The 125,583-nt window shown below is 42.5% G+C and overlaps 2 protein-coding genes across 5 annotated transcripts in view; both read right to left on the reverse strand.

Annotated features, from left to right (window-relative positions):
• Window positions 1-40,051, reverse strand: part of LOC111961593 (pappalysin-1) — a gene marked incomplete at its 3' end in the record, with an annotated part of 74,246 nt that extends 34,195 nt beyond the window's left edge. Inside the window, 8 exon segments of the mRNA XM_023983987.2 lie at window positions 6,551-7,052; window positions 12,751-12,872; window positions 13,111-13,303; window positions 14,101-14,394; window positions 14,649-14,794; window positions 27,729-28,830; window positions 38,686-39,553; window positions 39,653-40,051. Of these exon segments, the coding sequence (XP_023839755.1) occupies window positions 6,551-7,052; window positions 12,751-12,872; window positions 13,111-13,303; window positions 14,101-14,394; window positions 14,649-14,794; window positions 27,729-28,830; window positions 38,686-39,076 (2,750 nt within the window).
• Window positions 40,052-74,444: 34,393 nt separating this feature from the next.
• On the reverse strand, window positions 74,445-109,522 carry LOC111961594 (zinc finger protein 618). Of its 4 annotated transcripts, XM_023983988.2 has the most exons (15): window positions 109,178-109,522; window positions 105,036-105,126; window positions 98,841-99,118; window positions 98,100-98,177; window positions 97,182-97,226; window positions 91,176-91,265; window positions 89,077-89,160; window positions 83,027-83,116; window positions 82,752-82,847; window positions 81,417-81,494; window positions 80,951-80,995; window positions 80,405-80,488; window positions 80,125-80,202; window positions 79,309-79,479; window positions 74,445-79,116 (listed from the first exon to the last, which is right to left on the reverse strand). In XM_023983988.2, exons 3-15 carry the CDS (start codon window positions 99,085-99,087, stop codon window positions 77,486-77,488), a joined length of 2,817 nt encoding a protein of 938 aa, XP_023839756.1. In that variant the 5' UTR covers window positions 99,088-99,118; window positions 105,036-105,126; window positions 109,178-109,522; the 3' UTR covers window positions 74,445-77,485. The 4 variants fall into 4 exon arrangements, with proteins under 4 accessions (XP_023839756.1, XP_023839758.1, XP_023839757.1 ...); XM_023983990.2 differs by lacking the exon at window positions 91,176-91,265; XM_023983989.3 differs by lacking the exon at window positions 80,405-80,488.
• Between the last annotated feature and the right edge of the window lie 16,061 nt (window positions 109,523-125,583).

A 125,583-nucleotide genomic window follows, 5' to 3' on the forward strand; every position in this document is an offset into this window, starting at 1 on the left:
GATCACTTGTACAGGCCAAAAGATGCCAAGTTTCAGGAACAAATACAAGTCCAGACTAGACTAACACCTTTAAAATGCTGCCTTAGATACTGTTTGCATTGAAAGAATACAGCTCTGTGAAGATGAATCCTTACTGTGGTGATTTAAAAAAATGTGCACTTTAATGTTAGTCAGCAGCTTCAAAACAAAAGTTGTGTGATGGAATTCACTGTTCATACAACTCCATAAATGTTCAGTATGTATTGTATGTGTATGTATGTTTCATGTATGAAGTTTACAATTACAGACAGGCGAACACTTTCTTCATTACACATTTAAAATCACTCTCCTTAGTTGTAAGGTGTACGCAGGGATTACATTTAGATTTTATATGCGTATTTGTAAGTGGTTTAAAAATTCCTTTCTTTAAAAGTCTCATTAATCTTAAAGTGCATTACTATATTTTTCAGTACCAATAAGTTTGGCCTTTGTACAATCAGTGGGATCAGTTGCAATGCATATTTGTGAATGATAAAAGTAAATTGCACATTTGTCTAAGGAAATATGAGGTGTTTCATGAAATGTTTTGTAAAAGGATAGTTCATTAAATTTCAATATTTTCCTAATGTTCTTGTGCTTCTTTACACCAAAACAAAGGAAAGACATGATATTTTGGTTATTTATAGCAGAGTATGGTATAATTTTAATGGTCCGGCCCACTTGACATCTCCCTAGGCCGTATGTGGCCCACGATGCGAAATGAGTTTGACACCCCTGGTCTAGAGCCATGGCATCATAATGATGGTAATAAGAGGTCGATTAATTCGGGTGGGACTGTGTAGGACCTCACTGAAGGCCCAGGCCCCAGGCCCACGGCACGCCACTGAAGTAATGATAATAATAACAATGGAAACCATTGATGTCAAACAAAAAGTGCTAAGTCATTTTACCTTAAATCCGCTATAGATGTTCCTTAAAGTATTTGACATAGGGTATATATTTGACCCAAGTCTGAGGCTGCAGATACCTGTGGAGCTCCATTGTGGGAACCCTACAGGGAACCTCTTTATCATAACAACCATTAGAATCTAACCAGCATGGACCTTAAACTTCAATTTAGCACTTTACAGTAAAATGGGTTTCTCTGCTTCCCACAGAGAAACTTAACTCTTTCCTGAACATTCCACCTTAACTATCACTCCAAATCTACTTTTTGGACCTGGCCCAATTTTATCCTTGGGAAATCCGGTTGTAATTCTTTGAAAAATTGTTCTGGGGGGGGGGTGAGACGTCCAGACATCCCGGGACCCGCTGCTGCCTCCTCCACTTCCTCTGTCTGCCACTCACCATTATGGTTCATATTAGAGAGCTTATGCAAGGCTGAGTGCTAATGCTGCTCCTTATGGACAGAGAGCAGGCAGAGGATGGCGGAGGGAGCGCAGGGCACAGTGGGGCTTTGTGGGAGTGGAGGGGGCCATGGAGACAGAGAGAATGTGTTATGAGGAGAAGAGGAGGAAGAGAGGTGAAGAGGAGGGGGGATACCAAGTCAGTTGTACAACTGAATGCCTTCAACTGAAATCTGTCTTCCGCATTTAACCCAACCCCTCTGAATCAGAGCGGTGCGGGGGGCAGCCATAATCGACATCCACATCTTCGGCGCCCGGGGTACAGTGGGTTAACTGCCTTGCTCAGGGGCAGATCGACAGATTTTTTAATTTTTACCTTGTCAGCTCAGGGATTCGATCCAGCAACCTTTCGGTTACTGGCCCAATGCTCAACCACTAGGTGGAGGGGGAGGTGTGGTATGTTTTATTTTCAGTAGACAGAGTCTTTAAAACCATACCCAGTATTATACTCTTGACAAAATGGGGTTAGGCCATGGAGGAAAAAAAGTCTGAAATGTTTGCACGCATATGTGACAAACAAAACCAAAAACCTCCCCGAAAATAATCTGCACATGGAGGCGATCTAAAACAATTACCGTTGGAGCACACAGACATTTCTCACAAATACCTAGGAAGTGTATTCTACATCCCCAATCTGGTATTGCTGGCGAAAAGAAAACAGAAAACCTACAAGTCAAGCAGTCAGAGCTGAGAAAACAACAGAGTTCTCTGAGTAGAGGTGAAGAGGTTGTCTTCTCAGGGCTAGAGCAACAGTGGACTTGACAGGAGAGGAGCAGGGCCATGGGGCCACAGGGGTAGGAGCATAGGAGAACATAGGGGATAAAAGTGTGAAGGAGAAGGCCAGAACGGGTGGAAGGGGTCCCAGTGAAAAGGGTAGCGTAGGGGGCAGCTGCCCTCTCCCTCCCGGGCTGGGGGGTCCCGTCACGTCAGAGCTGAATAGGTTTTGAGACCCTGACAGGCCAGAGGACCCAGAGGACCCAGGTCAGGGAGAGGATTAGCCTATGTGCCAGGGGGTCTCAGAAGGCTAGGGTCCCCCCATCACCCCCACTAACCCTCCTCTCAGCCCACCCCTAACCATTCCATGGTTTACCCCCAACCAGTCCAACATTCCAGCTCTCTCCCTCTCATCTCCATCCCACCCCTTGCTCACCCCTTCATAACTCACCCCCACTAGCCTGACCTCCCACCCCTCACCCTCTCATACATCCAACCTTGAATAGGGAGCCAGGGAGGCCTCTACTCCCCCTTCCGTGCCCCATTTCAGGGGAAAGGCAGTGGGCTGAGTGTGGGAGGTCAGCCCTCTGTCTATGGAAACAGGCCTGGGGAGCCAGTGAACCATGACGATCCAGCAAACTAACCATGGGTCAATCAAAACACTCCAGCAGAAAAACCATGGGTCAACCACAACACTTCCGCCAACTTCAAAACATGTCAAAAGATCTGGGTGACCCCCAAACTGTTCTTCAACCACCCCTATCTAATCTGTGTGTGTGTGTGTGTGTGTGTGTGTGTGTGTGTGTGTGTGTGGTGTGTGGTGTGTGTGTGGTGTGTGCGTGCGTGCGTGCGTGCGTGCGTGCGTGCGTGCGTGCGTGCGTGCGTGCGCGCGTGCATGCATGTGTGTTAGATTGACTCCTATGATGAGGAATCCTTTGCTGTGGGTTGACCTGGACCTTTCTCTCTGGGTATGACGTCAAACTCCTCTACCACAACAAAAGAGTAAGCCAACACTGCCCATCACCATGAAGATCCACCCAAGGCCATTAAATCCACCAAAACCATTGAAATGCACCAAGACCATAGACCAAAATGCACCACCAATAGACACTCACTCCTGACATTCTACCAGCTTCAGAGCTCCAACAGCAATTGCTGTGGCCACAATACCACTAAGTACACCAGTGCATGCGGAGGAACATTCCAATAACATCTTGTCATGAAGCATTTATAATAGATTAGTAAATAGTTTATTCATAATGCAATAATCATTACTCCCTCATCTGTAACTGTTAATAAGCTAGTTATTCACACATTTATAACAACTTTAAAAGTATGTAATAATGATTCATGAGATCCATGATAAGATGTTTAATATAGGTCCTTATAAACCATTTACTAATAGTCATTAGTAAAGTATTTTTGTGGGGTCTAATCTAAAGCGAGGGCTATTTATACTTTATTTTGAATGGCCAGTGTTATTTCTCACAAAAATAATGGTACACATTCCAGCAGTACCTGACGGTCCTTAATCGATGTCCGCGTTAATCGATGTCCGAAATCGAATTAACATAATAAAATCTGTCTGTTTAAGTTAGAAATGTCTGTTTTTTGCATGGGCTGTGTCTCATACCACCGCATCTGCCAATGTTGGCCTTTTGCATCTGTGGTGGAAGGTGGTAGAGCTACAGCGCTGTTTGTCAGACCAGGAGAAAAATCTGTCTTTTTACGAAAACGTAGCGTCTGAATGGTTTGGGCTACAAACTAATATGACCACTCTATGGAAAGACGAGGGTTCTCTGTTTTGCTCTCCGTTTTGCTTTTCTTGACGTTTTGCTTTACGACCCCCACAAGTGTCACAGGACTCATCTGAAGGTAATCCGGTACCGGGATGAAAAATGAATGGAAGGGAATGGGGCATTTACACGTCAAAGGTATACGGATAATTCCACTGTATTTTTTCCCTGACCTTTCTTATATCTCTCAGGTAAAGGACAGACACTTCACAACAAACTCATTTTGATTTCTTGTTCCATGTATGATCTTTTGTTACATGTATGAATCTGTTATTCAATGTGTTTCTAGGGGCAAATAGCACTAAGGCCAAATTCATTTTTTCATCAAATAATTTAGTTAATATTTTTTTGATACCTACAGGGGTCCTAAAATTCAAAAATTAAATATCTAAAAAGTCCTTGGTATGACCATCTTAAAACAATTCCATATGTTAGCTTAGTAGAAAGCAATCCCGGACCCTTAGACCATAAGGGGATTTATTAAGGTTTCAAAATAGCCTGGAGCATATCAATGGTATAAGAATAAGCACACAGTACAGGATGTTTAAGGAAACATATTTTCACAAAAACTGTTGTAAAACAACTGTTGCAAGGACGTGAGGAAGAGTTGTAATGCCAATGTTTTGCCAATTTTGTCAACCTCGCGAACCAACGAATCATTAAACAGGGAGACGTAGCCTGCACCCAATAGCTGGCGGGACCAGACAGTTTTTCTCAAATGGATGTTTATCCCTTCATTACTACTGATATGTGATTGACATTTAGAGGTATTTGCAGATAGAAATATTATATGTATAAACTTTAAAAGCTTCCAGTGCTTCAGTATTTTAACCACATACACTTTTTTGGGGCTGCACTTTTACTGGTCTTTTAATGGTAGTAACTCTTTAAATGTAATTAGGATAGTTCAGCAAAATCAGGTATTCAGATATTTGTTTTCTTACTTCATAAGCAGTCTATGAACTGCTCGAAGGAGTGACTGCAATCCAGACTTTGGTTTTGGTAGAAAAGTTAAACAGTAATAAACAGTAATGTAAGCATTTTCGGAAGAAAAACATGACTTTACTCAGCATAGAGTGTGTATGAAGTTACCCATCACACTACTACAACAGTGTGACTGTTTTGGAATGAAATGTTTAATATATTTTCTCATACATCCTCTGTATTGTGTGCTTATTGTTTAACCATTGACATGTTCCAGGGGCCATTTGAGACCTTGGATAGAGCAGGACTTGATGATGGAGCATCAGATACTGCTGGAATGTCCACCAATGACATGTCCATCTTTTTCTGAGAAATGACACTGGGCATTCAAAACATTTATAAAGTATTTATAAAGTATAAATACCCCTCACTTTAGATACTGGAAAAATACTTTACTAATTTATTAGTAACGGGTTTATAAGGATCTATATTCAACATCTTATGAGCGATCTTATGAAACATTATGACATACTTGAAAATGTGTTTATGAGTGTGTGAATAACTAGCTTACTAATATTTACAAATGAGGGAGTAATGATTAATACATGAATAAACGATTTACTAATCCTTTATAAATGCTTTATTACAAGGTGTTATTATGGTGTGCTACACGAAGGCATACCCTCTCTATCTTGCATAACAGGCATACTCACCCTATCGTGTCTTATCATCCACTTTCCTTCTTATGTGAACCATGCTGACAGCATGATAGTGAAATTGCACAACACATGGCAACGCCACGGAGAGTGCTACCTTTATCTAGTCAGCACATTCCATGAAAGTAAAGCACAAAACTCTGCCACCGTGCACAGATAATGCCATCAACAAGACATCTGTTTTCCCCAGCAACTCCCCCCCAAAATGTGGCTAGCAATGAATGACCTTTGATTCGAGAAGTGGGTGTTGGGCAGTGGATTTGAAAGCATCAAACTGGTGGTGGCCCACCAACACGCCTGAGGGTGTTTGAAAAGAACACATTGAAACATCATGACATTTATCTTTATAGGAAACATTTTCACAGAGGTTTCTAATTTGAGATTTTAAAAGACATTTCTTCCGACCCCAAAATACATAAGATTTAACTGCGAAACATTTCTGAGATCGTCAAAATCGTCAAAAACACTTAATTCTACCGGTGCAAGTATCACTCCGCCCAGGACTGGACTGGCCAGAGAGCCAGAGAGGGGAGGTAGGCTGAGGCCCATCCCAGAGGGGAGATATAACGGAGCCCACAGCCCAGATCTCTGGTGCCTGGCTGGGGTAGACAGAGTATGGGCCAAGAAGACCACACCAGCTGCTCCTCTGGACACAGGCAGGAGGGCAGGCAGGCAGGGCCTAGGCTTAAATCAGCCTGCAGCTGCAGCGCTTGCCTCAGCATATTAACTTTGGCTCCGCTTCACCCCCTGACCAAGAACAACTTGGTGCAAAAATATGATTTTTTTCCCCCCGACCCAGGGTCAGTGAGGAGATTGGGCTCAAGATCAGATTAATTTGCAGTGTGAAGAGATAATGCTTACTCTGCAATTTCTCACCCATTAAGCAGAGAACGCAGCAATCCTGGTGTATCATTAACCTACGTTAGGCCAATACAGTACAACCCACACAGTCAAGACATTCAAAGCTGCGTGTAACTGACAGTAAACCACTAACCACCCCGGTCTGGTCCCTCACCTGTCAGTGTATCGCCTGGCAGGTTCGTTCAACACCACACCGTGGGGGGCATGGGAGAATGGTGGCTGGCGCAGCAGTCGGTGGCGGAGCGGCTTGCAGTGGCGGCACAGCAGGCAGTTGGGCTTAGACGCCAGCAGGGTAGCATCAATCTCCAGGTGCTGCTCCATGGTGAAGAACTGCACACCGTACACCTCCTCCTCCACGTCCAGCTTCAGCGTCAGTGGCGTATCACAGAACACGTTACTAGGGCCCAGCGAAAGGTTGTTTCCACTCACGGTCAGGAGCAGGATGTTGTGGATGGCGGGAAAGGCCGTCTCCTCGGGACTGAAGAAGGTGACCCACACAGTGAGGGAGTCGGGCACCAGTGGGTGGGGGAACTCTAGCTGGAGCATGCATCCCTGCAGTGGGCACTCGGACAGTCCCACGGCCCCCTGCTCGATGCCGGCGTTGGGGCTCCAGGTGCGCACGCTGGGCTCACACGCCTGCTCCACGTCTGGAGGTCCTGGGGGCCAAAAGGACAGAGGTACAGCAGATCAGACATAACATATAAACAACTATAAAGTAAATACACACTCAGACACAACCAACACAGAGAAAATGAAATACAATAGAAAACAAAGGTTAGGTAATTGCATTTGCAAACATGACCATGTGTGGTTGTTTGAATTTGTTTGTATGCAGGGAAGAGCTGCAGGTGCATGTCGAAAAAAAAATATATAATGTGTATATAGAACAGTGGTCTGACTGACTACAAATGGCTGTTGCAGGTGAAGTATCAGGGCTGAATGAGCTGTTGGCTTTTCTCAGCAATTGACTACATGCGACAGACACGGGACTGAGTTCATTGTCAGTAAAGCAGGGGAGGCAGCAGACAAGCTGCCTGTGTTCCTCTTGAGAGAGGCCCTGCACAGGGTTCTCACTTCAGTGGCAGTCATTACAACACCAAACAGCGCTCCTCCAGCCATATTTGGAGTCCACAGCTACCTCGTATTATCCAGAGTGACGTATACCAACATTCATCAAGCGCTTTGAAAAGCCAGCGTTATGGAAGACACTGTGTTCTCCCTGTTTTCCTTTTGTGCACTTCCAAACTGGCAACCGACAAACCCATTTGCTAACCTCAATTCTGGGCACCGCACAAAATTCCAGTGTTTAATCAAGTGAGCACTGAATTCGGTTTCCAGGCCACATTATCTCAACACATTTATTATTGTAAGTGTGTGTGTGGCCAGAGTAGAGGTAACTTTGAAAAAAAGGAGAGAAAAGAAACTGAGGAACCGAGATACTCAGAGTTTTGCACCCAGCCTCTCTCTCTCATAATGTGCCCCTCACATTCTGTGGTGAGTTTTTCATTGACTTTTTGAGGAAAGGAGTTTTAGCCACTGAAAATATTTTGTAATGTCAGCTGTTATGATGGGCTGTCCTCCTGCTCTAGAACTCCTACTGCGGATACCAGAGGTTCCAGATTTACCATGAGACAGGATGGGGATGTCATCCATCATAAGATCATCTATAGAGTAAGTAAAAAAAATGCATAAAGATTATATGCAACCTTGGCAAGACCCATGTCTGTTTTTCAACACTGTAGAATTACCAGTACAGTAATTTTGAGTATTACAGATTTTATCCTTAAAATACAACCAAGACAGCACCTTTTCATTAGGGTTAAATCTACTCTCTGTTATAAAACAGCTCTGAACAGCACACATCCACCACTCGTGTTTGACCTAGCCTTGCCTCCCAGGTTGCTGAAAGGCTCTCAAGGTGTTCAGACAATCCAAACCTGGCCTTTGAATAGGAGGCCTTGCTTTCTCACTTGATTTGCTAATCCCATGGGGGTATTAACCTGTCTAGGAGATTGCTTGTTCTAGGAAAGGAGGAAAGAGACATTTGGAGGAATTCCAGCTTAATTGCAATAGGGTTGAATGTGTAGTGTTTCGCCCTCCGGCATCATGTGGGAATCAGACGGTGTGGAATTGTGGAGCGCTGGAAACAGGGGACTGGAATGAACTGGGATACGGATAGATAAACATAGAGGGATATGTCCGGGCATGCACTCTGCTTTCTAAGAATGGGGCCTACCTCTCCATCATACGTCACACTCTCTATAACACACACAACAGACTGACTGACTTGCACTGAAGTAACCATTGTCCTCAGAGGAGGCTGGTGGGAGGAGCAATAGGAGGACAGGCTCATTGTAATGGCTTTAATGGAATTAATGGAACGGAGTGAAACACACAGCAGAATGACTGACTTGCACTTAAGTAACTCTCACTACTTGAATTCATGCCATGACCTCTAACTAGAGGGCATGAGAGGGACTACAATGGAAATATGTCTTGCTCACTTGTGTTTTGTCCCTTGAGAGTCTTACTGTGTCATCTGTGTGAACACATTCATAGATGTATGACAGCATATATTTTTCAATTGATACATTAAATCAATCAAGCGATTCCTCATAGTCTAAAAGGCCAATAAACGTCAGTCAGTCATTCATTCCATCTCTCTGCATATGATATCTGCAGTCTAAACAGTTGGCGTGGGTGACAGGGGTGAGGGATGGAGAACGTGGCGGGAAGAGTGAGTGATGGGGAAAGCAGAAGGCCTGAAGGAGGAGTGGTGACTCTGACAGTCCGGCTCCTCTCCTCTCCCTCGCCTGGGGAGTTTGCAGATATTTCCTTCAGCACACATCCACCACTCCTCTCCTTCTTTTCCAGATCAACCTCGCTGGCCTCCACTCAACATCCCAATGTTGAAAAAAAACACAACCTTGTCCTGGCGCGCGGATGCTTTTATATAGTGAAACTCTTTTATAGGATATCGGAGGGAATTCCTGTGACATTATACAATGAAATGAACCGGAACGCTGAATTGGAACGCTCTGGGTTCAAGGTTCCACTGTGATTCATTATTGCTAAGAGTTTTGCCAAGAAGCCAAACAAGAGAAACAAGCAATGTCATTAAGACATTCTGAAATAGTGAGTAGCTTTTGGAACATTTGGAGCATGGCAGCAGTAAAACCATTGTTGGATTTGAAAAGATACTACTGAGGGATTGGACAGTTTTGGAGATGGAACAGGTCATCCGTCAATGCAATCGGGCATGCGGCAGGGGAGTCTTTTCCAATATTTTGCGTCATACACAATGCAACAAGGTCCTGGCCAAGTTTCTGGCTGATCTGTCATTTGTATTGTATTTCCTTAAGGGAGCATCCCTTAAGCTGAGGTAGCGCACGTCAGGATTGATATTCTCCAGAATAAGTGTGTTTGTGAGTATGTGAGCGTACAGTACATGCATGACTGTGGATGTCTCTGTAAGTCTCTGTGTGCATCCATGTCTCTATCCAATCCCTCTCCATCACCAAATCATTATCTCATGACTATCATTGAAGTGCTAGTGGAGATAAAGCAGGGGAAGCTGTTCTTTTTCTTCAGGTACTTTGTGTCTGAACCCTGAGTCCCTGCAGTGCAGCCCTGACAGCAATGGAGTAGAGCCCAGTGAGTGTTGTTCTCCCAGACAGACAGAGAGAGCACACATACTCACCACACACACACACACACAGCATCACATAATGCAGTGAGGCTTGACACTGCCCCGCCTACAAAGGAGGCCGCTGTTAATGAAAGCATGGCCCGACATCTGGGCCAGTCAGACAGGAACACTTGGCGATGCGCGGCTTGGTGCAGCAAGCACATATACACATAAATATGCACACAGTAACATGCCATGTGTGCACACACACAGACAATTTACAAGGCCCTCATTGAATAAACTCGCTCCACACACACAAACACACACACAAACACACACAAACACACACACACACACACACACGCACACACACACACACACACACACGTGTGCACGCATGACTTTACATACACACATCTCAGATCCTTCACGTCCATCCACACACACTCCTGGTTCCAATCAGCTGCAGGATCCTCCTCGTGAATGTCACAAACCACATGCAATTCTCTTAACTATCTTGGGTGGTTTCCACATGGTTTCTTCCCTCTTTTTTCATCCTCTGGTTTCTCTTCCCCCAGCCATATTTCTCCTGGGTCTAGAGCAGTAAAGATTTACGAGGGGTGCTCCAGCTCTCTCTCTGACCACGCCAGGGTTTCCTGTGGTGTGAGGACACAAGCCACGGGACTGACAGGTGTCAGGCGTGTTACAGACACACACGCACAAACGCACACATATAAGCCTGTACACGCCTATTCACACACACAAACACATGCCTGGACATGCCCACTGTCCATTACACGCACGCACACCAACACACCACCACACACACACACCACACACCACACACACACACACACACACACACACACACACACACACACACACACACAACACACACACACACACACACACACACACACACACACACACACCCAACACACACACAACACACACGCACACACGCACACGCACACGCACACACGCACACGCACACACACACACAAATACATATTCATCCTCTCAGCCACCCATTCAACTACAAACTACACATATACACACTACGCTAACACATGCCCACATACACAGACTCATGGCATTGGCATTCTGCATGCTTGCATCGTCGGGATGTCTGTGGGTGGCGGTTACTTGACTGTCATAAGCTGCCATAGAGACAACACACACACACACACACACAAGAATGCAGCTGTTAGCAGCCTGTGATGGACTAGCATTGGTGTGTAAACAGGGGAGTGGGAATCTGCTGCTTGCTAACAGGGAGCACTTCCAAACAGTGAGGTTAACACACAGTGCCGCAGACAAGCCCAGACTTGCCTCTCACACACACACTGTAGCCTGTGTGGAGCAAGGACCATGCAAACAGACACACACACAGACATGTGCGCAAGCGTGCGCACGCACATACACACACACACATAGACACAGCACTAATGGCAGTCTGATCCCCAGCCCAATGAGTCACTGGGTTCATTATTAGCCATGTGCTGTCGGACAGCTGCCAAATTGATCAGATCTCACTGGATTCTACTGACCCTGAAAGACCTGGGAATAACAATGGAATAACTTTGAAGCTTGGGAAACTGTACCATCTTGGCATCTCTATCAACATACCAACACAGTAGGGATAATCTATTCCCTTTCAGTTTATTTCTTATCGGAAGACCTTGGACAGAGTTTTAATACCTCTGCATCTCCATATCTAGACTAGACTGAATAGACTGATGTACAGATATTATCAGCTGTGTATTTAGCCATCAAACTTCCTTTAGATGCAGAATGGCATAATAATGGCGGATATACTGACACACTGATACATACATTAAAACACACTCCAACACACTCCGAACAATGCTTAATACTGCAGATGCCAGAGCCAGCTAGCGGTCAGAGGTGCACAGCTGTGCAGACTATTTATAAAGACCAAATTCCACCTCCTTAATGCTGGTCCCTCTACAGTTGTTCTAAAATCCTCTGCAAGAGCTGAAGGAGAGAGGGGAAGAAAAACGCATCCTATTTCGGGAATTCTGTTGATTTAAGCTTTCACTGTCCTCACTTTCCCTGATAACAAATGGGAGAAATTATGTCACGGACATGATCCATGGAGAGCTCTTCCCAGTTCCCACCATGCCTGTCGCTGTGAGCCCACGTTTGGTATTTTTGGGATACGGAATCTCCATTCCATTGGGAACACTGGCTCAACTTTGACTCCCTCTGCGTCCCTCAACTCGTGTCAAGGGCCATGACTCAGATGAATCATTTGCATGCTTGGGGCTTGACTCAGCGACCAAATGATTTGCATGTTTGAGAGTTGACACAGAAGCCAAATTGAGCCTCATACTGGCCTAGTGAGAGTGAGAGTTCCTGATGTGGTGAAGATGCTATCAGTAAGAGAAAGAGGAGGGAAGAAGTTCAGGTGTGTTATTGACAGGGTGGGGATACAAGGCAGGGGGGGTGGTTTACAGTAGCTACTGTATGTACTGCATGTTCTGGGGTAGGGTGGTTAGAATCTAAGAGAGTAAAAGTAAATTAATGGGTAAAGTGAGTAGGAGAAGTGCACTGAGCTTTGAAGGTTACAGAGGTTTCCGTGGTGAGACAGAGTGGTGAGGAGTGCTTTCAGTCAGTTTGTCAGTTGGTCAGTCAGTCAGTCAGTCAGTCAGTCAGTCAGTCAGTCGTGTGGTAATAAATAAGCCAGGAGAGAACTGTCTTACCTTCGGCCTCGCGGGGGCTCCAGTGTCCAGAGGGGGCGCAGGGTCGGGGGGACGAGGAGTTAGATGCGTACTGCAGCAGGACCCGGCCCTCTGTGCATTTATCACACACTGATCCCACATCTCTAGGAAACCAACAGACAGGCACAGCAACCAACTTAGATACAGTTTATAAAACACACTTACTAAGACACAGTCTAATTGGACTGGTACTCATTTGAATACAGGCCAATAGACAGGTACTCATTTTGATGCAATCGAAACAGACAGTCAACCCAAAATATCTCCAGTACTCTGCAGAGTGGAAGTAAATACTAAAGACCCTGACTGTGCTGCTTGCCCCATTCGTCCAGCTCATTTCACCTGTCGTAGAAGTGGCCGGAGATAGGCGGGAACCACTCCAGGGTAATGGCGTCATGCTCCTGCCCCACCACTTGGGGCGCCATGGGCACAGGGGGTGGTTTGGATGTGGGCTGCCATGTCTGGTAGATCAGGTCCAGGTAGCAGTGCATCCGTGCCACTTGGTTGGGGGTGAAAGAGTCTGTACAGTCATCATCTATGTGGAAGAGATGATCAGAAACAGTTCAATATGATGTAGATTATGTATTCATGGGATTGAAGTAGGATATACAATTCATTATATTTTATAGCAGAATACAGGTTAATAGGTTGAATTAGCCAATAGAGGATGGTTAGGGAATGCCTGAGAAGTAATGTACATATACTGTATACGTACAGAAGGAAGAAAAACAGGGCCCGGGTCTACAGTCTGTAGCAATGTTATTAAGGGAAGCAATATTCATACAGTCTCCACAGGTCAGTAACCTGAATTTACCCAGGGGGTTTTTCCAATGCAATGTCTACATTCCACACCTGCTAAGGCACACACACAGATGTAGGATTTGAGGTTTAGAAAGGCATCTCAAGTTTGTAATTTCCACTTAGAAATTTCACACATGATTTTCCCTTATGAAAAATGCATCAACCACTTCAAAAATATCCATTCATTATTTTCTGTTGATGCAGGATTATTTTCCTGGTGTAGGAGACTGGCTCAAATTAAGATCCTACATCTTTATGTGACACTCGGGGTCAGCATACTGTATGGTAGGACATTCCTATGTTATGTGAGTTAATTTCTAAAGTGATGGGACTGCGGCGTGTGATGGATTATCGGACCATCGGCACATGTGTGTATGATGTATCTGAGTGTGTACGCATGTGTCTGTGCCTGTTTATGCGTGTCAGAAAGTATGCACGTGTTTGTATGTCGTTTTATGTTTTTTTATTTGTCTGTGCGTGCATGCGTGTGTGTATGCGCGCGTGTGTGTGTCTGTATGTTAGCAATCTCACCTGCATAGCTCATGTAGTTGTTGTACGGTGTGTGTGTGAAGTGGCGACGCTCGCAGGTGTCGTTGCCAGGCTCAGGGTCTCTGCAGTACTTGTACTTGGGTGTGGGATTAGTGTCTTCACACAGATCTCCTGTCTCCAACGAGGGCTCAGTCTCCAGACACGCATCGTTACACGACTCAATCTCAGAGATCCCCCGGAACACGTGGTACAGCCCGAGACTGTGGCCGATCTCATGGATCATGGTGTGGGTGTGACCAAATGTGCCGTAGAAGGAGGGGTTCAAAACAATACCACCTATGAATGGAGAGCAGACACAGACAAACACCTATTCACACTAGAAAGTACTGGAAGCTGGAGTAGGATTGAGATAATGCATTATTCATCGACCCACACAGCTTCATTATCACCTTCCTCCCTGTCAGAGCGGAGGTAGAGATGGCGAGAATGCTCGGGGCTCACACTGTAATTACTCCTAATCAACAACGGGGGCTGTTGAGAAGGAGGAGTGTGTGTGTGTGTCTGGAGTGTGTGTGTGTGTCTGTCTTTACCCAAATGTGTTAGGGCTTCTTTGTCCCACGGCCAAGTGGCGACACCGGCCAGATCTTCATCAGACGAGTTGGCAAAGAAGACGTTCAGGTGAGTGGAGCCATCCAGATTCAGGATCTCTTTCAGCTCCTTTACATCCAAATAGGCTCTGGAGACCAGAGAGAGAGGACAGCGGGAGAGGGGGGAGAGAGATTTAAACAAATGTAGGAACAAGAGCAGTTAATTTCACATCACAATAGTTAGTAGAGCAAAGATATTTCACCAAAAAGTTGATCATTTCAGACAAAGACCGTTAAGAAGAGAGGTAGCGAAATCATTTCAGAATAGAAAAGTCCTGGAGCTTAGACCGGCAGATTGAGACAGAATGTGGGCTGGGAGTCAAGAGACCAGTGGGGCAGGTCTGAATGAGATGTGTTTACTGTGCTTGGCTAATACTATGCTAGAAGTGGACAGGGAATAAATGAGAACACATAGTCCAACACCATGAAACTGTCAGTCCCCTTTTCCTGCCCATGTCAAAAGCCCTTATCCAATAGCCAAACTGGTGGTCTTGGCAAATCCTATTGACAAGATCAGTGAATTCTTGGATGAGAGACATATACAGTGGGGAGAACAAGTATTTGATACACTGCCGATTTTGCAGGTTTTCCTACTTACAAAGCATGTAGAGGTCTGTAATTTTTATCATAGGTACACTTCAACTATGAGAGACGGAATCTAAAACAAAAATCCAGAAAATCACATTGTATGATTTTTAAAGTAATTAATTTGCATTTTATTGCATGACATAAGTATTTGATACATCAGAAAAGCAGTACTTAATATTTGGTACAGAAAACATTTGTTTGCAATTACAGAGATCATACGTTTCCTGTAGTTCTTGACTAGGTTTGCACACACTGCAGCAGGGATTTTGGCCCACTCCTCCCTACAGATCTTCTCCAGATCCTTCAGGTTTCGGGGCTGTCGCTGGGCAATACGGACTTTCAGCTCCCTCCAAAGATTTTCTATTGGGTTCAGGTCTGGAGACTGGCTAGGCCACTCCAGGACCTTGAGATGCTTTCTTACGGAGCCACTCCTTAGTTGCCATGGCTGTGTGGCTTCGTGTCGTTGTCATGCTGGAAGACCCAGCCACGACCCATCTTCAATGCTCTTACTGAGGGAAGGAGGTTTTGTTGCCAAGATCTCGCGATACATGGCCCCATCCATCCTCCCCTCAATACGGTGCAGTCGTCCTGTCCCCTTTGCCAGAAAAGCATCCCCAAAGAATGATGTTTCCACCTCCATGCTTCACGGTTGGGATGGTTGTTCTTGGGTTGTACTCATACTTCTTCTTCCTCCAAACACGGCGAGTGGAGTTAGACCAAAAAGCTCTATTTTTGTCTCATCAGACCACATGACCTTCTCCCATTCCTCCTCTGGATCATCCAGATGGTCATTGGCAAACTTCAGACAGGCCTGGACATGCACTGGCTTAAGCAGGGGACCTTGCGTGCGCTGCAGGATTTTAATCCATGACGGCGTAGTGTGTTACTAATGTTTTTTTTTAGACTGTGGTACCAGCTCTCTTCAGGTCATTGACCAGGTCCTGCCGTGTAGTTCTGGGCTGATCCCTCACCTTCCTCATGATCATTGATGCCCACGAGGTGAAATCTTGCATGGAGCCCCAGACCGAGGGTGATTGACCGTCATCTTGAACTTCTTTCATTTTCTAATAATTGCGCCAACAGTTGTTTCCTTCTCACCAAGCTGCTTGCCTATTGTCCTGTAGCCTCCCAGCCTTGTGCAGGTCTACAATTTTATCCCTGATGTCCTTACACAGCTCTCTGGTCTTGGCCATTGTGGAGAGGTGGAATCTGTTTGATTGAGTGTGTGGACAGGTGTCTTTCATACTGGTAACGAGTTCAAACAGGTGCAGTTAATACAGGTAATGAGTGGAGAACAGGAGGGCTTCTTAAAGAAAAACTAACAGGTCTGTGAGAGCCGGAATTCTTACTGGTTGGTAGGTGATCAAATACTTATGTCATGCAATAAAATGCAAATTAATTACTTAAAAATCATACAATGTGATTTTCTGGATTTTTGTTTTAGATTCCGTCTCTCACAGTTGAAGTGTACCTATGATAAAAATGACAGACCTCTACATGCTTTGTAAGTAGGAAAACCTGCAAAATCGGCAGTGTATCAAATACTTGTTCTCCCCACTGTATGTTACAAATTTGAGTTTCTTTAGTTGATATTTGTCAGCGGTCTTGCGAAGAGAGACAGTTGTGTTATACACACAGGGCAACTGGAGGTGAACTTGAAAGGCCACCAGAAAACTGAAGGGGGAGACGACGGCGGAAAACTGACCTATTATATTTTATGTAATTACATCGATGATTAATTAAAGAGAGCCCTAGCTGCTTCAAATTACTAGTAAAGCAAAGCGAAGGAGAGATCTCAGACTCAGTTTGGGAGAGAATCCGTAAGTGGGGAAGGAGGACAACCGAGCACAAGGGTGAAGTGGGCAGCCATAAACATGCTGACAAATGAGGACATCGTAAAACGAAGAAGAAGAAATAAAAGTTGCCGTAAAAACCTCCTTAGTGGATAAAATATAGACTAACCTACCACCCTCTGCGCTGCGAAGTGGACGACAGTGGGGTGCCATGCAGCATAATTGGAGTGAATGGTCGTGGCAGGTAACATGTCAGGACATGGTTGGTTAAGCGTTGGGACAGAATAATGAAGAGGGTGAGCCAAGCCAAGTAGTGCAGACAAGGCACATGTCAGGACATGGTTGGTTAAGCGTTGGGACAGAATAATGAAGAGGGTGAGCCAAGCCAAGTAGTGCAGACAAGGGACATGTCAGGACATGGTTGGTTAAGTGTTGGGACAGAATAATGCAGAGGGTGAGCCAAGCNGTGAGCCAAGCCAAGTAGTGCAGACAAGGGACATGTCAGGACATGGTTGGTTAAGTGTTGGGACAGAATAATGCAGAGGGTGAGCCAAGCCAAGTGGTGCAGACAAGGGACATGTGAGGACATGGTTGGTTAAGTGTTGGGACAGAATAATGAAGAGGATGAGCCAAGTGGTGCAGACAGGGGACATGTCGTTATTGCTGTTAGTTGCTAGAGTTAAACCCCTGCTACTATTGATCTGGGTCTTCTAGATTGATTTCCCTCCGCTCCTTCAGAGAAATAAGTCCAGACCAGTAGGTGAGGAAGGATAAGGATGCTGTATAGGTTTAGTTCCTGGGACGGGGTCTGGGCCAGGTGTGTTTGGAATAAGAGACGGCATAGTGGAAAAGTCCTGCTCGGCCTGTGGGAAACCGGAGGCGCGCACAGGGACCAGGCCTACAGAGAGCACATGATATTAGGTCCTTCTTCCTAATAATTTCAGGAATTTCATTATTTCCTCTGAAAATATTTGTCCGGCTTTTTGGCCGTGCATGAGGGGAAAAAAGGGTCAGGGGGGTTTAATGGCGAGATGAGTAAATCAACAACAGATAAAAGCAGTACTATTGTAGGTCAGAACCCATCTAAACTGAGTTCAATTAAGTCTAATGTATTGGCTCTGTGACAACAACACAACACACATCAGATGTGGACTGGATGGACGGATGCAGGCGTTAGCATGACTGCATGAAAACAGGCCCGGCTGCAAATGTGTCTGTCAGGGTGCATGGGATTTGCACTCTTCTGTGTGTATACATGTGATCAGCTTTGTATGAAAGTAATTGACTGCTTGATGTTGTGGGAGGCTGTTGAAAAAGGGGGAGAGAGCAGTGCCTGTCTGACCAGTGGCCTGTATTCATGGATGCCAAGGGAAGCCAGGTTTCGTCAAATATTTGACCAATAAAGAAATATGAATTATAAAATATTTTATCTTTCGTCTCTCTGTGTTTTCATAATTTTATGTAAATACGCAAGTGGCTGAATCTTACCGGAGATATCATCAGAGCGAGGGAAACAGCGCCTCTTAGTATGTGTAGCCCATGTATCTGATACTGTGGAGCAAAAGAGTATGACGTTGTCGCCGTAGCATTTCATTGATTGATGCCAGCAAGAATTTGGACTCCATTGATGCATTCTTTAAATAAAAGATCTAGGCAATAAGCGTTGAGCTGAGCTCAACTTTGGGTTGTCCTGGTGCAGCAAAACGCCCCCCAAGGGAGGCCAGTTTGGATTTGGATTCACACAATCAAATCACATCCAAAGCAAAATGTCATTTTCAGAAAAACGTGTCTGTTTCTGATTTGCTTGTGTTGATGTCCTGCAGTAGCTAGCTTGCTAAATCGGTCCTTTTCTAAGCCATGGATGGAGATGTGGATTTGGACTTAATTCTCTCTACAGGCAATGATTATGTCAGCGATTCTGATTTAATCATAAATTAATATGGTGTGCCACTGGCCTGAGAGATTGAAGTTCAATATGTGGCCTAGATGTAGCCTAGTAGGCTCATGTTACTAGCTAGCTAACTTAGCTGGTTCATTGTTGCCCATGCGAGAAAGTTAGGCTAGCAAGCATTTTAGCTACAGTGGCTTGTGAAAGTTTTCACCCCCCTTGGCATTTTTCCTATTTTGTTGCTTTACAACCTGGAATTAAAATGTATTTTGGGGGGGTTTGTATCATTCGATTTACACAACATGCCTACCACTTTGAAGATGCAAAATATATTTTTGGGTGAAACAAACAAGAAATAAAATAAAAAACTGAAAACTTGAGCGTGCATAACTATTCAACCCCATAAAGTCAATACTTTGTAGAGACACCTTTTCCAGGAATTACATCTGCAAGTCTCTTGGGGTATGTCTCTATACGCTTTGGCACATCTAGCCACTGGGATTTTTGCCCATTCTTCAAGGCAAAACTGCTCCAGCTCCTTCAAGTTGGATGGGTTCCGCTGGTGTACAGCAATCTTTAAGTCATACTACAGATTCTCAATTGGATTGAGGTCTGGGCTTTGACTAGGCCATTCCAAGACATTTAAATGTTTCCCCTAAAACCACTCGAGTGTTGTTTTAGCAGTATGCTTAGGGTCATTGTCCTGCTGGAAGGTGAACCTCCATCCCAGTCTCAAATCTCTGGAAGACTGAAACAGCTTTCCTTCAAGTATTTCCCTGTATTTAGCGCCATCCATCATTCCTTCAATTCTGATCAGTTTCCCAGTCCCTGCCGATGAAAAATATCCCTACAGCATGATGCTGCCACCACCATGCTTCACTGTGAGGATGGTGTTCTCAGGGTGATGAGAGGTGTTGGATTTGTGCCAGACATAGCGTTTTCCTTGATGGCCAAAAAGCTCAATTTTAGGCTCATCTGACCGGAGTACATTCTTCCATATGTTTGGGGAGTCTCCCAAATACCTTTTGGTGAACAACAAACATGTTTGCTTATTTTTTTCTGGACACTCTTCTGTAAAGCTCAGCTCTGTGGAGTGTTCGGCTTAAAGTGGTCCTATGCACAGATACTCCAATTTCTGCTGTGGAGCTTTGCAGCTCCTTCAGGGTTATCTTTGGTCTCTTTGTTGCCTCTCTAATTAATGCCCTCTTTGCCTTGTCCGTGAGTTTTGGTGGGCGGCCCTCTCTTGGCAGGTTTGTTGTGGTGCCATATTCTTTCTATTTTTTAATAATGGATTTAATGGTGCTCCGTGAGATGTTCAAAATTTCAGATATTTTTTTATAACCCAACCCTGATCTGTACTTCTCCACAACTTTGTCCCTGACCTGTTTGGAGAGCTCCTTGGTATTCATGGTGCCGCTTGCCTGATGGTGCCGCTTGCTTGGTGGTTCCCCTTGCCAGTGTTCCAGACTCTGGGGCCTTTCAGAACATGTGTATATATACTGAGATCATGTGACACTTAGATTGCACACAAGTGGACTTTATTTAACTAATTATGTGACTTCTGAAGGTAATTGGTTGCAGCAGATCTTATTTAGGGGCTTCATAGACAAGAGGGTGAACACATATACACGCACCACTTTGCCATTTTTTTTGTATTTTTTGTTGAATTTTTTTAAACAAGTTATTTTTTTCATTTCGCTTCACCAATTTGGACTATTTTATGTCTGTTCATTATACGAAATCCAAATAAAAATCAATTTAAATTAGAGGTTGAAATGCAACAAAATAGGAAAAACGCCAAGGGGGGCGAATACTTCTGCAAGGCACTGTAGGTAGCCTGTGACAACAAATTCTAAAAGCATACTGTATGACAGAACCATAGACCGTTTTGCCAACATGAAAGATAGGAGGATGGCATTGGCGTTCAACTGGTCTACAAGTACAGTAAGGTGAGTCAAACATTTGTTTTGCTTGCGTGCACACACACAGAAATCAGTACCATGGACAGCCACATGATATTTAGCAACATTGGACTAAATTGTTTTTGGTATAATAAGTTCATTTTCAGTGTATTAAAGCATATATAGCCTTGTTGATTTGATGTTTAAATGTTTAAGTTGAAATGGTGCAGGAATAGCGGAGGCAGTGCTCCTGTTGTCTTTGTGCTGACTCTGTGGTAACTCTGTGGTAACTCTGTGGTAACTCTGTGGTAACTCTGTGGTAACTCTGTGGTAACTCTGTGGTAACTCTGTGGTTCTAAATCAGTAGATGTTTAGTAAACTGTCTAAAACATGAACTTGCTTGACCTTGGAGGTCGTAACTGTTTGCTACATGCAATATCTGCTTTGTAGACTTCAATGGTCAGATGTTGCTCTCCGGTTATGTGATGAAACAAACATATGTGTAGTTGAATGTATTCCGCCACTGTGACTGTTGTCTTTTTGTTGTCACGAGCCAGCCTAATTTTATATCACGATGGCGTATGAACGAATGCGTTATAGAGCAAACAAGGCAACATATGTTGTAATATTGCTTTTTTACTGGCTTGGCCTCCTCAGTGATTTTACTCACACACCGCTACTGTGTCTGACACTATTTTAGCCAGTGGGGCCTCTGGGAGTGAGTATTCCAGTCTTGGGCCTGTCCTGCAATCGACTTTGTCTCTCCTCCTTTCTAACACTTGCTCTCACTTTCCCTATCTCTCCCTCCTCTCTTTTGTGCTCTCCCCATCTCTAACGCCCTCCCTCCTTCCCACTCTCCCTTTCCTGGCTCCCAGTCTCTTCTCTAAGGATGTCTCTGGTTTAACCCAAATTAGGGCCTGATGGGTCAGTTTCACCCCCCTCAGTGCTCCTCTCCCCTCGTCTCTTACCCTTCATCCTCTATCCTTCGCCCTTTGCCCCATATTCCTCGTCCATTGCCCCTTATGAGCCACAGGGGAGAGACAATTTTCCATTCATTTGAAGACTCCACTTTTCATGCATGCCCTGGGAAGAACATCTACTGTAGATCACTTAGAAAGACAGAGAGAGAGAGAGAGAGAGAGAGAGAGAGAGAGAGAGAGAGAGAGAGAGAGAGAGAGAGAGAGAGAGAGAGAGAGACGTTTTCCGAAAAAGGCGAAAATTTAACTTCACTAAATTCAGATGTCAGCGGGCATCTGTTCTGGGGCAGTTCAGGGTGCAAAGAGAGCTCAAACTGCAGTGTTAATACTTTTATATCTGATACATATTAAATGAAAGATTATGACTTCATCCATTTACACCCATATATAATTCATATAAGCCCATAAATTTGCCTCGTATACATACGTCTGGGGCTGCTGAGTGTGAAACGCTGCGGTGAGTTGGCATGGTGATGGCGGCCTAACGGCCAAGAACACTTTTAAATCGGTGGGCCCCTCTGCTCTCCTGTCATCGGCTTGGTCAACACCGCAGACCCTAAAGGCCTCATTCAACCCTGCCGTTATTACCACACTGACACGCTCTTTTTCTCCATCCTTAATCTTTTGTGCTTTTTCCCGCTCTAAGGAGGACACAACCTACGTAAGACCAATTGTTGACACTAGGATTCAAAAGTTGGACACCCAAGCTAGACAACTGGGACTTCCAGAGTTAGAGTTAAAGTACAGTATATAGAATATGCGCCTAGAAACACATGATAAAGTTTCCAGTACTTGTAGTGTATCTGTTTATCTTAAGTGGAGACTCTTAATAGTGTTGGTGGTGTGTCCGTACCAACCAATCATGACCTTAAAGTGGGGTTTCAGAGGTGGTGGGACGGTCTTGAAAACGTGTTGGCATTCTCGGGTCAAATTCAACATGACAGTGTTGCATGTGAATGCCACTAGATGACATTTCTGTACTATCGCACCCATGTAAATTCCAAATCAACTCCTAAGTAAGGAAGCTTACTGTTGTTTCACCTCAGATTTTCACATACCGGTAAGCACAGTCAGGACCAGACATAAGTAAGAATGTCATCCCATGAAAAATCCCCTGACAATAACATAAAATATCAGCATAACCGTAAAACAGTATAACAACAAAGGCCTGTGAAAACAATGCAAAATATTTCCTTTTATGCGAGGGGATTGTTAGGTATTATCAGTGGTATTTCCAGAGGAGCCTCTGTCTGTGGACTGCAGAGAAGAGCAGCTAGCGATGCAGAGGTGCTGAGCCGAGCGGCCTACCACTGTCCCCTCATAGCCAGATTCCTAAACACACTAAGTGGTAACAGGCATGAGGGCTACAAAAATAAACGCAGTACCTCACAGCCATTGTTCCCTTGCGTATGTAGTGCATAGTTCGTCCAGAATTCCACAATTAGGGAGGAATGTCGAATAATGTTTGTAGTGCGGCCCTCCATGAGGTTCTCTAGACATACCATAATCAAACCAAAATAAAGAAGCACTCGGGGAGCTTCTCTTTTTTCAACTTCAGAATTCTCTCTCTTTCTTCATTTCTCTTTCAATCTCTCTTATCCCCCCTTTTAAGAGCCCATCTTTCATATGTCTGCAGGGAGATTTGAATGGAAGGGACTGTAAGTGTGTGCCAATAGCTGATTTCTATGAGACGCCGTCTTGGCTGACTGTTGATGAATGACTTTGTGATGATGACTGAAACGGAGGGGAGGAAAGAGATGGCAAACCCACCTGCTTCTTCTTTCTGATGTCGCCTCACACAGAGTTGTTTAGCAGCCATGTTAAATACAGAGAGTGCCAGCGAGACAGTGCTTCCAGGCCTTTGCAATGAGCATGATAGAAAACAGCCTAGTGCCTTGAATCTGGCTACATCAGAAAGACACAAATATTCCCCACAATAGCCCTATTTGGGGCTTTTTCCACCCCCCTCTCTTTAGCATGACGCTGTCCAAAAACATCTACTAGCATCTGACATTGGTAGATTTTTTTTCCAGTCACCGCTAGAAATTCAAGACCACAAGGACCCTCTACAACCGCTGCAAAATGTCTCTGTCCTCAGTGTTCGAGTTTCACGGCCGCCAAGAAAAACCTCTTTACTACTGGAGCCCCTCAAGGTCCATGACAAAAAGAAGTTCCAGAGAGAATCAGAAACCGTTTTTCTCACTGCTGCTCAATCATCCTCCATGGCACAGAGTAGGAATCCTGCACATACTGGCAGGTATTAGAGCAGTGGAGGCCTCAGCATCTCCTCGCAGTAACACTAACAAACTGGTGGAAAAAATATGTATTTTATTTCAATGTTTTTATGAATACCACTAGCAACAACAGAATAAACTAATTTTGAATTACATACCTACAGTAGAAAATAAGAGAATATCTTTTTTCTAATGATGTCAACTCTATTTCTCAACTAAAATTGAATACATTACTCTCACTGGAGTATCTAACATAGGCTTTGAAAAAGCACCCACGAATACACTACCAGTGTGGCAAGTGCCGCTGGCTGCTGGTAAGCTTTCTTGACTAGGACATTCATTTTTGCCAACACATGACTAACCTTTGTTCACCACATGCTCTTAAAGAACAAAATTGGAGTTACCTTTCCAGCTTATAGTCTTTGTAAGAGTTAACACTTCCTCTTCCAATTACAATGTGGGGAGAACAAAATCATTTAAAACTATGTACCTGATCTATTTATTGTAAAATGTTGATTACTTCTCCTTGCCATTATCATGCACCTAATGATAAGACAAGACGTGCAAAAAATACAGTACCAGTCAAAAGTTTGAACACACCTACTAATTCAAGAGGTTTTCTTTATTTTTACCATTTTCTATATTGTGGAATAATAGTGAAGACATCAAATCTATGAAATAATAACACATGTGGAATCATGTAGTAACCAAAAAAGTGTTAAACAAATCAATATATTTTATATTTGAGATTCTTCAAAGTACCCTTTGCCTTGATGACAGCTTTGCACATGCTTGGCATTCTCCCAACCAGCTTCATGAGGTAGTCACCTGGAATGCATTTCAATTAACAGGTGAGCCATGTTAAAAGTTAATTTGTGGAATTTCTTTCCTTCTTAATGAGTTTGAGCCAATCAGTTGTGTTGTGACAAGGTAGGAGTGGTAAACAGAAGATAACCCTATTTGTTAAAAGACCAAGTCCATATTATGGCAAGAACAGCTCAAATAAGCAAAGAGAAACAACAGTCCATCATTACTTTAAGACATGAAGGTCTGTCAATCCGGAAAATGTCAAGAACGTTTAACGTTTCTTCAAGTGCAGTCGCAAAAACTGGCTCTCATGAGGACCGCCACAGGAAAGGAAGACCCAGAGTTACCTCTGCTACAGAAAATACGTTCATTAGAGTTACCAGCCTCAGAAATTGCAGCCCAAATAAATGCTTCAAGTAACAGACACATATCAACGTCAACTGTTCAGAAGAGACGGCTTGAATCCGGCCTTCATGGTCGATCTGCTGCAAAGAAACCACTACTAAAGGACACCAATAATAAGAAGAGACTTGCTTGGGCCAAGAAACATGAACAATGGACATTAGACCGGTGGAAATCTGTCCTTTGGTCTGATGAGTCCAAATTTTAGATTTTTGGTTCCAACCGCCGTGTCTTTGTGAGACACAGAGTAGCTGAACGGAAGATCTCCGCATGTGTGGTTCCCACCGGGAAGCATGGAGAAGGAGGTGGGATGGTGCTTTGCTGGTGACACTGTCAGTGATTTATTTAGAATTCAAGGCATATTTAACCAGCATGGCTTCCACAGCATTCTGCAGCGATACACCATCCCATCTGGTTTTCAACAGGACAATGACCCAACAGACCTCCAGGCTGTGTAAGGTCTATTTGACCAAGAAGGAGAGTTATGGAGTGCTGCATCAGATGACCTGGCCTCCACAATCACCCGACTTCAACCCAATTGAGATGGTTTGGGATGAGTTGGACCACAGAGTGAAGGGAAAGTAGCCAAAAAGTGCTCAGCATATGTGGGAACTCCTTCAAGACTGTTGGAAAGGCATTCCAGGTGAAGCTGATTGAGAGAATGCCAAGAGTGTGCAAAGGCAAAGGGTGGCTCTTTGAAAAATCTCATGAAATAACACATATGGAATCATGTAGTAACCAAAAAAGTGTTAAACAAATTTTGATGATTCCATATGTGTTATTTCATAGTTTTGATGTCTTCACTATTATTCTACAATGTAGAAAATAGTCAAAATAAAGAATGAGTAGGTGTGTCCAAACTTTTGACTGGTACTGCATTTTTGCTAACGTGCAATATGATGGGGTTCCCTAGTTTTGCTGGTTTGCCAAGGAGGGGATCCCTGAGCAAGAAAAGGTTGAAGACCCCTGTCCTATAACATTCTTCCCGAGGTTTAAAGAGAAGAGCAATACCGGTGCAAAGGCGTATTGGGAGCACGTTTTCCCCTTGCCGAGGGAGATATACTTCCCCCACAAAAATGTCTCTCGAAGGTAGTGTTACACTGAAATGAGTCCCTACCGCCGCTAGCAGAGTGATGCTGGCCGCTCTCCTTGACCTCTAATTGCTCCTTCTGGTCTGTCTAGAGTGTCATTGTTTCCAATCTCACTAGCTCTCCAATCAATCTAGCTTAATTAGGGCTGTAGAGTATAGACAGAGAGCAAGGAAGAGAAAAGAGGTTGAAAAATGAAAAGAGAAAAGATCTGTCTGGGCTCTTCCCGTGTTTCGTTGGTTTGGCCCCCCCAAGTGTGGGACGCTGATTGAGCCTGTGTGAAAGCCAGATTGGACTAACAGTCCCAGAGAACACCCAGCTGGGCCAGACACACACACCGCCGGGGGTAGAGTTACACTCTGCTCAAACAGGGCCAGCCAGGAGACAGTAGGACAGACTGACTGTGTATCAAAACCTCACAATCATGGACAGTGGATCACAGCATTGAGTAAGAACATTGTTGAGGGTAGAATGCACAGAATGCCATGTCAGGAATATACACTGAGTGTTGAAAACATTAGGAAAACATCCCCTTTTGCCCTCAGAACAGCCTCAATTCATTGTGGGACTCTACAAGGTGTTGAAAGCGTTCCACAAGGATGCTGGCCCATGTTGACTCCAATGCTCTCCACAGTTGTGTCAAGTTGTCTGGATGTCCTTTTGGTGGTGGACCATTCTTGATACACATGGAAAACTGTTGAGCGTGAAAAACCCAGCAGCGTTGCTGTTTTTGACACACTTAAACCGGTGTGTATGGCACCTACTACCATACCCTGTTCAAAAGCATTTCAATCTTTTGTCTTTCCCATTCACCCTCTGAATGGCACACAAACACAATCCATGTCTCAAGTCTTAAAAATCCTCCCTTAACCTGTCTAATCCCCTTCATCTACACTGATTGAAGTGGATTTAACAAGTGACATCAAAAAGGAATCATAGCTTTCATCTGGATTCACCTGGTTAGTCTATGTCATGGAAAGAGCAGGTGTTTCTACTGTTTTGTGCACTCAGTGCATATAATACTTGATTGTACTTACAATTACTTTTTCTTGAAACATTTTCTGACACAAAACTGTTGACTAGACCCTGGCAAATGGGCAAATCCTAAATTGATGATGTGTATCAAATAGATATGAAAATCTCCCTTTGACATCAATGTGTCATTTGTGAGATTTTGGCTCTAATTTTGGCTCTAAGCTGTCTTGAACATCTATATTAAATGCCTATGCAAATCTCTCATTGACATCAATTCATGATCTGTGAGAAACTCTTAAAATGTAACACCAAGCTATATCTTTGTTTAGGACTCATGAAGCAGAGATAAAAACACAGACAGAGAGCTGACCTGTGTGGAGAGGAGCGGTTGAAGCAGGTCTTGGTCACATCTGTCACATTGGGGTTACAGCAGTCTCCGTTGTCGTAGAAGAAGTGGTCCCAGTTACACTCAGGGTCGCACACCCCGTTGCCCTGCTTGTACTCGGGGCATCGGCTGCGGTGCCTCTTACAGTCGCCTGCGTCGAAGCCCGTCAGTGTGTGGTTGCACTCTGGGTCACATGCCTCGTCGCCCACTTTGCTGATGTCACAGTTGGCCAGGACCAGACGGTGGCGCAGGGAGGAGTTGGTGACGTTGTGGACGCTCAACTCCCAGGTGATGTTGTAGACAGCGAAGGCCTTGTTGAGGTCCTGGTGTTGCAGTTGGATCTGATGAGGCGTGACAGTGGGCCTGCGCCCAGCATCGTCCCACACGTTGACCACACGGTATCGGATCGTCTTGGGTTTCCGGAAGGTCCAGGTGCGGTTGTAGTTGGTCACCACTTCCACGTTATCGCAGATAGTTTGACCACAGCTTGGAGGTTCCAGGGTGGTATCCAAGGACCCTCCACTTCCACTTCCTCCTACCCCTTCAGCTTGCCCCACCCTGCTGCTGCTACCCTCCTCTTGCTGGGGGAAGCTGCCATCCTTCACAGTCAGCCACTTTCTGGCCGGGTGCTCAAAGGTCTCCCGGATCACCAGCTGAGGCGCATCTTGAGGATCCTCGTGACCCTGCATATCCCTGATTATCTGCCTCTGTCCCCGGGCCTCCCTCCACAGATTGACCCTCTCCACAGCCCCACGGTAGTTATGGTTCAGAGCGTTCCCGCCCACCATCAGCACCTTGCACTTCTTGGTTAGATAGCTGAAGACGTTGCCCGACTGTTCCCGGCTAACACCCACCTGGGCGCCGTTGACGTAGAGTTTCATGTAGAGGCCGTCGTAGGTTACTGCCAGGTGGGCCCAGGTGTTGGGCAGGTATTGGCCATTGGAGTGGATGGAGGTAACTTTGTGGGCACGGTCCGTCTTTAAGGAGAAGAAGAAGCGTGGGTCGCAGTTGCCCTGCTCACTGATCGCCCGGATGCCCAGCAGCCAGCCCCGGTCACTGGAGGCATAGAAACACTTATCATACAGACCTGGGAGAAAGCAGAGAGCGAGAGAGACAGTTAACATGAGAAAGAGAGACATGGTAAGAAAGAAAGAGGGAGAGAGACAAAGAATAGAAGGATAGAAAGAGAGAAAAAAAGAGAGAATGAAGCTTTGACTTTCAGATGTTCTTTAGTAAGTTACCTAAGAGACACCTTCCATTAAGGTTGCACTATGCAGAAATCGCTCCATCATTTCCTGGTTGCTAAAACTCTAATAGTTCGCCAAATTTCAGTTATGTGACAAAATAAGCTTGTATAGTGTAGAGAATCTTTGTACCATCTAAACAGCTGTGAAATATATATTCCATAACCAAAAATATTGTTGTTTCAGCTGTTTGAAGCTGGTATACAAAACCGAAAGTAAAAGACGCAAAAACAAAAGAACGGGAAGCATAGAAATAGCACACATAGAACAGATCTACCACTTCTTAGACTTTCTTTCAAGTAGAATGATAGATCTATAAATCTCCTTTCTATGTGAATTTTGCCGGGTCGCCCAAAAGGTTACATAGTGCAACTTCAATTAAAAGAGAACAACACAATCCAGAGAGAGAGAGAGAGAGAGAGAGAGAGAGAGAGAGAGAGAGAGAGAGAGAGAGAGAGAGAGAGAGAGCGTTGGATAGTTCACTGATCACCTCTGGGACAGAGAGAAAGAGTAGATGTTAATCAACACTGAGCAGCACTGGGAGCCAGCATTTGTATTCTCAGTTAATAACAATTTTAAAGTTTAGTCTCAGGGGCTTCATGGCTTTGTCTCTTGAACATCATCAACCTAGGAGGTCTGCCTCGAGTCACCCTTATCCAATTTACTGTTCATTTGACATATTTTGAAATGAAACAGTAAAATTAACAGTGAAATGTAGACACTCTACTGTAAAATTTTACTTATAATTCATCCAACAAAATGTCAAATGCACCAGTGTGTTACGTAACAACATTCTCTCATTCATCAGATGTAGGCATTAACAATAAGGTACAGATTATGTCGTAGATGTACTAAAACGAAGATAGCATCAGAAAAATGTCCTGGAAATTGAGTTAAGGTGCATGCAGTATTTAGCTTGGGGAGACCCATAGACTCTTACAATGAATATTTCATGAATATGAGGCCATTTTAAAATTTTGGGGAACCAGAAGATGTAGTTTCATGCAAAACCCTTGTTATGCTAGAGGCACCAAAACACCTTTTTCCTGTTGCACTTGGAAAGCATACAGTATGTCAAGTTCAGTGTGGTGATGTGTTTTCACTTCCCAGGGGATCTCTGAATGTTTACGTTTAGCGTGTTTGTTGTGTGTGTGTCTGTCTGTCTGTCTGTCTGTCTGTCTGTCTCTGTCTGTCTGTCTGTCTGTCTGTCTGTCTGTCTGTCTGTCTGTCTGTCTGTCTGTCTGTCTGTCTGTCTGTCTGTCTGTCTGTGTGTTCGTTCGTGCGTGCGTGCGTGTGCGTGTGTGTGTTTGAGTGTGTGTTGTGGTCATGCGTGCGTGCGCGTGTGTGTGTTTGAGTGTGTGTTGTGGTCATGCGTGCATACATGTGTGAACAGTTCATGTGTATACGCCTTTGCACATACACCAGAGCACACTGACATGCCTAACACCTAGCAGAGCCCCTCAAGCATGAGGGATTCCATGTGCTCAAAAAATATTTGGGGGACCACCACTGCCAGGGGCATACATTACTCACATGTACAAACACGAGGGAAAGCAGCTCCTGAGTGGTGCAGCGGTCTAAGGCACTACATCCCAGTGTAAGAGGCATCACTACAGTCCCTGGTTCAAATCCAGGCTGTATCACATCCGGCTGTGATTGGGAGTCCCATAGGGCCGGGGTAGGCCGTCATTGTAAATAAGAATTTGTTCTTAACTGACTTGCCAAGTTAAATAAAGGTTACATCTCCATTCCTTCCCAGTCCACATAATGCAATAAAGAGACCCAAGCTGGTTTCAGGACTTCTTCATACAATGTGAACCAGGTAGGAGTATCCAATGCAATCCCCAACCCATCTTTGTTACTCCCTCTATATAGGACTTTTTTATTTAACTAGGCAAGTTAGTTAAGAACAAATTCTTATTTACAATGACAGCCCTTACCTGGACAACGCTGAGCCAATTGTGCGCCGCTGTCACGCCCTGGCCTTAGTATTATTTGTTTTATTTATTATTTTAGTTAGGTCAGGGTGTGACATGGGTTATGTGTGTATTTTGGGGTATTATATGGTAGAGCGGGGTGTTGGTTGTAGTGTATGGGTTTGTGTTGAGTGTATGTATCTAGCTGTGTCTATGGGTGTGTGTAGTTTTCTAGGAAAGTCTATGGTGGCCTGAATGGGTTCTCAATTAGAGACAGCTGGTTTCTGTTGTCTCTAATTGGGAACCATATTTAAGGCTGCCATAGGCTTTAGCTGTTGTGGGTCATTGTATATGTATATGTCGACGTAAGTAGTTTGTGTGTGCACTTGCGTTTTAGGTTTCACGATCGTTTGTTGTTTGGTTAGTGTGTTAAGTGTTACGTGTTCATCTTTGTCGTTATAATTAAAGAAGATGTATTCAAGTCATGTTGCGCCTTGGTCCTCTCTTTCACGTCAACACGATCGTGACAGCCGCCCTATGGGACTCCCAATCACAGCCGGTTGTGATACAACATGGAATCTAACCAGGGTCTGTAGTGACTCCTCGAGCACTGAGATGCAGTGCCTTAGACCGCTGCGCCACTCGGGAGCCCACAGTTCCTCAATGAATTAATATGATCATGCTGATTAAAATCCGATCAAAGTCTTCACTCCCTTTAACATGATGCACATTAAGTAGGAGGATGTCCTCATTGGCTGAAAGGGGGTAGTCTAATGGCCAAGCCATTCAAAGAGCTTAGTGGGGTTCAATGTCAAGGTCAGCCGTATTTAGTGTGACGTCCTCAGTGTTTCCACTACAGTGGAAGGAAAAACTCCTCCATCTGTCAGCTAGTGCACTCAAGGCTAAAAGGTATGTTAAAATGCGTGTTGTGCTTCTAGTGTAAACAGCTGTCATAATTCTGCCATGCTCAATTAATCTAACATAGTACACTTCTCCAGACCCAACCTGCTCTGTGTTTAGATGGGGCACACACATGCATGCATGCACGGACACACACATGCACACACACGCACAGGTATTTGCATACACACATTGAAGCTACGGCTAAAAGCCATTCATGTCAGTTTAGAAGGCGACCTTGCTTGCACTTGCCATTTGTCTTCCCCCAAGGAAAACACACTCAGGTACAAAAAAAAGAAAACAAACGTCAGAGAAATCTGATGAAAAGCAGGGAGAGAGGGAACAATGGAGGCTAGCCCATTGTGTGTGCTTTTGAACTGTTCTGGCTCTGAAAGTCAGGGAAAGGGACTTTGCATTCAGACAAAGTGAAGTTTTACCTTTATTTAACTAGGCAAGTCAGTTAAGAGCAAATTCTTATTTCCAATGATGGCCTAGGAACAGTGGGTTAACTGGCTTGTTCAGGGGCAGAACAACAGATTTTTACCTTGTCAGCTCAGGGAGTCAATCTTGCAACCTTTCGGTTACTAGTCCAACACTCTAACAACTAGGCTACCCTGCCACCCCAAGTGACCGTCACACCGTTTATTTGACATGTTGGAAATGTACATTGATCCTTAGACTCTAAACACAATTCCTAACAGCACCAGGCTCCAGTGGGGGTTTCAATTAAATATTCAAATGACAGTCAATTACAAGTCAATTTCATTTTGCTCTATAACTAACTGGAGACATTTTTCAACAATGTAATTAACTTGAAACCTTCTCATTACGTTTAATGATTCAAAAGAGAATTGTGTAATATGCAAATGATCTCGTGGCAAACCTATACAGTAACAGACATCTTGGGGGAAATAACATGTATAATTTTCCAGCCTTAGATTATTTCAACAGAAACACCAAAGCTCATCTACCTAATGTCTGAAATCAAGAGACTACATGTAGCCTTTTGCTGTATGCCCTGTGGCTTTCCTCAAATGTATTATAAAACTAGAAATCTGGGTATTCAAGTTCAATACCCAGCTATCTCAGTAGAAATACAGTATGTCAAAATGTTGACATTTAACCAAAGTAGTTATGTCATCTTAGATGTTATATGTATTCTTAGATGTTATATGTATTCTTAGATGTTATATGTCTTAGATGTTATATGTCATCTTAGATGTTATATGTCTTCTTATATGTTATATGTCTTCTTATATGTTATATGTCTTAGATGTTATATGTCTTAGATGTTATATGTCTTAGATGTTATATGTCTTAGATGTTATGTCTTCTTAGATGTTATATGTCTTAGATGTTATATTCTTCTTAGAGTTTATGTCTTAGATGTTATATGTCTTGGATGTTATTATGTCTTCTTAGTGTTATATGTCATCTTAGATGTTATGTCTTAGATGTTATATGTCTCTTATATGTATATATGTCCTTAGATGTTATATGTCTCTTAGATGTTATATGTATATGCTATGTTATATGTCTTAGATGTTATATGTCTTAGATGTTATATGTTTAGATGGTATATGTGATATGTCATCGTTAGATGTTATATGTCTTCTTAGATGTATAATTCTTATATGTTATATGTCATCTTAGATGTTATATGTCTTCTTAGATGTTATATGTATATGTCATCTTAGATGTTATATGTCTTCTTAGATGTTAATGATATGGCTTAGATGTTATATGTCCTAGATGTTATATGTCTTAGATTTATATTATTAGATTGGTATGTAATGTCATCTTAGATGTTATACATCTTCTTAGATGTTATATGTCTTCTTAGATGTTATATGTCTTAGATGTTATATGTCTTCTTAGATGTTATATGTCATTGGTTATTAGTTATATATCATCTCACAACTAAAACCTGCATAGCACTAGTGCATCACTGCTGATGCATTTGCCAACACAGGCATTTATTGTCTACAGCTGGTCATGGAAGAGAAACTCTGATCCACTGTCTTGCATTTTCCTTTCTCTGATGCGGGACAGGCATTCATGACCTGGTAAAAGGGCAAAAGGTCAGATGTAAAATTCATCTCACATTAGGACACGGAACATGTGTGACATGAACTGCCATGAGGATGTAAAGCACATGGCAGCATTCAGTCAAGTTAAATTACAGTTTGAGTGTCCCCTTCCTCTTTAAAGACCATCTTTATGTAGCTTTCAAAAGCGGGACACCAATTGTAACCGCATGTCAACATGTCACAATATGGAGAAGAGAAGTTACAGAGGCTCCTCAGATTTTTTTGACTGGAGGGTTAGCTCAAAGTGTCTACGCTAAAGCAAAAACCATCGTCCTTGATTCTAAAATGAAAGGCTGCTCAGTGACTGGTGTTGGTATAGGGTTTGCTCGTGTTTGAACGAGTGCGCAAATCAAATCAGCTAGCCAATGAAATCGCAACACTGAGCTATTCCATTACTGCTACCATGGAATCTACCCTGGCTTCCTTTTTTCCCTTATTTTTGGGTGGTCCTTTCTACTTTCTGTTTGCGCATGCTCATTTTGTCAGCGCTGTTCATGGTCCTGAATCTTGTTGTTCTGCTGGAATCATTTTCATACAGTTCCATTGGCCACATCTACATTACAAATGACAAAGTAAGTGTGTGTGTGTGTGTGTGTGTGTGTGTGTGTGTGTGTGTGTGGTGTGTGGTGTGTGGTGTGTGTGTGTGTGTGTGTGTCATACAGGTCAATTTAAAATCCCCAGCTGTTCTTACTGATTGATATCAGTAAGCAGACAGCGGGCACATCTCATGTCAATAGGCAGTGAGTTATCCTGGCAAGTGCCCATCATATGAATGCCTCTCTGTGTGTCTCAGAGCAAATGTTACATACTAGCTACCACAAACAAACAGGTATTACTAAGTACATTTCATACTGTGTGGTGTGTGGTGTGTGTGTGTGTGTGTCATACAGGTCAATTTAAAATCCCCAGCTGTTCTTACTGATTGATATCAGTAAGCAGACAGCGGGCACATCTCATGTCAATAGGCAGTGAGTTATCCTGGCAAGTGCCCATCATATGAATGCCTCTCTGTGTGTCTCAGAGCAAATGTTACATACTAGCTACCACAAACAAACAGGTATTACTAAGTACATTTCATACTGTACACATGTCAGCAATGCAACATACATACATCGTGGGCCCTACATATGTCAGCAATGCAACATATGTACATATATATGTTGGTTCCTGAGCCCTGGAACACCTGGCTGGCTGTGAAAGTGGTTTGGACTAGGACTTCATGAAGTATTCTACTAGCCCTTGTTTTGGGCTGTAGAGTCAATAAAGACCAGAAAGGAACCACAGACAGATTTTTACAGGAGTTATCTCTGGTCCTCCGCCAGTCACTTTGGTCACACTCAGAGGTCTCCCTGTGTGTGTTGTATGGTAAACACTAAGTATATAGCACACTACTGTACTTCTCGTCTCCCCTCACTTATCAAGCGGTGAGTTGACACACTCAATCAAAAAGCAGTGACAGTGATAAAAACCAGGGTAAAAAAACTAGGGTGTAACAGCTGTAGAAAACAAGCCTGGGTCAAAACAATAGGATGGGACTGCTTTAGGCCTGGGATTGTTGGGAGGTCTCAATTGGATTTAAAAGATTAGGCATTATTTGGTCTTTTTTTTGCCTTTACCTCCCTTATCTCACCTCATTTGCTCACATTGTATATAGACTTATTTTTCTACTGTATGTTTGTTTTACTCCATGTGTAACTCTGTGTTGTTGTATGTGTCGAACTGCTTTGCTTTATCTTGGCCAGGTCGCAATTGTAAATGAGAACTTGTTCTCAACTTGCCTACCTGGTTAAACAAAGGTAAAATAAAATAAATATAATAAAATAATAATATTTGTTGATTGGGAATTTATTTTGTATTTATTATTATAAGGGTCTTTTCCCAAACACACTAATCTTAATGTTATGAAAACAAACAATAAAATGACATGCATAGGATAGGCTAAGACAAGTATGAGGTTAATATGCATTGTTGGTAAAGGGCTCTTAAGTAAGCATTTCACAGTAAAGTCTACACCTGTTGTATTCGGCATATGACAAATAAAATGTGATTTGATTTGAATATAAGTGATATAACATTACTCGGTCGGGCTAAGACATTCATCTGAATCACAAAGCTCTCAACAGATTCCCCAAAGAGTTGAAATGCCTAGAGAGAATTTAATAAGGGTCTGGATTAGGCTGCCCCCAACCCCAGGCCAAACCTACACTCTGAGAAAACAAGGTGCTATCTAGAACCTAAAAGGGTTTTACGGCTGTCCCCATAGGAGAACCCTTTATAGTTCCACATAGAACCATTTTGATGCCAAGTAGAACCCTTTGAGATCCATGTAGTTTTACGTGGAACGCAAAAGAGTTCTACTTGGAGCCAAAAAGGGTTCTCCTGGGGGGATAGCCAAGAGTGTAGCTAAGAGTGTAGCTAATAGACCTGGACAATATGGGCAAAAATCTATATCCCGATAAATTGACTGAATTATCACTATAATGATAAATTGAACGCTAAGTTTATAACATATATATTTTTTTACATATTACCCTTAAAACTACTGCTACTATGACATGAAATATTGTAGCTATCAATTGTCCCATCAACAATCACCCATACTAGCTAACATTTAATTTCAAACTTTACATTTCTCCAGTAGGGCACTATAGGTTATTTATCGTAATGAACGATATCAGCAAAATGTTCACAATAAGTGGTCGGTGTTAATAATTTTTGGTTTATCGTCCCAGCTCTACTCCTACCCACTGGGCATAGCCTTCAATTCATCTTCTCTTCCACGTTGGTTCAATGTCATTTCATTGAAATGATGTGGAAACAACATTGACTCAACCAGTGTGTCCAGTGGCTAGACCAGTGTTTCCTAAACGTGGTCCTCTGGGAGGCAAGGGGTGCACGTTTTGGTTTACCCCAACACTACACAGCTGATTCAAATAACCAACTAGTCATCAAGCTTTGAATCAGCTGTGTAGTGTTGGGGCAAAAATCTAAATGTGCACCCCTTGTGGTCCCAAGGACCAAGTTTGGGAAAAGCTGGGGTAACCACACATCCACACACAAATACACAACACACATGCACACAGGTACACGAAAAAACAGGGATGGTACAGTAGACCAGAATATACAGTATGTGTGTCTCAATCCATGAGAGGCCTTCACTAAGTACAATAACAGGTCTATCATAATAAACATACTATGCTAAACAACACATTAATCAAGATTGCCTTAGCAGAAGTGTGTGTGCGTGAAACCCTCCCTTCTCAAGGGTAAGTGCCTCACAAGGGGTAGACTACAATAGTACGCATCTGCACACAAGCAATCAGTTGTTTGCTACGCTCCCTGTTGGCAGCCCATGGGATCGAATCTCATACCAATCTACATCAGAAGCAGTGGCACAGACACTGAAATATATAAACAGTACATAGACCTAAATTGGAAAGAAATACCGTCAAAGATTTGGCATTGTGGATTTCAGAATAACATGAAATAGTTTTGCCAGGTCGGTGTCTTCTCAATAATGTTCTGTGCTCGCTCACATAATAGTCTCTACAGACGGGTTCTTTCCGGCAATGTAGGCTACCGTGTGCCGTTGCCTAGTTTACGTTGCGCAAGGTCTCGGATATCCGAGACTACTCAAATAACATTCACAAGGTGCGTTGTGCGTGGATGAAGCAGGCTACGTTCTCCCTCCGATCACTTTACAACGCTTAAACCACATATTACAATATCTAGACTGTACTGCCAAGACCCCCCAATCTATTAGAGGGTTTTAATTGTGTCAAAGTTAGAGTCACCTAATGTTACGCGCATAGCCTATGTCTGCGGCTGGGTTTGAGGGATCTCGGACGCTCATAGCGCGCCACTCCGCCGCTCTATTCCGGTCTCGTAACCTCCACAGCCAATCCAGAAGTGTCGATTTGGGAAGCATGTTGGATTTGCGGCACGCACAGTGCTCTCTACTCACTTCAGAATAAAACATATTTCTCTCACTCTCCCCCTTTGCCTGCTGTGACGTGCCCACGAATTCAACGTTTCTAGCATTACATCATAGTTTAAAATAGCCAGACGCCTCATAAATAACACAATTTCTACGCACGATGACATCACCTGTCAATCAAGTGATGCAGTATAAATGCCAATATCGAACAACCTTAAAATAGGCTAGCTTATCTACAATTGTTATACCCAATATTTGAGTCATTTTACGCATGAAAGTTCATAGAAGGAAATTTTCAAAAATATACCACCTTATTCATACAGTATGTGTATAAAATCCATTCATTACAATGAGGAACTCTGTAGTAATATCACATGTGAACGAAAATCGTATCTGAATTATCATACCCAAGTATAGGCTTATGCATGCATATACTTGGGTATGATCACTCAGATACGATTTCCGTTCACAGGTGATATTACTACACATACTGTATGAATAACCTAGAATAAAATCTCTGATACTGCTATTTTCAAGGCATTACATCATTGGCGTGGATCAGTTCTGAAATGAACTCACTCTCAACTCACTTATGAGTGCATGTTGTTTTACTGTGACGACCATGCATGGTTTGATCTAAACAATTATATAATAATAGCCTACAAAGCTAAAGGTGAGTTATGACTTTCATTTGGTTTAATAACATAGCCTACTTTATTGCTTCAAGTGTGCGTTCTAATAAAATATACAGGTTTCACACTAAACTTTTAAATATGCTGTTGAGTTTCAGCTCGCATAAGACTAATAAAACCATTCCTTCATTAATTTGTGAACTGAGACAGTTGTGTAGGCTACCTGCAATCACCGTAGGAGATCGTTGACCTCCTTCTGGTTTGATCCACATCTCCAGCGTAAAATTTCCTCTCGGTATCTCCACGCCCGGCTTAAGCCGAAGTTGGTCACCCCTGCCGGTAAAATAAACAGCTTTCCCACGACCTGGAGAGTTCTCCTCCGCTTGGGAGGAGCGCCGGCGCTGGCGAGGTACACGTCGTTCCAAGCCGGGCAAGGAGCGTTTGCCCCGGGGCAGACGTGTGGCACAAGCCCCTGGAAAGGTGGCTCTCGCCTCCCTGATACGCACCAAGTCTCTTTTGGATCTCCCCTTTCTCCGGACAGTCCCGCACTCTGATCCAAAACATAAGATGAGAATCACCAGGCAAAGCAGCCAGGGAAAAGTCCAAAGTTTCATTTTCAGGAGAAGAGGTGGTACCACTTTTAAAAAGAGCAATGAATAGAAATAAATTTGATAAATATAGGCTAAAATTCGTAGGTCCACAATGCTCTTCCCGAGTTTCGCTTTGTTTAGTTTTTTTCTTTACAGCCGCTTGTCAAACCGTAGATTCAATCTAAATAAACCCATGAAGCATACTGTAATGTCCCCCTTTATAATGTTAAGCCACGACCCCCTTTCCTTGCCCATGTAAAAGTAAGACTCTTCTGGAGAGATTCAATGAACACAGGAATATTTGATTCATGCATTTGTTCCACGGTGTCTGTTCAATGGGTCTCATTAAACCAAAGGGATGACTAATAAGTTCTCATTCAGAGAGGGGGATGAGGTTGATGGTGCCCCCCATCACTCCTTGGATTGTATGAGTTACTCGCAGAAAGCCACAATTGTCCGCCAAAACGCTTGTCACACCGTTTTGTTGTTTCCTTATCCCACCTGCAAAACAGTATACAAAATGGCACATATTAAAATTCAAAATAAGTGAAAATAAACCGACCTGTCATTATTTTATTAAAGAAAAATTCCTTGACTTGCTTTTTGGTTTTCAAAAGTTGAAATGCACAACATCATCTTGTAAAGCGAGAGAGAGCTGCAGAAGTAATAAGCATTGCGATCCTCATTGATTTGCCTGAAACAGAGAGACACATGGAGAGAGAGAGCCAGCACTGGGCGTCTGCTTTAAGAGCAATTACTCTGGAAGTCTTTTTAAGAGCGAGCAACTGATGTTTCGAATGTTCCGGGCTGTGTTTTTTTTTTCAGCCGAAGTGGGGAGTCACAGGTACTCACTGCAATTCCATTTTTCCATGGCACACTGTGATGGGACGGTGATTACGGAGTTTGGAAAGCGTATGTGTATCCCTCTAGTGGCTACAATTCAAACAATCGAACACATTTTCTACACTTTCACTGATTCTGAGGCAAAACAGAGGACTTAGACTGGTAAGTGACAAGCCATCATCTCTATACGATTTCCTATTTAAAATATATGAAACCAATGTTGGATGTCATGTCTTAACTCTTAAATGTTCAGCAGTCATCAATGAAATTGTGTAACCAACCAGGATTGGAAAGTTCTCTTTCAAGAATAGGCCAAGGGGCTGAAGTCGGATTTGATATTTGCACAACAAAGCCATTCAAAAACCTTACATCCAGAATTCCAGTTTAATATCCCACTTGTACGGTATCCTTCCATGTCTGTAGTAAAATATTGTGCATTAGGTTAACTAAAACAACGCCGTAGAACTGACCATTTGATGTTCAGTACTTCCACCAGCAAAACGGCATTGTAATTGTAAACTAAGCACCAACCGATTGCCAACATCGTTAAGAAGTTTTTTGTTGTTGTCCAGACTGGCTGTCTTTTTTTGTCTTTGTCTTTTGTGCAATCTGGACTGGCCTTGATTTCAAAGTCCACAGAAGTAGATTTTTGGTCCTGACCGGACCAAATCTGAACCAATCATAGACATGTTTCTTTGGTGCAGTCTGGACCGGCTTTGATTTATCCCAAACATAGACATCTATGTTTCGCAAGTTTGGACAGCACAGTACAGTAGAACACAGCAGTGTACAATACATTCAAGTAAAGACAAGTATAGTACAGTAAAGTATAGTTCAATACAGTAAAGTACAGTATAGTTAAGTGATAATGCCCGAGAAGACTAAAACACCGGCAATGTCATGAATGCTTGAACCAGGTTATGAACACAAACAGTGCAATTAGTGCAACCAATGACAATAGTGAGGGGTGTGTCATAATTGCTAGGTTGATCAGGAATGAATTGAGTGAAACTGTTAAAAGCCCACAGCATATTGAATGTATTATGACATTGTTATCATTAGCATTAGCATCAACATACATTATTGTTTCATTAAATTTACCCTATATATTTAAATATTTCCAATTTCATTTAAAAAAAATTGTTACATGTAATCTTCTGGTTCAACCATAATGCATAATAAGCATCATCAACAGGGGACACATATTGGGTGTACTCTGATAAGCTGTAGAAAAAATACATTAATTTACAAGACCTCTTCACAGAAAGTATAATTGGTCATAAGAAGGGCCTGAGATCAAAGTCAATATTCAGACCACTAGGGGTCAATGTTTTTAAACAGGATATCCAGTAAGCCTCCCTTTGTAGTAGTAGTAGTAGGATCTCAATGTTACCTCCTCTCCTTGGTAGAGCAACATGCTCAATGCCTGTGTACTTGAGGGAGGAGATGGGATGGTTAGCTTCAACAAAGTGAGCTGCTACTGGATAGTCAATGTACTTACACCTGATTGAGCTGCGGTGTTCAGCTATGCGTTGTTTTAATTGTCTTTTCGTTTGTCCGACATAGGCTTTCTCACATAAACAGGTGATGAGATCGATTACGCCCTTTGTCTTGCATGATATGATACCCCTAACAGGGATTTTTCAACCTGTATGTGGGTGTCTGAATGATGTCTTGTAGTGCTATTGCACTGTGCGCATGATCGACATTTGTAGTTCCCATTTGTAATGGGTGTCAAGAGTGTCTGAGTGGGCTCAGGGGCAGGTCAGATCTCACCAAGATATCTCCTATAGTGTCTGAGTGGGCTCAGGGGCAGGTCAGATCTCACCAAAACTTCCTATAGTGTCTGAGTGGGCTCAGGGGCAGGTCAGATCTCACCAAGATATCTCCTATAGTGTCTGAGTGGGCTCAGGGCAGGTCAGATCTCACCAAGATATCTCCTATAGTGTCTGAGTGGGCTCAGGGGCAGGTCAGATCTCACCAAGATATCTCCTATAGTGTCTGAGTGGGCTCAGGGGCAGGTCAGATCTCACCAAGATATCTCCTATAGTGTCTGAGTGGGCTCAGGGGCAGGTCAGATCTCACCAAGATATCTCCTATAGTGTCTGAGTGGGCTCAGGGGCAGGTCAGATCTCACCAAGATATCTCCTATAGTGTCTGAGTGGGCTCAGGGCAGGTCAGATCTCACCAAGATATCTCCTATAGTCTGATGGGCTCAGGGGCAGGTCAGATCTCACCAAGATATCTCCTATAGTGTCTGAGTGGGCTCAGGGGCAGGTCAGATCTCACCAAGATATCTCCTATAGTGTCTGAGTGGGCTCAGGGGCAGGTCAGATCTCACCAAGATATCTCCTATAGTGTCTGAGTGGGCTCAGGCAGGTCAGATCTCACCAAGATATCTCCTATAGTGTCTGAGTGGGCTCAGGGGCAGGTCAGATCTCACCAAGATATCTCCTATAGTGTCTGAGTGGGCTCAGGGGCAGGTCAGATCTCACCAAGATATCTCCTATAGTGTCTGAGTGGGCTCAGGGGCAGTCAGATCTCACCAAGATATCTCCTATAGTGTCTGAGTGGGCTCAGGGGCAGGTCAGATCTCACCAAGATATCTCCTATAGTGTCTGAGTGGGCTCAGGGCAGGTCAGATCTCACCAAGATATCTCCTAGTGTCCGAGTGGGCTCAGGGGCAGGTCAGATCTCACCAAGATATCTCCTATAGTGTCTGAGTGGGCTCAGGGCAGGTCAGATCTCACAAGATATCTCCTATAGTGTCTGAGTGGGCTCAGGGGCAGGTCAGATCTCACCAAGATATCTCCTATAGTGTCTGAGTGGGCTCAGGGGCAGGTCAGATCTCACCAAATTATCCCCAATATTGCGACCATGCTTATAGACCACCAGTGGGGGCTCCTTGAAAGGGTGTCTGATTGCAGAATATGCCAGTGCTTTTTCAGGATTGCTTTCATTTTCTCCGAACACCTGGTGTACTTAGAGCAAAACACTGTTGCGTTATTCTTCTTTGGTTTAGTTTTTAGCAATTAATTTCTTGGTCTTTGAGATATTTTCATCATTGCAGCATTAAGAGTTTTGTCCCTGCAGCCTCTCATTTTGAATTTATCTGTAATTTTCTTAGATCAAGTTTATAAATTGACTGGCTGGGCTGATTAGACAGTGGATTGCGCAGTCAGATGGAACAGATTAAATAGGCATTTCAACGGCATAGATTTAGCCGGTGGTAAATTGTGGAATAGACACCGGCTGGAATGTGGATTTAACCAATCAGCATTCAGGATTAGACCCACACATTGTATAATACAGTATAATGTACTGTATTGTACCCTACTTTACAAACTAAACTGTACTGTACTCTACCCTTCTGAATTAAACTCTACTGTACTGCATTAAAATGTACTGTACTCTACTGAATTAAACTACTGTACCATACTCTGCTGTACCGTACTGAATAAACCTCTGTCCTGTACCATACTGAATAAACCTCTACTGTCCTGTACCATACTCTACTGTACTGAGCCATACGGTACTGTTCTGTTCAAACTTGTGAAACATAGCCTAGACATCTATGATTTGTTCAGATTTGGTCTGGTCCGACCAAATGTGTACTTGTTTGGGTGCCGAGCTCATTAAAATAATACTCAGCATACTTTGCAAATGTTTGTTTTTACATACAAATGTTGGTCATTCAGCAGACCCTCTTATCCAGACTGACTTATAGTCAGTGCATTCAACTAAGGTAGATCAACAACATAAGTCAGAGCAATATATATTTTTTTCTGTAACCGTTACTGAGAATGTTATTGTAGTTGAAGTGGTCTGTTGGTTTATTCTGTTGGTTGGACAACTTTGAATATTATTGCTGCAAGTTTTAATGTTTTTTAGATGTCTTTGCAACGTAATTTTGCTTACTGGGTAGTTGGAAATATATTTTCCCACCACCTAAGTTGACAAATGTGATGTTTTATGGCACCCTTTCATTGCTCTCCCCAGAGACAGTCAGGAATGTCAATGTTTCCCTTTTGTCACCCTGTGGGTTGTTTGGTGTAAATGTATGCTTGGACAGCTGGAAATTGCCACCTACCATAAAGAGGGAACAAACATTAAATATTTGCCTCACTCTTCATACAGTGTTGTGACATTGTCATGGCAAGGTGGCTACATATTTCCCTTTGTGCCTTAGGAAGGGGACATGACATATGGTGAGAGAGGGCAACCCTGGAAGGTTTCAAGTAGACCACTAAGTGTTAAGTAAAAACTTCTTAGCCAAAGACGACGGATAATGTGTCTACCTCTCCAACCCCGATACACTAGATATATACACCCTTTCTTCTGGCTCTCTAGTGACCTCATAAACAGTCTTGTTCTGTGTCGGTCTGGGTCTTGGCCTGCAAGACCTACTGTACTCTAGCTCAGATTGGCACTTACATTGATTGCAGTGCAATTCTATCAACGACGCCAGCAGTTGGTGTAGAGACGTGCGAGTACGGTTTCATCTTTTGTCTGGGTCAGGAGATTCTAAACTGAGTGACCTCAAGCCCTGTACTCAACTCTCCTTAGTGGGGTATGTTGATAAAAACTATTTACATTCAGCATCACTACATCAAGGGAAAAATAGTTTTCTTTCTAACAAAGATATCTGCATATATTTCAGGATGTTGCGTAGCCCTGGAAATAAATCATTGTGTAAACATACGTTTTAAAAACTTGTCCTAAAAAACAAGTTGTCTCTTGGTACAATTTACCCCGGGTATGGGACTGGGTAAATTGACCCACCCTGGGGTAAGTGGGTGATGGTAGGTCAAAGTTTAATTCATGGAATGGGGGTTTGATATATTGTACAGAACCCACTGTAATTACTGGGACAGTGAAGCATTTTCTCTTCTTTTGGCTCTATACTTCAAAACGTTGGATTATGAGCCATGAATACATCAAGCTTGTGACTCTACAAATTTGATAGATGCATTTGCTGTTTGATTTGGTTGTGTTTGATTATTTTGTCCCCAATATAAATTATTGGTAAATAATATATGTAATTTGAGTCACTTTTATAGTAAATAAGAATAAAATGTTTTTAAACACTTCTACATGAATGTGGATGCTACCACGGCTACGGCTAATCCTGAATGAGTTGTGAATAATGAGTGAGAAAGCTAGACGCACAAATATCATACACACCCCCACCGCCAAAACATTTTATTTTCTGAAACACAGCAAATATAATCAAATTTGTAGGGTCACAATCTTGATGTAGTCATTGCGTGCTATGAATATGGGACCAAATACTTAACTTTTTACTACTTTAATACACAAGTGAATTTGGCCAAATACTTTTGCTCCCCTAAAATGGGGGGGACTATGTACAAATACAGTTCACCTGAAATAGATGAAAATACCCTCAAATGAAAGTGACAAGTCTGTACGTAAACCAAGACTTTGAGGTTAAATAAACATTTTGAAGTATAGAGCCCCCCCCCCCCCCCCCCAAAAAAAAAGTTGCTTTACTTCCAATAATACAGAGGGCACTGTATATCTTAAAAGTATGTGTACATTCAGATATACTGTTGAAGTTCGAAGTTAACATACACCTTGGCCCAAATACATTTAAACTCAGTTTTTCATAATTCCTGACATTTAATCCTAGTAAAAATTCCCTGTCTTAGGTCAGTTAGGATCACCACTTTATTTTAAGAATGTGAAATGTCAGAACAATAGCAGAGAGAATGATATATTTCAGCTTTTTTTCTTTCATCACATTCCCAGTGGGTCAGAAGTTTACATACACTCAATTAGTATTTGGTAGGATTGCCTTTAAATGTTTAACTTGGGTCAAATGTTTTGGGTAGCCTTCCACAAGCTTCCCACAATAACTTGGGTGAATTTTGGCCATTCTCCTGACAGAGCTGGTGTAACTGAGTCAGGTTTGTAGGCCTCCTTGCTCGAACATGCTTTTTCAATTCTGCCCACAAATGTTTCTATAGGCTTGAGGTCAGGGCTTGTGATGGCCACTCCAATACCTTGACTTTGTTGTCCTTTAGCCATTTTGCCACAACTTTGGAGTATGCTTGGGGTCATTGTCCATTTGAAGACCCATTTTGCGACCAAGCATTAACTTCCTGACTGATGTCTGAGATGTTGCTTCAATACATACACATAATTTTCCTGCCTCATGATGCCATCTATTTTATGAGGTGCACCAGTCCCTCCTGCAGCAAAGCACCCCCACAACATGATGCTGCCACCCCGTGCTTCACAGTTGGGATGGTGTTCTTCGGCTTGCAAGCATCCCCCTTTTTCCTCCAAACATAACGACGGTCATTATGGCCAAACAGTTATATTTTTGTTTCATCAGACCAGAGGACATTTCTCCAAAAAGTACGATCTTTGTTCCATGTGCAGTTGCAAACCGTAGTCTGGCTTTTTTATGGCGGTTTTGGAGCAGTGGCTTCTTCCTTGCTGAGTGGCCTTTCAGGTTATGTCGATATAGGACTCGTTTTCTGTGGATATACAGTGGGGCAAAAAAGTATTTAGTCAGCCACCAATTGTGCAAGTTCTCCCACTTAAAAAGATGAAGAGAGGCCTGAATTTTCATCATAGGTACACTTCAACTATGACAGACAAAATGAGAGAAAAAAATCCAGAAAATCACATTGTAGGATTTTTAATGAATTTATTTGCAAATTATGGTGGAAAATAAGTATTTGGTCACCTACAAACAAGAAAGATTTCTGGCTCTCACAGACCTGTAACTTCTTCTTTAAGAGGCTCCTCTGTCCTCCACTCGTTACCTGTATGAATGGCACCTGTTTGAACTTGTTATCAGTATAAAAAGACACCTGCCACAACCTCAAACAGTCACACTCCAAACTCCACTATGGCCAAGACCAAAGAGCTGTCAAAGGACACCAGAAACAAAATTGTAGACCTGCACCAGGCTGGGAAGACTGAATCTGCAATAGGTAAGCAGCTTGGTTTGAAGAAATCAACTGTGGGAGCAATTATTAGGAAATGGAAGACATACAAGCCACTGAATATCTCCCTCGATCTGGGGCTCCACGCAAGATCTCACCCCGTGGGTCAAAATGATCACAAGAACGGTGAGCAAAAATCCCAGAACCACACGGGGGGACCTAGTGAATGACCTGCAGAGAGCTGGGACCAAAGTAACAAAGCCTACCATCAGTAACACACTACACCGCCAGGGACTCAAATCCTGCAGTGCCAGACGTGTCCCCCTGCTTAAGCCAGTACATGTCCAGGCCCGTCTGAAGTTTGCTAGAGAGCATTTGGATGATCCAGAAGAAGATTGGGAGAATGACATATGGTCAGATGAAACCAAAATATAACTTTTGGTAAAAATTCAACTCGTCGTGTTTGGGGACAAAGAATGCTGAGTTGCATCCAAAGAACAACATACCTACTGTGAAGCATGGGGTGGAAACATCATGCTTTGGGGCTGTTTTTCTGCCAAGGGACCAGGTCGACTGATCCGTGTAAAGGAAAGAATGAATGGGCCATGTATCGTGAGATTTTGAGTGAAAACCTCCTTCCATCAGCAAGGGCATTGAAGATGAAACGTGGCTGGGTCTTTCAGCATGACAATGATCCCAAACACACCGCCCGGGCAACGAAGGAGTGGCTTCGTAAGAAGCATTTCAAGATCCGTGAGTGGCTAGTCTCCAGACTCAACCCCATAGAAAATCTTTGGAGGGAGTTGAAAGTCCGTGTTGCCCAGCAACAGCCCCAAAACATCACTGCTCTAGCGGAGATCTGCATGGAGGAATGGGCCAAAATACCAGCAACAGTGTGTGAAAACCTTGTGAAGACTTACAGAAAACGTTTGACCTCTGTCATGCCAACAAAGGGTATATAACAAAGTAGAGATAAATAAGTATTTGGTCAATAACAAAAGTTTTCCACCATAATTTGCAAATAAATTCATAAAAAATCCTACAATGTGATTTTCTGGATTTCTTTTTCTCATTTTGTCTGTCATCGTTGAAGTGTACCTGATTATGAAAATTACAGGCCTCTCTCATCTTTTTAAGTGGGAGAACTTGCACAATTGGTGGCTGACTAAATACTTTTTTGCCCCACTGTAGATACTTTTGTACCCGTTTCCTCCAGCATCTTCACAAGGTCCTTTGCTGTTGTTCTGGGATTGATTTGCACTTTTTGCACCGAAGTACGTTCATCTCTAGGAGACAGAACGCGTCTCCTTCCTGAACGGTATGAGGGCTGCGTGGTCCCGTGGTATTTTTACTTGCATACTATTGTTTGTACAGATGAACGTGGTACCTTCAGGCGTTTGGAAATTGCTCCCAAGGATGAACCAGACTTGTGGAGGTCTACAAAAAAAAATGGCTGATTTCTTTTGATTTTCCCATGATGTCAAGCAAGGAGGCACTGAGTTTGAAGGTAGGCCTTGAAATACATCCAGAGGTACACCTCCAATTGACTCAAATGATGTCAATTAGCCTAACAGAAGCTGCTAAAGCCATGACATTTTCTGGAATTTTCCAAGCTATTTAAAAGCACAGTCAACTTAGTGTATGTTAACTTCTGACCCACTGGAATTGTAACACCGTGAATTATAAGTGAAATAATCTGTCTGTAAACAATTATTGGAAAAATGACTTGTGTCATGCACAAAGTAGATGTCCTAACCGACTTGCCAAAACTATAGTTTGTTAACAAGAAAATTCTGGAGTGGTTGAAAAACAAGTTTTAATGACTCCAACCTAATTGTATGTAAACTTCCGACTTCAACTGTAGATCTCTTTGTTCAATATCACTTACACTGCCATTTCTTGACCATTTGTCTGGGACAAGGATGTTGTTTCAATTGATTGTGCCAAATCATAGGCAAGTACATGGGTTATTTTTGGTCAATGTACCTTTTCCGTGTCATTCAGTCAATTTTTTTCATCCCTTGTTACTGCTCAAATCAACTTCTTCCCTTCTCTCACTTCCTTGGCTGCTCTCTCAAGAACCTCGATGGCTAAACCCCTGCTTGTTTTATGTTTTTATACACAGGGCATGATGTCTGCTCTTTAACACTACCTTGAGTTCATATGCATGACACGTGGTAAAAAATACTATGCATATTTTCATACAATTTTGGGTGTTTTATTTAACTTTTGTACACCTGTGGTGTTTCTGGTCAAAAATGACCGGTCATTAGAAATAAATGGGTGAGACTACAATTACTGTATACAATTGAGTTCAGGCACATGCCCATTCATCAGATGGACACACTTCCCCTCCCAGACCCCCACATGCATGTGTGTTTGAGCACACACACACACACACACCTCACTCCCCTTCTTGGCTTCCATGGCAACCCCCACAGGAACCTTTCCCCAATAGAATCTTCCCCCACGGGAACCACACCTGTTGGCATTCTCACAAACAATCGCAACATTGTTTCAATAATATATCATCTTTTTAGCAGCTCTGGGATATAAAGCTTTTTGGAGGCCATGCTCACAATTCATTCTGTGGCAGCACAATGACCAAACGATATACTGTATGTGAGGCTCTTGATCATATCTTTGATCATGACACTGGTGAGGAGAGAGTCTTTGTTAAACTTTGACACAAAGTAGTCTGTGATAAATAGCACAATATGTTTCATCTGAGTATTTGTCATCGTCAAAATAATCCATACATTACTCTTTTTTTTTTTTTTTTACTCAAAAACAAGTTGTGAGCTCAGGCCAATGAGGCCTACAGGCCATAAATAGCAAATGTAATGTTCACAAGAACTTAAGTTGATAAAAAGATCAAACACAACATTAGGTGATATGTATTATCATGGATTTATAATCAGCTACAATGGGCGGTTGTTTTTGGACCGGGAATACAGTATATGAAACGAACACAACAGGAGGGTTACAGCGATCTACTTTGGTTTAGACACAAGCATCATGAAGACCATAACACAAATTAATTAGACTGTGAAAATGTTTTGTTTTTTTAACTAACTTGCTTACCAATTTTTCAGTGTTGTTTCTTCCTTCACAGACTCCATGAAATGTCCTTTTCCAAAATATTTGGTCACATGATAAATTGTGTGTTTCCTAGAAACAAGGGGTGGCTCAACTAACCCTTTGGCTCAATTTACCCCACACTATATATCAACTGGGGAGAACCGGGGCAGTGTGCTTGAAGGTATGACATTTCCTCTCAATATCACTATAACTTGCCACCAAAAAACAAGCATGCTTCTAGTGCAGTATCAACCACATTAAAATCAGACAATTGCCTGGCAATTATACAGGGATGATAGCATCCCATCTCAACCCATGACCTGTGATGCTGTCAGTCATTGTTCCGCATGTGCCATTTAGTAACTGAAACTAGCAACCCTGGCCTGCAATAGCCCTCTTACATGGATAGTAGCTTAGGTCAACGGTGGGTCAGGGTTGGAAATAAAAAATAACAATGCTGCCGTTCCGGATATTGCCACTATGGAAAAATAGGAGATGCTTTCATGTATCCAGCACATTGTGTCAGAGCAAAGAGCATCATGCAATTTAATGCAATGGTGCAATGCTGGTTTTATATTGCATAATCATTTGTGTCTGGAAAAAGCATATTGGGAGATCTGATACGGTTAACTGATGCAGTTAAGATTACCATTACCATTCAATTTCCAATGCATGCAAAGGCATTTGGGTTGTTATGGCCAGATTACATCTTAATTCTTGCATGGAGCCGAACAATCTGGGAGGGGAGTGACAGCTTTGAGACAGCATGGGCAGAGGCATGCACGTGTGTGTGTGTGTGTGTGTGTGTGTGTGTGTGTGTGTGTGTATACACCGCCTAAAGTATATCCCCACCATCCCCATCTACCACTGTTGCTGGGAGAATAATACTTGTAATCCAAGGGACTGAATGGTCAACTGACTGAAGTCAAACAGGAAAAAGTCACTGTCCACCATAATCCATTAATGCACTGGGCTTAATCTGCCACTGTGGTAAAGTGCAAACCTAAATGCTCTCTATTTTTCAGGATGATGCAGAGGAGGAAAAATATATACATTACACAGACACCGCTAGGGAAAGAAGTGGTGAAAATGTCATTCCATGACATACAGTTCAGTTGGGTAATATTACACCACCTGTAAAAATTGTAATTAACGATGAACTGAGAATGTCCTAAACCTGCAGCCACAATTGATACGTACTGGGACCTTGTAAGAACCTGAATCCTTCTAAAAAATTATAATGCTGTAGAACACCCATTAAAGCCTTTAAGAATATAATCCCATGCCACCTACAAAATCATACCAGGGCTAACGGCCATACATGTTTCTATGAAAACCATTACGCATGGAGAATTGCCATAAAACATTTGGTTATTTCTGTGAAGGAGAAAAATTGGAATTCCGTGCCATGTACTATACTATGTATTACATATTAACTAAGAATACATTAAAGAACCATTTCACATGACAAAAATACAACCATAAGTCATATCTAATCTTTTCTAATGCTTACGACAGCTGTCAGTCAGTTCAGCAGCCAGTTCAGCAGGACATTTCATCTTACTAGCTTCAAAAAGTATTCATACCCTTGACTTATTCCACATTTTGTTGTATTACAGCCTGAATTTAAAATTGATTAAAAAAAATGTTCTCACCCATCTACACTCAATACACATAATGACAAAGTGAAAACATGCATTTAGAAATTAGCAAATTTATTTAAAATGAAATACAGAAATATCAAATTTACATAAAGTATTCACACCCCTGAGTCAAGACATGTTAGAATCACCTTTGGCAGCAATTACAGCTTTGAGTCTTTCTGGGTAAATCTAAGAGCTTTGCACACCTATATTGTATAATATTTGCACATTATTCTTAAATAAAATCTTCAAGCTCTGTCAAGTTGGTTGTTGATCATTGCTAGACAGCCATTTCCAAGTCTTGCCATAGATGTTCAAGGAGATTTAAGTAAAAACAAGGCCACTCAGGAACATTCAATGTCGTCTTGGTATGCAACTTCAGTGTATATTTGGCCTTGTGTTTTAGGTTATTGTCCTGCTGAAAGGTGATTTTGTCATCCAGTGTGTTGGAAGCAGGCTGAACCAGGTTTTCCTCTAGGATTTTGCCTGTGCTTAGCTCTATTCCGTTTCTTTTAATCCAAAAAAAAAACGTCCTAGTCCTTGCCGATGACAAGCATACCCATAACATGATGCACAACTTGCTCTCACAGTCTCACGTTCATCCATCTTTCTCAAACGTAACATTTTGAAGTTGTTCCAGATGTCAAATTTGGCATTAACTCCTCATTAAGGTTAAGTTTAGGTTAACGCCGAAATATTAAGGTTAGGCATTAACTCTGAATGGTTAAGGTAAGGGTTAAGATTGGGATAGGCTTAAAACAAAACTCTCTAAAACAACTTTCTATTCCAGGATTCGAACATGCAAACCTTTGGCTTACGCCTATCCACCATCCCTGTCCCCAACGTCCTACAAAAAACAAAACCTACATGAAGATATCGCTCACTGTTGCCCCTAGTGGCCCGTTTCCACGTCATCTCCCGACATGGATGGAGTCGAATACTGACTTGTATCACGGGTGACCTGGCTGTGATGCAGCCACCATGCTTAAAAATACAAAGAGTGGTACTCAGTGAGGTGTTGGATTTAAGCCAAACATAAAACTTTGTTTTCGGGACATAAATATTTCATTTATTTTTTCAATTTTACTTTAGTGCCTTATTGCAAACAGGATCCATGTTTTTGAATCTCTTTCTGTACAGGCTCCCTTTTTTCCCACGGTCATTTAGGTTAGTATTGTGGAGTAACTACATTGCTGATCCATCCTCAGTTGCTTTCTCCTGTCACACACATTAAACTCTAACTGTTTTAAAGTTACATTTTTTGTAAGCATATATTCAATTGCACACAACAAGCTTCCATACCCCCAGTCACAAGGGGAGTTTTGGCTGATTTAAAATGAAATTGTCAACCTTGTTACAGTAAACCCTGAAACTTTAAATCACCTTTTAGTTATTTTTTATGAATTTAACCTCTGGAAATCAGAAAACATGTTTAATGAAGTTGAACACGTGCTCTTTATGACAAAGTTAAAATTAGGTGAAAATGAACAAAATTACACAACACAAAAGGCACTACTTGTGGAATGACCTCCTTGCAATACAAGTGTTCAGGAAAAGCAATTTTTCAGTGCTGTAATTGTGCCTGGTGCGTCAGTTTTAATGCCTAAGGGTGGGTATGGGTACTTCCCATTCTAAATCAACTAATATGGTAGCTTAATGACTAAATATTTGTTACCATTATGACAACATTGTGCCACCAGTAGGAGTAATACCACCAATTAGACATTTTTGTTAAAATTAGGAATTTCTGAAATGGAGGCCACAAATGCTCAAATCTATTCTTCATTATTTGTATTTTTTTACTAATGGTATGATTAATGATTGCACACAATGTTATTTCCCTTCATTCAAATTTCCACCGGTCTAATGTCCATTGCTCATGTATCTTGGCCCAAGTCTCTTCTTCTTATTGGTGTCCTTTAGTAGTGGTTTCTTTGCAGCAATCGACCATGATGGCCTGATTCATGCAGTCTCCTCTGAACAGTTGACTTTGATATGTGTATGTTACTTGAACTCTGTGAAGCATTTATTTGGGCTGCACTTTGAGGCTTGTAACTCTAATGAACTTACCCTCTGCAGCAGAGGTAGCTCTGGGTCTTCCATTCCTGTTGCAGTCCTCATGAGAGCCAGTTTCATCATAGTGCTTGATGTTTTTTTCCAACTGCACTTGAAGAAACTTTCAAAGTTCTTAATTCTCCGTATTGACTGACCTTCATGTCTTAATGTAATCATGGACTGCCATTTCTCTTTGCTTATTTGAGCTGTTCTTGCCATAATATGGGACTTGGTCATTGACCAAATAGGGCTATATTCTGTGTAGACCCCCTACCTTGTCACAACACAAATGACTGGCTTAAACACATTAAGGAAAGAAATTACACAAATTAACTTAAGGCACACCTGCTAATTGAAATGCATTCCAGGTGACTACCTCATGAAGCTGGTTGAGAGAATGCCAAGTGTGCAAAGCTGTCAAGGTAAAGGGAGGCTATTTTAAGAATATCAAATATATTTTGATTTGTTTAACACTTTTTTGGTTACTACATGATTCCATGTGTTACTTCATAGTTCAATTTCTTCACTATTATTCTACAATGTAGAAAATAGTCAAAATAGGTGTTCTAAAACTTTTGACCGGTAGAGTACGTGTGTGTGTGTGTGTGTGTGTGTGTGTGTGTGTGTGTGTGTGTATAGAACAAGTACAAGAGACAACAAATTGCAGGTAGTCCGGGTAGCCATTTGATTATCTATTTTTCAGTCTTGTTTAGCAGTCTTATGGTTTAGGGGTAGAAGCTGTTCAGGGTCCTGTTGGTTCCAGAATTGGTGCACTGGTCCTGCTTGCCATGTGGTAGGAGGCCGAACAGTCGACGGCTTGGGTGGATGGAGTCTGACCTTCCTCTGACGGCAGGGAGTTCAGCCCCAGTGAATTACTGGGCCGTACTCACTACCCTCTGTAGCGCCTTGCAGTCAGTAGCCTTGCAGTTGCCGTACCAAGTGGTGATGCAGCCAGTCAACATGCTCTCAATGGTGAAGTTGTAGAACTTTTTGAGGATCTGAGGGCCTAGCCAAAACTTTTCAGCCTCCTGAAGGGGGAAGAGGCACTGTCGTGCTCTCTTCACAACTGTGTGGTTGTGTGTGGACCATGGTAATTCCTCACCATCTTAAATAAGCATGCCCTATTAAAAAATGTAGAACTAAGAAGAGATATAGCCCTTGGTTCACCACAGACTTGACTACCCTTGACCAGCACAAAAATCCTGTGGCGTTCTGCATTAGCATCGAATAGTCCCTGCGATATGCAACTTTTCAGTGAAGTCAGGAACCAATATACTCAGTCAGTTTGAAAAAGCTAGCCTTAGGAAAGCTTGCATCCTATAGCACTAATTCCAAAAAGTTTTGGGACACTAAAGTCCATGGAGAATAAGAGTGCCTCCTCACAGCTGCCCACTGCACTGATAGGAAACACTGTCACCATCGATAAATCTACAATCATTTCAATAAGCATTTTCTACAACTGGCCATGCTTTCTACCTGGCTACCCCTACCCCAGCCAACATCTCAGCACCCCCTGCAGAAACTTGCCCAAGCACCCCCCACGTCTCCTTCACCCAAATCCAGACAGCTGATGTTCTGAAAGAGCTGTAAAATCCGGATCCCTACAAATCAGCTGAGCTAGACAATCTGGACCCTCTCTTTCTAAAATTATCAGCTGAAATTGTTGCAACCCCTATTACTAGCCTGTTCAACCTCTTTTGTATCATCTGAGATCCCTGAAGATTGGAAAGCTGCCGCAGTCTTCCCCCTCTTCAAAAGGGGGAGACACTCTAGACCCAAACTGTTATAGACCTGCAGTTGAAGTCAGAAGTTGACATACTTAGGTTGGGGTCATTAAAACTTGTTTTTCAACTACTCCACAAATTTCTTGTTAACAAACTACAGTTTTGGCAAGTCAGTTAGGACATCTACTTTGTGCATGACAAGTAATTTTTCCAACAATTGTTTACAGACAGATTATTTCACTGTATCACAAATCCAGTGGGTCAGAAGTGTACATACACTAAGTTGACTGTGCCTTTACACAGTTTGGAAAATTCCCTAAAATGATGACATGGCTTTAGAAGCTTCTAATAGGCCAATTGACATCATTTGAGTCAATTGGAGGTGTACCTGTGGATGTATTTCAAGGCCTACCTTCAAACTCAGTGCCTCTTTGCTTGACATCATGGGAAAATCAAAAGAAAGCAGGAAAGACCTCCACAAGTCTGGTTCATCCTTGGGAGCAAGTTCCAAACACCTGATGGTACCACATGCATCTGTACAAACAATAGTATGCAAGTAAAAACACCATGGGACCACGCAGCCCTCATACCGTTCAGGAAGGAGACGCGTTCTGTCTCCTAGAGATGAACGTACTTCGGTGCGAAAAGTGCAAATCAATCCCAGAACAGCAGCAAAGGACCTTGAAGATGCTGGAGGAAACGGGTACAAAAGTATCTATATCCACAGTAAAACGAGTCCTATATCGGCATAACCTGAAAGGTCCTTCAGCAAGGAAGAAGCCACTGCTCCAAAACCGCCATAAAAAGCCAGACTACGGTTTTCAACTGCACATGGGGACAATGATGGTACTTTTTGGAGAAATGTCCTCTGGTCTGATGAAACAAAAATATAACTGTTCAGCCATAATCTCCATCGTTATGTTTGGAGGAAAAAGGGGGAGGCTTGCAAGCCAAAGAAAACCATCCCAAACCGTGAAGCACGGGGGTGGCAGCATCATGTTGTGGGGGTGCTTTGCTGCAGGAGGGACTGGTGCACGTCAAAAAATAGATGGCATCATGAGGCAGGAAAATTATGTGGATATATTGAAGCAACATCAAGACATCATTCAGGAAGTTAAAGCTTGGTCGCAAAATGGGTCATCCAAATAGACAATGACCCAAAGCATACTTCCAAAGTTGTGGCAAAATGGCTTATGAACAAAAGTCAAGGTATTGGAGTGGCCATCACAAATCCCTGACCTCAATCCTATAAAAAAAATTGTGGGCAGAACTGAAAAAGCATGTGCGAGCAAGGAGGCCTACACACCTGACTCAGTTACACCAGCTCTGTCAGGAGGAATGGGCCAAAATTCACCCAACTTATTGTGGGAAGCTTATGGAAGGCTACCCGAAATGTTTGACCCAAGTTAAACAATTTAAAGGCAATGCTATCAAATACTAATTGAGTATGTACACTTCTGACCCACTGGGAATGTTATGAAAGAAACAAAAGTTGAAATAAATAATTCTCCACTATTATTCTGACATTTCACATTCTTAAAATAAAGTGGTGATCCTAACTGACCTAAGACAGGGAATTTTTACTAGGATTAAATGTCAGGAATTATGAAAAACTAAGTTTAAATGTATTTGGCCAAGGTGTATGTAAACTTCAGACTTCAACAGTATATCTGAATGTKCACATACTTTTAAGATATACAGTGCCCTCTGTATTATTGGGAAAGTAAAGCAACTTTTTTAAATTTGGATTCTATACTTCAAAATGTTTTATATTTAACCTCGAAGTCATTGTTTAAGTTCAGACTTGTCACTTTAATTGAGGGTGTTTTTCATCTATTTCAGGTGAACCGTATTTTGTACATAAGTCCCCCCCCCCCCCCCCCCCATTTTAGGGGAGCAAAAGTATTTGGCCAAATTCACTTGTGTATTAAAGTAGTAAAAAGTTAAGTATTTGGTCCCATATTCATAGCACGCAATGACTACATCAAGATTGTGACCCTACAAATTTGTTGGATATATTTGCTGTGTTTCAGCATTTTTATTTATTTGTTTCTTTTGGGGGGTATGTAATCTTCCGACTTAAACTGTATATCCATCCTGCCTGCCTTTCTAAAATCTTCGAAAGCCAAGTTAACAACACAGATCACTGACCATTTCGAATCCCACCGTACCGTCTCCACTTTGCCACACTAAAGGTCCTAAACGATATCATAACCGCCATCGATTAAAGACAGTACTGTGCAGCCGTCTTCATCGACCTGGCCAAGGCTTTCGACTCTGTCAATCACCGCATTCTTATCGGCAGACTCAATAGCCGTGGCTTCTCAAATGACTGCCTCGCCTGGTTCACCAACTACTTCTCAGACAGAGTTCAGTGTGTCAAATCAGAGGGCCTGTTGTCCGGACCTCTGGCAGTCTATGGGGGTGCCACAGGGTTCAATTCTCGGGCCAACTTTTTTTCGGTATATATATCAATGATGTCGCTCGTGCTGCTGGTGATTCTCTGATCCACCTCTACGCAGATTACACCACTCTGTATACATCTGGCCCTTCTTTGGACACTGTGCTAACAACTCCAAACAAGCTTCAACGCCATACAACTCTCCTTCCGTGGCCTCTAAGTGCTTTTAAATGCTAGTAAAACTAAGTGCATGCACTTCAATCAATTGCTGCCCGCACCCTCCCGCCTGACTAGCATCACTATTCTGGACGGTTCTAACTTAGAATATGTGGACAACTACAAATAGCTAGGTGTCTGGTTAGACTGTAAACTCTCCTTCCAGACTCACATCTTCAATCCAAAATTTTATCTAGAATCGGCTTCCTATTTCACAAAGCCTCCTTCACTCATGCTGCCAAACATACCCTCGTAAAACTGACTATCCTACCGATCCTTGACTTCGGTGATGTCATTTACAAAATAGCATCCAACACTCTACTCAGCAAACTGGATGTAGTCCATCACAGTGCCATCTGTTTTGTCACCAAAGCTCCATATACTAACCACCACTTCGAACTGTATGCTCTCGTTGGTTGGCCCTCACTACATATTCGTTGCCAAACCCACTGGCTCCAAGTCTTTGCTAGGTAAAGCTCCGCCTTAGCTCACTGGTCACCATAGCAACACCCACCCGTAGCACACACTCCAGCAGGTATATTTCACTGGTCATCCCCAAAGCCAACACATCCTTTGGCTGCCTTTTTTTCCCAGTTCTCTGCTGCCAATGACTGGAACGAATTGCAAAAATCAGTGAAAGAGTCTTGTATCTCCCTCTCTGATTTAAAGCATCACCTGTCAGAGCAGCATACCGATCACTGTACCTGTACACAGATAATCTGCAAATAGCACACCCAATTACCTCATCCCCATATTGTTCCTTATCCCCTTGCTCTTTTGCACCCCAGTATCTTTACCTGCACATCATCATCTGCACATCTTTCACTCCAGTGTTAATGCCAAATTGTAATTATTTCGCCTCTATGGCATATTTGCCTTACCTCCCTAGTCTTCTACATTTGCACACACTGTACATAGATTTTTATATTGTGTTATTGACTGTACGTTTGTTTATGTGTAACTGTTTTTGTCACACTGCTTTGCTTTATCATGGCCAGGTCGCAGTTGTGAATGAAAACTTGTTCTCAACTGGCCTACCTGGTTAAATGAAGGTGAAATAAATCAAATAAAAATGAATTAGTGATGTGGACACCAAGGAACTTGAAGTTCTCGTCCCACTCCATTACAGCCCCATCAATGTGGACATACTCGCCTCTCCATTTCCTGTAGTCCATGATCAGTGCCTTTGTCTTGCTGACGTTGTTGTCCTGTCACCACACTGCCAGGTCTCAGCCTATAGGGAGGAGGTCTGTCTCAGTCATTGGTGATCAGACCTACCACCGTCGCGTCGTTTGCAAACTTGATGTTGATGTTGGAATCGTGCTCCACGGCCACACAGTCGTGGTTGAACAGGGAGTACAGGAGGGGACTAAGCAAACACCAAGGGTCCCCCATGTTGATGGTCAGTGTGGCAGATGTGTTGTCGCCTACCCTCACCGCCTGGAGGCGGCCCGTCAGGAAGTCCAGGATCCAGTTGGAGGGAGGTGTTCAGTCAGAGGGCTCGGAGGGGATTATGGTGTTAAATGCTGAGATGTAGTCAATGGACAGCATTCTTAAATAGGCAAATCCTTTTGCCCAGGTGGGTGAGGGCAGTGTGGAGTGCAACAGTGATTGAGTCATTTGTGGATCTGTTGGGGAGTTACGCAAATTGGAGTGGGTCCAGGGTGTCTGGGATGATGGCGTTGATGTTAGCCATGACCAACCATTTCATAGCTATAGATGCAAGTGCTACGGGGCGATAGTCATTTAGGCAGGTAACCTGGGAATTCCTGGGCACAGGGACTGTAGTGGTCTGCTTGAAACACATTTTGCATCTCAGACCAGGTCAGGGATAGGTTGAAAATGTCAGTGAAGACACTTGCCAGCTGGTCTGCGCATTTTCAGAGTACGTGTCCTGGTATTCCGTCTGGCCCTGCGACCTTGTTAACCTATTAACAAAGGTCATACTCACATCGGCTACGGAACGCGAGATCACACAGTCTTTTGGAACAGCTGGTAATCTCATGCATGGTTCAGTGTTGCTGGTCTTTGAAGCAAGCATAGAAAGGCATTTAGCTCGTCTGGCTGGCTCAAGTAACTGGGCAGCTTGCGGCTGGGTTTACCTTTGTAATCCGTGATAGTTTGCAAACCCTGCCACATCGGTCGAGCGTCAGAGCCGGTGTAGTAGGATTCGATCTTAGTCCTGTATTGATGCTTTGCTGTTTGATGGCTCGGAGGTTGTAGCGGGATTTCTTATAAGCATCCGGATTAGCGTCCTGCTCCTTGAAACTGGCAGCTCTAGCCTTTAGCACAGTGCGGATGTTGCCGGTAATCCATGGCTTCTGGATGGGGTTTGCACATTCTCTGTGGGGACAACGTTGTCGATCCACTTATTAATTAAGCTGGTGACTGATGTGGTAAACTCTTCAAAATTATCAGATGAATCCCGGAACATATTCCAGTCTGTGCTAGCGAAATAATCCTGTAGTTTAGCATCCGCTTCATTGGACTACTCCCGCATTCAGCGTGTCACTGGTACTTTTTGCTTGTAAGCAGGAGGATAGAGTTATGGTCTGATTTGCCAAAGGGAGGTTGAGGGAGGGGCTTGTGTGCATTTCTGTGTGTGGAGTAAAGGTGATCTAGAGTTGTGTCGCTTCTAGTTGCACAGGTGACAAGCTGGTAAAAACGAGGTAAAACTGATTTTGGTTAACCCTGCGTTAAAATCACCAGCCATGAGAAACTGAATGTGCATTTTCTTGTTTGCTTATGGCCCTATACAGATTGTTGAGTCCAGGGCTTAGTGCCAGCATCGGTTTGTGGTGGTAAATGGGAAGCTAATATATAGATGAAAACAATTGGTAAATATGGTCTGCAGCTTATGAGGTATTCTAACTCATGCGACCTATTTTAAATATCCTTTAGTTGATCTATACAGTATATTAAATACTTTTATTCACTGCTTAGCCTTCAAAATAAATATAGATTTCTCTAAATCCCAAAATGTCACTACACCGCTACACAGACATCACCAGTGGGTGAATACAATTTGCTTGCCCCCAGTAGTTTATACAATGCATACAAATATATGTTTTGCAGTATAAAAATTACTTATAAGTTAAATTAAAGATTTTTTCCCCAAAAGTTATTTTCATTTGAAAGTGTTCTTATATAAATGGTGTCAAAGTCAAGGGACAGCATTTATCACTGCAATTCAAGAATGACTCCTAATTATGTTATGACTCATTACTTTACTTTATCTGGACATTTCCTATGACTATCACACGATCATATTTATACCCCAAGAGATGCCCACTGCAGTCATTGCAACCCTTCACTTTGACCAATTCCTATTTTTTCCCGCAAACTCCTCCAGTCCTTTCCTTATCCAAGCGATGCATCAATTATTAGTCATAGCCGGTAGCCTCAGAGCGACAGGGACTGCGTTGTCCATCTCCTTCTCATCTTGGCTGCCACAGAGAGAATATCTGACATCCTACACTCCAATCACATTATATCTCTCCCATTTCCTGCTCACATCCAAACAAGGCCAAGCTTTTTGGCAGCGAATCGCAACAACTCATCCTAAAAGGTTAATACAGAAATCGTAGTTTCCGCTTAGTCACTCACTAACTCTATTTGAAGGAAACAAATCATGTTTGACAACGTCTTTTACAAACAACTTTTCTTATTTTGTCCTCTGCTCCTCAGATCACAATGACAGCATACTATGCAGAGGTAAACGCTGCTATTATTCCTATACCTAATGTTGCTCTATTTTCTCATTAGGTTACACTTAATGTTATAGCCTCCACACACATACCATCATACTCATTTTGGCTTCCCATAACATATTAAATGCATTTTCATTACAAGCACTATTAGATTGCTGTGCCCCATCATTGGGCACCTAATTTATCACTCAAACAATTCTGGAAACTGACCAACCTACACACAAAGTGTCATTTCAGACAACATCAACTCTGCAGAAAGGAATTGAAGCTGGCAGGTGAAGTGGAGAATCACACTCACTCTTTTACCTCACAATATGGCCCACATACTTTCCTTAAATCATTCACTGGTACTGAAGCACGACTGATGCATAAAACACTCCACCTTATAGCAGAGAGAGACGAGAGAGATACTGTACATAGACAGACATAATGTAGAGGGGAAATGAGAAGAGGTACCACAAGAGACACACAAAAATGTAAAAAAGGCAGAAAGAAGGAAAAGGCAGACAAAAAGAGAGATCCTTTGGAGGAGGAGCTGGCAAAACGGTTAAGCTCAGAGAGGCATTTGGGTATGGGATCTCTATCCTCTCTCCTTCCCTCCCTCTCCAGCCCCCTCTGCTCCTGGACACAATCAACACTGAATCAACAAGCTAATCAGAATCACAAGGCCAAACTGTTGGCACCCTCACCTCTTCCCAGGCTGCCCTAATCTCAAACACATGATAGAGACAAATCCAATGAGCTCCATCCATTCAGCCATCAGTTCTCTCGTAAGCCAGTGCCATGACTGGACAAATTTGACCCCTATTGCATCAGAAGTGAGGTTGTCTTTACTGGAGGGCAAAGATTAGGTTCACAATGTAACAGGGTGGAGTGGAGATTCTTGGTTGGGTCACTGCTGTTTATCCTTGAGGGACATTTTTGACCTCAGACAGTAACCAGACGTGCAAATTAGATGAATTTATGATTTGTTTGAAGTGACGGCAAAAGACATGCAGGAATAAACCTAACACAGATAGCCGTTTGAAGTTGACACAAAATAACAAAGGAAGCTGATGGTTATGCTTCAATGTCCAATTGTGTCCAATTCTACAAAGGAACTTTCCCACCAATCATTGATCATTATTGTTTTGAAGATACTGTGTCTATTGTGACATCTCGAAATCAGAACCTACAGAACTAACGTGTTTCTAGTCATCAAACTACAACTTCACCACCGCCGTAGTGCTCTGTGGGATACAGTAATACTTGAGGACTTGCTCTCGGTTTAACTTTCCTGCCTGTAGCGAATTAACTACATGTGTAAGGGGCACAGAGTCAAACTTTGGCCCAGTCAGCAGCACACACGCGTCTGCCCCATACTCCGTCTCGTCTAGTCGGTAGGGCTCGTCCATATGGAGATGGTTAAAAGCCTCATTAGTCGGCCTACTTGAAATACAGTCGCAGTGACGCTTGTCCATAAAAGCACAAAGTAGAGTGGTTTCTGCGGTGGCATTAACCAGGTCGAGGCATCGAACCCCAGAGACTTGGCACAGGCCACGTTCGCTCGAGTGATGGCTGAAACCTGAACGTATTCCAAGAAAGGAGAAGGAAGGACGTTTTCTTGGAAGGTTTCTGGAACCTTTTCGTTGGAGTAGACTCATCCATCTTTGGGTGAGGAAGGATGGAACATTTTCAGAAAAAAATGTATGGTAGCCTACAATGGGATATGGTCCATTGAAGGAAAAATTACTTGGTTTTACTCAAAACATATGGTATTACGAAAGTCTAGCTTGAGGGAAGGCAAAAACTTTCACTCGATCGACGTAATAATTTTTTACAATTCTGTCTGTCTAAAAACTAGATGAGGATCCACCAATGGGACAACCATCTACAATGTGACATTTCACCTGTATTGAACGGGTGACATCAAATTACCCTAACTTCTGAAGTTAGGGATACGTGTCTGTACGTGAAGCTTTATGGCTAAAGTATGTTAGTTTGAGGGTTGGAGAATGTTACCCAAAAGTGTGTTCGAGAAAGATTTGCTGGGCTGTTTGATTCAGACCCTAAGAGTTCTGATCTGTTTGGTGAGCTGACGATATGAAAAAGGGCAGGCCTAAAGCCACTCCCTGTAAAATCTACAAACAGGAGAAAGTATGCAGTGCTATTGAGAGGTTTTATAAACAAACAGCACTCCAATTGTAATGGTGTGTGTGTGCGCATGTATGTATGCGTGTCCTCATTACCAGTTCACTTGAAACAAGAACATGTTATTTCTTATTGAGAAACTTTATTTTACCTTTATTTAACTATGCAAGTCAGTTAAGAACAAATTCTTATTTTCAATGACGGCCTAGGAACAGTGGGTTAACTGCCTTGTTCAGGGGCAGTATGACAGATTTTTACCTTGTCAGCTTCGGGATTCGATCTTGCACCCTATCGATTACTAGTCCAACGCTCTAACCACTAGGCTACCTGCCACCCCACCTTTCATCTTAATAATTATTGCCAAACGAATATTATACAGTCGTGGCCAAAAGTTGAGAAGGACACAAATATACATTTTCCACAAATTTGCTGCTTCAGTATCTTTAGATATTTTTGTCAGATGTTACTATGGAATACTGAAGTATAATTACCAGCATTTCATAAGTGTCAAAGGCTTTTATTGATAATTACATGAAGTTGATGCAAAGAGCCAATATTTGCAGTGTTGACCCTTCTTTTTCAAGACCTCTGCAATACGCCCTGGCATGCTGTCAATTAACTTCTGGGCCACATCCTGACTGATGGCAGCCCATTCTTGCATAATCAATGCTTGGAGTTTGTGGGTTTTTGTTTGTCCACCCGCCTCTTGAGTATTGACCACAAGTTCTCAATAGGATTAAGGTCTGGACCCAAAATATCTATGTTTTGTTCCCCGAAACACTTAGTTATCACTTTTGCCTTATGGCAAGGTGCTCCATCATGCTGGAAAAGGCATTGTTCGTCACCAAACTGTTCCTGGATGGTTGGGAGAAGTTGCTCTCGGAGAATGTGTTGGTACCATTCTTTATTCATGGCTTGTTCTTTGGCAAAATTGTGAGTGAGCTCACTCCCTTGGCTGAGAAGCAACCCTACACATGAATGGTCTCAGGATGCTTTACTGTTGGCATGACACAGGACTGATGGTAGCGCTCACCTTGTCTTGTCCGGACAAGCTTTTTTCCGGATGCCCCAAACAATCGGAAAGGGGATTCATCAGAGAAAATGACTTTACCCCAGTCCTCAGCAGTCCAATCCCTGTACCTTTTGCAGAATATCAGTCTGTCACAGATGATTTTCCTGGAGAGAAGTGGCTTCTTTGCTGCTCTTCTTGACACCAGGCCATCCTCCAAAAGTCTTCGCCTCACTGTGCGTGTAGATGCACTCACACCTGCCTGCTGCCATTCCTGAGCAAGCTCTGTACTGGTGGTGCCCCGATCCCGCAGCTGAATCAAGTTTAGGAGATGGTCATGGCGCTTGCTGGACTTTCTTGGGCGCCCTGAAGCCTTCTTCACAACAAATGAACCGCTCTCCTTGAAGTTCTTGATGATCCGATAAATGGTTGATTTAGGTGCAATCTTACTGGCAGCAATATCCTTGCCTGTGAAGCCCTTTTTGTGCAAAGCAATGATGACGACACGTGTTTCCTTGCAGGTAACCATGTTTGACAGAGGAAGAACAATGATTCCAAGCACCACCCTCCTTTTGAAGCTTCCAGTCTGTTATTCGACCTCAATCAGCATGACAGAGTGATCTCCAGCCTCGTCCTCGTCAACACTCACACCTGTGTTAACGAGAGAATCACTGACGATGTCAACTGGTCCTTTTGTGGCAGGGCTGAAATGCAGTAGAAATGTTTTTTGGGGTTCATTTGCATGGCAAAGAGACTGTACAGCCATAAACTTTGAGCAACTTTACAACAAAAGACAAAACTATGTATTTGCATTGATTTGGCTACAATTATCAACTGTATCGCCACTGACATGGAATGAGCCGTCCCTCTGTAAGTGCAGGGTTGTTGGAAAAGCTGTTGGATGAATCCGGTTGGATAACGGAAACCACAGAGCCGTATAGTAACACTGTCAAAGGCAATTAAAAGTGAAAACCTCAGTCACTAGAGAGATAAAAGATGTACTTATGAAAACCACAATAGGTTCTAATTGGGGTCAAGACAGAGGTATTACTGCAATACTGGCATCCTCAGTTCTGTGCCAAATGTTCTCCCACACAAAACACACACCCACCCAGGGTGAGGGGGTCACCACATGGTATCCACTGACCTTTTCTAAATATATGGCAGAAAACAGACTCATTAAAGTGATCTCTTTGCTTTTTATTAGGTGTTAAATCTATGTAACGCAGACAATTGAGAGGCGTTTCCACTCCCTGCAGATGCCAATTGCGTGTGTGAGGGAGAGTAGGACTATGTGTGCGTATATGCATGTCCAGCCACACGTGTATGGGTGTTTGTATGTGTGACAGGAAGAAAGAGAGTGCATACCTAAAGTATGAACATCTGTCAAAGCAAGCATGTCCATGTGTGCATATGCAAAATTGAATGTGTGACTGTGTGCGCAGTCTACCAGCAGATGAAAGAATTCAAGTTAGTAAATCAGTCGCTGTCAAAAGTAGGTGGAGTTCAACACAGGAACCTGTCAGCCAGTCAATATACATGGATTAAAAGTACCCTTTTAATACCTTCAAGAGTTATTGCATAATATCTTTGAGGTGATGGATTTTGACCCACAGGAGATTTTTACCCTTCATACTAACAATAAAAGATTAATTGAATGCCGACTATTAACAAAGCATCCGATTACATAAGTGGCGCCAGAGTAAGCGCCGTGTGTCTGTTTCGCTGTATTTGAACAAGTACTACAGGACCGGCTGGGGCGGTGTGACCCGTAAGCAAAAATAGAAATTCCCATCAAGAGAGGGGGTGCAGGAATTGTGTAAAGGTGCACAGCAGATTGCAGTGTGTGTTTGTGCATGCGTGCGAACAGTGGACTTAGTTTACGGTACTTCCCACCAATGATTTAACTTAAATTCCTGTCAATATTCCATAATTTTTGAGCAGCACTGCGATTGGCCAGTATACAGTATTTCTGTCTTACCCATCCACAACATCTGCAACATAAGAGACAAACAGAAAGGTTTCCACCAAGCCACCTGAGAGCTCCGAGTGCCCAAAAAATTCAGTCAAGTCACTGTCCCTGGTTTGTTATGTAAGCCTGTGCATTCTTAATGGTCAGGGGTTTGGAGCCAGGCCTGGACCCAGATGCCTGCGTCTGCTGTGTATCTGTGGTGTTCTTGCTGGTAGGCTGTGTTTGTTTATGTGTAAGAATAAGCGTATTTGAATGAGGGTGGTATGTATAGTATGCAGTGAGAGGGAAGGGATAAACAGTGAAAACAATAGCCTATCTACAATATTATCTGAGGTATTTCTTACAGCCTTGCATCCAAACCATGACAAACCACAGGTCTGAAGAGTTGTGACTACAATGTACTACCTTTGAACAAACTGATATTTGTAACATCAAAGAAATTAAGGATTGCGCCTTTGTGGCCACAGAATGAAATGCTCCAAACAAAAACATTTAAGCCAATCAACGTGCAGTACTCACACAAAACCCCTCCCCCTTATCCCAACCAGGTCAACACTGACCTAATATCTTCCTTTTTATAGTCAGATTGTTTTTAAATCGGCATTTAAAAATAAATACATGTCCTCAGGTCTTTCCCACAAACACTGATCCCAAATACCTATCCTTCTTCACTCTGGAGAGAACAGTTCTTATGGGGCTGCTGTCAAAGGTCAGGGATCAGAGGATCACTGATCAATAACCCCCTGCCTGATCGATCAGACTGCCTTTTCTTTTCTCTCCACCAACCAGATACAAGCTCACTGTATAACAAGGGAGCTGGGGATAGAACAAGACAGGGGAATGGGAGAGGCCTCCTCCCTTCATGATCCCTAAAGTATTTGAGCCTTGCTTGACATCGTCAAGGACTAGGCATTGATGAGAGCGGTGCGATGCACCTGCCTTGCCATGGAGTCCTGCTGTTTTTTTTGTAGAACTAAAAAGCGGTCATACAGGAGATTTAGCTATCCAGCTGGTAATTATTTCCTTATGCCAATAACACCCACATCTCCAGACATTTACACTTACTTGCTATGCTTCTCATCCAGATTGGTAGCCTATTTGACTAACAGAGATATTCTGTACAGCGTAAGTGCCTAGGGCGAAATCCAAATAAAGCTGCAGCGTGTGTGTGTGTGCAAAATGAACATTAATCGCCAATAAGGCATTGATTTTAATGGGATAATCACACACAGGAAAGATTTGGCATGTAATGAAGAGCCAGAAATCACCATTATCAAAGTAGATTTCTAACTAAATGGGGAGCTAGCCGATGCATATGGACAGAATTATGAAATGTGTTCAGAATAATTTTCAGTTTTTGATGATTGTCTAAACACTATCAGAATGATCTGTCAGCTTTGATTATCAGAAAGAACAGATAAGGGCTGTTTTTCAGCATCTTTGCCAATACAAAATGCACAGGTTGTATTTTGAGGGCAGTGTTCTCGTTCCAATAATTAATTATGCTCCTCAAAAGATTAATTGCAGAGCACCAGTAGTTACAAATCAGAGAAATAAGATGACGGAATAGGAAAGGCACTCATTGCTAAATCATTAATAATGAACTTGCATTACGTTGAGTCCAAAGCGGGACCCTAGGATGACATAATATGGACGGGAGCCAAGAGCTGGGCAGTTAAAGGTGGAAGACATTAACCGCCTTCACTCCTCACAACACGGACGCTATCACGGAAGCAGACAAATCGCTCTGAGTGGGTTTCCGTCATCTTTCAGTTTTGCTGTCTTATAATATTAATGTTTGAATTCTTTGAAGCAGACTTGTGTTATGACACAGGGGCTCAAACATGGGTTCAAGTCAGATTTATCAAGACTTGAAAGGCAATTCCACATTACAACCTCACTTTCATTATCTTCAGCCAATACCAATGTGTACATATATGAAAACGATGCATTTCAAAGTTTTGTAGAAGAAAATATAAATTTCTACCCGATGACAAAAAGTTTACATTTTAAAAACAGTGAATTTCAAAAACACAGATTGGCGGTGACGTGGGGAACAAGAAAATGACAGGAATCCTGTATAGCTCAACAAAAAAGTAAAAACATGCTTGTGCATTTTCATTAGTGTGTGTCAAACTTGACTGACTCATTGACAGCAACTCACAATTACCCTAGATTTTTTCTACATAGAAAGACACCCTACAAGCCAAGTGGCTGAATTCCATAATACATTTGCTTAAAATGGACCATTTCATATGCAGCACACCCTCCAGTGACACGGGAAGGGTAGGAAATTAGGTAACTTTCAAATGAAATGTTGATGAAGATTGGGGATATGATCTGTGCAGCTTTGGCCACGGAGACCTCAATTACGCTCGCTCTCCTTCCTTGTCATCTCTATCTTGACATTCTCATTGGTTGTCAGACATCATGCAGGGAGGTAGCCCGAGTCCCCAAATTATGACTATGAATAAAAATGTAGAGATCACAGCTATATTTAGACATTTCAACCTTGACCTCACTTCAAACACTGACCACGGTCATCAGCCTCAAGCCAAGTGCACTTCATCATCCTTTCACACCTTCCGCTCACCTCCTTACTATGAAATATTAACACCGGCATACTGTATTTTGGAGGGTGGGTTGGATGGAGGAAAGTAGCACCTGTGTATTTCATCACTGGACAGCGATAGACCTGTGTGCTTCCTCTCTAGACAGTAGCTATTAGTGTTGGTAGATACACCTGCATAATGTGTCTATTAGAGGCAGTGTCTATTGCAAACATGACAGTGTTACCTGAATGCGGTGTCCTTATAGGACAAGACTGTGTGACACACTGCATCTTCTGTCATTTTTCGTAGAAGGACTGTGTAACCCAAGAGTATAAAGCCTGTATGTGTCTTCAGAAAGGACATTGACAATCTTTCTGGCTTACTGTATCGTCTGCAAAAATCTAGTTGGATCCAGGCCACGGTGTGTGTGTGTTTCTGTGTGCGTGTTGGAGTGCTGGGAGGGAGATGCAGGCAGGCAAGCAGGCAGGAAGGTACATTGGGTGCCTGTGAGGTCGGGGGGGATAGGTGGAGTGTTAACAGGGGAGACACCTGACAGCAGTGGGGTGTATGCGCCCTGGCACTTCTGTACATTCATGTCACCGCGGATAAAGTCAGCACCTGTGAAGAAGAACTACAGCATTGCTGCCACGGTCAGGGACAGGAGGAGTTCTATATATTTTGGTTCTTGTGTCCTCCTCGGTCTCCCTGCGCTCACTGAACAGACAGCTAGGGACAGGTGGGCACCGGTGGAGATGCCAGCACCCTTGTCATTGTCAGGCACATGGTATGAGATGCATGTACAGAGCACAAGCTGAAGCTGTGGTTCTCTCTCTGCTTGGGTAACAGTCAAGAAGTCCACTTGGGATGTGACCTGGAGTGAGCCAAAGTGCCTCTCCTCTCCTTCGACTGGAGAGGCAGGATCTGGCTAACACTTTATTAGAAAATGACAATGGGGCACACGCTAGTGTTAGTAAGTTAGCGCAGATGAATAAGCGAACATGATACTATTGAGGCACAGCCATGGTGGAGAGTGAGTGAAGGGCTAGTAGTGTTGTGTATTGTAGAAGACATGGCATAATGCCCAGAGAGAGTCATCAGATTAAACCAGTGTGTGGGCTGCTTACTTAATTAGACTTTGCACGGTAGCGGGTGCAATAATAAATCAGTTCTCATTCATCAAACTACTACTGGCTGAAAAAGAAAGTAATCTTACATTTAACTAGAGGTTAACACAGGAGTGCCTATACCCGTCACACTTCCCTCATCCTGGCTATCGGCTTTCACTCCTGTCTCCATGTATATGGAATATAAAATAAAACACACACACGCTGGACAGGGGCTGCAAAACAAAGCCAAAACAACTATGATTYGATGGCCCTCCGCTCTTGGCAGCAGTTTACCTGTTCAATAAATCTGCCTCCCGCTTCCAGTCCTGACATCATGTCTGAGGGGATCCATGAGCCTTTTCCTGCCCCATAACACACAGCACAGCAAAGCCAAAGGTTACCTGGAGTTGGGCTATCTATCAACGTGTTCCCAGTTCACCCCTGAAGAATGGCTTGAGCTAAGTCGAGCTAAAGCCTGGTACTGCCACCTGCTGGCACAGGGAGTAAACAGGGGAACCCCTCAATCCCAGAGTCCTGGAAAACTAACCCCTGCCTGCCAATGTAATGAAGCACTAGTCCGGTTAAATTAGTTATAAAGCTACAGGTTATAGAGGTGCTAAAATGAATGTGAAAGCACATTGTATGTGCACAACATACAGGTAACTGCCAAAATAAAAGTTAACACTTGAATGAGGGATACATAAGTATATTGAAAGCTGCAGTTTCCACACAGGTGTGGTTCCTGAGTTAATTAAGTGATTAAAACATCCCATCATGGTATAAAAAAAGTTTAATCCAATTGAACACTTATGGGAGATTCTGGAGCGGCACCCAAGTCAGAGCATTCCACCACTATCAACAAAAAAACACAATTATTGAACTTCTCGTGGAAGAATGGTGTTCCTTTATTTTGGCAGTTACCTGTATTTGGATACTATCCCTAGAAAGAGCCAATCTGCAACAACTTCTCTAACTAGCACATAATAGGACATAATTGTCTGAGTGGTGGGTAGTTTTTTCTCTCCACCCCTTTTCTTTCTAAATGACTTAAAATGAGTTTCCCCAACACTTGTGCTTTAAGCAAACATCCAACTGTGGTTAAACGGTGTGGAAAAACTCACCTTCAGCAGTGGGGCGGGGAGGTAGAAGGGGAGACAAAGATGGGCGCATGTGCTGTGAATTAGCTTTCGCGGGTAGGCTTGTGGTGGAAGTAACCTTGGAAACCAGCGCGGGTGTTTCTGCATGGCTGCAGTCTGCAGTGCCTCAGGGGCTCAGTGACCCGGGTGCGAAGGGAGGAAGAAAGACAGCAGGCCGAGACACACACTCCCCCTCTCACCAGTGGCCCCCGGGGAACCCTCGCACGCACCTCCAACCAACCAGCCTCTCTGTAAGGCCTCGCTCTCTTTCTCCTTGCATGTGAGTCTCTCTCACTCTGCCTTTATGTAAGGCCTATTCGCCCTCTCAGTCTCTCACTCAGCCACTGTGTAAGGCCTTGCTCTCCCTCTCCATGTGGGAGCCCTCTCTTTCTATGCCACTGAAAAGCAGCCACCAGTCTCTCATCATGTTCATATCTGAATGGAGGGGCTAACTAACTTGGTCTATGTTAAGAGCCCTTTCTGTCTTACACACACACTCCACTCAATGCATGGACACTGCACATAAGACCACAGCCAGGGGCTGATGATGTTCATTTCAGCCAGTTTATTCACACAGCACATACTACAGTGGGTAATGTATTTCAGAACATTGTACAGCGCTGTCACGTCTGACAAAAGACTCTTGATCCTATCAGTAGTATAAAAATAGTGTCACTACAAAAGTATAAATTAAGCCTACCGATAAGACAACTCAAATCCACAAAAACGGAACAAAACTTTTTGCCAAAGCGTAATAAAATGACAAATTATGGAATCAAAATAAGAAACTTGAAATATATTTTTTTGCAGCCCAGCAGAGTATAAAAAGAACAAAGAATGACAATTCTCCATAAAATAACACAACATAGACTATTCTCAATTCCAATTGAGCATTAAAAATTCTGAACATGAGGGAAAGACTATTCATGTTAGCCATTTTGTATTTACAGTTAACATTTGCATCTTCTTTCAACACACCCAATGGAAAAAGATTGCGACCTGTGTTTCTGTGAAGCCATAGGTTAGCAGCAATTTTTTAATTCTTTTAAGTTTGAATTTAACTCTCTATAACAGTATTTAGCTTGAGTTGTGTGTATCAAAACCTTTGAAATGCTAGTTTATAAAAAGAGGTATGGTGTTATCAACGGTGCTCCCCATTTCTGCAACACTTGCTCCCTCTAGTGGAATAAAACAGCAGTTCTCTTGTATTTACATACTGCCACCCCTGAAAGGAGTACGACAAAGTTGCCCCTAGACTGAGCTAAAGTCAGTTTTGTGCCTTTGCCCCTAATGTTTAAAGCTAGGATTTGGGGAGGTTAAGCAGATCTTAGATCTGTGCCTAGGAGCAACTTCTAACCCCCTGAAACTGTTCCGTCTTAGAAGAAACACACTGGCTTATATGATAGAATAGATCAGTACTCTAATATTAATTACATGCATATCTTGTAATAATTCTAATCTTACCAAAGAAAGCGTATGAGGCAATCGTAGTAGTAGTATTGGAGATACCGACATCAACGACTGACTGCATGTTCAGGATCATTTTTTGCTTGAAATCCTAATTTAAGATCTACAGGTAAAATCCCTTCACTACGGTTGCTAAAAAAAAAGACCACTTAAACTAAAACATCAATTTCAGTTCCATTATCTATATGCTACACTTACTATTTGATCATATTGGACAGATCCAAAAAGCATGTCGGACAGACCAGAGCCTTTACTGCATGTCCTTCAGTCATAGAACTTGAGGTAAAAAAGCACACCATTGCTTTGGACAGAGGAAAGTTAAGTCTGAACTATCTATACTGAATGGGAAGGTTATAAAGATGTACCTTGGTGTGTGACACTCACTTCCAATATACACTGCTCAAAAAAATAAAGGGAACACTAAAATAACACATCCTAGATCTGAATGAATGAAATATTCTTATTAAATACTTGTTTCTTTACATAGTTGAATGCGCTGACAACAAAATCACACAAATTATCAATGGAAATCAAATTTATCAACCCATGGAGGTCTGGATTTGGTGTCACACTCAAAATTAAAGTGGAAAACCACACTACAGGCTGATCCAACTTTGATGTAATGTCCTTAAAACAAGTCAAAATGAGGCTCAGTAGTGTGTGTGCGCCTCCACGTGCCTGTATGACCCCCTACAACGCCTGGGCATGCTCCTGATGAGGTGGCGGATGGTCTCCTGAGGGATCTCCTCCAGACCTGGACTAAAGCATCCGCCCAACTCCTGGACAGTCTGTGGTGCAACGTGCATTGGTGGATGGAGCGAGACATGATGTCCCAGATGTGCTCAATTGGATTCAGGTCTGGGAAGGAACGGGGTCCATAGCATCAATGCCTTCCTCTTGCAGGAACTGCTGACACACTCCAGCCACATGAGGTCTAGCATTGTCTTGCATTAGGAGGAACCCAGGGCCAACCGCACCAGCATTTGCGTCTCACAAGGGGTCTGAGGATCTCATCTCGGTACCTAATGAGTCAGGCTACCTCTGGCGAGCACATGGAGGGCTGTGGCGGCCCCCCCCAAAGAAATGCCACCCTACACCATGACTGACCCACCGCCAAACTGGTCATGCTTGAGGATATTGCAGGCAGCAGAACGTTCTCCACGGCGTCTCCAGACCTTGTCACATCTGTCACGTGCTCAGTGTGAACCTGCTTTCATCTGTGAAGAGTACAGGCGCCAGTGGCAAATTTGCCAATCTTTTGTGTTCTTGGCAAATGCCAAACGTCCTGCACGGTGTTGGGCTGTAAGCACAACCCCCACCTGTGGACGTCGGGCCTCATACCACCCTCATGGAGTCGTGTTTCTGACCGTTTGAGCAGACACATGCACATTTGTGGGCCTGCTGGAGGTCATTTTGCAGGCTCTGGCAGTGCTCCTCCTGCTCCTCCTTGCACAAAGGCGGAGGTAGCGGTCCTGCTGCTGGGTTGTTGCCCTCCTACGGCCTCCTCCACGTCTCCTGATGTACTGGCCTGTCTCCTGGTAGCGCCTCCATGCTCTGGACACTACACTGACAGACACAGCAAACCTTCTTCCACAGCTCGCATTGATGTGCCATCCTGGATGAGCTGCACTACCTGAGCCACTTGTGTGGGTTGTAGACTCCGTCTCATGCTACCACTAGAGTGAAAGCACCGCCAGCATTCAAAAGTGACCAAAACATCAGCCAGGAAGCATAGGAATTGAGAAGTGGTCTGTGGTCACCACCTGCAGAACCACTCCTTTATTGGGGGTGTCTTGCTAATTGCCTATAATTTCCACCTGTTGTCTATTCCATTTGCACAACAGCATGTGAAATTGATTGTCAATCAGTGTTGCTTCCTAAGTGGACAGTTTGATTTCACAGAAGTGTGATTGACTTGGAGTTACATTGTGTTGTTTAAGTGTTCCCTTTATTTTTTTGAGCAGTGTAGTATTGGTCAAGCCATTTGAGATGTTATGCACATTGCAACTAATTTGTGCAAGTTTGTACAAAGGCAACAACGATTTCACACACTCAACTCCTAAATTAGAAAGTGTCTCTGAACGGAGGACAGACAAAATTCAAGTGCGGGGAAGGATGAACATACATTGCCAAAACATTTAATCCTTCAATCGAAATCATAAACAAATCCAGTGCATTAATTAAAAGCATGAAACCATAACAGCCACACCAGTAAGTTTCTTTGGACTATTTGCTTTTGGATAAATTAACACATGGGTCTATCTTTGATGTAAAAAGTACAAACAACAAATGAAGTCTAAGAAAGACTAATAAATATGAGAAACTGACATAGTACATAAAGACACATGCTTGGTGTAGCGGAAGACGGTCTAAAAACAACATGGCTAAGGACAATTGAGGACCAGACTGAAAGACACCACAATGAAAAAGTAGAAAGATGCCACTAACAAGCCTGGGGCAATCAGGCCAACGAGCTCCCAAACATACCCACCCAAACTGTCAAGTCATTCAGTAGTCACTCAGTGGAGTCTAATCGCAACATTGTCCAGAACGAATCTGAAGCCAGGCCATACACAACCACCGAAGGCCACGCCTTAAGCTGACCATACATCATACGATTATAAACTGAGATTTTGCCACAATTGGGATCCACTACAATCGCAGGTAAATCGTGATGTTGTAAACTCCAACCAAGATGTCGTAGGTCGCATAATGTGATTGGGTGAAATAAGTGCGATTGTGGGTTTTACACTGTCCCGATCCGCAGTCTAGGTCCCAATTATTTTTCTGCTCAAAACTTTCAGTCGTATCTTGCGTAGTGAGGGGGGTGCTACGATGTGACTTGCAACTTGTCCTCCGTTGCTCAGCTACAGCCACATAGTAGGAGGTGGCCATGACACATCTGGAAATAGCAGGACAGGGAGGGGTCTAGACATGTCGCAATGTGAGCAAACTGGTGTAATGTGAGCACACCTGTCGCAGACATCAGGGTGACAAGATTATGCAGACAATTGCATAATGTGAGTGCGCCAACGACGTAAAGATTTGTATCGTTGTCTAATGTATGCCTAGCTTAGTCCTTCAAGTACTTACTAAAGTCAGACAACTTTAAGCCATGGATGAAACTGTGAAAAGAAGGCAATTTGATCATGTGAAGGCATGATGTTGACTATGACGTCTAAGGTCAGAAGTAACCTCGCCTGGTAACACAGTGCAATAAAGTGGGACTTGAAAAGTGTGTGGTTAAAATCGAGGAGAGAGGTCCTGTGGTCCCGTGTAGCTCGGTTGGTAGAGCATGGCACTTGCAATGCCAGGACTGGGGGTTCGAGTCCCACGGGGGACCAGTATGTACAAAAATATATACAAATGTATGCACCCAGTACTGTAAGTCGCTGTGGATAAGAATGTCTGCTAAATTAATTATATGTCGATGTAGAGCGAGTGAGCCGCTACAGCTGTATTACATGGGACATTGAAAAAGATCAAAATAAAATGTTATCACATTGACCATATTACTTTTGGGAAAACCAGTTGATTCGGAGTTCGGGCATATAACTTTGATATGTGAAAACCATTTATAAGATGCATACTTTCAGATTTTCTGAACTTCCTTGTTTAAATTAGTTGCGCTGCTCATGCTTTGAAGTCCACTATGTAAGGAGGAGGATCTAAATGGTTAGATGGTGATGGAAAGAGACCAGTCAATTAAAACCAGTGCTTGTTTCATCCACTCCTAKCATAGACTTCCAGTCAAGTCTCATTCTGAGGTGCTGTGAAACCAGACTGTTCGACAGAAGCAGAGCCGGCTGGTGGACGAGACTAGGCTAGAAGTGAATCAGCGAAAGAGAGAGATCTTTAAGGCTCAACGAATAATAGAGGTTACTAGCTAGCACCATATGCAACACCCTTACAATCCTTGACATTTATCCTAGGAATTTTAAGCAAATTCAACTGCTGATAATTCTTGGTTGTTGCATTTGGCACTAACCAGATCAGCATCTTGAGAAGATCCCCCTATTCCTCACCTTCTTGAACAGTATCCAACCAGTCCAGGTGTTTGATCAAATAAAACATCCCATGGGGGACTCGAACCTACGCCGCAAGTTGTGACAATTGTCAGGAACTAGACGCTCTACACTGAACTAGCTAGTTACTAACTTGCCGGTGGACTTCTGGTAAGGACGCTTTCGTGAAAATGTGCTGGATCACGTCCAACTATGTCAATGATTTGAATTGGCCGATACAGAATCTTTCAGGACTTAATGATGTGCTCAGCATCATAGCTAATTGTGTCAGGTTGGCCTATGAGAAACACTAGCAGCTAGCCATTTTAGACTACAGGTATAAACCTTGGGTCTAAGCAAAAGTTCACGAGTATGGCCCCTCAGGGTTCCCCTATCCCTATGTAGATGGTCTGTAGTCATTGGTGGAGAGGTCATGGTTAGGTCAGCGTTGGTGGTCAGACTAACGTTCAGGCCATGTTGGAGCGCAGGAAGATGAGTTTGTTCATCTCCTCAGTGGTGACCTGCTGTCTCCTCTTCATGGCCAGGCTCTGCTCACACACGCTCACACACTCGCTGCGGATGCCCACGGCAGGCACGGCCAGCAGCCACAGTGCTAGGCGTGCCAGTCTGGGGAAGCGGTCACCCACCGCGGTGCTCCAGTAGTGGAAGAGGTCTGGGGTGGTGCCCTGGAGGAGCGGTTCAGCCAGATACTGGAAAACCTCCTGTCTCACCTGGGTCTGGCTTTCATCTGACGATGCCTCCGATGACACGGCTACCACACCTCTGGCGTTCACTCCGCTGCCGGGGACGTTCACTCGAAGCCGTTTGGGTGTTGAGGGTCCATCCACATCCTCACCTCCGGACCCCCCGCCGGTGGCTTGCCCCCCATCGTGGGGGTCTGTGGCCATCTCGCAGGCGCGGGCGATGATCTCCTCATGCTGGTAGGCTGGGACGGGACGCAGCTTCAGCTGAGGATCCAGGACCATGGCTACCTGGTGGGCTTTCTCCACCTTAAAGTTCTCCTTCAGGGCTTCCAGGAAGTAGTGGCAGAGCTTGCTGGCGATCCCCACCTCCCCAGCCTTGGAGGTGAACAGTTTCTCCAGTCGCAGGTACACAGGTAGCACCTGCTGCAGGGTGGGCCTCCTCTGACTGCTGAGCTCCAGGGCGGCAAGGCGTAGAGGGGCCAGCAGGCAGGCCAGCGTCCCCAGCAGGTGTTTGTTGAGGCCCTGCAGCGTGGAAGCTGTGGCCTTACTCCTCCCATATGCCTCACATATCTGCTCAAAGTGGGCATGCACCTGAAGCAGGGCCTCAGCCGTGCGGTCCCAGCAGGGAGGGGTGGGGCTAGGCCTGGGGGGAGCGGAGGGGTTAGACGTGCCCTCATCCATGGTGGCACTGGTGGAGTCGTCACGTAACGAGAGGCTGGTGGAGGCAGCAATGTCACGGCAGGCAGCCAGCAGCTCAGTCAATTCGTGGAGCCCCCGCGCCTGCAGGCTGCGCTTCCCCAGCACCGCCTGGACCACTACACCCAGCGAGCACCCGGCGCATCGCAGACACACCCTCCCCCGCCAGCCTCCACCCAGCGGCGAGCCCCCCACCCCAGACACCCTCGGCTCAGTCACGTACACCGTGCGGATGTCCGACATGACGAACTCCGACAGCACGTTCTGGGTCCACTGGTGTACCTGCTCGGGTCCCTCCCTCAGGTCTGCCTCCTTGACACCTAGAACATAGCGCTTGAGCCTGGACCCCTCCACCTGGTAGGCTGTCAGCACTAGGCAGGCGTCAGGCCCCACTGTCTGGGAGTGGCAGGTGACGGCGATGCCCAGTGAGGTGTTGGAGCCCAGGGCGCAGGTCACCTTCACCTTGATCTGGTTGTACATGCGGGGAAGCTGGCGCAGGGCCAGTGAGCTCATGTTGCCCAGGGCTTCGCGGGTGGAGTAGGCACCGTGGCGGGCGCCCGTGTCCACCAGAGTCTGGGCCAGCTTCAGGAAGTCCTTACTGTTGAGCATGTTGAGCACGCCCAGGTCTGTACACATTACCCTGAGGAGACGCTCGGCCACCTGCTGCCTTTCCTTCTCCGGTAGTCCACCACTGTTTTCTGTGGATAGAGAGAGGCATAGGAGAGAAGCAGTGAGAGAGGAGGAGAGAGTGAAAGGAGAAATAGAAAAATAGATGGAAAATGAGGTAGAGGAGAACGGGTTTGAGTGTGTGTATTCATAGGCAGTGTGGCCTAAGTGTGTTCATTCATAAGCAGCATGACTATGACAGTGATGAATAGTAGCCTACTCACGGTTAGTGTAGTGGTTTCTCTGTGTAGGCTGGGGCTGAGCCTGTATCTGGACTTGAACTATTTGAGCTTGGGCCTGATGCTGGGGCTGGGGGGACCTCCACAGTTGGTCCTGTGAGGCTGGGCCCGGTGATGTCTTTGGAGACCCCCCTTTGGTGTGGTTCTCATTATCCGCTGGGGGGATAGAGGGTTAGCATTCTGTGATAGAGAAGGTCAACAGCTACTAGCTACAAGTTGGTTAATTGCTAATAATAACATGAGGTTGGCTAAAGGGTTAACTAATTGTTAATGGGCCAGCTAGCAACGAGCTACAATGGATTTAGCTAGAAGCTAATAACCAGAGGGTTGGCTATTGGCTACTAGCTCAAAAGTTAAGATAGTTACATAGGGTTAGGAAACAACCACTAGCCTCTAATAGTGGCTACACATTATAAAACAACAGGGGTGAAATGGTTGTAACACAAAGAGCATACTCAATTTAATATGCAAAAAATGAAATAAAAAAATGCAAAAATCAAAGTGTAGATGAAAATATCCCTTCTCTCTCCTAGGAATTTGTATGTTTTAGCTTGGAGTGCTGTACAGCAGCTATTTCGGCCACCTAATTTGGCTGAGCTTTGTGCAAAGGAATAAACAATTCCAATAGTTGGAAATACAGTAGACAGTATCTGAAGTATTCAGCCATTACAACAGTACATTTCCACTTCTGCTGAAAGCCCCTCTCCAACCGATTTGACTGATAGTGTTACACGTTAGTGTTACACTTGGGGTACAGCCAGTCTGGTGCTGTATCTATCCCTCGAGGTGCAGGTAACTCACCAGCGTGGGACTGCATGTGCTCCAGCAGGTTGTTGTAGAACTGGAACGGGATGCCACAGGCGCCACATGTGTAGGGTTCTAGAAACACAAGGCCCAGAAAAAAGGGTTCCCGTATTGTAACAAGAGCACATCCACTGTGGACCTGCCCAGTCTATCCCCTGAGTGGTCCAAGATCTAGGCCACTGTGACAAGATGTTTAATTTTAACACATATAAAACACATGTTAAACCTACTTAATATCATCTATCTATGCCATTGAAGAGTGATTGAGTCTTCCTACCTAGAGACTTGGTCTCTGCCACTGTCGCCTTGTCTTTGGGGTTTTGGGGGCTGTAGGCCCGGATTGTTGTGAAGCACTTTGTGACTAATGCATTTGCAAAAAGATGTAATTAAATAAACATAATTTGATTGCTTGCTTCATTGAATACCTTTTTCATGACATTTCCCAACTGGCTTGTTGTCAACAGTAACAGGTTATTGCTGAAGGGCGCAGAAGCATTATGGCCAGCTGAAGTAAAGTATAAGTCATCTGCTGCCACGACAACACTAAAAAAACAGTTATGCCAACCTAGTCTCTTCCAATTCACCATGGAGTAACCTGCCCAAATCCAAACCTTCACATCAACTACTACAGGGTCACAAACATTGACGAAATGGAGGTGCAAGTGTGACAAGCCCAAATTAACAGGGAGACTGATAAGAAATGACGAGTAAGAAAATATCAGTGGCAGTAGCTGCATCTCATTATGGTCAAAATAAACAACACGGAGAGGGTGAAATGGTCACATTTGTGTTTTCAGGCAGGCAGCGAGAGAGGTGGACTCACTCTGTGATGCAGGGAACGAACCGGCCACCAGGGGGCTTGGAGTACCTGAGGGAGAGCGTGAGAAAGTGACATCACAGACACTGCATGGATTTTTTAGATAGGATTCCCTACTTGTCACCAATTTCAGAGTGTGCACTTGTTCTCCTCCCCTTGTGGAGTTAAAAGCATTCAATTGATGTATGCATTGGCTAGAGAATGTTACCCCATATTTCTAAGCCAATCAATATTTTTTTTATCCACAAGGGGGAGAAAATTAGTGTGTACTTCAGGGAGAGGGGTAGAGAATCAGGCCTCAATTTGAATGTGGTTATATGCTTGGACACTAAACCAACACTCACACTCCTGTCTGATTCACTCTCCATCTACCGCAGTGTTCTACCCAGGTCTCAGTAAGAACACATCTGTGCAGAAAGATATTCATAAAACACATAGGCACACAGCTTATGAGAAGTGCCTCAGTGCTTACCGCTTGAGTTCTGGGAACTGTTGGTGTCCACCAGGCTGGACTGGGTTTTGCGCTCCATTTTCCGACTAAAGGAACTGTCTGTGAAAGATAAACAATGTTTGAACTGACAAGGAAAAAGGAAAACCATGGCACGCTCCCGAAACGTTTCCTACCTGGTGCGTAGAACCAGTTAGTCCACATACACAAAGGTGCAGTAGGTGCAGACCTACTGTATTTTTTGAGTAACTGACAACACATGGGTGAAAAGCAGGTGGATACATATCATACAATAGTAGGGGATATTGACGCAATAGATGATTTCCGAAGCCTACACAATACTAATCCATAGCGAAACGACCACTATACTCTGTGCATTGAATTCATGTCCTTGGTATGATTCACTCCGTTTTCTTCACAATTTTTTAAAATAAAATTAATATTCACCCATAGCGTTTAAATATGGGTCCGAGTACGCCTCCCCACTCTCTCTTTTGACCCATATTTGTGCGCTAGGAGAGACTGCCAAGCTTTAAATAGCTCTCCATAGACAAACTGCTCAGTGGAGAGAGATAGGAACTGATCAGGTGAGCGATATGATAGATAAGAGGCGCGAAGGCAGCGTTTCGGATCACAGCAGACAAAGCAGAGCCAAATCATCTTTGGCAGGAGATTGTAGCCTTGGTTTATGGCAGGGATGGGGACTACAATAAATGTAAACTTCTCATGAGGGGCAGCAGTGCCCCACCCAACCCACCAAATCATTTTAGCGCACCCCCCTCTTAACAGCGGAGAGAAAAAAGTGAAAATGTTGGTTAGTTTAAATGCAAGTTCGCTGCCATTCTACACATTTTGCTATGGGGCGGAGAGGATTTTGCAATTGTACAACTAATTTCATGCAATTCTACTCATTCTGCCATGGGGCAAAGAGAAATGTTTGACATTTTTATATAAGACATCACAGTGAGAGTGGCTAATAAAATCAATGTGGGCCCCGGTAATTTGACCATGAATACTTCAAGTTTAGATACAGTGCCTTCAGAAAGTATTAATACCTTCTCCATGCTTAAAGAAATATTGAATGTCTGCTTTTTTTTTTACCCAGCTACCAATAGGTGGGGGTGAGGGGAATAGTTCCGCGGGTTTACAGTGATGTCAAATGATGTTACAGCTAACGGTTTGTGGGGTTTGATTGAACCTACCCACGATTTGGGTAAATTTGCAAGTCTATTTGATGGTCTAAAAGTTTACATCTTTAAGTGGTATACATTATACTGTATTCGTTCACGCGCAGTGATTGCAAAAGTCTCAGTTGTGAGAGAGCTGCTTAAGCACAGATCCCAGGTCAGTTCTCCATACCTGTTTCTAATTTAGTGGCACTGTATTTGCTAACGTCCATGTTTCCATCCACACTTCCACGTGATCGAGGCGACTTCATATTATCAAAGGAGAAATCTGTGGGAAGAGAGTTCTGTCATTATCATCAAATAAATAGTGGTTCATTATTTTACTTTACATGAACCAATGATAACACAAGTGATTTGAGGACGCCGGTGAGTTTGATAGGTAAGAGAGGGAGGTTATAGACTACAGCATACGACTAGTCCCTTCTGTACACCTGTGAGATTACTTACTCATTGGTTGGTGAAGAGCCACATGCTCCTGGTATGGGTTGAAGTACTTGTACTGCTTCCCACAGAACTCACACTCGTAGCTTCCCGTTTCTGTGGGGGACAATGAGAAAAAGTGGATACATAAAATATCACATTTGCATGCGATAAATATATAAAATCACATTCTGCAATGATAAGAGTAGCATCCTTGGTGGTTCACTGAAATGGTTTCCTTAATTTTCAATAGTTGGGACATTGATAGACATCTAAATAATATGTTATTACTGTCATAAATTATATGTATCCATCCTGAGAGCAAAATACATTGCAGGTATGAGGTAAAGATTTAAATGAGGACAAAACTAAAAACATTGCCTTAATAACACATTGCAAAGTAGGATTTCAGATATATATAAAAAAAAAAACTTTGAATATAAATAAAATATACAGTACCAGTCAAAAGTTGACACCTACTCATTAAAGGATTTCATAAAAAATACAAAAAAAATTATACATTGTAGAATAGTGAAGACATCAAAACTATGAATTAACACATGGAGTCATGTAGTAACCAAAAATAAAGTGTTAAATCAAAATATATTTTATATTTGAGATTCTTCAAAGTAGCCACCCTTTGCCTTGATGAGAGCTAGGCTCACTCTTGGCATTCTCTCAACCAGTTTCATGAGGTAGTCACCTGGAATGCATTTCAATTAACAGGTGTGCCTTGTTAAAAGTACATTTGTGGAATTTCTTTCCTTCTAAATGCGTTTGAGCCAATCAGTTGTGTTGTGACATGGTATGGGTGGTATACAGAAGATAACCCTATTTGGTAAAAGACCAAGTCCATATTATGGCAAGAACAGCTCAAATAAGGAAAGACAAAAACGACAGTCCATCATTACTTTAAGACATGAAGGTCAGTCAATCCGGAAAATTAAGAACTTTGAAAGTTTCTTCAAGTGCAGTCGCAAAAACCATCAAGCGCCTATGATGAAACTGGCTCTCATGAGGACCGCCACAGGAAAGGAAGACCCAGCATTACCTTTGCTGCAGAGGATAAGTTCATTAGAGGTACCAGCCTAAAAGCGCAGCCCAAATAAATGTGTCAGAATTCAAGTAACAGACACATTAACTGTTCAGAGGAGACGGCGTGGATCAGGCCTTCATGGTCGAATTGCTGCAAAGAAACCACTAATAAAAAGGACACGAAGAAGAGACATGCTTGGGCCAAGAAACACGAACAATGGACATTAAACCGGTGGAAATCTGTCCTTTGGTCTGATGAGTCCAAATTTGAGATTTTTGGTTCCAACAGCCGTGTCTTTGTTAGACGCAGAGTAGGTGAACCGATGATCTCCACATGTGTGGTACCCACTGTGAAGCATGGAGGTGGTGGTGTGATGGTGCTTTGCTGGTGACACTGATTTATTTACAATTCAAGGCACATTTAACCAACATGCCTACCAAAGCATTCTGCAGCAATACACCATCCCATGTGGTTTGCACTTAGCGGGACTATCATTTGTTTTCAAAAAGGACTATGACCCAACACACCTCCAGGCTGTGTAAGGGCTATATGACCAAGAAGGAGAGTTATGGAGTGCTGCATCAGATGACCTGGCCTCCACAATCACTCAATCTCAAACCAATTATGATGGTTTGGGATGAGTTGGACCGCAAAGTGAAGGAAAAACAGCAAACAAGTGCTCAGCATGTGGGAACTCCTTCAAGACTGTTGGAAAATCATTCCAGGTGAAGCTGGATGAGAGAATGCCAAGAGTGTGCAAAGCTATTGTCAAAGCAAAGGGTGGCTACTTCGAAGAATCTAGAATTTGTTTAAAACTTTGATTCCATATGTGTTATTTCACAGCTGATGTCTTCACTATTACTCTACAATGTAGAAAATAGTAAAAATTAAGAAAAACCCTTGATTTTCAAAATAAATAAAGGTTTTGGTTTCTCTTTCTCTAAAAACAGAAATAAGTCATTATAAATAACAACCTGGCTTTATTTACCAGTGTGAACGAGTGACAGCCCCTTTATATAAAGGGAGTTTCTGAAACAGAGTCCTTCTTTGCTGATGTGATGAAGAAATGGAATGAAAGTCCAGCGAGGATTTGTCAGTGAGTGACTCACTCATTCATGGCTTTGGATCAAAATACATAAGTACCAACATTCTTTCTGATAGTCTTTAATTTCGTCAAAACATTTATTATTAATCTGCTCATGTGTGTAATCTGCTCATGTGTGTGTTCAATTATTTGTGACATTGTGGTTACAATGAAGAATGTAAACAAAATAAATCCTATTCATTATGAATAATCAGATGCGTGTTGCAAGCTTTATTTTTCCTTATTTTTTTTGTAATGATTTTATATCAAGCACCCGCATCACTCTCCACCTCATGGCCTCAAACTGCACCATTTTGTTTCTCTCCGTCACCCACACCCACTTTAAAAACATTTGGATAATAGAGCATTTAAAAAGGCTGACATTGTTTGATTTTAATACTTCTGACAGCCAAAATTCTAACTCCACCCATAACTTTTGGATTTAACATTCCCAGAAGGCAGGGATTATTATAACCTACTGCAGGCCTAAAACCTATGGGTTTAACCTTCTGAATTATTGATTATATTGAAGATAGTAGCCACTTAATGAGTTCTGGGATTATTATTATGATGAATATTATTATTATTCCTGCATTATAATTATATAAAAAGCCCCTTAGAAATGTAAAACCTTAGAGAATATCTAACTCAATCACATACCAGATTTGCCCTAATGAAAAATGTTTCTTAGATATTCATTTAGAAACCTCCAATCCTCAATTTAATTAGATCTACAGGGACATTTTATTGATCTGCAAGTATTTTCATTTAGAAGCCGCCTCATAATGAGTTCCGAGAACTGTGTCATACCAATTATTATTGGATTATTCACCATGGCAACCACTTGTTAGTATAAAATTGAAAATGATGTGCGTTAACCTTTTTATCAAATTACATTATATATTTGTACCACTGTAGATGCTGTGTTTTTATTTACAGTAGTGATGGACAGCTGGAGGCATTTTGTTTTTCACAAGCGTAGCAGGCTGTGAATTCCGCAAACAATGATTCCATGATGGGCTATTAGCAGGACAATAGACTTCATCATTTTACAAAAGGATAGTCTAATAGCTCAGCTAGGTGTGAGAAAAAAAAATCCCCAACTTGAAATGTAATAAGTACTGTAAAGTTTTACATTTCTAAAGCCAAACCTCATGCAACCACAAAATGTTGGATAAAGCATATACTGTACTGTATTTGTTCATCAACATCTTCATGCTTTTGTTAACAAAATGATAAAAATACTCTTTCAAAATGCAGATGTTTATTTCAACTATCAGCAGGACAATAGGGAATAAATGTCACTGAATAGCGCCATATTTTCCTAACGGAAACACTTAGGCCTACATCGACTACAATAAGAACGTTTTTTTCATGGAATAAAAACACCATAATATTAATCAAATGATTTAAGCTACAAAAAAGAGAAATTCTCTGAGGGTAGCGATACGGGCTACAGCTGATGCATTGGCGGAGAGCCAGGTGGCATAGGCGGAGAGCCAGGCGGAGAATTACACGATGGGCGGGGAACAAAATTGAGTCACAATCCATTCCAGGCACACCTGTGAGCTCTCAGCAGGACAATAGACTCTTGCCGAGTTTAGAGACTTTAAATGTACAGTATTAAAACCACATCTGGATGGTTCCATAACAAATTACTATGGGAATAAATCACTGAATGACAGAGCATGGGGACTGGTCTTTAAAAATCAGATTTTTATGTGGAAATGTACAGATTATTTTGCTCTTCACTCGCAGTCACTTAAAAGCCTAGGCCTACTCCGACCGGTCACGTTGTACAGCACCATATTTCCCTAACTGAAACCCTTAATTAAATCACTTTAGCTGTGATTGTAAAATTAAATCAAGGATCCCTTTGTTATTTCGTTTTATAACTAAAATGCTTGACTGGATTTAAAGACATGGATGACTTGTATGCTGTGTCATGACATGCACAAATGAATGATTGATTTACTGTATATTTAAGTAGGCCTTGCTGCAAATAAGTTACGCTAAAACAGCTACAGTAAGAAATGCATTTGTTTTTCTTGGAATAGAAAAACCATAATATTCATCAAATTATCAAATCAAAAATCTATCCCATATTGTCTGTGCTATTCAAGGCTCCCTTTGATTCTTAGGCCACCAACTCCAAGTCATTTCAATAACTTAACGTCTCAAAGATGCCCTCTGGTGGGCAAACTAGCACTAACTACCATTAATGGCAACAATGGCTGACACTTAAATAACATGCCATAGAATTTTGCAGCAGCCTGCAAGCAGTACGCCAACTTTTATAGGAAGAACCACTGTGTGTGTGTGTGTGTTATATATCTCACACACAACCTTTCAAAGTTTGGGGTCACCTAGAAATGTCCTTGTTTTTTAAAAGCAATTTTTTTTGCCCATTAAAATAGCATCAAATTGATCAGAAATACAGTGTAGACATTGTTAATGTTGTAAATCACTATTGTAGCTGGAAACTACAGATTTTTGGGGGAATATCTATAGGCGTACATAGGCCCATTATCAGCAACCATCACTCCTGTGTCCTAATGGCACGTTGTGTTAGCTAATCCAAGTTTATCATTTTTAAAAAGGCTAATTGATCATTAGAAAACCCTTTTGCAATTATTTTAGCACAGCTGAAAACTGTTGTTCTGATTAAAGAAGCAATAAAACTGACCTTCTTTAAACTAGTTGAGTATCTGGAGCATCAGCATTTGTGGGTTCGATTACAGGCTCAAAATGGCCAGAAAAAATACTTTTCTTCTGAAACTCGTCAGTCTATTCTTGTTCTGAGAAATGAAAGCTATTCCATGTGAGAAATTGCCAAGAAACTGAAGAGCTCGTACAACGCTGTGTACTACTCCCTTCACAGAACAGCGCAAACTGGCTCTAACCAGAATAGAGAGAGGGAAGCCCAGGTGCACAACTGAGCAAGAAGACAAGTACATTAGAGTGTCTAGTTTGAGAAACAGACGCCTCACAAGTCCTCAACTGGCAGCTTCATTAAATAGTATCCGCAAAACACCAGTCTCAATGTCAACAGTGAAGAGGCGACTCCGGGATGCTGGACTTCTAGGCAGAGTTGCAAAGAAAAAGCCATATCTCAGACTGGCCAATAATAAGAAAAGATTAAGATGGGCAAAAAGGACACAGACACTGGACATTGGAAAAAAGTGTTATGGACAGACAAATCTAAGTTTGAGGTGTTCGGATCACAAAGAAGAACATTCGTGATACGCAGAAATTAATGAAGATGCTGAAGGAGCGCTTGACACCATCTGTCAAGCATGGTGGAGGCAATGTGATAGTCTGGGGATGCTTTGGTGGTGGTAAAAAATGGGAGATTTGTACAGGGTAAAAGGGATCTTGAAGAAGGAAGGCTATCACGCCATACCAAGTGGACAGCACTTAATTGCAGCCAATTTCCTCCTACAACAGGACAATGACCCAAAGCACAGCTCTAAACTATGCAAGAACTATTTTGGAAAGAAGCAGTCAGCTGCTATTCTGTCTATAATGGAGTGGCCAGCACAGTCACCGGATCTCAACCCTATTGAGCTGTTGTGGGAGCAGCTTGACCGTATGGTACGTAAGTGCCCATCAAGCCAATCCAACTTGTGAGAGGTGCTTCATGAAGCATGGGGTGAAATCTCTTCAGATTAGAATGCCAAAGGTTTACATGTCTGTAATTGCTGCAAATTAACGATTCTTTGATGACACAATTCACATTTCAATTAAAAATCATTATTTATAACCTTGTCAACGTCTTGACTATATTTCCTATTCATTTTGCAACTCATTTCATGTATGGTTTCATGGAAAACAAGGACATTTCTAAGTGACCCCAAACTGTTGAATAGTAGTGTATATAAAGCAAAGTCTGATGTGCCTAATCGCAAACCCCTAATCTGCCAAGCAACAGTAGACCAGCATACAGTGCAGCCTTACTTGGTCCTACTTTCTGAAAGGGTTCCACTGGCTCCTCCTCCTTGACGTCTTCCACAGGTCCTAGAACAACCTGCTCGTAAGGGTCTGGGGTGAAAGGGGGGGGCGACAAAGATATATGGAGAGAAAGAGGTCAAGTTAATTGACAGAGGTTACTTTATTTAAAGCAGCAGTAACCATGATAGTGGAAGTTAATGAAATCTGTTTTTTAGGGCAACAATGATACTTATGCTTACATGCTGACCACATCGCATGCGCGAGCGTTACAAAATAAATGTACACATACATGTTATTCAATCATGGCGCCAACAAGCGTCAGCGTTGCCAGGCGCTAAAATAGAAGTAATTTGTGATGCAGAACGCGATGCAAGTCCTGCCTCTCCCACTCCTTATTGGCTTTTGGAAGCATATACCCACGTGCCATCTCCTCATTGGTTAAACCCACGTGGGTGATTGATAGATGAACTTGAGGTCGGTTGTGGTAATGCACCTTATTATGAAAGTTGCCAATCGTCATATAAAGTCCAAAGAAGAAAAAGCCTGGAAGGAGGAGCGATGACTAGAAACGATTCGGCTGACCGTTTTGTGTGTGGATTAACTGTCGGAGTAGAGGACCTTGTGCATTTCAGGTAAAATAACTCAATGTTTATATCCCAGGACAAATTAGCTAGCAACAACAATGCTAGCTAGCTAAATAGGACAAATTAGCTAGCAACTGCAAGCTAGCTAGCTAAATTGCCATAAAAGTTCAATGCTTTTCAACCTGTCTCCAAATGAATATAATTCGTTCAGAGTTTATTTTGCTATTTCAACCTGCGTGTTGTGATTGTGTTTGGTGTGGGGGGACAAAATCAATTTGCTATACAGTACATTTCCACAACATGATAATTTGGATAGCCACGTTAGCTTCGCCATCAGGTAGGTGCTAGGAAGCAGGCTAGGCAGTGCTAGGTATTAACAGCCAATCCACTAGGGTCTGGAAAACCTTCAAACTAGTGTATTTTGGCTTTTTCAGCAACACCCGTGTATAAAATCCCGTGTATAAAATCGAGCACAGCCATGCAATCTCCATAGACAAACACTGGCAGTAGAATGGCCTTACTGAAGAGCTCAGTCACTTTCAACATGGCACCTACATAGGATGCCACTTTTCCAACAAGTCGGGTTGTCAAATTTCTGCCCCGCTAGAGCTGCCCCGGTCAACTGTAAGGGGCGACAGGTAGCCTAGTGGTTAGAGCATTGGGCCAGTAACCGAAAGGTTGCTGGATCGAATCCCCAAGCTGACAAGGAAAAATCAGTCGTTCTGCCCCTGAACAAGGCAGTTAACCCACTGTTCCCCAGTAGGCTGTCAATGTAAATAATAATTTGTTCTTAGTGAAATAAAGGTAAAAGACGAAAAAAAAGCTGCAACACTCACGACCGAGTTCCAAACTGCCTCTGGAAGCAATGTCAGCACAAGAACTGTTCGTCAGGACCTTCATGAAATGGGTTTCCATGGACAAGCAGCCGCACACAAGCCTAAGATCACCATAACAAGCGTCGGCTGTAGTGGTGTAAAGCTTTCCGCCATGGGACTCTGGGGCAGTGGAAACGCGTTCTCTGGATTGACGCTTCACCATCTGGCAGTCCGACGGACAAATCTGGGTTTGGCAGATGCCAGGAGAACGCTACCTACCCCAACATATAGTGCCAACTGTAAAGTTTAGTGATGGAGGAATAATGGTCTGGGGCTGCTTTTCCCCCCATACCTTAGTTCCATTGAAGGAACATCTTAACGGTTCAGCATACAATGACATTCGAGACGATTCTGTGCTTCCAACTTTGTGGAAGGCTCTTTCCTGTTTCAGCATGAGAATGCATTTACAAAGCGAGGTCCATACAGTAATGGATTGTCGATATCGGTGTGGAAGAACATGACTGGCCTCCAAAGAGCTGACCTCAACCCCATCGAACACCTTTGGGATTAATTGGAACGCCGACTGCAGTGCCAGGTCTAAGGCAGAACAAGCTACCATTCGAATCCAAACAGACAAAGAATAGAAAAGGCCTAGTAGGAATGCAATAATGGAGAGTAAATGAGGAGAGGGTAGGTAGTCAGTTACCGTCCACAGCGTGCAGGTCGCGGTGCTCCTGGAAGCAGCTGTAGTATTTGTACTTCTTCCCGCAGATGTCACAGGAGTAGCGGAAGCTATCTGCATTCGGATACACAGAGATCGCATTGTCTGGTCTGTGGCACACTGGCATTCAATGACATCACATCCCACTGGTCATAGCCTAGCGCACAGCACCGATTTGTTTCATATCATTCAATAAGGTATAAAAACCAGTGGATGGTTTGCTGTGTTATGGGTCCATCGACTTTGCCTGTGTGTAGTGTTGGCATGTTGTACAGGAAGAATATGAATTATTGTTTTTAGATGTGACCTATTCTCTTACTAGGGATGGAATCAACACAGTTGAGTATTGCAGTATTTTGACAACATAGAGTCCATGACTCAAAGTACAGATTCTCAAAAATGTTTAAATTGCCAGGTAGTTAACACTAGTTGGCTGTACCTGCACTAAGACTTCGGTATTTCTCATTTTATAGCTAAGACTCACTCAATCTTCTTTAAAAAAAAATATATGGCGAGACAAAATGCTTTCAGCACTTTTATTTCCATGACTCCCAGCATGTATTATTGCTCTCTCTTGTACCTGATAAATTGTGATATGATAGGTATTGCCATTCTGTATGTATCGGCACCAAAATATTGTGATAATGTTGTATCAGGAGGTCTCTTGCAATTCCCAGCCCTATGTCTTATTAGAAAAATTATTAAGATGGTGTTGTGGATAGGGCTGGATGATATGGCCTAAAAATCATATTTTTGTGGCTTAGCTACCTTATTTCTCAGAATGAGAATGAGTTGCCAACTCCTTATAAAAGTGTTTTATGCTTATTGCTCATTTATAAAAACAGACTAGACAGCTAATATAAGAATCCTTTACTAAAATGCTGCTAGCGGTACAGCAATGGGCACCAGACAAACTGAGCATTGATTTTCCAGAATCAATGTTCATTGATACTGTTTTAGTAGTGTCTGCTCTGCGAGCAATTTAAGGAGTTGAGACCCAATAAAAAGGGTATGGTTTGAAAAGGTAACTTCTCTATTACAGTAAAATAATGTCTCTGTGTTTGTGTCCATGTGACCCATTCAGTTGGACCAAACCTCTAATAGTGAGCTGAAACAGCTTGTCAGAGGTGAAGAAGTGATCTCTCAACTTTGTTGTGAGTGGAAGGGGCTTGTTGTGTGTGTGTGAGGAAGAGGTTTCACTCTCGCCAAAATCTGTCCAAAACAAGCCCAATGCGTTTATTTTGGACGTAAGCTTGTCGCCTGCCTTCCCACCTTTGGGACAATGACTCCCATTGTTAGGGCGGAGACATGAGCATCTCATCATTATATATAGATCTCTGGTGTAAATCAGAGGATGAAGGTGCAAACAGTAAAGGCCTTCCCGAAATGGACCTGGTGCTTTTTCACCCGGACCCGATATGCATAAATCAATTTTTCAATATTTTGAGCGTTTATATAATTTTGTTGATTTTCAGGGGGTGCTGCAGCACCCTCAACACCCCTACGACGATTGACAATGCTGATGGCAAAGCAACACAACACTTATAGTGGAGCTGAAGTGTAAGGGACAATGAAGTTGTCAGTCATAGTTTGTCAGTAAGGCTTAACTTCTTATGGCTGCAGGGGCAGTATTGAGTAGCTTGGATGAAAGGTGCACAGAGGTGCCCATAGTAAACGGCCTGCTCCTGAGTCCCAGTTGCTAATATATGCATAGTATTATTCGTATTGGATAGAAAACTCTGATGTTTCTAAAACTGTTTGAATTATGTCTGTGAGTATAACAGAACTCAACCTGAGAAGTTCCACTTCCTGTTTGAATTGTTTCTGAGGTGGCAGTTTTTCAACCAAGCTCTCATTGAAATTACAACGAGATATTGATGAGTTTTCACTTCCTACGGCTTCCACTAGATGTCAACGGTCAATAGAACTTTGTCTGATGAATCTAATGTGAAGGGGGGCCGAAGGAGACAGGAATGAGTAAACACTGCCACGAGCTGACCATGCTTTCACCATGCGCCTTCACATGAGGAGGACCCTTAATTCACGTTGACTTTAGTGTCCCTTCCATTTTTTATGTGCATTAGCAACTCACAACAAAAAAAAGAAACCTAGCCAAGTGATCACAGCTCTTCTCCCTACATTCTCTTTTCCAACACTTACGAGTCTCATTCAATTTCGATCCGACCGCTACATTCCTTGCCAAATCACGACAGATTTATCAGTCTAGGGACATACTTTGTTTCATGTTTAACAAAAGCCTGTCCACCAAGTAGAAGCTCACAAATCAAATACAAGGCAAATATATGCCAAATGCGGGTATCTACTGGTTAAAAATGGAAGGATTTTAGCTTTCTAATGCTGTTAAACTGTATGTCTCAACTCCCATTATAAAAAGGGAATAACACAGTGTTGAAACAGGAGTAAACGGTGAAGTGTTTTTGATGAGAAAGACACACCTGTTTCAGTAGTGAGTCGCGGCTCAAATGGCACTTGCAGTCCTTCAATTAGCAAATTACCTCGCAACTCAAGTAGGCCAATGACAGTGGCTGCATTCAACTATAATCATTTCTGTAATTAACACTTTTTTCCAACTGTTAATGACAATGTGCTTATATAATTTTAAAGATGCATATCCCCTCTTACTAACCTTACAGCAATTGTTGCGTTAGGTAGTAAGGCTGGGCGTTTTGCAGATTTTCAATTCATCATACTGTCCTTCTCGCATACCGGGATATACATAATTACCGGCTTAGTATACAAAGGGGCACCAAAAGGAAAAAAACAAACATTGGGCGTCTATTACCAGAATGCTACCAAAATTAGCTACCAAGTAAGAGCAAATTTCAACAGAGGCTGCTAGCTAAATATTCTAACAAGCGCAAACGAAAACAAAGAAATTTAAAAGACCGATACTACAGCTCATGAAGTTATACATACACACACATGTATATGCATACATAAACTCAGCAAAAAAAGAAACGTCCTCTCACTGTCAACTGCGTTAATTTTCAGCAAACTTAACATGTGTAAATATTTGTATGAACATAAGAGTCAACAACTGAGACAAATTGAACAAATTCCACAGACATGTGACTAACAGAAATGGAATAATGTGTCTCTGAACAAGAGGGGGGGGTCAAAATCAAAAGTAACAGTCAGTATCTGGTGTGGCCACCAGCTGCATTAAGTACTGCAGTGAATCTCCTCCTCATGGACTGCACCAGATTTCCCAGTTCTTGCTGGGAGATGTTACTCCACTCTTCCACCAAGGCACCTGCAAGTTCCCGGACAGAAATGTCCCTAGCCCTCACCCTCTGATCCAACAGGTCCCAGACGTGCTCAATGGGATTGAGATCCCGGCTCTTCGCTGGCCATGGCAGAACTCCGACTTTGCTGTCTTGCAGGAAATCAGCCATACTGCTCGTTCTGTGCGTGATGGCATTGTCATGCTGGAGGGTCATGTTAGGATGAGCCTGCAGGAAGGGTACCACATGAGGGAGGATGTCTTCCCTGTAACGCACAGAGTTGAGATTGCCTGCAATGACAACAAGTTCAGTCCGATGATGCTGTAACACACCACGCCAGACCATGACGGACCCTCCACCTCCAAATCGATATTGCTCCAGAGTACAGGCATCGGAGTAAAGCTCATTCCTTCGACGATAAACGTGAATCCGACCATCACCCCTGGTGAGACAAAACCACGACTCATCAGTGAAGAGCACTTTTTTCCAGTCCTGTCTGGTCCAGCGACGGTGGGTTTGTGCCCATAGGCAACGTTGTTGCCGGTGATGTAAGGCAGGTCCTCACCAGACAACAGGCCTACAAGCCCTCAGTCCAGCATCTCTCAGCCTACTGCGGACAGTCTGAGCACTGATGGAGGGATTGTGCGTTCCTGGTGTATCTCGGACAGTTGGCCATCCTGTATCTGTCCCGCAGGTGTGATGATCAGATGTACCGATCCTGTGCAGGTGTTGTTACACGTGGTCTTCCACTGCGAGGACGATCAGCTGTCCGTCCTGTCTCCCTGTAGTGCTGTCTTAGGTATCTCACAGTACAGACATTGCAATTTATTGCCCTGGCCACATCTGCAGTCCTCATGCCTCCTTGCAGCATGCCTAAGGCACATTCACGCAAATGAGCAGGGACCCTGGGCATCTTTCTTTTGGTATTTTTCAGAGTCAGTAGAAAGGCCTCTTTAGTTTCCTAAGTTTTCATAACTGTGACCTTAATTGCCTACAGTCTGTAAGCTGTTAGTGTCTTAATGACCATTCCACGGGTGCATGTTCATTGAACAAGCATGGGAAACAGTGCTTAAACCCTTTACAATGAAGATCTGTGAAGTGATTTGGATTTTTACGAATTATCTTTGAAAGATAGGGTCCTGGAAAAAGTGACGTTTCTTTTTTTTGCTGAGTTTACATACATACATGAGCTACCAAATGTCGTTTTTGGTGAGTTCGGACATTTGCAAGCGAACGTGAACGAGGCGTTATGCAAATGAACAAAGTTTAGACACATGCTTGTCTGAAGGAAGAACAGTACTGTCTCTGGAGCAGCATGTGTAGGCTACATGCCGTGTCTGTGTGGAGTCTGGAATCGCTAGGACAGCGTTTCCCGAACTCGGTCCTGGGGACCGTTTTTGTCCTAGCACTACACAACTGATTCAAATAATCAAAGCTTGCTGATTAGTTGATTATTTAAAAATCACTTGTGTAGTGCAAGGGCAAAAACCAAAATGTTTGGGGAATGCTGTGCTCAGGCAATGGGCCTGCCTGTTCTGAGAAGAGGGGGGAGGAGCAGACTGAGGGGGTTGAGAACAGAGAGGAAAAGAAATCAAGAGAGGCAGCTGTACAAATAACTCATCTAAAGGGCTTTGACTTCTAAAACACAGCAGAAAGCTAAGACAATATGATGCACAATCACATTATTTCAGCCACTTACTCAGATAATTAACTAGCAAGTTAAACTTAGGGGTGGTGTTAATGCAGAATTTTGCATTTTTCACAAAAAGAAAAAAAAGAAAAAAGACCAACCAAGAAATATCTTGCTGCGTTTTGTAAAAGCAGATGTAAAATGCTTCTTATTGTAATTTCTACTCGGAATCAGACTCAATTCATGCTTCAGTTGCACTTCTAAACTCACGAATGCGCATTCTATCAGCAGACAGCACTGACTGATGTGTAGCTACTTTTCTAGGTTTAACCAGCCTACTTTTCGCCGGTAAAATGCAAGATTAACTTTAAGGAAATGTAGCTGGCTACATTCTTTCTATGATAAACAAGACCTTGCTAATTCATTAAGAATTTACGTGTGGCTGCCAGCCAAATAGCGTTGCACTTTATTGTCATCGGATGAAAATGAGGCTATTTTTTGCCGAATGTGTTGCACCAATGTATTTTCTTTGAAGAAAAACTATAGCTGCACATCCCTGATCACTCTATTAATAAAAAATATAGATATTAAAAAAATTAAAATAGAAACACTACACAGCTGGACACACCTGCTCCTGCTTTCTCCCATTGTGCTATTTACAAACACACACGTGACTGGCTCAACTGTTTTGGGGAACTACAGTAAGCTTCATAATGTGACAGGTAAAATGAAAAACGCACCCTTTTTTTGGGGTTAGATGAACGCAATCTACTTTCTCATAGTGTATGTACAAGTTGACTGCAGGTATTAACTTAAATTAGCTAAAAATATTAAAATGTACTGAAAAACTTTGAAGAAATTGTTTTAACGGTGTAGAAAAACATACCCATGGCTATTTCCAAATATCTCGGTATACCGCCCAAGCCTACTAGGTAGGCCTACTTGTTATTTTTTCCCATTTGTGAGGATGGTGTACCTTTTTGATAACTGCACTGTGATTAACATTTTGTGGGGGGACGACATGGTTTTTTGGCTAGGGATTTTTTCTTAACGTTAACTATTCAATTTCATTTAAACGTTCACAACCCTAGTGTGCATACACATCCGTGTACTCACTGTTGGGAGTTGGTGGTGCCCCCTCTCCTGGCATGCTGTCGGACTCTGCGGGGAGGGGGGAGATAGACAGGCACATGCATAAGAGATCTGCTGTTGGCGTGGCGCCAACGCTTAACAGCTTGACTCACTCAGATCTCTCACACACACAACATTTGGCATTGATCACATGAAAGATAATGGATGTCAGAAAGGAAAGTAGTGACTACTTGAAAAGTATTAGCAGATGAATGCAGCTGACAAGTTAGAGGGCAACTCCACCATTTTTCAACCTCAAATTCACCATACCAGTGTCTAAATATGTGAAATCCCCACATTTATGTTTTGTAGAACAAAATATAAAAGTAAAATGGTTCTACCCAATGACATCAAAAGTTAAAACAAATTTTCAAACACTGATATTCACGGTGACGTGGGGAGCAAGAAAATACCCTCCATCTGGCTAGAAACTCGTTGGAGGTTTTGAAAATCACAGGCCCTTTCTTGTTTCAGCATGACAATGCCCCTGTGCACAAAGCAAGAGCCATACAGAAATGGTTTGTTGAGATCGATGTGGAAGAACTTGACTGCCCAGCACAGAGCCCTGACCTCAACCTCATCGAACCCCTTTGGGATGAATTGGAATGCCAACTCCGAGCCAGGCCTAATCGCCCAACATCAGTGCCTGACCTCACCAATGCTCTTGTGGCTGAAGGAAAGCAAGTCCCTGCAGCAATGTTCCAACATCAGGTGGAAAGCCTTCCCAGAAGAGTGGAGGCTGTTATAGTAGCCAAGGGGGGGACCAACTCCATATTAATGCCCATGCTTTTAGAATGAGATGTACAACGAGCAGGTGTCCGCATACCTTTGATCATGTAGCGTATCAAACAATTCCGATGTCGTCACACAAAGCCTTAGTGTTTCAGGGTAGGCCTTCCTTACCTCTGTGTGCACGGACATGTGTTTGAAAGCAGTTGTAGTACTTGTATTTCTTCCCACAAATCCCGCAAACGTAGGAGCCTGTATGAGAGAGGAAAAGCAAAATAGAGAGCGCTGCAAAAGCTACAAGAGTAAACTGCATCGATATCATTGGTGTGTAACATGAGACTTAACTAAGACAAACCTTGTGCAATCATTTAAGACTGTAAAATAGGTGACCAGTCCTGATTCACATGTATTTATCAATACATTACATGGTCAGACAGTTACGACATAATATCCTAATGATGACCTTTTCTTCTAAATAGGTACAGAAATGTACCGGTTTCCTAGCATGTAATTTCGCAGTAAATACCAGCTGAGATAGTTATTGTTCAATGTCAGGAGGCCAGTGTGAATGAGGGCAGGCTGTGAAAAGGGTGAGGTAGCTGCTCACAGGTGCAAAACAGTTTTGTGTAACGAACCCAGATGTTGGGACTAGGTAAAAAGGAAGCAGCTGAGATGAGGACATTTGCATGGCCAGGTGCAGGTGCACAGGTTTGGAATAAGACAGATACAGAGGGAGAAGTTAAAGCGACAGGTGCATGATGGAGAGAGTGGATATGTTCGATTTGCATCACCCGTTTTTCCATCATGGTCTAAAATGTGCAAACCCCAACAACCTGGAGCACAGATGGCGATGCAAAATGAACATGCCCATTGCGTGTGGAGTGGGAGGTTACGTGTTGGGGGGGGGGGTCGTACCCTGGGTCTGGTCATTGCGCGACCTTCCTCCTCCTCCTGCTGCTGCTGTTCCTCCTCCTCCGAGGACCACACAGATCTCGGCTGGCACAGCTTTCCCGTTACTGGCTCCCTGCATGTCAGGCTCCTTCTTTATCGTGACCGGGACAGCAAGGGTGGCGGAGGTGGTGGTAGAGGGGCCATCTGGGACTCCACCCCCTGCGTCAACCTGCTCCTGTCCAGGATTGGTGGGCACCTCCTGAGCACTCATGACTGACTGCTCAGGGCCAGTGCTCCTGGGACTGTGAGTGAGTGCAACAGACAGCCAGGCAAAAGGTAGGAGATGGAGGAAGAAACAAAACAAGTCAGAATTACTAATACAACTCTCAAGAAACAGCAGCCTTCCTTTGAAACGGGTGCAGTTCAAATACAGCAAGGGATAACATCAAGAAAGCAAAAGGCACTTGACACTCAGACTGCCATATGCCTGACCAAGGTACATCAAAAAGTTAGAGGTAGTCCGGCATACCAATGAGAGAAAGTGAAATTTAATGGGTCTATAAATTGTCTCCATAAGGACATTATTTAGGACATTGCCTAGTTGAATAAATGTAAAAAACAAACAATATTTCAATACCATTTCTCTACTCGTGACAAATGGAGTTTGTCCAAAATAGGAGGGGAATAGATGGGAGATATGCATTATTACCCATTATTTGCCCTACAGTGCAGTGCTTATTTTGTATGGGTGACCTTTGATGACAATAAATCCACAGCACCCAGGTGTTCTAATTCCAGAAAAATCCAAATTACCTAGCCTTCTACAGTAAGTACCATTGTACACTAGGACTATAATGAGGGGGCTCAAATAAAGTAAAATGCAACCAAGCAAAACAGAGTTATAACCAGGATGACAGATTTTTGTTGTAAAGAGAAATTACCTTTCATGGGCAACACCTTTTCTTGGAAGGGATAACTGATTGACATTGTCACTAATGATTAAAACAGATCATAGTTACATGGACAGTTGTTGTCCCCAGAAATACAGGATTGCTATGTTTCTGTTTGTCACCCTAAATATGAATAGTGCAGAACTTTTAGATTCCTAAGCTGTGGAGGAACTATTTCTGGATGGCAATGAGTTAGTCAGGAGTTACTTAGAAAGCTGGCAATATCGTGAAAGGGTATTGGTTCAATAGAATGATGTGTGATAGGAGGGAAGAAGCTCATTGCAAGTAGGCTAGTCATTAAAACATTAAACAATTCCCAGTTACTCCAACTTTGTTAAATATTAATTAAAAAAAAAAAAGGTGTTACCACCTGCTCCATTGTTTCATGCCCCATTTCTGCTATCTAGCCTACATTGGTTTGTCGTGGTAGAGAAAACGTTCCTAATCTGGTAGAGAAATGAACAATGGCAGAACCTCCATGTTTTTCATATCATCATAGGTGCAACAGTTTAAGGGGCTGATGCTATACTAACCTCATATAGCATTAGAATAAATGCAAAACGACTAACCACCTCAGACATCTATTAGCCTACTTGATAAAATGATGCATGCAAAGAAATATAGCTAGCCGACAATGTAAATATTGAAAATTCTAATCTCCCTCAAAAGAGGCCAATTCAACAAGCCTGGGCAGATTGGAGGCCATAAAAGCTCATTTGGGAAGCGAAGGGAACGGCTGAGTGTTCATTTCAGCAGCAGCCATGTCACGGCCATGCGCCATGTTGTGTTGGAAATTATGACAAGAGGTTTTTTTTAACAAAACAGCCCCATCAGGAACAGGTGGGGGGCAGGAAGCTACATGGAGGGGAATATCAGCTGAGAGGAAAAAGCAGAAAAGTGAAATCCCTCTCAGAGCTGGACATGATTGGATTTCATACCCTAATGGCAGAATGTGATTAATTTCTCGACAAAATTCCTTTTAGCACACGTAGGCATTAATGCTGTGCTGCTTGGTCGGCTGCTATGCAATTGTGAGTTAGCCCAGTCTATTTGTGTTTGCTTCTGTGCTGAAACCACCATGTAATAAATCTAATCAAGCTTGTGAAATCTCATGGTGGAAAGCAAACAAACCACATTTTAGAAAACATTGTGCCGTTTCAGGGAATTTCTCTCATAAGCCATACAATGATAGTTATTTTCACCTGCATATATAAATGAGAAATAACCTAATTTATAGGCATCATGTAGGCCTAATTTGGTTATTCCATTTCATCACCGTTTAAATAATTCCATCACATAACTACAGAGGCATGATAGTCACATGACATTTTTTCCTCTTCATTCAAAATGGTGGATTTAGACCTCTTGCTATTCACATCATGGAATTTGACAATATCCTTTCCAAGATTCAATATCAGGAACAAAAACATACCACAGAATGTGTCCAAATAATCTACTGCTGTGAAACAGAATTGAAGCTAACTCCAACATGGTGTCGGTAAGCACAACACTGAACACAGCCTGGAAATAGCATTCATGGACATTGACAAATGAATTCTGGGAAGGGAAGGCAAGGCAGTATTGATCCCCCCCCCCAATTTGGTTGAAATGGATGAAAAATCAATGGCCAAAAGGTCAGGTATTGAGCACATTTCTCATGCCTTTGTACAGCCCATTGCATAAGGTTTTGCTAAAATGGAGAATTCACCCTGAGAGAAAAAAGGAAATCAAATGAAAACTAAAGAATTTACCTATTCAAATTATTGAACAAATGCTTGCTTTGGGCTTCTAACTAGGTCAAATTCTGTCAGGAATCTCAGAATTTCGATGAATTGTTTTGGCACCCATAGAACGTTTCCATTGAGTATAACTTTCATGTATATAGAATGGATACCCTGCAAACAAAATGGCTTGCTGTGTCTTTTATTGAATTGAAAATGTGAAACCACCATCTTTCAGTGATCATAAATTATTTCTGTTGTATCTATAAAAAAAATCCCCATCAATGTTTTTCAACCTTGTTTTGACACAAAACGCCAATGATATTCCTATGTAATAAAACGTTAAAATGAATGTCATGGTTAAAATGTTCCTATTTCATGGCTGATAGGAAAAATTTCCAGATCCTTCTGAAAATGTATTGACAAAAGAAATAAACATTTGAGGCCCCTGGCAATTCCCAGCGCTAATACAATAGTCATATGAACATTTTATTACAAACTGAAATTCCTTGGATAAAAGCAGCATTAATACAAGCTGAAGGTTTTTGGGGGGCAATAGGCACTGTGTGTATGTGAGACTGCATGTTATGAAAATAGTTTAGCTTGAAACGAAACCATTTGAATAGACTGCTTTCCTTAAGATTGAGGGCAGAGGTTCAGTTAATGTCATTGCATGGATATTAAACATATTGTGCTGAACTACAGCCCTAAGCGAATCAGTCTCAATGCTAGCGATGTCGGAAAGGTCAACATTGGAGGGGAAATAAATGAATTAATATTTCTTTAAACAGTACTGATTTGTCAAGATACTTTAAAAATACTAGGCAATATGTGGAAAGTACATGGGCTAATACCAGAACAAATTAGTGCCTTCAGAAAGTATTCATACCCCTTAACTTATTCCATATTTTGTTGTTGAGGCCTGAATTCAAAATGGATTAGATAGATGTTTTTTCTTACCCATCTACACACAATGCCCCATAATGACAAATTTGAAAACATGTTAAGAAATTTGTGCACATTTATTGAAAATGAAACAGAACTATTCACACCCCCAAGTCAATACTTTGTAAAGCACCTTTGGTGGTGATCTATAGCTTTGAGTCGTCTTGGGTATGTCTGTTTAAGCTTTGCACATCTGGATTTGGGGATTTTCCCAAGCTCTGTGAAGTTAAATGGGGAGCGGCGGTGAACAGCAATCTTCAAGTCTTTGCACAGATTTTCTAATGGGATTCAAGTCTGGGCTTTGGCTGGGCCACTCAAGGACTTTCGCATTCTTGTTCTAAAGCCATTCCAGCGTTGCTTTGGCTGTATACTTAGGGTCATTGTCCTGTTGGAGCATAGACTGGGGGGGGGGGGGGTTTAAGGTCGTTTGCACTCTGAAGCAAGTTCTCGGCAAGGATTTGCCTGTATTTGGTCCATTCATTGTTCCCTCTAGTCTTACCAGACTCCCAGTCCCTGCCGCTGAAAAGTATTCCCATAGCATGATGCTGCCAGCACCATGCTTCACAGTAAGGATGGTGTTAGGCGGGTGATGAGCAGTGCCTGGTTCTCCAGACATAGCACTTTGCATTCAGGCCATTGACATGTTTGTCTCATCAGACCACAGAATCTTATGCCTTATGATCTCAAAGTCTTTCACATGCCTTTTTGCAAACTCCAGACGTGCTCTCATGTGCCTTTTTCTCAGGAGTGGCTTCCGTCTCGCCTGTACAGCCCAGATTGGTTAGGTGCTGTAGAGACTGTGGTCCTCCTGGCAGGTTCTCCCATCTCAGCCAAGGAACTCCAATTCTGTCATTGGTCATTGGGTTCTTGGTCACCTCCCTGACCAAGGTCCTTCTTGCCCAGTTTAGTCAAATGGCCAGCTCTAGGCAGAGTCTGAGTAGTTCCATAATTTTTTCCATTTCCCACTGACTGAGACAACTGTGCTCTTGGAAACTTTCAACACTCTAGAAATTGTTTTATACCCTTACCCAGATATATGCCTCATCACAATTCTCAGATCTATGGGCAGTTCCTTGGACTTCATGGTACAGTTTTTGCTCTGACATGCACTGTCAACTTTGGAACTTATATAAACAGGTGTGTCCTTTCTAAATCATGTCCAAACAATTTAATTGGCCACAGGTAGACTCCAATCAAGAGTGCAGAGACATCTAAAAGGATGATGAAGGGAAATTGGATGCACCGGACCTCAATTTGGAGTTTCATAGCAAAGGGGTGTGAATACTTATGTAAATTAGATCAATACATTGGTTTGCTATATTCCTGCTATGCAGAGGGGAGTATCAGAGTAGAATATTATCTGCCACAGGGATGAACAAATCCTATTTCAGCCTGACTGCTTTCCCCCCTCTCCTTAAAATCAGAAGCACATTTTCCTAGCCTCCTCTGTGTAATGTCTCTCAAAATTGCTTCCAACCAACGATTTCAAAAAAGCAATAATGCAGAGAAATGGGAGAATATTCCCCCCCTTTTCTACATTTCCTTCTATTAGACGGAATGGTATAGAAACAGAACTGTGTCAACTCTTGAAATTACATCCGCATGCAGTCCAAAACCCCATAAAACCTTTTCAATTTATATGTTAATGCTGTGAATTAAAATTTAATAACTAGATATTGAAAAGTGGCCTTGAATTATACAAAAAATGTATCCTGAAAGAGCAGCCCTAAAATGTGAAATTCAGGGCAGCATCCGGTCTGCCGCTAAGCCCTTGCACACTGGCAGATTTTTTTTATTTTAGTGAAAATCTAAATTGCAGTGCAGTCTGGGCAGGTCTGGTAAACCTGCTCCTTTGTGATTTATGGATTCATTAGAGCAAGAGAATCCCCCCCCTTTTCACAGAAATTAGATTTTCCTTTGTAAAAATGTATATTTTTTGAAAAGGCAAACTGAGCTCTGAAACACTTAGAAAACTGACAAAAACACCCTATGTCCATATAACCACAAAGACGGCCCTTAAATCATCTTTGCTGCAGCAATTGAACGTCCCTGTGCATTATTCATGAAACCAATAAGGTCCATTTTAAGTAGAGAAGGGGAAGGAAATACACACAGAATGTACATATTCCCCCAAATGCCAAAAGCTCTTCATGTAGCCGTCCAAACCTGAAATACCATCCTGCTGGCCCTAATTTGAGTGGTATCATTTTCAGAGATTTATCAGGACAACGATGCTTATATAAGGAAGGTAAATGTTGATACATTTAGCAGATTTGGACGGAAGCCCCAAAAATAAACACTATCAACTACAATTGCTTAACTTTTGCAGCTCTCAGCAAGAACATCAGAAGGATTACATCTATCTGCATTCCAACAAGGTCTACTGAACGACAGGTATGCCTACATAATGTTTGTGACTGCACACTAGACAATAGAAATAAATGACACCAAGTCCTGGCTAGTGATATATGGTCTAGGATTATTATGAACTGACAAGATGGTTTACTATCTCGTTGTCCATCTTTCTTTCCAGACCTATTGAGTTTTGTTTTAATTGGGGTGGCAGATATTTTTGGGTTCACAAGCAGACCAGGACATCTTACCTCTTGGTGATCAGTGCCTGAAGGTGCAAACAGCCCTGTCCTGCTTAGTCTTCGGTCTCCCGTCTTGCAGAGTCCCGCAAGCCAGTGTGACCTGGGTGGGTAGAGTGTTTAGGTCTGAGAAAGTTTCAAACTACTATGAATTCACACACAAAAGTTAGAACACCAGGGTTTCTTTATTTTTTACTATCTTCTACATTGTAAAATAGTGAAGATATCAAAACTACGAAACATATGGAATCATGTAGTAACCCCCCCAAAAAAGTGTTAAATCAAAATATATTTTATATTCTTCAAAAGTAGCCACCCTCTGCCTTGACAGCTTTGCACACACTTGGCATTCTCTCAACCGGCTTCATGAGGTAGTCACCTGGAATGCATTTCAATGAACAGGTGTGCCTTGTTAAAATGTTAGTTTGTGGAATTTCTTTCCTTCTTAATGCATTTGAGCCAATCAGTTGTGTTGTGACAAGGTAGGGGGGTATACAGAAGATAGCCCTATTTGGTAAAATACCAAGTCCATATTATGGCAAGAACAGCTCAAATAAGCAAAGAGAAACGACAGTCCATCATTACTTTAAGACATGGTCAGGCAAACCGAAAAAAAAAAAAAAGTGCAGTCGCAAAAACCATCAAGCGCCATGATGAAACTGGCTCTCATGAGGACCGCCACAGGAAAAGAAGACCCAGGTTGCGGTCAAAACACTTAAGACACACCCTATCCCCTCAAATTAAGGGGACACTTCTATTGACGTATCATGACGTCTGACGAGTATACACTTGTAGGGCAAGGGAAGAGGGAAGGAAGGAATTATTTCTTTTTAAATGGACCACCCTTTGCCGGTAATTCGTCACTCGTCCATCCCGCGATGATTGTTTTTTCAGGTACCGGTAGCTTGTGGGTGCTTTATATGCACTACAGTCAATTATGAATGCATGTCTACTTATAGTAAATATACACCTACTGTATGATAGCTAGCAAATGAATTTGCTAACTAACATTAGCCTGCCTAGCTGGAACTTCTGAAGGAAAATGTTTTATTTCTACAATTTCCAAAAGACCAAACAAAAACATATTTACGAGACGTGATTGTGCCGTGATGTGCATTAGTAGCACAATTTAACTTATTCAAATTTTTTACTTACACGTGTATGTTGACTTCTCCATTGATGTTGTTTAAGTTTTCGCTGACTTTTCTTAGCGGATATACAATCGTCACAAACTGAATTATGGGGAGTTTCAGGCCCCGGAGTGAACATAATTGTACACTCGCAAAGCCGACTAAAAACGAGGGCTGAAGGGCATACACTGCAAATTTCCATTGCTTGGCTAATCATTTGGACCACCCTCCAAGATTGCGACAGGGATTCCCCAAGGGCATAAGGTGAGGGTAAGTGGACAAGGGTGTGTCTTAAGTGATTGGACCGCAGCCCCAGAGTTACCTCTGCTGCAGAGGATAAGGTAAAGGGTGGCTACTTTGAAGAATCTCAAATATATTTGATTTGTTTAACACCTTTTTGGTTACTACATGATTCCATGTGTTATTTCATAGTTTTGAGGTCTTCACCATTATTCTGCAATGTAGAAAATAGTAAAAATTAAGAAAAACCCTTGAATGAGTAGGTGTGTCCAAACTTCTGAGACTGGTACTATATGCGCCTTTCACTTCAATGCAACCTTCCTCCAAAACAAATCCTAAATGCATTTTATTACTTGGCTGCTCTGACATTTAATAATAAATAATAATAAACAACAACATTCTGCCATTCATACATTCATGCTCTTCTATTAAAAACATGGAATTTCCTAATGTAATTCATAGCCTGCATTTGATTACACTGAATGTGGAGGGAAAAGGTCAGGGTTCCAATTTAGCATACACACCAAATAAATTCCACCAACACTTCAAATTCATACTACAGTTCTGAAGGTCAGCTTCAAAATTAACAAAGTAAAATGGCTCGGCCAGATCTACTTACAATGACAAACCATGCAAGACAGAAAATTGTTTCGCGTCTACAAGATTGTAAAAAGCAGAGATTGGTATTGATTGTTTTTCCTTTTCTTAAAATGTGTCACCTCTGTCCTCCTCTGCATTTGTCCTCTTTCGTGTACTCTTCCCTTTTGTTTGGTCAGGGTTTTCTTCCCCCCTAAGTTTAGACGCATAACAAGTCTGGTGCATTCCTTGTTTACCATGTTTCACCATTTGAGCAGGCCATGAATTCACTCTATCATTTCTCAAAATACACAAAAAAACGAATTGAAGATGACCAACCTTGACCTTTCAAACACTGCATTTCTATTGTTTATTGCAAAGGGAATTCTTATAGAAGAATCTTAGAATGGGTGACATGCAGAATCTCTTACTTGAATGTACAGTGGTGTTCTCCATCTCTTTACCCTCTCTTCTAATGTACATCTAAGGGCTTAGATATGTCATACACCATCATCATTTCTTTAACATTATGGAAATGCACAACAAGCCGACAGATTAGTCTGATTGTTACTTTATTTGGTAGCCTACTAAACACCTCTTCACAGTTACCAGCAACATCAGAGAGGATGTTAGTAGTATCAAAGCCATATTATAAACTGGGTGGTTCGAGCCCTGAATGCTGATTGGCTGACAGCCATGGTATATCAGACCGTATACCACAGTATGACAAAACAATTATTTTTACTGCTCTAATTATGTTGGTAACCAGTTTATAATAGCAATTAGGCACCTCGGAGGTTGGGATATGTGGCCAATATACCACGGCTAAGGGCTGTGTCCAGGCACTCCGAATTGCTTTGTGCGTAAGAACAGCCCTTAGCTGTGGAATATTGGCCATATACCACACCTCCTTGGGCCTTTTTGCTTAAATCTACCATTTCAACAGCCAGGCCCTGCCTGCCACTGTTTGGTAAAGCTGTGTGGGACTGGGTAAATGTAACCCCTCAAATGCATCTAAGCTGTGGAAACAAGGATTAGTTCTAAACTGATTTTGAAGCTATAGCCTACATGTTGTCAAATGACAAAAACATCAACAATGGATTAATACAGCCTAGATCTTGGGTTATGATTGGGTAAAACAGTTTCACTGTAATATAATGAATATATAATTGATTATTTTAAGTAGGAGCCTGCTAATTAGAGTATTTGAATTAAGAACATATTGTTACTATTAAACAAACTGAGATAAGACATTAAAAAGAGTTGACACACCCTGATTCAAACTGTAGCCTACTCCTATCGTTGCTCATATTCAACATCAAAAAGCGCATAATGATATTACTAATCTGTTTCTAAACGGAGGTAATTTTGCAACTGGTATCAATTTAATCGTTTTTCATGCACTCAAAACAGAGCTGCTCGTGCAATCTACTAATTATCCTCTAAAGGCTCCATAACTAACAGTCATGGGACATTATCATTGGCTACCAATGTAGCCTACTTACATTTAAAAACACGTTCGACAAAAAAAAAGTCACAAACTAAAAGGTTCGAATAAAATGCTTAAACAAGTCAAATTAATTGGAATTTCTTAATTTCACAAAATAACCGCCAACAGGTGGCGCCAATTTCAAAATGAAATGAATTTAAATCCTACAACCATTTTGAAAACAGAAGTAGAAATTATATTCGAAATGGGAAAATTCTTCATATCGACCGATTGAAACGGAACCAAATAGCCTACCTTTGCTTTAAAACAAACACTGACGACTCAAATGATGCGATTGTAGAATGTGAGAGAAATTTGAAGCAAAATTCCCAAAACATGGCTGCAAGGTTGTGTTTTCAGATTGTTCTTCGTCCTTCATTTAACCACCACTGCTCATTTCCCACGCGCTTTTAAAGCTACGTTTTACAAAGTATCACTGGGTTAATTAGCCAGTGTAGACAACTGAGTTTACTCGAAAACTTTCTTCGAAATCGCTGTCTAAAATCAACAGATTATTTGCGACAGAAACTAAAGCCAGCACCCTTGCTGTTAATAAAGCTCACCAAACATGCATTAGCGTGAAAACCAATGGTGAAAACACACACCCTCACTAATTATGAAGAGAGTCGAGAAAACTATCAGCAACCGCGGCCTGTATAAAATTGACAAATTTTGGATTTCTAAATCAGAAAAAACGATTAAGAATGGTTTGACGTTACCTCCCAAAATGATGCAGCACATGCGAGTAGGATAGCTCGAGCTCCAAAATCCTCCTCGGACACCAAAGGTGACTGCACAACTAGCGCTTTGAAATAAAAAATTAGTTATTAATTCTCAAATTATCTAAACTAAAACTGCTTTATTTTCGATATTGCAACCTTGACATCTTCCGGCATGAACCCGAGTGTATGATTGTGTTGACGAAGGTGCAGGCTAGTCCGCCCAGGCTCAGCTTTTGCAGTATTCAGGGTAGGCTATGCGTTGCGGTTTCTCCAGTGGAAATTTTCGTCGTCCGCCATCATACAAGGACAGATTCCGAAATTGCTACGCCTGCTAGTTATATCAAAATGATTCTGGGCAGAGCGAAAAAAGGTCGAACGACCGTAAAGTTGCGCAGGGAATTAGAGACTAGAAATCACATGCAGAATAACATTTCTGCATCTAATAATGTGAAAGTTGTATTGGAGTTGAAACAAGTAACAGCTTCATGACACACATGATTACAAATGATGTTGAACATTCTAAATACTCTGTGAACTGCACCCTTTGTCCATGTATTTCCAAATGGTAGTCTATAAATCCATAAAACAGATGAGGATATTATGTTGTATATTTTGTCACTCACGCCATTTTTTTATTCAATAAAGTTTGCTATGTCTGAAATAAATATATATATATATAATTCAAACATACATACACACGTGTGTGTATGTATCTGTGTAGTGATGTATTTTTTCAGACTGCTGTTGAAAAAAACCACTATTAGCTTGCTAGGCTAATGAAACTAGATGAGAATTGCTGACTTCTTGGTTGGCCAACACTTTAGAAGATTTCCAATTCAAAGAGTATGCTGACCCTGCATTCATAATCAAGTGGGAAGGTGGTATTTGTAACATATGACTGAAAAATCCACTCGAACGCCCCAACTGGTAATTACATCCCTGAGCTCCGACTTCTCTCACATGCTGACATCACCTACTAAGGAAATTACCTTGAAAACAGCATTTTCGGGCAGTTAAAAGCAACACAATATTATTTATAAAACACAACATTTCAAAATTGTTTTTGAACACCATTTTTTTTTTACAAGCATGTTCTTTTAGTTGATGAATGACAGCTTGTCCAAAGCCAATCAGCCTTACTCAACAAGTTTAAAGCTTGTGAATGCATCCAACTGGTAATTTCCACCTTCCCACTTAGTTATGAATGTTGCATTAGTTTCAGTCCAAATGATCATACAATGTCCTAGGCTAAGTACATGCAACTTTTTTTATACATTTTAGTCATTTAGCAGACACTCTTATCCAGAGCAACTTACAGTAGTGACTGAGTGCATACATCTTCATTCATACTGGTCCCCCATGGGAATCAAACCCACAACCCTGGTGTTGCAAGTGCCATGCTCTACCAACTAAGCCACACAGGAATGTACAAGGATAGTAGGCCTAGGCTGTACTGCAAAATATTGTGTGCTTTAAATGCCAGGATGTCATGCTCATAGGGCTTTGTAATATACCAGCCTAGTCATGCCTAGCCGGAATTCGCTGCATACTTCAGGAAGTAACTGAAATAAGACCCAATTTAACAATAGGCCTACCCTTTAGACACACAAAAAACGTATAGCCTATTATGGCACTATCTAGGCCTATTATTGTTATTATTACTAATGCACATTGTTTTATACCACAGCATTGTTAAAAACTTGATTTCACCATTGTGTGATCAACTGATCCTCTTATCTGTTTCCGTCTCTTCCCATTCCCTCTCTCCCTATCCCTCACTTTTTCCTCTACCTCTGGGGGCTTTTATTTGCACAGTGAAGAATAAAATAGGCCTAAAAGCGTTGGGCCTAAAAGTTCTATGCCTGCGCCAACAGTACTTACAGTACAATATTTACAATAAATATGACAAATAAACTGAAACCAATAAATCTATAAATCAACACTAATTGAATTCAATAAGTCAGAGTATGGAGTGATTTCAGTGTCAACAGAAATTGTATTTGAATTCCATAATTTTCAATATGCATGCTTTCAGATTCAGTTTTCAAATTCACTTCTCTAAATTCAGATTCAAAACCATAGGCAACACCCTGGGCATATTGCATTCAAACCCTGGAATTAATGTAATATCGACCATATTGAAACTGAGTAAATACATTTAATTTAATTTGAATATTCAATTAACTTGAAATTACTTGTTAAAACTGAATGCAATATTCATTCAGTTAAGTTTCAAATCATGAAATACAAGTTAAATGTATTAACTTAATGATTCAATTTGCGCATAACAAATTCAAAATGACTAAATTCAATTTATGTTGGCACTGATTTCGCTTCATATCCAAGCGCTGAACTAACTTAGCAAGGCCTCAGTAATGCCAAGTGGAGCGTTCCTCTGCACAGGCGTTGCTGATGCCTGCTACATCTTACAACGCCTGGAAGGTATTTTAGGTAGCAGCTAACCACATCGTATCGATCAGTCAGTTGATGACACAGACGATGAAGTGGCATGCAACCATTGGTTGATGCATGCAACATCTGAGCAGGGGAACGCAACCATTGCCTTAATAATTGCAGCAGCAGGAACAACCCAACCTTCCCTGTCTGGCCACTATAGGGGTGTAATCATTACTCCAAACTGTTGATAAAAGGTCCCTCCCTGTTTGCTGAACCTGTTCAATAGAAACACTAGTCTGGAGTAATAGTTACACCCCAGATAAATGAGGGGTTCGAATTATTTGAAGACCTTTTACCAATAATGCATTTCAGAATGGAACATACCATAGAGCTAGAGGACTCATCTTTGTATCTGTGCCATTATAGCATCTGTGACAGCATTTTAAATGATTGGCTGATCCCTCCCACCCGGTTTGACAAGACTCCAACAGGGTCACCAGGAGGGATCAGCCAATGAAGTAGGAAGTCCCACCCAGTTGACTGAGTTAAAATGGTGGAAGCCCTCAATTGCACTGCCCATGCTAATACAGCCTTTTGGCCACTAGAGGCCTCTATAATTTTCTATGGAACATACCAACATTTCAATTCCACCCGGTCAATCAACAGGTTGGCATCATCCAAAAAACGTATATTGAGCTCTCAAACTTACTTCTGATTGCCTGTCACCATCTTTGACCTGGAAATATGAAGAACCATTCTTTACAATTATAGGACAAACAAATCAGCATTTACATTAATTAGCTTAATTTTAGCATTTTATAACTCTATGGGATCGCCCCCCCTAGTAGGCCTAGCCTATAGAAAGCTGATGGGAGGCTCCTATTTTTAGTAGAGGTCATCACTCTCTTTTCTTGCGCAATTGCATAGCCTATAGCTATGTTTCCATTTTTTTTTTTTATCTAGTGACCGCCGGTGTGGCGGTAATAGTGTCACCGCAGCAGCCCCATCTCCTCCCTAACACTAGCTATGTTTCCATAAAAAAAAATCTATTCCGTTATTAACTGTACGTTTGTTTATGTGTAACTCTGTGTTGTTTTTGTCGCACTGCTTTACTTTATCTTGCCCAGGTCGCAGTAGTAAATGAGAACTTGTTCTCAACTGGCCTACCTGGTTAAATAAAGGTTAAAAAAAATATATAAGTTGCCCAGTGATTGTTTTTGTCAACAGAAAGTTTGTATAGAAAATAGATGAGACAATTGTCTGCTAGGGGGCCTTTCCATTTAACTATCTTGTATCAATAAAAACAGATGGACAGAAAACAATTTTTCACAACCTACAGTAACCACGTTTCCATCCAGTTTTATTAATGCAAGTAAAGTCATACCATATAAATAATACATGACAGTTGTGATGTTATAAATGCAGTCAGATCATTTGTTTGTTTGACATGGCAGGATCCTTTTGTGCCTGTAAAATTAATTATGCGAAAAATGATATAATATTGATATAACAACCATCATATCAAAGTAAAATTGGGAGCCACGAGATAACATGGTGTGTGTAGTCCTCCTACTACGGCTCGGGAAACCATTCAGTGTATTGGGCAACAGATGAAATAAGTTATGAACTTCACAGGTTTGTGAAAGTGCACGGTGATCTTGATGCTCCTTTCCAATAAATATTGAGGGTTTTATTCTGGTGGCATGATGGTTGATGCTTGACTGCCGTTTGACAACTAAAAATATCATTGCTCTCATCCATAAGAGTCTCATCATGTAGACTAGTCTACCTGCACTTCTTTGAGCTGTTGGCTAGAACACATGGGCCAAGACCAGAGTAGGAACATTTGCTATTTAATGCACCAGTTTGTGTGACAAAAGTAAATCGGTAGGGTTGAAAATGCAATGGAAATACATTGAACTTTAGATTTTTATTCAGTACATGAAAACTTAAGCGAAAAAGTACATTGTGTGCACCACGTCATCACACACTGATTTTTATCTGCAACAAGTCAGTTTGATGGAAACACACCACTGATGGGAAAATGCGCACATATTCTATATACAGATTTGTTTTATATTTGCATGAAAATTTGTTGTCAAATGGAGGACGTAGTGGTTGTCACGCCCTGACCGCAGAGAGCCTTTTATGTCTCTATTTTGGTTTGGTCAGGGTGTGATTTGGGTGGGCATTCTATGTTCCTTTTTCTATGTTTTGTATTTCTTTGTTGTTTGGCCGGGTGTGGTTCTCAATCAGAGGCAGCTGTCTATCGTTGTCTCTGATTGAGAACCATACTTAGGTAGCTTTTTCCCACATGGTTTTTGTGGGTAGTTATTTTCTGTTTTGTGTTTCTGCACCTGACAGGACTGTTTTGTGTTTTATTTTTGTTATTGGTGTTCAGTTGAAATAAAAGCATGAACACTTACCACGCTGCGCTTTGGTCCACACAGACGATCGTTACAGTGGTTGAAGCGTTTCCATTACTCATTTAGACAAATTACACATTAATAAATTGTCAACAACATGTAAGGCCTCCCACGCATTTGTTTCATGTCTCAGGTAGCCATGAAAGCCAGCATGGATAGAATGCAATATATGCCATATATTTGCCATATGCTAATAAATCTCACGTGCCAACATATCACCAAGGTCTGTTCCATGGTAAGACTTGCACTCCTATAGATCTGAAATAATCGGATGGTGAAACTTGCCAGCCAACCAGAAAAGCAAGGTGAAACAATTCAGACATTCTTGAAAGTCAGGACAATCCTTTTCCTGCAAACAAACATTCTTATAGCTAAAATGCAGTTTTATTTCAAGCAGTAGGCATTTAGAATTAAATTATATAAATGAGTTTATAGTTAGGTCCATGAGAAATCATCAACTTCAAAAGTATCAGTGGTGGAAGAAGTACTCAAATCAAAATAAAATGTTATTTGTCACATGCGCCGAATACAACAGGTGTAGACCTTACAGTGAAATGCTTACTTACAAGCCCTTAACCAACAATGCAGCTTAAGAAAATACCTAAAATATGGGCTATATACAGGGGGTGCCGTGTACAGAGTCAATGTGCGGGGGCACCGATGTCGAGGTAATAAGTACATGTAGGTAGAGTTATTGAAGTGACTATGCATAGATAATAACAGACTAGCAGCAGCGTAGAAGGGTGGGGGGTGCAAATAGTCTCGGTAGCCATTTTATTAGCTGTTCAGGAGTCTTATGGCTTGGGGTAGATGCTGTTTAGAAGCCTCTTGGACCTAGACTTGGCGCTCCGGTACCGTTTGCCGTGCGTTAGCAAAGAGAACAGTCTAATGACTAGGGTGGCTGGAGTCTGACAATTGTTAGGGCCTTCCTCTGACACCGCCTAGTATAGAGGTCCTGGATGGCAGGAAGCTTGGCTTCGGTGATGTACTGGGCCATACGCACTACCCTCTGCAGTGCCTTGCGGTCGGAGGCCTAGCAGTTGCCATTTCAGGCAGTGATGCAACCCGTCAGGATGCTGTCGATGTTGCAGCTGTAAAACCTTTTGAGGATCTGAGGACCCATGACAAATCTTTTCAGTCTGCTGAGGGGGAATAGGTTTTGTCGTGCCCTCTTCAAAACTGTACTTGAAGCTCTCAACCTGCTCCACAACAGCCCGTTGATGAGAATGGGGGCGTGCTCAGTCCTCCTTTTCCTGTAGTCCACAATCATCTCCTTTGTCTTGATCACGTTGAGGGAGAGGTTGTCCTTACGCCACACGGCCAGGTCTCTGACCTCCTCCCTATAGGCTGTCTCATCGTTGTCGGTGACCAGGCCTACCACTGCTGTGTCATCAGCAAACTTAATGATGGTGTTGGAGTCATGCATAGCCGTGCAGTCATGAGTGAACAGGGAGTACAGGAGGGGACTGAGCACACACCCCTGAGGGGATCCCGTGTTGAGGACCAGTTTGGCGGATGTGTTGTTACCTACCCTTACCACCTGGGGGCGGACCGTCAGGAAGTCCAGGATCCAGTTGCAGAGGGAGGTGTTTAGTCCCAGGGTCCTTAGCTTAGTGATGAGCTTTGAGGGCACTATGGTGTTGAACGCTGAGCTGTAGTCATTGAATAGCATACCCACATAATGTACGTGTTCCTTTTGTCCAGGTGTGAAAAGGCAGTGTGGAGTGCAATAGGGATTGTCGTGGTATGCAAATTGGAGTGGGTCTAGGGTTTCTGGGATAGTGTTGTTGATGTGAGCCATGACCAGTCTTTCAAAGCATTTCATGGCTACAGACGTGAGTGCTGCGGGTCGATAATCATTTAGACAGGTTACCTTAGTGTTCTTGGGCACAGGGACTATGGTGGTCTGCTTGAAACATGTTGGTATTACATACTCAGACAGGGAGAGGTTGAAAATGTCAGTGAAGACACTTGCCAGCTGGTCAGTGCGTGCTCGGAGTACACGTCCTGGTATTCCGACTGGCCCTGTGGCCTTGTGAATGTTGACCTGTTTAAAGGTCTTACATCGGCTGCGGAGAGCGTGATCGCACAGTCATCCGGAACAGTTGGTCATTCTTGAGTAAAAGTAAAGATACTTTAACAGAAAATGACTCATGTAAAAGTGAAAGTCACCCAGTAAAATACTACTTGAGTAAAAGTCTAAAAGTATTTGGTTTTAAATATACTTAAGTACATTTTAGCAATTCCATTTACTTTTGATACTTAAGGGAAAGGGGGATACCTATGTAACAGATGTAAATCGTACTCTCCTTGCATTGTATTTGTCCAAATAAATCACATCAGCCAGTGTTGCCAGTTGAGCATCATTTATTTCTGTTGCTGTTGTTAAATGGGAAACAGCACGTTAGTTGTGCAGGTCTTAACGATATTGATGGCTGTCGATGGCAAAATCTGTGGCATGAAGACAACTGTGTTAGCAGTGGGCTTATGTGACCATTACATCGGTGTATGCTAGCTAACACACTTATTTACAGCAATCATATGCCAAAGCACATCCCAGAAAGCCCCCCAATCCCTAACAGGTACCATATACCCACACATATATAAATCAGTAATGTACAGCAAACTTGTACACATTGTAAAATATAAAATATAAAACAATATTCAGAACGTGACCTAGCCCTTGCATCACATTTTCATACTGGGAAGACCTAACGTTCGTGATCTCCCCCTATCTGCAAGCGGGGCCAATCACAACACGCCTTATTGTCATCAGAGTTGAACCAACCAATAGGAATGCTTGAACATTAAATACACCTTTCTTTAGAGGCAAGTGGAAACATAACCAACCCTGTTACACCTAGTCAGTTGTCCAAATGAACGTATTCAACTGAAATGTGTCTTCCGCATTTAACCCAACCCCTCTAAATCTTAGAGGTGCGGGGGGGTGCCTTAATCGACATCCACATCTTCGGCGCCCGGGAAACAGTGGGTTAACTGACTTGCTCAGGGGCAGAACGACAGATTTTTACCTTGTCAGCTCGGGGATTCGATCCAGTAAACTTCAAGTTACTGGCCCAACGCTTTAACCACTTAAGTATCAAAAGTAAAAGTATAAATCATTTCAACTTCCTTATATTAAGTAAACCCCTGGGGTGCGTTCAATACCTGTTCAATTCAACAGAGACCGTACTGAATGACTAGTTGAAGAACGGCGTGATAATGATAACCCAGATTGTGTATGATGTGCCTCACTAGTTTTGCGATTTCAAATGGTCACACCCATATTGATCAGGCCATACCTCACCACACCCACAGGGAGCAAACACACTTCAAAAGCTGTTGTATAACAGTGCAAACCATTTTGGGGAATTTGTGTTGTTCAATACAAACCGACACACAACATAGCAAACATTGAACCATACTGAACGCGCCACAGGGGTGTATTCACTAGGAACCAAACGGAAGCCAGCAGAAGCAAACGGAATGAAACGGGGAGGGACCTACCTGCATTTGTCCAATATAAACAATTTTTGTAGTAACCGGTTTCCGTTGCAAACCTCTTTGCAATTGTTTTTAACAGTTTGCTACGGTCTTGGTCTAATGAATACACTCCAGGAATCAGATTTCACTCAGATCTAATTCAGTTTTTCCGTGACTCGATTCGGACTCGACCAGTTGTCACTCGAACTCAACCAGTAGTGATTTTATCAGAAAATCTCTCCCTTGCTAAACAGTAGCTACTGTAGTTAGCCCTACTAATGTGCATCACTGTAAGTCAGCTAGCTTTCAACATTATGAAATGTAGCTTCAAAGATTGTTGAACCACATCGTTAGCCTTTCAAGGGACTCACGACTCAACTTGGTACTCTATCTATAGGACTCGGGACTCAAACACTAGGGACTTAGTTGAATTTGAGGTTTAGGGACTTGATTACCTCACTGCGATCAGGACTACTTCCCCATAATTCAACAATCAAGTCTGCATTGTACGGGTAGATTGGGTCAAATTGCAACAATTTATGGGATAAAAGGACATTTCTACAATATCTCAATGTTCCAAATGGTTTGCATGATGTGATATTTGTGGCATAAGAATGCAGGTGATTGACTGAAAATTAGACCTGCAGCGACATTATGCTGAAAAGAACATCAGAAGAAAATTGACTTGAAATCTTAAACTTTTCTTCAAGAACAAAATATATTTAAATGTTTGTAGCTTTATAGTATAAGAACCGTGTCGGTTTAAGGTTAGGGTTAAACATACCTCTGTGTCATGCCTACTCCCCTTCCCTGGCGCTCAAAGGCGCCAGGCTCCCCAGCATTACGCACACCTGCTTTTCCTCGTCAGGCGCATCAGTGTATTATTGGACTCAATCACCTGTTATTACCTCCACTATATGTGGTGACGCTGTGCCTGTCTTGTTTCATGTCTGTTTTTTATTAAATGTTGACTCCCCATACCTGCTTCTCATTTCCGGCATCGGTACTTACCTATGTAGCATGACAAGATAGAAGATACTGGCAATATCTCTCCTTCTGCTACTGTATTGGCTAGTTAGCCCTACTAATGTGCAACACTTAGCTAGTCAAACAATTTTAGAATTTCTGGAAAAATATATTTTTATAAAAATTATATATATTTTTTTTTACCTTTAATGGCAATTATCTAAAAACTTGTAAACTATGGTTTGACCATCTCAAAATTATAGTTGAAACCATGTTTTGAGGCTATATAGTGTTTGTATACATTTACTTTGTTTACAAACATTGGAGTAAAACAAGCTTGGGTCCTGTACGACTAGGCAGTTGAACTAAGCTCACGAGACATTTATAAGTTATATTATTCAAGAATCAATGGGTACATATGATAAATGTATTAGTCCACAAATGGAGGTAGCAACAGCAGATTGCCCCTTTAACATCTATTATCCAAAACCGCGTAGACCCCATTTTACATCATGGAAGGTTTTTGTGTTGTGCCCGGAATCAGTTGAGACACAACATGCTCTTGAATACAGGGTGGGTGTCATGTTTTGGCTAATACATGTACTACAATGGGGGGAAAATGTAAATGCAGCCATGCATGTATTGGCTTCAATAGCCAATGACAGTTAGGGTCAATAACATACGGTAATATAAAATATCATACAGTACATAGGCAATCAAAACAGTGTCTGAAATGGTTCTGCATGTCTTGTCTTTTTCCAGGATGTGAAGTGTACATCACAGGAGTATCTCTGTCTAAGAAGGCATCACTTCCAGAACCTCCAGAATCATTTTGAGGTAAGAACTTCATACTTCTGTCATGTTATCTACCGTAGACTAGGGTTGTTCAAATCCTGTAAGTAAAATCCAGAAACCCAAGTATGTCATGTTCTGAAATAGGACTGTATCAACACACACACGTCACGTTTCCATATGGTCATGGCAGATTACTACGGCTGACATGCTTTGAATTGCTCATTCCAAATCACAGCACAGTGCTGATTGTCAACTATGATTTCCTAAATCATCGGCTGTAATATTGAAATTATTACATCAAACCTATGAAAGCATGTCAATGGCTTGACAGTGAAAAATCATAATGTAATGCTAGTATAAATGGTGGGGAATTAATCTTAAGGCCTCAGAGCTGACAACTTGGCCTTAGTACTGTAGCAAGTCAATCCAGCAGAGCTAGTATCGTTTTTGCCCAGTAGAGAGCAGCAAACTATAAAACTTCCAGCTACTAGGATCAGCTCACTGGTCAAAAGCCTGTAGCTCTGCCATGATAACTGAAGAAATCCATGTTAACTCCCACATAGCTGCAGCCTGAGTGGGTTACTTCTCGTTGTATCTCTTTGTTGTCATCTCACACTCTCTTGTGTTTGATACAAGCCTGTGTTTAATTATATCATTATTCCTGGGACTCCTTAAATCTAATCAAATCAACATTTGGTCGCGTACACAGATTTGCATAATGTTATTGCAGGAGCAGCGAAATGCTTGTGTTTCTTGCTCCAACAGTGCAGTAATACCTAGCAATAATACAAAACAAACTATACACACATAATCCAGAAAAATGTCAGAGACCAGAATATAAATATATATATATATAAATGTATAGACAGTATGAACAGTGTGTACAGCAGTAGTTATATAGGATGAGCCATGACTAGAATACAGCATATACAGTGCTTTTGGAAAGTATTCAGACCACATTACTTTTTCACATTTTATTACGTTACAGCCTTATTCTGAAATTGATTAACTCGTTTTTTTTACTCATCAATATACACACAATAGCCCATAATGACAAAGCAAAACAGGTTTTTAGAAAGGTTTGCAAATGTATATTTAGAAAAAATAAGAAATATTACATTTACATAAGTATTCAGACTCTATACTCAGTACTTTGTTGAAGCAATGATTACAGCCTCGAGTCTTCTTGGGTATGACGCTACAACATTGGCACACCTGTTCCTCCCATTCTTCTCTGCAGATCCTCTCAAGCTCTGTCAAGTTGGATGGGGAGCTTCGCTGCACAGATATTTTCAGGTCTCTTCAGAGATGTTTGATCGGGCTCTGGCTGGGCCACTCAAGGACATTCAGAGACTTGTCCCGAAACCACTCCTGCATTGTCTTGGCTGTGTGCTTACTGTAGATTCGCTGTACTTTTGGAAGGTGAACCTTCGCCCCAGTCTGAGGTTCTGAGCGCTCTGGAGCAGATTTTCATCAAGGATCTCTCTGTACTTTGCCCTGTTCATCTTTCCCTCGATTCTGACTAGTTTCCCAGCTAGCACAGGGGATCTGGGCCGATTCCGGTTGAGAAGTCGGGGCACTCGGCTGAGAGCCAGACTCGGCCAACGTCATGTGGTCTGAGTCTGGCCCGCCTTCGGCAGTATTACTTATGGCTAGGATGCGGGGATTGAGCTCGGGCCGATTCTGGTGTGAGTTATCTGGCCCAAATATATTACTTGTGGCTCGGGCCGATTGTGGCTACTCTCTGACAGATGATTACAATTTATGATTAACATTTCATTATTGATGTATTTTTCCATAAAATGGTAGTTCAAATAGAATTGATACGGAAGACAAACTACTTTTAGATTTCAGCATTGAAAGTCATTTGCGCAGTTGGTATTCCAACTGTCATAAACTGTCACTAGAACTCATCAAGACGGTAGATACCCCTATTGTTAAGATGGAAACAAAATAGCTAGCCAGCTAATTATTGTTATTTTGTGACAGTTCTAACGTTAAAGGTAATCTATTTATTATATTTTGTTTGTGGTATCTTTGCTAAATGGTCTGGTAAAATTATCGGGGAGTCAGAGTACGTTCACGTTATGTGTTTCTGTGATTGTGTTTACAATATAACGTTAAACTTCAACAGTAAATAATATTTGTTATCCAATTCGGACATTAAGTAACTGGGTAATTTTTGTAATAATACAGTTGAAGTCGAATGTTTACATACACTTAGGTTGGAGTCATTGCAACTTATTTTTCAACCACTCCACAAATTTCTTGTTAACAAACTATAGTTCTGGCAAGTCGGTTAGGACATCTACTTTGTGTATGACACAAGTAATTTTTCCAACAATTGTTTACAGACAGATTATTTCACTTATAATTCACTGTATCACAATTCCAGTGGGTCAGAAGTTTACATACACTAAGTTGACTGTGCCTTTAAACAGTTTGGAAAATTCCAGAAAATGATGTCATGGCTTTAGAAGCTTCTGATAGGCTAAATGACATCATTTGAGTCAATTGTAGGTGTACCTGTAGATGTTTTTCAAGGCCTACCTTCAAACGCAGTGCCTCTGCTTGGCATCATGGGAAAATCTAAATAAATCAGCCAAGACCACAGAAAAATTAAATGTAGACCTCCACAAGTCTGGTTCATCCTTGGGAGCAATTTCCAAACGACTGAAGGTACCACGTTCATCTGTACAAACAATAGTACGCAAGTATAAACATCATGGGACCACGCAGCCGTCATACCGCTCAGGAACGAGATGCCTTCTGTCTCCTGGAGATGAACGTACTTTGGTGCGAAAAGTGCAAATCAATCCCAGAACAACAGCAAAGGACCTTGTGAAGATGTTTGAGGAAACAGGTACAAAAGTATATATACAGTGGGGAGAACAAGTATTTGATACACTGCCGATTTTGCAGGTTTTCCTACTTACAAAGCATGTAGAGGTCTGTAATTTTTATCATAGGTACACTTCAGCTGTGAGAGACGGAATCTAAAACAAAAATCCAGAAAATCACATTGTATGATTTTTAAGTAATTAATTTGCATTTTATTGCATGACATAAGTATTTGATACATCAGAAAAAGCAGAACTTAATATTTGGTACAGAAACCTTTGTTTTGCAATTACAGAGATCATACGTTTCCTGTAGTTCTTGACCAGGTTTGCACACATGCAGCAGGGATTTTGGCCCACTCCTCCATACAGACCTTCTCCAGACCCTTCAGGTTTCAGGGCTGTCGCTGGGCAATATGGACTTTCAGCTCCCTCCAAAGATTTTCTATTGGGTTCAGGTCTGGAGACTGGCTAGGCCACTCCAGGACCTTGAGATGCTTCTTACGGAGCCACTCCTTAGTTGCCTGGCTGTGTGTTTCGGGTCGTTGTCATGCTGGAAGACCCAATCACGACCCATCTTCAATGCTCTTACTGAGGGAAGGAGGTTGTTGGCCAAGATCTCGCGATACATGGCCCATCCATCCTCCCTCAATACGGTGCAGTCGTCCTGTCCCTTTGCAGAAAAGCATCCCCAAAGAATGATGTTTCCACCTCCATGCTTCATGGTTGGGATGGTGTTCTTGGGGTTGTACTCATCCTTCTTCTTCCTCCAAACACGGCGAGTGGAGTTTAGACCAAAAAGCTCTATTTTTGTCTCATCAGACCACATGCCTTCTGGCCCATTCCTCCTCTGGATCATCCAGATGGTCATTGGCAAACTTCAGACGGGCCTGGACATGCGCTGGCTTGAGCAGGGGGACCTTGTGTGCGCTGCAGGATTTGAATCCATGACGGCGTAGTGTGTTACTAATGGTTTTCTTTGAGACTGTGGTCCCAGCTCTCTTCAGGTCATTGACCAGGTCCTGCCGTGTAGTTCTGGGCTGATCCCTCACCTTCCTCATGATCATTGATGCCCCACGAGTTGAGATCTTGCATGGAGCCCCAGGCCGAGGGGGATTGACCGTCATCTTGAACTTCTTCCATTTTCTAATAATTGCGCCAACAGTTGTTGCCTTCTCACCAAGCTGTTTCTATTGTCCTGTAGCCCATCCCAGCCTTGTGCAGGTCTACAATTTTATCCCTGATGTCCTTACACAGCTCTCTGGTCTTGGCCATTGTGGAGAGGTTGGAGTCTGTTTGATTGAGTGTGTGGACAGGTGTCTTTTATACAGGTAACGAGTTCAAACAGGTGCAGTTAATACAYGTAATGAGTGGAGAACAGGAGGGCTTCTCAAAGAAAAACTAACAGGTCTGTGAGAGCCGGAATTCTTACTGGTTGGTAGGTGATCAAATACTTATGTCATGCAATAAAATGCAAATTAATTACTTACAAATAATACAATGTGATTTCCTGGATTTTTGTTTTAGATTCCGTCTCTCACAGTTGAAGTGTACCTATGATAAAAATTACAGACCTCTACATGCTTTGTAAGTAGGAAAACCTGCAAAATCGGCAGTGTATCAAATACTTGTTCTCCCCACTGTATTTTCACGTCCTGACCATAGAAAGCCTTTATTTTCTATGGTAGAGTAAGTCAGGGTGTGACTAGGGTTTTAGTCTAGTTTATATTTTCTATGTGGGGTTCTAGTTTGTTTTTTCTATGTTGGTGTTTTGGTATGATTCCCAATTAAAGGCAGCTGGCTATCGTTGTCTCTAATTGGGGATCATATTTACGTAGCATTTTTCCACCTGTGTGTTATGGGATATTGTTTTGAGTTAGTGCACATAGCACCTCTGTAGTCACGGTTTGTTCGTTTATTGTTTATTGTTTTGTTTTGTTAAGTTTCACTAATAATAAAGTATGTGGAACTCATATCACGCCGCGTTTTGGTCCGTCTCTACAAACGAACGTGACAGAATTTCCCACAGGACCAAGCAGCGTGCCCAGGAGGAGAAGACATTCTGGACTTGGGAGGAAATTGTGGCTGGAGACGAAAAGCCTTCCGTGGAAGCAGACGCAGGGAGAGAAGGAAGGACAGCGATGACACCGTGGTTCGTGGCCACAGAAAGCCCAAGGACAACCCCAAGATGTTTTTTTGGGGGGGGGCACAAAGGGTGGTCGGCGGAAACGGGGAGTGAGCCAAAGCCTGTTTGGGAGTCGATGGAGGAAGGTAATGAGAGATAATGGAGAGAGGTTGTGGAAAGGAGTATGCTGCAGTGCAAACGCGTTAAAAAGCGCTTTCTCAGCCCGGCACCATATGTGCCAGCTCTACGCACCAGGTCTCCAGTGCGCCTTCACAGCCCAGTACGTCCTGTGCCAGCTCCTCGCACTTGCCATGCGAAGTGTGTTAAAGTTCCGGTAGCATTGATGCCGGCTATACGCACCAGGTCTCCAGTACGCCTCCACAGCCCAGTACGTCCTGTGCCTGCTCCACGCACTCTCCCTCAAGTGCGCCTTCCCAGTCCGGTACGTCCTGTGCCTGCTCCTCGCACTCGCCCTGAGGTGCGTGTCACCAGTCCAGAGCTTCCGGCGACGGTTCCCAGTCCGGAGCTTCTGGCGACGGTTCCCAGTCCGGAGCTTCCGGCGACGGTTCCCAGTCCGGAGCTTCCGGCGACGGTTCCCAGTCCGGAAACTCCGGCGACGATTCCCAGTACGGAACCTCCGGCGACGATTCCCAGTCCGGGACTTCCGGCGACGATTCCCAGTCCGGAACCTCCGGCGACGATTCCCAGTCCGGAACCTCCTGAGACGGTCCACGGTCCGGAACCTCCTGAGACGGTCAACGGTCCGGAACCTCCTGCGACGGTCAACAGATTGTGATGTTAACTTACAGCAACGGCTAACCAACCTCTTCTAATTAATCAATCAATGTGAGTATTCCCTGAAAATGACAAGTTTTTGAATGTTAATGCCTTCACTTTGACACCTAAAAATCTCTGCTCTGTCTCTTTAGCCTGCCAGTTAACTCCAGTAGTAGTCCCAGCTCTTCCTCCTGCATCCTGCCAGCTATTCAGCCAACAAAGGTGATTACGGTTCCTAAGAATTAATATTACTGCAAGTTGCTGCCCTTTAGTAATTCAGTTCATCAATGTGTGTTTTAGAGCTCCGGCCCTCAAATTCAGACAGAAATGACTGAGAAGTATTCAGAGTATAGTGTGACTTCAAGCATCCGGCGAAGGTGTACTGCAAACAAGTCAAGATTTCTGACATCTATCCAACAAGAGCAGTCTACACTTAATGTAGAGAATGCTGCTGTTCCTCAGACATTTATATGACCAATAAGGCCGCTGAGGAAATGTTGTTCAAATCAAATCAAATGTATTTATATAGCCCTTCTTACATCAGCTGATATCTCAAAGTGCTGTACAGAAACCCAGCCTAAAACCCCAAACAGC

Source organism: Salvelinus sp. IW2-2015, linkage group LG4q.1:29 (assembly GCF_002910315.2).
Source record: "Salvelinus sp. IW2-2015 linkage group LG4q.1:29, ASM291031v2, whole genome shotgun sequence".
Taxonomy (NCBI): domain Eukaryota; kingdom Metazoa; phylum Chordata; class Actinopteri; order Salmoniformes; family Salmonidae; genus Salvelinus; species Salvelinus sp. IW2-2015.

Excerpts from the sequence above, each read along its gene's own strand:
- LOC111961594 (XM_023983988.2), bottom strand. The coding sequence starts at position 99,087 with ATGAGTGCTCAGGAGGTGCCCACCAATCCTGGACAGGAGCAGGTTGAC. Across the intron at positions 97,227-98,099 it reads ACATGTCCGTGCACACAGAG|AGTCCGACAGCATGCCAGGA; the intron begins GTAAGGAAGGCC and ends CCCTCCCCGCAG. Across the intron at positions 80,203-80,404 it reads GGCAGAGACCAAGTCTCTAG|AACCCTACACATGTGGCGCC; the intron begins GTAGGAAGACTC and ends TTGTGTTTCTAG.